The following is a 144179-nucleotide window of genomic DNA, read 5'->3' on the forward strand; positions in this document are numbered from 1 at the left end:
CCCCACCCCAGTGCTGTCTGGAGAGAAACTCATGCTCATGGCTACCTGTGCAGATCTCAAGAGGAGGCATTCTGCTGAGAGTCCCCAGGGTCCCTGCCTGGGGAGCTTCTTTCTAGTAACTTAGACTGGCTGCGTCCTTAGAGACCCTTTAAATCCCAGTGATAATACAGAGGCTTTGGGTAGAAGGAGCCTCAATTTCCAAGTAGTTTCTTCCTTGTTTCTGTTCACTCTTGAGGGCAAATTAAGATTTCCACTTTTCCTTATGCATTTTTATAGGTTCAGTCTTGACTGTGTTTCACAATGAGCTTCTGCTCCTCTCTTCATGGTATATTTAATACAGCATTCAAAGGCTTCCTGACTCCGACACAAAATCCTGAAATCAGAGACTATGGCCGCAGCATTTCAATGAGGGAGGAAATGGGAAATTTATTCCCCTGAAGGACCATGCATAAGGAGCAGCAAGTCTTTCTTTTTAAAAATTCTAAATGAGTTTGGTTGGTTTTTCTGAGACTGGAGTGATTGGTAAAAGGCCAGCAGATGTCAGAGGCCACAGCACAGAACATGGAGATCCAGAGCAAGTGATTTGTTCTTATGAACTGGACCATGGGGATCTTCAGATGTTTACCTCAGCACCTCTAGGGGCTGAACTGCACATCTGGACCCTCAGATTTGTGAATGCAGAAGGTCAAGGTCTAGTAGCAGCTAAGCTCTTCTTACACACAGATAAGCCCTTCCCATTCCTTCCAGAACAATGAGGAAGAATACATGAAGCACCTCCCCACTTGATCCTTCTTGGACCATGGCAATCTCTGTCACCTCTCCTATTCCCAAACACCTTGTTCTTGACTCCTCCGGGATGAAGGGCAGAGAGCAGGAGGCAATCTGAACTCTCTGCAAAAGTAACCTGGGATACCTGCCCAGAGTGTGGCTCATGCCCGATGCTCTTGCTTTCAAACATCTTTTTATTCATATAGAATCCAGATGCTAATCTTCCAGCAAGGGCCCCCAAGCCCTCCCTTTTCTTAAATGTTTAAATCACCATGGTTTGACCTGTGCCCCATTCCATGCTGCCATGGCAACCAGTCTCCACTGTTCAGTAGCTGAGACTTTGAAATTACTCTTTCCTTTAACATAAGCAAATTCTTGGGCAAAGTTGACCTGTGTTGTTTGCTTACTGTTTTCTTGGAAGGGGAGGTGGGTACTGGGTATTGAACTCAGGGGCACTCAACCACTGAGCCACATCCCCAGCCCTATTATTTGTATTTTATTTGGAAACAGGGTCTCATTGAGTTGCTTAGCACCTTGCCATTGCTGAGGCTGGCTTTGAACTCACGATTCTCCTGCCTCAGCCTCCCGAATCACTGGGATTCTTGTTCTTTTAATAGTAATTTTTCTTCTGATTTTGTAAAGTTCATCCCCTGGTGTCTACAAAATTTCAAACAGTTTGGAACATGTCTTTCATCTTTTGTGTCTGAAAAAGTTCATGGGGCAAAAGTTTCTCCTCACCACAGACGTAGGCCAGGGATAAAAGGGAGGCAGCTATCTTTGAGGAGATAGAGATATACTTATTGAAGTATGAATAAAGGATCAGTTGTGAATTAGTACTTAGGACTTCAGGATTTGTATATGTTCTAAGTCCTCTTATTTATTTATTTGGGGGTACTGGGATTGAACTCAGGGGCTCTTAACCACTGAGCTACATCCCCAGCCTTATTTTGTATTTTATTTAGAGACAGGATCTCACTGAGTTGCTTAGCGCCTTGCTTTTGCTGAGGCTGGCTTTGAACTGGTGATCCTCCTGCCTCAGCCTCCTGAGCCACTGGGATTACAGGCGTGCGCCACTGTGCCAGGCCTCTCTGGTTTTTTAAATTACATGCTGTGTTGACAGACTTTGCTGGGAGCCCACCCAATCCTTCTCTTCTTCCAGGATGAGAAACTGTAACTAGGTACATGACAGCCCAACCAGGGTCTCCAGTTCCCAGTCTCTTTTGCAGCTAGGTCATGTGACCAAAAATGACCAGGAGCATGTGATGATTTTTTCTGCACAGGCTTCTTCATGCCTGTGCCCTCCTGCGCTGGAATGCAGAGGTGGCTGTAATCTAAACTGACTGTGAAGACGATGCCCCAGGGGATAGTAGGAAACTAGATGAAAGGAGCCCAAGTCTTGGACAACCACAAAGAGCAGAGAACCTGGCCAGCTGCCCCAGACCTTCACTGTCTCTGTGTGTTCAAAGTCACTTTGTTGTTGGCTCACTTTGTTATGCTTTTACCCTCTCAGCGACCACCCCTGAAGTCTCCCTCCTGCCTCCCTGTGGACCTCAGAACAGCCTTAAGAAGAGCAGGTAGGGGCAGGCATGGGATTGGGGTTGCAGTCTTCCCTCCACCCATTCATCTCATCAGCCCCGTGGGGCCTGCTCATAGTTCAAGAGCATTTTGCATGGAGTGACGTGGAGCAGTTAAAGATGTTGAGCAAAATTTTGCCCTTTGTTTTAGTCACATTTTCACTGCTGTTAACCAAAGAACAATTAGAGAAGGAAAAGTAAGTTTGGGTGCTTATGGTTTTGGAAGTCGGAAGTCTCAATTCATAGATGGCCAACTCCATTGCTCTGGGCTGGTGGTGAGGCAGAACATCATGGCAGAAGGGTGTGGCAGAAGAAAGCATCTCAGGGCATAGTACCAGGAAGCAGAGAGAAACCTGCTCACCGGGGCAAAATATGTATACCCCAAAGGTATGCCCCAGGGACCCACCTCCTCCAGTGACACCCTACCTGCCTACATTTGCCACTTAGTTTAATCTCTATGAGGGGATTGATGTACTGAGTCAGTTAAAGCTCTCATAACCCAATCATTTATTCTCTGAACTTCCTCGCTTTGTCTCACACATGAGCTTTTGGGGGACACCTCATATCTAAACCATTAAAAGTCCAGTCCACAATCCTGGCTTCAGTAGACGTTGTGTTCTTGTCAACTGGACGTCGTGAAATCCTCAGGCCACCTGAGGTTGAGGAAAGGGACCGTGATATTGTGACATAACAAATCTAAACTTGGTCTCTATCCTTGGTTCCAGACACAGAGTTCCTAAAACTCTGGGAACCGCCAGAGCAAACAAGAGGGCTTTTTTTTTTTAGTTGGCTCTTTTTAGTTACACATGACAGTAGGATTCATTTTGACAGAATTATAAAAGCAAAAGCACGGAGGGGGATTTCTGTACCTAATGAGATGACTTGTATCTGGGCCCTCTGGGCAGCTTCAGGAGCAGGGCTGGTCACCAGAAAGACCATGGCATGATTTCAGGGTTAAGACTTTCAGCCAGACCCTTTCACCTCTGGAGACTGGTCACCAGTGACCAGTGTTGTCAGCCATCATGCTATCCAACGAAGCCTCCATAAAAACCAAAAGGACGGGTGCATATGGCCTTCCTCATCCCAGGGAGCCCACCCAATCCTGCAGGCTGGCACTTCTGGAGAGGGCACAGAAGCTCCTTCCCACATGTCCTGCCCTCCGCATCTCTCCCATCTGGCTGCTCATCTGTATTCTTTGTAATATTCTTTAAAATAAATGGGTGAAAGAAAGTGAAGTGTTTCGCTGAGTTCTGTGAGGAGATCTAGCAAATTAATCAAACCCAAGGAGGGAGTCATGGAAATCTCCAATTTATAGCTCTTCAGGTGACAACCTTTTACTTGCCACTGACATCTGAAGTCAGGTCAGTCCTGTGGACGAAGCACTTAACCTGTGGGATCTGACATTGTCTCCAGGTTGACAGTGTCAGAACTGAATTGAGTCAGAGGACATCCTAACCAGAGAATAATTTGCTTTGTCTCCCCCGCCCCCCACTTCAGAAGAACCCAACAACCTGTTTCTGATACGAACTCTTTCACCCTGACCCCCCCTCAAAAAAAAAAAAAAAAAAAACTTGACGATGAAGCAGGTGGGTAGTACACCTGGAGAAATTACCGCCTGTGAATTTCAGCATCTGCTATGGACCGCACATTATTTCACTTACTTTCCCTTTTCTTTTCCCCTGCAGTACTGAGGATCAAACCCAGTGCCTTGCACGTGCTAAGCAAGCACTGTGCCATGGAGCTACACCTCCGGCCTGTGTTGACTCTGCACTCTGGCCCCTGTCTGGGAGGATTCCTACCATTTCAAAGACCAGGAAGGTGGGGTGCAGACTTGCCCCGAGTCACACAGAGAGAAGCAGCCCTAGGGTTCCGTTGTCCCTTCAGAGCACTTGTTTCCACCACATCCGTTTCCCTGGGACCTAAGACCTGAGCGCTGGGCTCCCCCACAACGGCAGGGCAGGGCTAGGGACCAGGGAGGCTAGCCAGGGACTGCCTGAGAAAGGGGAGCAGATGGCATTGAGACTGCTCTACCTAGAGTAGCAAGCTGTGTAGTGGGGAGGCACAGCCTGGGCTCAGAAAAGCAAAGCAGGGCTGGATCTAGACTTCTGTCGTCCATCTTGGCTGTCTAGGGAAACTTTGCTTTTATTTCACCCTGCCTAAAAAGACTATGATTCAAGACGAAAAGGTGGCAGACTTGCAGGGGTAGTCACAATTAGGATAACACTTCTGAGATTCTCAGTTGGTTCCTCTCACAGGTTCTGTGTCCATGGGTTCAACCAACCACAAAGGGGAAATATTCAGGAAAAAGAAATTCCTGTGTACTGAATAGGTACAGACCTTCCCCTCTTGTCATTATTCTCTGAACAACACAGTGTAGTGATGATTTACAGAGCATTTACCTTGTCTTGGTATTATAAGCCACCTAGAGATGATTTAAAGTTTGTAGGGGGGTGTGCACATCATTTTACATAAGGAACTGAGCATCTCCAGATTTTGATATCTGTGGAGACGGTTCCAGGACCTCTACAGGGCACTACTGTATTTGTCTCATTTCTAAGGTTCTTCTAAGAGGCCTTGGCACCTACTGAGGGTGGGGAATTACTTATTATTGTAGTTGGCAGGTTTCTCTCTCCCTCAAAGCCTCTCAGAAACAATGTAGGTGTGAAGCTTCTCTGACTTGACACAGATCCCAGGGTTAGTGTGAACCACAGGATAAAACAAAGAAGAAAAATAAGTGAATAATTGAAATAGTGAAGTAGATCTTGTCCTGACAGTCTCGGTCAAGGAGACCAGTTATCTTAGGAAATCAAAGTTCAGTAAAGATTCAGGAAGTCCAGAGAGCACTATGGAGAAGCCAACCGCAAGTGAGCATTAAGACTGACTGATTGAAGTCTGATTCAGCAGGGTCTTGATAAAGATAAAAGGGGTGTGAGCACCTCTTTGTGCCTCCTGTGGCTCCAATGGTCTCGGGTTGTCATCTTATGTGACATCCTTCTTTACTGTTCCCAGCAGGCTCTAGACTTCTTGGAATCCTTTTTTTTTTTTTTTTTTTTTTTAAGAGTTGCAAGAGCCAGAATGCTCATATGTCACAATCTAGTCACCATCAAGATAGTACTAAGACATGGGGCCCTGGGAAGGTGATTAGGTATGAGGGCTCCACACTCGTGAATTGGACTAGTGTCCTCATAAGAGGGACTTGAGGGAGATATTCTTCCCCTTCTGCCATGTGAAGACACAACAAAGTCCCAACTATGAACCAGAGGGCGAGCCCCCACCAGACACCAAATCTGCTGCTGCCTTAATTTTAGACTTTCCAGCTTCCAAAACTATAAAAAATAAATTTCTTTAGTTGATAAATTACCCAGTTTTGTTAGAGCAGCCTGAACAGACTGATAAATGGGTATTGGGCATTGGATCCTGGGCTTACTACTCATGCTCTTGGTGCAAATTTTGGTAAGAACATGGTCTTATACACTGAAAGAGCAATAATACTTTATTTAAAATATATACAAAATTATTACTTTGAAACATAAATATTACTTTCAACATACATCATATAGTGTGGGTTGATATAAATTTTGGTACCTTCATTCATTCAGTTTTGTCATTTCTCTTCTGCTCAAGGCTCCTGAAGAAAATTCTCTTGACAAATCCACCAGACAGGAAGTATCTACCTGTAGGCTTGGTCCCCTTGGTGGACTGGCTGTGCTCTTAGCCACTAAAATCCTACCCCTTGGGAGCTGAAGGCAAACCCTGCCCTTGTTGGGGGCACTGGGAACACAGGATTGATGCAACCATGCTTACTTATCCACAAGCCCATTGCCTGTATCTCTCTCCCGCCATCTTGGGTGGTTGGAATAGGTGTCAATTATTTTCTTGACAAACCCTCCCCTGGGCTGAGATTAATGTAAGTTTTATTTTCCTCTTCATTCCCCTTCTTTCCATGCCCTCTGTCACCACTAACATAGGAAGAATGCTGGAATAGGAAGCTGGACTCTGAATACAACTTGGAAAGAAATAAATGAAGCAAAAATGGAGTGTCTGTTCTTAGGCTGAGTCACTACTCTCCTGAGATCAATCAGATCACTGCTTTTGGATGTGACCCATGCCTCATTCATTCCTAGCTCCCCCATAGTGCCTCACATCCAGTAGGCACTTAATAAATGCTCATTGCATGGATGAATAAGTGAATGCAGGAGACCTGGGGTTGTGGGTTTAAAAACACCCATTTTAGAATCCAAGAGTTTGAGGTCATCTAGACCCACATCTTCACTTGGAAGCCGAGGCTTATAGAAGGAGGTGAGATGAACAAGGTCACCTGACTAGTCCCTGATAGTAAGATCTGGAATCAGACTTTCTGAACTTCTCCTTAAATTCCTCACTGTCTTCAGATCTGATGCACTCAAGAGAGCCCAATGGACCCCATGCTGTCCCTGAACTCAGGGAATTCCCCTCTCCACAACAAAAGCTCCTTGTGGTGATGGAAGCCTGTGGGCATAGTGGCCAAGTATACAGTGCAAGAAAGATCCCCTCGAGACTCCCAGATCCAGCCCTGGCAGGTGGGTCTGACAGCAGCAGTGGATGTGAATGAGGTAGGAGGAACAGAGGTCAAGGGGGATGCCCAGTTTGCTGGGTTTGTTTATTCTACAACAGTTCTAGCTTTAGAATGCATCTGGAGCCTTCCAAAGGCTCTGGAGCCCTGGAGTGTCCAGGGGAAACATGTAAACAAAGCCCCCAGATTCTGAAAGCAAGTCAGTACAAATACTTGCTCCATGGATGGATTACAGGCATTTTTTTTTTCCAGCACTGGGAAGGATGAAAATAAAGGGAGAATGGGAGGGACCATGAGGGAGAGGGGAGGGGGTGAGGGATGACCAGGCAGACCAGGTGTGGTGGGGAGATGGGCATGAGTGCCCAGGTGGGCGTCTCCTTTCAACAGAACTGCCCAAGAGCATCCTCTGAGCTGAGAACCTCCATGTCATACCAGGAAACTCAAAGAGTGTATGTGGTTTCCTTTGCATCCCAGTGTTTTTCGATTTCTTTCTGGAAAGGATGATGTGGCATGGTCAAAAATGCACACCTGAACAACACAAAGAGCCTCCTGTGGTTCCCTACACCCACAAAGGTAACTAACCCTGAAGAACACTGGCCTCAGTGGAGTGAATGGTAATGCATGGAATGACCCCTACCTGGGCTTCTCACGCCACCCCCCACAATCTGACATGATGGTGTTGCTCTTAGGCAGGGGTCCAGGGGGCTCAAACAGCAGAACTGAGCTCCCAGACAGATCCTCCTCCTGCCTGGCTCCCTCTGCTGCCCCCCTTCTCACTTCCTGCCCAACTCCCACACTACCCGCCCTCCCCATTTGCCTTGACTACCTCACCCTTCCCACCAGAACCAGTATGATTCTTCAACCATGAGAAACAAAAATAACTCGCCTTGCTGAAATTTGAAATTTGGGAGCTGCAGCTCATCTGGCAACAAATGAGTGCCTTTGTGCTTAAATGGTCACCAGCGAAGGAGGAGGACTCAAATGCCAGGAAGCGGAACTGGGTCTTGGACGGAACCTGTGCGGGTCCTGGCTCCCCACGGCTGTGCTACACTGCAGACTGGTTTTCATTAAACACGTAGACTCTGCTAGGCTGGATTCTCCTTTGGATCCGCTCAGGCACTTTGGGAAGGATTTGGAAAGTTTGGGGTAGCAACTCTAAGCAGGCCTCCCGGAATTTTTTGATTCTCCAGCAGTACACGATGGGGTTAAAGACGGACTTGAGGTAACTGAGCCACAGGATGCAGGTGCTGGTGGTGTAGAAGGACGGGCTGTAGTAAAAACGCCGGCTGAACACCGAGAGGAGGCTGTAGACGGAGTGCGGCAGCCAGCACAGGGAGAAGCCCACGAAGAGGATCAGGATGGTGGTGAAGGCCTTGGTTTTGAAGCTCAAGTCCACGCTGACCTGTTGTTGCCGCTGGAGCCGCCTCAGTCCAGCCCTGGTCAGCTGTCGCAGGTCCAGGCTGTCGGACTGGTTGTGGACGCGGACAGCATTCTTCCGCACCGTGTTGAGGATGCACAGGTAGGAGCACAGCATGACGCCGAAAGGCGCGAAAAACACGGCCACCACCAGCGTCACCACGTAGGCGCGGTCAGCGGGGAACTCGGTGTAGCCCAGCACACACTGCGGAGCTCGCGCGGGCACCTCCACGAACGTCCGGCCCGTGAACAAGGGGACCGAGATGCAGAAAGACAGCACCCAGGAGACCGCGATGATCACCTTGGCCCTGCGTGGATTCAGCTTGTCCTGCCGCTGGACGATGATGAGAAAGCGGTCCACGCTAATGATGAGCAGGATGGCCACGCCCTCTAGGACAAAAAACCAGTAGAGCGTCGCAGAGAGCCGGCAGAAATGGTCCCCAAAGTGCCAGTGGACGGTGATGAGGGTGACAGCGGTAAAGGGCATGCAGCATAAAGACAGCATGATATCCGAGAAGGCCAGTGTGGCCAGCAACAGGTTGATGGCGGAGCGCATGGCAGGCCTCTGATACACGATGATGCAGACCACGGTGTTCCCCAGGCATCCAACCACAATCATCAGCATCATCACGATTGCCAGCGATATCCTGAGCGGGGCGGACAGCGGGGTGGCCTCGGCATCCGACGCGTTGCTTGCGTTCAGCCGCAGGTGTTCGTAAGTCTCCATGGATGTGCTGTTACAGGACATGGTGGAGAGAAACTTGGAGCATGGACAGAAATGGCTGCAAGGGTGCCCCTCAGCGCTCAGGTGGCTTGCGTTTTCTGTCTACTGGCTGCATCTTCTTCCTCAATACCTGTGCATCTCCAGGTTGCTGAAACGGTCCGGGGGAAAGGTTTTTCTTTGGGTGTTCTGGTTATGATTTGCCATTCATCAATTACACCGCGATCATCTCTGTGGCAACTAATTGCATCCACAAGCTTCCTCCTTGGACACTACCTGTAGCCTGGAGCAAGCAAGAGTGCAAAAGAGAAGTGAGTTAGATTTTTCCAGCATGTGCTAAATAGAGAACTCGCTTAAATTTGGCAGGTACCAATGGACATATTTGGTGGGTTTCACATCTGTGATTCAGCCAACCAAGATAGGAAATGGTCAGGAAAAAACAGTGCATCTGAACTGAACCTGTACAGACTTTTCAAATTGTCATTTTTTCTCTAAATAATATACTATAATAACTATTTATATAGTACTTACATCACATTAGATATTAGAAGCAATCTTAAGATGAGTTAAATATTTGGAAGGATGTACATGGGTTATATGCAATTACTATGTCACTTTATAAAAGGGACTTGGGCATCTGTAGATTCTGCTCTCCAAAGGGAATTTGGAAGCAATCCCTGATGGATACCAAGGGACACTAGAAGGGAGAGAAAGAATGACTCATTTATATGTCATTTAGGACAAAACTTGGTATTCACAAACACTGAGTCTTGTCAAGCAGCCCAGGAAAATCTAACCAGCTATACTTGGGGGAGTGAGGACAGTACCTGGCAAGCAGGAGGTGTCCAGTAGATATCTGCTAAGTAGATGAATGAGCGGTAGTTGATGCTGCTGCTATTCTATTTGCTTAACTTAAAAAAAAAACCACTTTATTGGGGGTATAATTGACATATAAAGAGCCACAAGAGTTTGTATCACAATGAGCACTGAGATAAATAGGCACTGTGAAGCCATCACCACCACCAAGACCATCAACATATGCATCACCTCCCAACACCCCCCCCCCCCGTTTATCATTATTATCTTGTATGGGTATGATAAGAATATGTAAAGTCTACCCTCTTGACAAGCTTTTTGTTTTGGTACCAGGGATTAAACCCAGGGGTGCTTAACCACTGAGCCACGTCCCCAGCCCTTTTTATTTTTTAATTTTAGACAGGATCCCGCTAAGTTGCTTAGAGCCTCACTAAGCTACTGAGACTGGCTTTGAACTTGCCATCCTCCTGCCTCAGCCTCCTGAGCTGCTGGACCTCTTAACAAGTTTTAAGCATATGTTTTTGTTTGTTTTTACTTAAATATTTTAAGTATATTTATTTAACTTTATTTTGAGATAAGTGTAAATTCACATGAAGTTATAAGAAAGTAGTGAGATCCATATAACCTTAACTCAGTTTCCCTTAATGATAATATTTTGGATAACTATAATGTTGCTGTAGTATTACTCTTGGAAACACTGATATGGAGAAGGGATTTCTCCCCCAAAATAAATAAGCCCTTAAAAAAGATGATGATGGGCTGGGGTTGTGGCTCAGCGGTAGAGTGATCGCCCAGCAAGTGGGAGGCCCTGGGTTGGATCCTCAGCAGCACATATTTTCTTCCTCTGAGTTGAGGCAGGGATGTCATTCAGACAGATTGATGGCTTGGGTGAAATCCAGCTTCCCTCTTCTATCCCTCTGGCTCAGATTAATCTCTGCTGCAGGACTCTCTCATCAGTTACTTATGGACACAGAGCAGCCTTTGTACAGGGTAGCTATGTGTATCAGAGTGACATCACCACACCTGGATGGTTGAAGGTACTCAGCAGATGGCACTGTTATCATTTGAGCCCTGAGACAAACCAATCACAATATTACAACCACAACTGCTTAATTTATGTGTTATTTGCATGTGTACTGGACCAGCCAGCAAGTGAAGCAGGGTGTTTTGAAATTCATTTCCATGCCCCTCCTCCCCAACCATGTCCTATATAGTTGATGACACCAGGCAGCCGACCCATGGAGGCTAACCTCTTGCCCGACCAGTCACTCGGCTGGAAATCTGAACTAGGAACCACAAGAGACTGAGACTAAAACCACTGCCGAGAGGGAGATCACAGCGGGATGTTTAGGAAGAAGCCAAGGCTCTGGGATGGGCTGGATACTCTCATATCCCTTCGAATCTCCTGGACCCCTCTCCACTTGACTGGGAGGCTGGCCCCATGGCTCGTGAACAGGAGAGGTAAGAGGGGAAGTCTGTCTAGCCTGGCTCCTTCCTGCATGGTTGTTGGTGGTTCATTCCTCTCCAAAGGCCTCAGCCCCCGGGGACAGCCCCCCTACAACCTGGGCCTCACCCAGGTTCTCTAGCTATTTCCTGCCTCCCTCTGGGTCTGCTCTTTCCTTACTGCTCTTCATGAACTCTCTGTATGCATGGCGGTCTCACCTCTTCCCTGTCTGCATGGTGCACCATGGAAGGGGGCCTGGCAAGCTGAAGTCAGGAGGAAGTGGAAACTAATAAGAGTGAGCAGATATTAGGAGGTGGATAAAAGTGTGTATGTGTGTGTGTGTGTGCCTGTGTGTGTGAGTGTGCAAGTGTGTCTGTGTGTAAAAAGGGACACAGAAATCTTCCTCAATTGCTGGCAAGTTTTCAATTACAGTTTGTAATTTAATCCTTTCTCTGTTTTTTAAAAAATTTATTTTATTGTTTATTTTGTTCTAATTAGTTACACATGACAATAGAATGTATTTTGACACATTGTACATAAATGGAGTATAACTCCTTGTTCTTCTGGTTTACATGATTTACGATTATACTGGTTTTGTAGTCTTATATGATCATAGGATCAAAATGTCAGATTCATTCTATTGTCCTTCCTACCCCATCCTTTCTCTATTTTTAATGCATTTTTTTCTTTTTGTTTTTATCTAGTCTCTTACCCTCACTTCCATCATGTTAGAGACAACTGCATTCACCACTGCTGGGCCTTGCTGATGGCACTCCCATAATGCTGGATGATTAGTTACATCTCATTTCTTCACTTTGGACACTGGCTGTTGGCCTCACCATAGGAAGGACTCTCTGCTACCTCACTGTTTTCCTCTGAATGACTGGTCACTGATTATTTTTTAAATCATTTGAGAACCATTGTTAACTATCAAAGATATACTTGAACGTCTGTATCATAGTCCATCAAATATGGACAGTATCCCTTCATCTCGATTCTATATGATACACAATCAGTACCCCTTCTCCTTATCACCTGTGTTCAGTGGCAGAGGTTTCAGATTATGGCCTGTGGTGAGACAGAATGTCCCAGCAGGAAGGGTGGGGGTGAGGGCAAAGTTGTTCACCTTATTGTGGTGGAGAAGCAGAGAAAGGGGGGAAGGGGTTAAGCATGCCCCCAGTGACCCACTTCCTCCAGCTAGATTTCCACCACCTTCCGATAGTTCATTCAATTGTGAACCTACCAATGGATCAATCCACTGATGAGATACGAACCCTGGAGATACAATCACTTCCTTCAAACCCCACCTCTGAGTATTCCTGCACTGGGGACACCAAGCCTCCAACACACGAGCCTTTGGGAGACATTCCAGATCCACATCCTCTCTCCCCTTCCCATCTAGTCTGCCATCAGCATGCTCTTACCTAGTTAAGGACATTAACATTTACATTCTGTCCATCCACAACCAGATCTTCTATGATTTTTTTTTTAGAAATTAACAAGTATTTGACACCCATTAAAGATACGTACACTTTTATAACAATGTGATAATTGTTCAGTTTTTGGACAGATTATCTGTTGGCATTTTATCTTCCAGACCCTTTTGACATGCTGATTCTAAAGGAGCCATTTGTACAAGGAGCACATGCCCAGCTCCAAGGTCAAATGAGGTCCATTTTCTTACAACTAGCTTTGATGCTGACAGCTGACACATTCCACTTTATTTCACGTGTGATCCACGACTGTCTGGCGTAGCTCTCAGTGTTTTCCTTAGGTTGCCCCTCCCCCCTGCATAATGTGCCTTTAGGTAGAGTTTCCAATTGTGCCTTCCCTCTGAAGATGGTCCTTTCTCCCCAAGGCTGTCCCTCCTGCAGTCCCTGCCTCTGCTCCCCGGCTGGTCTGCCCACTGGGTAGCAGCACAGCCTCCATGTAGCACTGCTCTTCATGGATCCCCTGGACTCACTTGTTCCTAAACCCTGTGTTATCTTTCCGCTGGATTTCCTTTTGTTTTGCTTAAACCCAATGCCATTATGATTATGATTATGATTATGATTATTTTCTGGTACCAGGGATTGAAACCAGGGGCACTCAACCACTGAGCCACATCCCCAGCCCTTTTTTATATTTTATTTAGAGACAGGGTCTCATGGAGTTGCTTAGCGCCTTGCCTTGCTGAGGCTTTGAACTCGCAATCCTCCTGTTTCAGCCTCCTGAGCGGCTGGGATTACAGGTGTTAGGCGATGCCTTTAAATTGTTTGCTAAGAAAGGGTTCAGAGGAGGTAAGCTGTAAGTTTTTGGATCACTGAAAAAAATCTTTTTCCTGACCATGGACTAGTGCTTTGGCTATGGCATTGAGGCTGACTGAACGCATTCTCCCTTGGAAATTGGAAGGCATTGTCCCTTCCCGAATTCAGCATTGCTCATATTAGGATTGAAGAGCATTTGATTCTTTTACCTTTCACGTGACTAATTTTTGTCTCTGAATGATTCAATAATACCTTCTTTCTGAAAATGTTGGTATGAGATGTACTTTGGTTTGGGTTCTTTCTCCTTTATTGTGCTGGATGCTCAATGGGTCTTTTAAACCCAAAGCCACGTGAAGCTCGGCTCTGGAAAAGTCTCTTTTTTCATATCTTGGGTGGTTTCCTCCCCACTGATACTTGTCAGGGCAAGGCTCAGAGACTGGACAGATACTACTAAATCTCACTCATTGGGCCTCAATGTTTCTTTCCTTCTCCTTTAATTAAAAATAAAATTTTTGTGTTTGTTTTGGGTCCTTATACTCTGGGGGATTAAAAAAAAAACACTTATATTTAGTCCTATTTAATGTCTTAATTTGGGCAATCATTTTTTTCTGGCAATCATTTTTTAAAATTTAAGATTATTCTTATTTTCTGTGCCTTTTGTATAGCACTTCATTTTTTGCACATAGATGTCCTACACTGTCAAACTCTCTGAAGTTGTTATTTTAGGTCCTCATCTGTTTTATGAATCACACTTGGTTCCTCTAGAGTCAGTTGATTTACCTTTGTCTTTCTCTTTAAGACTGCTGTCTCCACTCATCTGGCTGGTGATGGATGTTGATCATGCTTCACATCTAAGAGCTGGATAGCTGCCGTGGGTCATTTTTCCCACAAGTTCTCTGGCAGTGTGGCATGGCTGTGGGTCGCCTCATATAGGGCAGGATTTGCTTGGAATGGATGAGAAGCCAGTTCTCAAGCTAGGGTCTTCCCTGTGCCAGGAAAAGTAGATTTTTCCTTGAGGGTCTCACTGTCCACATTGTAAACCTCTACTACCATCCACAGTATGGTTAATACACTTACTAAAGAGTCCTTTATTTTTTATTTTTTTGTCCAGCAGAGGGGAGGTAAATAGCAACAGCCTGAACTCCACACAGGATGAATCCCCTTTCAAAAATATAGTTTGAGGGCTGGGGATGTGGCTCAAGCGGTAGCGCGCTCGCCTGGCATGCGTGCGGCCCGGGTTCGATCCTCAGCACCACATACAAACAAAGATGTTGTGTCCGCCGACAACTAAAAAAATAAATAAATGTTAAAATTCTAAAAAAAAAAAAATACAGTTTGAGGGGCAGGAGAGTAGTTGAGAGGTAGAACCTTAACCTAGTAAGCTCAGAGCCCTGGGTTCAATATCAGCACCACAAAACAACAGAACAAAACAATATCTTGTGGGTCTCTGTTTTCCAATATTAATAAGTGTTTCACGAAGTATATAAGGATTATGCCAACCTTTAAGAAGTGCTACATGTGTAATTGGGATATAAGCCTGGTCCTCGACTGAAGTAGTTCCTATAAGCTGATAATTTTGTTATTTATCTTCTGTTAGCCACAGAAGATAAGAACTTGTGGAGAGGGTGATTGTGAAAAGCCTTTAAGGGAAAGGATCCAAAGTGTGGGACATACAGTAAAACCGTTCATATGCACTAGTTGCTCATTTATTTTCAAGTCAAGGATGGAAGCTTCATTTAGCTTTACAAAAAGATCATTAAAGGTCATTAAGGTGCTTTTGATTTGTTAACAATGATGATAAATAATAATAAAGTAAATTAATAATAATAATAAAAAAGATGCTTTCATTTGTTAATAATAGGTTCTAATTAGAATGAGATTTATTCATGCTTGTATAATTTTATCAAAATGGATTGTATCATGTAGAACTAAGAAGAACTAATAAACATATGTTATTTTCCGTTTAAAAATTATTTTTTAAAAATAATCTGTTTAAAAGTGTGTTATTTGACGTGTTCTTTGTTTAAGAGTTACCTAGAAGTATAATAAAATTTTAAAACATAGGTATCTAACATGTCAACAATTTGACTAAATTTTCTTTTGGTGGCCAGATTTTTTTTCTTCTCAGAAAGAAATATATAGCAATTTCAGTAAAAAGAACATTGTTGTTGAAAGTGTAAGGTGAACAGAGTGGCCATGAAGCCAGGAGACGGGTGGGTGACAGCTTTTGGCCCTACAACGTCTCCTGGGAAATCTCCATGGGCCATGGTGGGAGTGACAGAGGCATGTCAGCTGGAGATGGCTCAGGCCAGAACTCAAGATGCACCAAAGGAGCTGGGCGTGGTGGTGTGAGCCCGTAATCCCAGTGGTTTGGGAGGCTGAGGCAGGAGGATTGGGAGTTCAGAGCCAGCCTCAGCAAAAGCGAGGTGCTAAGCAACTCAGTGAGACCCTGTCTTAATAAAATACAAAATAGGGCTGAGGATGTGGCTCAGTAGACAAGAGCCCTTAAGTTCAATCCCCAGTTCCAAACCAAAAAAAAAAAAAAGATGAGACAAAGGACACCTGACCAACTGGAGACTCCTGCCCTAGGCCATGGTTCAAGGGGGACAGCAGGGAAAGGAAACTAGAATGGTTTCCTTACTCCCCTGCCTTCTCTCCCAAAACCAAAATACAGTCACATGTCACTTAAGGGCAAGGAGGGGTTCTGAGAAATGTGTTGGTCATTTTTGCTGTTGTGTGAGTATTATAGGATAGACTTGCACAAACTGAGATGGCTACGATGTACTAGGTGAGAGCATCTTATGGGACTACTGTTGTACATGTGATCTGTCGCTGATCAACATGTCACTAAGTGGCTCGTGAATGTATATGAATCATGGGAAAATCCGTCCTCTGACAATCTCCCAGGTATACAAAAAGGACATATTTAGCTCCTGCTTTTCCTTGTTAGAAGACCTTAGCTAGCTGCTTTCTACTTTTTAATACTCTACTTTTGTGCATACAAGGAATTTCTTTTTCTGAGATCATTATGGTCAATGTTCTAGGTATTTCAAATTGAAGGGGAAGTAATCAATGTAGAAAGTCAAAAGGCCTCAGATCAGGCCAGCTAGCCTGTAGACTCTTGGTGATGCTACCAAGATATTTAGGTCCAGCTAATTCTTAATCTTCTAGGTCTAGGAACTTGTTTGGTCAAATACGCTCAGAATGGCTTCAACTTTCCGTGGTGAGTACAGTACCTCAAATCATCAGACTGAGCTGTAAAATCAGCAATCTGGTATATTAGTTTACAAGTGGGAAACATCTCTCTTGCTAAACCAAAATAACATACCACAATCTGCACCTCAGATTTCAGATCTGTGAAATACAGATAATTATGTATCTACCCTCAGGGATGTAAAATATCACAGACAATGCCTGGTACCAAGAAGGGCATTAGTAAATTAATTCCACGTCTCTCATTGATTTGAGTTCATGGGTTTCTGTCTCTTGCATTGAATTGTAAACTCCTTGAGGGAGGAATCCATGACACACTCGTAGGGAGCCCTTATGGATTAATCTACTCTTGGAGCACAGAATCAGGAACCCTGAATGAAAACACCTTGTATACCTATGTGCCTGTCAACCCTGCTGCCTGTGAACCATGCTCCTACCGTCCTGTCGATGCTGTAGGGTTGGATTTTTGGATAATTACAGAGAATGATTTCATGCTTAACCAAAGGAACAAATAGTGCAAGAATTTTTTAAAAATGTCTCCCAATTGAATCTGATTAAAATTGTTTTGGCTTCTGGGCACCGACCGGTCTTAGATATTTTAATTTAGTGTTTTGGTCATGGTCCTGCTGTTAATAGTTGAATCAACTGTGCTTTCATTATCAGGGACTTGGGCACATTAAAGATCAAAGGAAAATGTCATTTGTGAACGGGCGATATTCCACTGTTGTTCTCTAACAGAGCTCACCATCTCCGATGGTTTTCACTTTGAGAAGCCATGATGGGAATTATAAGCCAAGGAAGAAGCCAGCTGGCAACTGAACCATCTTGAGACTATGGCTGGAGTTCTTTCCCAAATGTTCTCACCCTGGAATTGGGAGGTAGTGCAGATGTCAGAGACAGATCATCATATTAAAGGAAAATATAGCCCATCAACCAGAAGGAGTGACCACCTGTGTGCTGGCTCTGCTATGGTGTGAGTAGATGGTCTTTGACAAAGTCCTTAATGAGTCATGTGCACCCCCAAAGAAAGAGGTGCTTTCAGCCATGAGTAGAGAGGAAACGGGGGCCACCAGGGCTTTGAACGTCCTGCATGGTTTTCTTTTTTTTCTTCCTCTCCTTTTTTTTGGTACCAGGAATTGAACTCAGGGACACTCGTCCACTGAGCCCCATCCCCAGCCCTATTTTGAATTTTATTTAGAGACAGGGTCTCACTGAGTTACTTAGTGTCTCACTAAATTGCTGAGGCTGGCTTTGAACTTGGATCCTCCTGCCTCAGCCTCCCAAGCCGCCCGGTCCTGCATGGTTTTCTAAAGCTGTCCACACTGCTGTCTCCGTCCGCACCGCGAGCCGTTCCTTTCCGAGCCAATCACTACTTCGTCTTCATGGCTGGAGAACGAGACCGGGAAAGGAAGCCAGGGAAGCTCAACTCTGGTCCAGGTAGTTCATCCATCTGAGACTGGAAACCACGTGTCTGGCCCTGCACTCTGGAGAGGAAGGGGTCTGTGCTTAGGATCGGGGCTTTGTGGAGGGTGACCTTGTATCTGCGACACTCATGAACTTGGAGGAGAGAAAGACAATACCTTCACTCCCAGACCCCACAGGCCAAGGAACAATTTTATTTATTTGTTTGTTTATTTTGTGGTACCAGGGACTGAACTTAGGGGCACTTAACCACTGAGCCACATCCCAAGCCCCACATATCACCTTTTTCTTTTTTTTTTTTTTTTAGATAAGGTCTCCCTGAGTTACCTAGGACCTCACTAAATTGCTGAGGCTGTCTTTGAACTCACGATCCTCGTGCCACCCAACCTGGCCCCAGGGACAATCTTGAAATGAGAACACGCTCTACTCTCCTTTTCAGGTAGGGGAAGACTGGACTTTCAAAACTTGAGCTGCAGGGCTGGGGTGGGTTCAGTGGTAGAGCATCTGCGTAGCTTTGTGAGGTTCTGAGTCTGATCCCCAAAACCATAAAAATTAAATTAAATTAAAAATTGAGCTTCCGTGGTTGATAATCTGCAAGAATGAACTCCCTAAATACACAACTTCACGTGGGACCCCCAGGTGGCACCCGGAGGTGCTATCCTGGGTCAGGGCAGCCTTCAGATTGAGCCTCCAGGGACGCAGTGCCCCAAACTGACTTTCTCTCCTTCCTTTATTCCCCCTCCCCCTCTTTCTTTGCTCTCTTTCCTTTTCACTTCCCTTTCTCCCTTCTCATCCATCCTTTCTTTTCTCTCTGTGTTAGTTTCCTTCCTTCCTTTCCTTTTTGTTATGATAAATTTTAAACATGTCCTAAAGTAGAGAGATGAGTAGAACAAAGTCGCACTTGGCACAGCCTCTGAGAAGTGTCTCATTCCCATTCCACTGAAGTGGGAGCTTCCTTATCCTCAAGTGCCTCCTGTCCAGACTGCTGTTTCCAAGACAGTGGAGAAATTCTGCCCGGCTTCCTTGGGGAGAGGAAGCCAGGCTGTGAGGCAGAGGAGGGACTTGCTAGACGTGGAGAGGACAGAAGTGGAATGGCGACCCAGGGGAGGCTCCTGGGACAGGGGGCACAGGGGGAACAGAGGCTCTAGAAGGCACCTCTGTATGGACTGACTCATCCTCATAATGAACCCAGAGCCAGGGAGGAGTGCAGGCCAGGGTGCAGCCATCTGCTTTGCAAACTTTTAGTTGCAGGAAGCCAGTCTCATCTGCAGCTGGTAGTATGTTTGGCTTTCAGTTCACCAGAAAAGGACATTTTGGAATGTCTTTCTCCCTTTCTCCTCATGTGAAAAGACCCATCACCCTGGAAACTGAAACCGGGGGAAGAGGGAACTCAGTGTGCGGAAGAGCAGTGCGGTGTCGGTGTGCAGAAGGGAGACTTCCCCAAGGCTGGGCTGGAGGCCCTGAAGTGAAGTTTGCATGGAGGCTTCCTGTCCCCCGCCCTGTGCTTCCAAAACAGAAAGGCCGCATGGCGGGTCCAGTGCAGGCAGTGGACTGGATCACTGTGTCCGGTCTCATCCAGTCCAGAGAGGCTGCAGCTTCTGAATGAATCTTCCTCCATGATGCAAAAGCCAACTTCAAGCCCCACGTCCTGTCCTCTTAGGCTACTTCCTCCCCTCTCAGTGACACCTTCTCTGCACCTTGAGCAAAGGCTACTCTGGGCTCCTTCCTGTTCCCAGATGGCTTTGTACCTGTGGCCATGGGGATATCCATCCTCTTTCTCAGCTGTGAGCTACAGAGCCTGTCTCCTGCCCCTGAATTGCAATTGTGTTCTTGGAGGGAAGCCACCACACACAGGTGAATGAAGAAGACACTCAAAGATGTTGCACCGTGGTATATGTGGATCTTTTGGAGCTGATTTCACAAACATTGGAAGAAATTTAGGCCTATAGGACATAGAGATACAGCTTCATTTTAATGATTAGATTTAGAAATATATATATTTTAATACATAATATATGTTTACATATTTTATATTATATATTTATAATTTTATTCATAAAAATTATATATTGTTTATTATATATTACATTATTTACATATTATTATATTATTTATATCTATATTTTATATATTTTAATATGTCATGTGGTGGTGCTTGGAAACAGGTGTGCCATGTGTCTCAACTTCCCAGAAAGGTGAGTTGAAAGGAATTGGATTTTTTTATTCTTCAAGTCAAGTGAGATTCTTGGGGGAAATTTTTCAAATAAAAGAGAATTGGGAAAGATTTTCAGAAAGAAAAACTTAATGTACGTTCTTCTTTGGAATGTCTAAAACTTCTTGTGAGCTTCTTCTGTGCCAAGCTAAGCCCTTTATATAGTTTTCTAGTTCTGAAGTTCAGTCACTGGGCCTGCAGCAAGAGCACCGCTTTGGACTTGGTAAGTTTTCAGGACCACCTGATGGATCAGAAACTGCAGGGTGGGGAGGTCGACAGCAACCATGTCTTAACAAGTCCTCCAAGGGGACTTATTTTTTTAAAAAACATATTGGTGCATTATGATTATACATAACAGTGGAATTAATTGTGATGTATTCGTACATGCACACAAGGTTGGCTGTTCTTAGTGGTGAGAACTAAAGACAAAGCTTCTCTTATTTAACTCTCACATTGACTACTTTTCCAGATCAGGACACTGGTGAGCAGTTATTTTACCTACAGAATACAGGGGCCCTCTCTGAACACAGATTCTGCATCTGTGGATTCAACCAACAGGAGATTCAAAATATTTGACAAAAAAAAAAATTCATCTGTACAGAGCATGGGAAGACCTTCTTCTTGTAATTCTTATCTGAATGATGTAGTATGTATATCTGTACTTACATAGCATTTAAGCTTCATTAAATATTACAAGTAATATACAGAGGATTCAAAGTATTCAGGAAGATGTAAATAGGTTCTGCACAAATACTATACTATTTCACATAAGAGACTTGAGTAGCTACAGATTTTGGTATCCAAGAGGGTCTTGAAACCAATCCCCTATGGATACTGAGGGACACTATGGTAGGATCCTGCAGTAGAACCAAGTAGTCTGACTCCAAAACCCGTAGCTTTAACACCTGGGCGATGCAAAAAGAGGTCACTTGGATAATGGATAATGACATAATGGGGATTCCCATCTGACTTTTATGTCAGAGATGAATAAGGAACCGCAGCAGTGACATCTTTCTACAATAAAGATATGAATGAGGGAAGTGAGAGCGGGGATTGTGGGAGTGTCTCGGGGCCACTGGTGTCATGGGCAGGCTCCAGGTGACTGGGCTGCCCTTGGGCCAGTATCTTCCTCTGTGCAGCAGGGGAGGAGTTCTTGCAGATTCTTCTTGATTAAATGTGGATAAGCCTGTGTTGATCCATTTTCCATCACTGTGACAAAATACCTCATAAGATCAACTTCAAAAGAGGGAAGGTTTATTCAGGCCCATAGTTTTGGGGGTTTCAGTCTATGGATCATTGACCATGATGTTTTTGAACCTCTGGAAAAGCAATGTTACGGTAGGGTGCTCAAGGGGGTGGAAGGTGCTCAACTCATGTCATCTGAGAAGCAGAGAGAGAAAGGGGCTGGGGTCCCCTAATTCCACTCAAGGACACACCCCCAAAGACCTGACATCCTTCCACTAGGCCCCACCTCTTAGTGGTTCCATCACCTCCCAGTAAAGCCTTCAACATGTGGGCCTTTGGGCAGCAGTGACGTATTTTTCCCCCTTGAATATACAATTTTCTGGCTTGGACACCCCAAGTAACCCTTCTGTGGCTCTAGGTCCACTGTGGATGGGGGAGACTCATTCCAGCTGAAATATTTTATTCAGATTTCTACTTACACAAAATTTAATTATCAGTGAACTTCTGCTCTGACCAAAGAAACGGTGAGAACATCTAGTACTTGAATAAAACCTCAAAACAACCTTAGTTGTTTTCACATCCATCTGATGATTTACTGACATCCTGAATATCCCTAAGGATGGGTTCAAGAACCCTTATGGGCTGAACCTCGTGGTGCACACGCCTAATCCCAGGAACTCAGAGGGCTGAGGCAGGAGGATCACAAGTTCAAAGCCAATCTCAGCAACTTCGTGAGACCCTAGGCAACTTAGTGAGACCCTGTCTCAAAATAAAACATAAAAGGGGCTGGAAATGTGGCTCAGTGTCTAAGCGCCCCTGGTTTCAATCCCTGGGGAAGGAAGGAAGGAAGGAAGGAAGGAAGGAAGGAAGGATCACAGATGCCAAAATCTGCAGAGGCTCAAGTCTCTGATGTAAATTGTAAAGTCTTCGCACAGAGCTTTCATATGTCATCCAATATGCTTTAAATCACCTCTAGATTGCTTATAATACCAGATATAATGTAAATGCTAGGTAAACAGGTATTATACTGTAGTGTTTAGGGCATAGTCTCTCTCTCTCTCTCTCTCTCTCTCTCTCTCTCTCTCTCTCTCTCACACACACACACACACACACACACACACAAATTTGCCCGTGCTCTGGACAGACTTTTTTTTTTTTGTTCCAATATTTCAAATCTATGGAAAGTTGAATCTGAGGATGTGAAACGTACAGATACGGAGCCCCCTGCATTACTATTTCTATGAAATAAGGAAACTATCAACACAACTAAACAATTTGCCGGAGACAATACAAACTTAGGAATAAGGAATCAAGTCATATGGTTTTTTACCCTGTTACTCCTCTGTCCTTTCTTCTGGCCTGGGGAAGTCTCAACCAAGACACCCATTCAGAGCTCACATGGGTTTCACTGTATGAACAAATTTGTTCCTACAGTTTTTTAAGTTTTGACTCCAATGACTGGCTATACCTGCTCCAGTTATAGAAAGAACAATTAGTTACCTAAGTAACTGTGGAAAGTCCAGAGTAACCCACAGGACATTGTTTTATATATTTAAAAAATGATGTAATTGTACATAATAGTGGGCCACAGAACATTCTTAAAACACCTGTTTTTATGTGTCTGTCTGTTACCATTTTTCATCAGGAGAGGCCAAACTCTCTGACTCACTTAGGTTTCCAAGTGGATCCTAGAGAATGCTATTTGCATTGTTGTGCACTATTAAAAGCCAACTTTTTCACCCCTTTGCTCAAATAATTTAGAAGTGTTGTCTCTAAGAAAATCTCAGAACCACATATAAAGAATTTGCTCCAAGGCACAAAGCATATGGTACTCGTTTAAAATGGATACGCCTTGATATTTTAACAAAATCTGAGACAATTAGCACATTTTCAAGATGCTACAAAAAGTAAGATCTGCCAATGTGCATTTCTCCAGGTATAGCACGTGACCCAAGTAGTCTGGCCAAGGGGCTCCCGAGATAGCTGCAGCTCACAATGGAGGAAAACCCAGCGCCAACACCTTGGACTTCTACAAGTTCATGTCTGCAGCAGTCTCCTTCCATTTTACCTGGCTTCCTTAAATATTATCTTCAAACTTAAAAAAATATATACTTTTTGCAGTTTGTCCTAACATTTTATGACCTAATTCTGGAGGAAAGAAAAACAACCAACCAAACAAAAAATTCACCTAAGTCAGGTGAAAAATACACCTTTTCATTTGTAACATAAAGAAGACAGATACAGTTTATATATGCTGTTAAAATTGTTTCTGATGATATTTTAAGGTTTTTAATAGCTTTATTGAGTCATAATTTGCATATCATAATATAGTCCCTTTGTAAATGACAATTCAATGATTTTTAGTCCGTATAAAATGTTATGCAGGTGTTATTACAATCCACTATGAGAACATTTCTGTCACCCCCAGAGATCCCTAATGTCTGTTTGCAGTCAACTAGTTAAATTGTTTATTAGTGTTTAAGATTTATTTTCCACATAGTATTTCTAATAGAACCCAAGAACTTGACAATTCTAATGGAGGGCCCTGAAATTCTAGCAGCTCCTTCCACTCCCCATCCCTATCTGTGACCCTTTCCTAAGAAAGATGACTAATCATGTAAGTCATTTCAGTCCTTGTGCCTTGGTTCGTGCTGACATTCATGATTCTGAATTAATAAGATGTATGGGGAAAGCTTAACTCATTTGCCCATGTAGTCACTGAAGTACCATCCACTAGCCATAGACTCATGATAAGTGGATGAAATACAGAGGCAGAGAAGAACTGGCAAATAAGTAAGCTCCAAGACGTGAACTTGGATTTAGACTATGATGCTGGCTGTGCTTCTTAGCCCTGAAATCTGGGACAAGTTCCTGACTATTTAGCATCAGTTTCTTCTTCTGTAAATGGGATTGGAGAACTCACCCCGTAGTAGGGCTGTTGGAAAGATTAAATATCCTGAAAGGTACCCTGCGATTCTTTGTCAGGGCAGATGGCAAGTTCCATCCTGGGTATAGAGCACGCTGTCTTTGGGGGCTGTTGGAACCAGCTGTGGGTACGTGGATCCTCAGGGGTGGGGTCCCGAGTTCTTCATGAGCTTTTTGCTCTTTAGTCATGTCCATTTGAAATGTGTGGTATCTGGTGTATGATCTCATTACTGGTGCCACAAAGAGGTCACAAAGCATTTCATACTGAAGCCAGAAATCCTCCCCTGAGCCACTGTTGTTAAGATCCTCCAAGATGGACTTTTATGATTCTGCTCTAACGGAGGTTTCAGAACCCTTCAGCTGACAAAAGTAGATATCCAGAATTTCAAGGAGTGGCAAACCCCTTTTGAGGAAATGATTTCACTGCACTATTTTCATTTTTGTCATGTCAGAAAACAAAAAGAACTTGGATTTAAAATCCCAAGTTTTTAAGACCCTTCATAAGAAATCAATCTATTCATTTCCTTGACTCATGTTTACTGAGCAATTACCACAGGGCAGGCATAAGGGACCCAATGATGAGCTCTTCCTTCTAGGAATTTATAATCTTGCCTGGGTCTCTCCCTTTTCAGAATGTCATATGGATGTGGATGAGTTGCATGAAGATGACTTGAAACCCATGGCACTGGGTCAACATCCCCAGTTGGGCTGCCCGGAATCTGCTCCCTGAGGATTCTTAGTGCCCCAACTCTCTAGACTGGCAATGGATGGAAAGAGAAAATGAAAGAAGTGGAAGGCAAGACTCTGGAGGCACAGTCTGCCTCCAGATGCAAAGATAGACTCCTGAAAGAATGAGAAGCTATCAAGGGTTGAAATGGGGGAATCTCATGATCCTGCCTGCACTCGGACTGGCCTACCCAGTTCTACTGTGCACCCATCACCATTTTTCCTAAGACTTGACTTTTTAGACCACTTTGAGGTTCACAGTGAAATTGAGAGGTGAGTACAAAGATCTCCCAACTACCTGCTACCCCCTCTTCCGCAGCCTCCTCCATTATCAATACCTCTGACAGGTGTGATTCAGTTGTCGCAATCCACGAAACTACTTGGAAACATCACAATCACTTTTGGCTCATTGTGGTTGACAAATGTACAATTTCCAGCATTTCAATGTTATAGCAAATACTTCATTCCTGTGAAATTCCTCTACACTGCCTATTTGATTCTCCCCCGACCCCAGCCCCTGGCACTCACTGATCTTTTGATTGTCTCCATAGATTTACCCTTTTTAGAATGTCATATGGTGGGAATCATATAGCATGTAGCCTTTTCGGAACGTCTTCTTTCATTTAGTGAAATGAACTTAAGACTTTTCTTAAGTGTGTATATTTTTTCTTGTCTTTTCGTGGCTTGATAGTACCAAATAATATTCCGTTGTTTGGATGAATCGTGGTGTATTCACCAATTCACCTACTGAGGACACCGATATGATCTAAAAGTTTGTATCCTCCCAAAACCTTATGTCAAAATCCTAACCCAAGATGACAGTAGGAGGAGGAGAGGCCTTTTGGGGGTGAGGAGGTCATGGGGGAGGAGCTCTCAGAAATGGGATTAGCAGTCGTTCAAAAGAGACCTCAGAGAGGGGTCCCCAACCCTTCCACCCTGTACGGACATGAGTGAGAAGGTGTGCTCAATGAGCCTGAAAGTGGGCCCTCCCCAGATACCAAACCCTTGATCTTGATCTTTCTAGCCTCCAGAACTACAAGAAATGAATTTCTGTTGTTTATGAGCTACCGCGTCTGTGGCGTTTTGTTATAGCATCCTGGATGGAGTCAGAAAGACATCTTGATTGCTTCCAAGTTTTAGCAATTATGAATAAAGTTGTGTTATGGTTTGGATGTGAGGTGTCCCCCAAAAGTTCATGTGTGAGACAATGCAAGAAGGTTTAGAAGAGAAATGATTGGGTTGTGAGAGTCTTAAATCAGTCAGTGGATTACTGCCCTGATAGAGATTAAGAGAGTGGTAACTGAAAGCAGGTGGGGTGTGGCTGGAGGAGGTGGTCACTGGGGGCGTAGCTTTGGGGTATATATTTGTATCTGGTGAGTGGGTCTCCCTTTGCTGCCTGATCATCGTGTGAGCTGCTTCCCTCCATCACACTCTTCTTCCATGATGTTAAGCCTCACCTGCAGCCCTAAGGGATGGAGCCAGCTGTCTATGGATGGAGACCTCTGAAATCATGAGCCCTCAAATAAAATTTCCTCCTCTATGATTGTTCTGATCAAGTCTTTTAGTCACAGCAGCGAAAAAAACTGACTGAAACAATTTGCCATAAACATTCTCATACAAGTTTTTGGGTGAACATACATCTTCACTATTTGGGGTAAATACAAAGGAACACAATTGCTGGAGAGCTGGTAAAAGTCTGATCAGTTTTGTTAGAAACCACTGAACTGTCTTCCCAGGGGTCTGTACCATTTTGCTTTCCTCCCAGCAGTTTCTGTTTGGTGTTGTCAGTGGATCGGGGACATTCTAATAGACACGTCGTGGTATCCCTAATTACATATGCTGGTGAACCGGATTTTCACGTGCTTGATTGCCATCTATGTATCTTCTTTCAGGTCTTTTGCCCAAGTTTTGATCAGGTTGTTCACTTTCTTACTGGTGGTGTATTTTGGGTACAAGTCTTTACGTAGATGTGTCTTTCACAGGTTTTCTCCCATTCTGTGGTTTATCTTTTCATTCTCTTGACAGTGGCTTTCAAACACCAGGTATTTTTTTTTTTTAATTTTAATGAAGTTCTTCTAATCAATTCTTCCTTTCATGGGACATGCCTTTGGCATTATATCTAAAACGTTATCATCAAACCTAAAACTACTTGAAATGTCTTTCCAATCTTCTAGGAGTTTTATTGCTTTGCATTTGACATGTAGGCCTGTGATTTATTTTGAGTTAATTTTTGTGAAGGATATAAGGCCTGTGCCTAGATTATTTTTTATTTTTTATTTTTTTGCACTTGGATGTCCACTTGCCTCAGCACAATCTGTTAAAAAGACTCTTAGGTCTCTATCGTGTTGCTTTTCCTCTTTTGTCCAAGATCAGTTGATTCCATCCTCACTGTTTGAACAGCCATCATTTAATTATTTTTTTATTAGAGCATCATAGTTATACATAGTAGTTGGGTTCATCTTAACAAATTTGTATTGCATAGAATTCAATTTCATTTCATGTTCCCTCTTTTCTCTCTCCTGCCTCCCCACCTCCTTTCTCCACTGATTTTTCTTTTGTTCGTCTTTTTATATATTTTTGATTCTTTCTACTTATACATAAGGGTAAAATTCCCTGTGGTACATTGATATTATGCACATAGCATGATTTTTAAGAATTCATTCTGCATTTCTTCTCCGTTCCCATCCTCCCTCTTAACCACCTTCTTCTACTCTGATTGTCCCTATATTTTGTGCTATCCTATCCCCCCTGCTCTTTTATACGGCTCTAGCTTCCACGTGTGAGAGAAAACATCCCACGCTTGATTTTTCTGAGACTGGTTTATTTCACTTAGCATGATATTCTCCATTTCCATCCATTTACCAGCAAATGCCATCATTTCATTCTTCTTTATGACTGAGGAAAATCGTGTACATGTACCACAATTTCTTTATCCATTCATGGATTGATGGGCTCCTGAGTTGATTCCATACTTTGGCTATTGTGAATTGTGCTGCTGAAAGTATTGAGGTGCTGCCTTGCTATAGTGTGCTGATACTAGTTCTTCTGGATAAATTCTAAGGAGTGGGATATCTGGGCCATAGGGTGGTTCCATTCCTTCTTTGAGGAATCTCCACACTGCTTTCCAGAGTGGACGTGCTCGTCTGCAGTCCCATCAACAGTGTACGAGGGTACCTTTTCTGTTACATTCTCACCAAAATTTATTATTGTGTTCTGATAGTTGACATTCTAGTTGGACAGAGATGAACTCTTAGTGTAGTTTTGGTTTGCATTTCCCTGATTGCTAGAGATGTTGAAAATGTTCTCATATATTTCTTGGCCATTTGTGTTTCTTCTTCTGTGAAATGTAAGTTTAGTTCTTTTATCCACTTATTGATTTGGTTATTTTGGGGTGTTTTTTTTCCTCAGTCCTTTGTATATTCCAGATATTAATCCCATGTCAGAGACGCCGTTGGGAAGATTCCCTCCCATCCTGTAGGCTCTCTCTTCAGGCTCTTAATTGTTTCCTCAGACGTGCAGAACCCTTTCAGTTTGAGGGCCGTCCACTTATTGACTCTTCATTGTCTTTCTTGCACTTTGGGGATCTTGTTCAGGAAGTGAGGGCCAGCACCCAGAGACGGAGTTTTCTTCTAGTAGTTGCAAGATTTCTGGTCTGATTCCTACATCTTTGATCTGTTTCGACTTGATTTTTGTGCAGAGCGAGGGAGAGGGATCTCCACTATCCAGCTTTCCAAGCACTAGTTGTCAAAAAGACTATCTCTTCGCCAACATATATTTTTGGCAATTTCATCAAGTGTCAGATGACTAAAATACCATCATTTTAAATAGAAAGTGCTCCTGTTGGGTCAATGGAGAAGGTGAAATATGGGTGTTTGCTCATGAAAGGAAGTAGAAGGGTAAAATAGCCACATGGTCCTCCGTTCTTCTTGACTAACCAGTGCATCTCAGCTAGAGATGTCCTGGGTCCTTCCTAGAGGTCCCCTGTGACAGCCAGTGACCCTTCCTCCTTAAATGGTCATCTAAATCCAGTTAGTGCTGATTGGAGGGCTCAGAATTGATTCTTACAAGCTATGTGACCAGGAGAAAGCCTGTAGCCAGTGCAATCCCATTTTCCTAGTGTCTAAAATAAAGACAGTAATGTTCTCTACCCAGTGGTCATGAGGAGTAGATTAAATAATGTACTCTGTAAGGTGCATAAGAGAGTGCCACCACTATTATTATTTCCCTTTCCTCCTCCTCCCAGACTCCGTAGTTCCCTGAGCTCTTTGTCTTGCAAGGACTCTTGATCTGACCTGAGGACCAGCTCACACCGCACACTTTTTGGCCTTTGGGAATCTGTTCCTTTCCTAGGGCTGCCACTGGCTTGAAAAGTAGTTCATTCTCTCAGGGTCTGGAGGTGAGAAATCTAGCCTCAGGGCGTCAGAGGGGGTGTGCTTTTGCCTGGAGCCCTGGGGCACAATTCTTCCTCGCCTCCTCAGGCTTCCGATGGCTGCTGGCAATCCCTAGGATCCCCTTGGCCTACAGACAAGTCTCTCCAGTCCCCGCCTCTGCCTACTATCTCTGTCTGTCTGTCCTCTCCTTTCCTTATAAGGACACTGGTCACTGGATTCAGGGTCCACCCTAGTCTAGGCTGGCTTCATCTTAACCTGAGGACATTTATAAAGACCCTATTTCTAAGTAAGGTTCCATTTTAAGGTTCCCAGTGGATGTGACTTTTGTGGGGGTGGACACTCTCCAACTTTCCCTAGAGTCCCTTGGGCTGAGCACAGCAGGTTCTCAGCACCAATGGGAACAAGTTGGTCTGTCCATTCCCAGATCCTTCCCTAGACCAGGCCAGCAGGGCAAAACCACTGGAGACCTGCTTGGCATCCTTACAGCCCACCAGAGCTCCAAGATCATTTCCAGGCTCTCCCGACCCCTAACTTGCAGAATAATCTGAACAAAAACTTCCCGGTCTTATTAGATATTGTTTCTCTTTTTTCTAAGAACAGTTACTGAGAATGATCTTGAAATAAATATCACAAATCAGTGCTTGTGAGTTCTGTGAACTGGAAAGAGCCCAAATGAATTTGAAAAACCCTAATTTTGGCAACAGATAATTCATAATAATATAGAAGAAAGAATCAACAGCTCCCCGATTTAGAGTATTAACATTTGGAGAAAATTACTATTAATTAACAGCACAATGATACCTTGGAATTTATTTCCTAAAAGAAGTTTTCCCTTCCTTTCATCCCCCACCTCTCTCTCTCTCTCTCTCTCTCTCTCTCTCTCTCTCTCTCTCTCTTTCTGTCTTGTTCTCTTTCCTGCTCTTCCCTCTCAATTAATGACAAGGATTTCATTGCCTGGGAGATAAAATATGATATTTAAAAAGAGAGCACATATTAGCTTTTTCCTAGAATGTTTCCCAGATAGAAAATAGAAGCTTTTAGATCTAAGTATGATTTGAAGTGGATCTAGTTTCCAAACTTTTGAAAGCTATTTTAATTCTGATTGATGTAACCATGGATGAAAAAAATACATTGAAAAGCATTTCATAAAAGAAGGAAAAGAAGAGCAAATAAACATTTAGAAATAGAACTACCTTGGGGCCAACAGACAGATCAGTGGTAGAACATTTGCCCAGCAAGACCCTAGGTTCACAAGCCTCAGCATCACAAAAAAATTATACAGTTAAATAAAATAAAATAAAACGAAATAGACCATCTTAAGAATATGTCTTGAAATGTAGAGTTGCTTGTTTGAGAACTCATTTCCATGTTCTCCACAGTTGCTGAGAAGCATTTATTATTTTTTATTTCATAAAGTTTTAAAGCAAAACATTTCATTGCTTGCAGTAGCCTGATTCAATAAGGAAGAAAGCATGCCACAGAATTGGGGTAGCATGACATAAATTGGGTGCTTTTTAAGAACAGATTCTTACCAGATCAGCACCATGGGGGTAGGTTCTGGGGGGCTGCGCTTCCACCCACAACCCAAGTGATTCTTGCTATAGTTTGGATCCTAAATGTTCCCCCAAATCCCACGAGCTAAAGGCTTGAGCCCCAGGGTGCCACTATTAGAAGGTTGTGGCACTTTAAGGGGGTGGGACTTACTGGGAGGTCTTCAAGTCATTGGAGGTATGCCTGCCCTCCAAAGGCAGCAGGGCTAACCAATCATGGAATGGAACCTCTAATACAATAAGCCAAAATAAACCTTTTTTCTTTATAACATGATCATCTCAAGTATTTGTTGTAGTAATGGAAAACTGACTGACACAATTCCAAAGTGTGCTGATGACAGAGACCTCCCATCTTGCACTATTATCTAGAGTCCCCTTCACTTCACCAATCTTTATCCTGTGCTAGTGGGGACTTCCCACTTCTAAGAAGGAGAAGCCCAAGTGATGGGGAAGGAGGCAAAACTGGGAGGAGAAAAATTCATGCAGAGGAAAGATTCTTGGAATGAAGACAGGGTGAAGTTCAGCACTGGCTGCACTTTGATCATCAGATGGTAAAGCCACCTGGTTCTTGTGCCTGTCTTCTAAGTGACATAATTGGTCAGCAGTAAGGTCTAGGCATCTGGACCTTTGCATCCTGTCTTGCAATTTCCATGGGAAACTAGGGATGAGATCCCTGTGATAGAGGATATCAAATAAGGTGAAGCCTTGGAAGAAAACTGTGAGATTGCAGGTTAAGAAGCAATGTTTGCCTGCATCAGAGGAGACTCAGGGCAGTGGGGAGGGTGGGAGGATTGTTAATTGTATTTCTCTTTTCCTGTCTTCTTGGTGCTGTGGAATCTGGGCCCTTACTGACCATGAGGAGACCTCCCCTCCCAGGGACGGCCAATCCACCTGCCCTAATCACTTCAAGGAACCAGACAACCCAGGACAGCCCTTATACCCTAGAGTCTGCTGGAATTACTCAACTTCACCAAGCCTAAGTTTGCCTTTCTTTTCCCAGAAACCATAACACAGGTTCTGCCTGTGTAGCCCTGCATGCACAGTGTGTTCCTCCTCTTGGAAACAAGAAGTAACAAACTGTCTTTTCAATGGCAGTCACCTCTTTGTCTCTTGGCCTCACCACACCTGAATAGTAATAAAGCTCACATTTAAAAACAGGAAGATGCAAGTCACGGTGCTAGAAGTGGGAAAGAAGAAGTCAGAGAGAGAGGGACGGAGAGAGGGCCTAGGAGAGATGGGACAGGCTGGTTGGAGGCAGAGGGATAAAGCGAAGTTTTATGTTTTCTTAATTGTAAGAATGTCTGTTTAACGGGATGTAGAAGACTTGGAATCACACTTACAATTTTGTAAATATACAAGATTTTATTAAAAGAAATATTTTCACTGTGCCAGGAATGTGCTCATCCATGTACCTGGCTGTGGCTTCCATGACGTCAGTGGGGCCTGAGTGTGGCCGAGGGGAGCCTGAAGACAGAGTGGGAGCCCCGGCTCCCAGAGTGAGAGCTGATTGGCAGGGGCAGAGGAAGCTCTCTGCCCAAGATGCAACTCTGCCCACCGGTAAGATGAAGGGGAGCGACACCCATCTCCCAGGGTTGTGAGATGATGGCTATATGAAAGAGCTTTGGAAATTATAACCAGAAAGCATAAAGTGTCCCCATGCGTTGGCCATTAAATAGAGGTTGAACACCCCAAATATGATCATCCAAAATCTGAAATGCTCTAAGAGCTGAAAAGTTTCAAGCACAGATATGACACAAGTGGAAAAATTCTGCACTTAGTTTCATACACAGAATTGTTAAAATCATCTATAAAGTGTATATGGAACAGAAATGAATTTCATGTTTATGTGTGTAGCCTGTCCCCGATACCTCATTATGTTTTATGCAAATATTCCAAAACCCAAAATACCTGAAACACATGTGGTCCCAGATAAGAGATGTTCATCTTAGCAATTTGCAAGTTACTGTCAGTAGCATTAACTACATTTACGTTGTTGAGAACACAATCTCAGAACTTTTTCATCTTGCAAAACAGAAACTCTGTACCCATTAAACAATCCCCCATCTCTCCCTCCTTCAGCTCTAGCAATGACCATTCTCTTTTGTCTCCATGAACTTGACTACCCTAGGTCCCGTCTAAAGGTACATTGGTTTCTCTTGGCACATAGTTATACAATTGTGCTCTGTGCAAGGATGTTTCAGTCAATATGGGGCCACACATATGATGTTGGTACCATAAGATTATGATGGAGTGGAAAATTCCTATTGCCTAGTGACATCACAACCATATAATGTCACATTGCTTACATGTCTTTGGTGATAGTGGTGTAAACAAATCTACTGTGCTGACCATCATGTAAAAGTATGGCACATACAATGATTACAGCACATAATGCTTGATAATAATGATAAACAACTATGGTGCTAATATATGTATTTCCTGAGTATGCTCCTTCTACATATTATTAAGTAGAATAATAACACATAAAACAGCCTCAGGCAGGCCCCTCAGGAGGGTTCCAGAAGGAGTCCTTGTTACACAGAGGTCACAGAACCATGCACTGTATTTCCTGAGGATCTTCCAGTGGGACAAGATGTGGAGGTGGAAGACAGCAAAACTGTTGACTGACCTTATGTAAGACCAGAACAATATGTATGTCTATGTTTTAGTTTTTAGCAAAAAAGTTTAAGAAGCAAAAAATTTAAAAAAAGGCTGGGTGCTGTAGTGCACACCCGTAATCCCAGTGGCTCAGGAGGCTGAGGGAGGAGGATCGAAAGTTCCAGCCTCAGCAAAAGTGAAGTGCAAAGCCACTCAGTGAGACCCTGTCTATAAATAAAATACAAAATAGGGCTGGGGATGTGGCTCAGTGGTTGAGTGCCCCTGAGTTCAATCCCTGGTAACCCTCCCCCCCGAAAGAAAGAAAGAAAGAGAGAGAGAGAGAGAGAGAGAGAGGGAGGAAGGGAGGGAGGGAGGGAGGAAGGAAGGAAGGAAGGAAGGAAGGAAGGAAGGAAGGAAACAGAGAAAAGCTTATGAAATATGGATACAAAGAAAGTGAACCTTTTGGGACAGCTATGCAAATATGTGTTTTAAGCTAAATGTTATTACAAAAGAGTCAAAATTTTAAAAATTAAAAAGTTCTTTAAGTAAAAATAGTTGTAAGCTAGGGTTAATTTATTTTTATAGAAGGAAAAATGTTTTGCGTAAGTTTAGGGCAGCCTAGGTGTCCAGTGTTCGGGAAGTCTGAAGCAGGGCTGTGTAATGTCCGGGGCCTTCATATGCACACCGCTCCCACATCCAGAGTAGCCTCCAGCCCTGCAAGCCCCACGCATGGTAAGTCTCCTATTCAGGGGGACTTCTTCTTCTTTTATTTTTTAATCTTTAGAATTTCTTTTTACTGCACCTTTTCTACGTTTCGATGTGTTTAAACCACCAATACCTACCACTGTATCGCAGTCCCCTCAGTGTCTGGGGCAGTAACGGGGGGCACAGGTTTGTAGACTGGAGCAATGGGTGAGACCAGCGCAGTGGTGACGTCACACAGGTGCAGGTGAGGATGGTCTGTGATGTTCACACCTAGGGGTGCATTTCTCCGAATCTGTCCCTAGTACTAAGCAACGCCTGGCTGCATTCTGGTAGCAGAGAACTGGAAGGGGACCCTAGAGGAGGACAGGGGGGCTCGGGATGCTCAGTCCGAGATGAAGCTGCTGCTGACGTCGGACAGTCGTGCGGTTATCCGTCTAATTTAGCTTTCACCCCAAACCCAGAGTTCAGGGTTGGAGAGATTGCATAACTTGCCTGCCCAGGGTCGGGAGGTTGCAGGAGGGTCCTTGATGGTGTGACTCTAACACTGCCTGCCCTTTCATCCCTGGGCCGAGGGACACCTAGGGTGTGACAGCCTCCGTCCTCCCCAGAACACAGGCACCTCACCACACAGGAAATCCTGCCCAGGTCTCTGAGGGTTGGGATCTGGGGTGACAGTCACTATAGAATGCTGCTGCCAATCCACCCTGGGCTCACAGAGCCGAGAGCTGAATCCAGAGAAATGCCAGCGACACTCTGTGAGTAGAAGGTCCCATTTCAAAGAAATCCCATCAGACCAGTAGAAATCATGGCTTTTAGGTTGACTTTCATTTGGATACTTATGTTCTCTTTGCCTTCCTGCCTCTAACCTTCCCCCCCTGCTCCCCAGTGCAGCAGCAGGGCGCACCTAAAATGCGAGTCAGCTCAAGTTACTCTTATACTTTAATTTCTCCATTTGCACCAAACTCACTTAGAAATAGGAGTGAAAACCAACATTATTATTTAAACTAGAGAGCTCTGCTTGTTGGCCCTCTGAACCCATCTCTACTCCCTTCTCCTCCACTCGACACGAGTGGTGCATACTCCTGCCTACCTCAGGACTTTTGCACTTGCTGTATCCCCTGCCCAGAATATTCCTCTCTTAGCTGCTCACATACCTGGTTCCCTTACCCGCTGCCAATCTTACTTCAAAAGTCATCTTCCCAGCGGGCCCTCCCCTGTTCATCCTGCCTACCATGTTAACAACCATCTCACTGCAAGTTCATGCCCCCTTCTTAGCACTTATTACCAATATATGTGAAGTCACAGATTCCTGCAACTTTGCTTGCTATTGTATCTCCAGCACTAGAACAGTTTTCAGAACTTAGTAGCCACTCATTAAACATTTACCTAATGTATGAATTTGTTTTTTCTTCCCCCATTGCAAATTTAAACGTTGTAAGCTCTCTGCCATTAACACACCTTATTTTCATGATAATTGGAAGGTCAGTTTAACACTGAGTGCTATGTTATCTGTATGTTTTTATTTTATACCATTTCTTGGATGGGATGGAAAACAGAGTAAGATGAAAGGAGGAGTGGAGGGGTGTAGACAGAGCCTGCTATTTCAGGCCACATCCTGGACAGCAGCCAAAACCTTTGCTAAATCAAGGGGCTGGAATTTAATACCACTCCTTATCAAGAAGGCCAACTTACTAATTTAAACCTAGGGCTAGAATATTTCAATACCAGCTGCTCCGATTTCTAATAATTCCCAACATATTTTAATCGTTCAGCTTTCTAATAACACCAAACACATGTCTCCTCGGGCATGAGGAACACATTTAGTTCAAAAGGAGCCAAGATGGGAAACATGTGAAGTCCATGGTCAAGCCACAGGGTGAACCAGCCTCCAGGTTGGTAATTTCCATGTGGGCTTGCCCCAAATTCAGCCTGGAGAAGAGGTTCATTTGCCCTCATGAAAGCACGGGTCAGATTTCTTGAGACAATGTCTGACAATCAGGTCTGACTCACACCTGTTCTGTGTTAACCTCCTCGGAGCAACAGTATCTGAAGTCATCAATGATGACTTGATTTTTTTCTTGGATTCAGAGATCACTCTGGAGAAGGAAGTAGAGGAGTCCCAGGGTCTGTCTGCATTTCTCCCATGTTTTCCCAAGTAGATCGCTTCTATTTCAAGTTCCAGAATGATGCTACTCTGTCTCAATGCCACAAACCAATCCCCTCTCTTGAGTTCCAAAGTCGGGGGAATATTAACTCGTGGACTTTTGTGCCCAACATGCCCAAAATATTTAGCACCTTCACCCCCAAACGGTACTCTCCCCAATAACTCTGGATCTCAGCAGCCTGCGCCATTGTTGTTCCAGTTACAACAGCAGAATCCTGGACTGCACCTTCCCCCCACTCCATGCCTCTAAACAAACATCTCTTCTTTGTCTTAAGAGTCTCAAAAAATCAATCCCCTTCTTCCATCCATGCTGCTAATGCCCATGTCTGTGGTGTGGTCACCTCTCCACGGGCAACCCACAGTCCCCTCTGGGTGCCCCTTTAAGTGCCCACCATCATTTACCCACTGCGGCAACGAGAGTGTCAATCATATCACAGAGGAAAAGAGACCAGTTCACTGCTGGGCTTGAGGCCCATCGATAGCTACCAGCTAATCTTAGGATCAAGTTCAGACTCGCACAGGGACTTGCAAAGGTGGAGAACACTTGTTAGAAGGTCGCAAAATCAATTTATTCAGTCACAGCCAGCACTGTAAAGATAAGATCAAATAGAAATAGCATCTTTTGTGCATTATAAGGGTGAGCCTTGTTCTAACTCACAAACAGGTGTGAGTTAGACCTGATTGTCAAAGTTAGACCTGTTTGTGGCTATTCTTCCGTGTGTGTGTGTGTGTGTGTGTGTCTCCTGAGTCTGATGTAAGATGTATTACTTACTAGTGAGTACGGTGGAGATGAGTTTGAGAAACACTAGCAGACAAGACTTTTCGGGATCTGACTTCTTCCCATTTGCAGCATTCTCTAGCCACATGGTGAATCTCAGCTGCACAGCTCTTAGGGGCCTCTGGTCCTTTGCACATGAGGTTCTTTCCCTGAAGCTCCTTGATTCCCCTGTACCCAGAAGCCAGCTTTCCTCGACTCCTAGGCAGGGATAAGCCACCTGCCACAGGTCTTGCTAACGCTGTTCTACAGTGCCCTGATTGATGTCTACCTTCCTGCCGTTGGCTCTGTTAGGGCAGGAATTGGGTCAACCTTTCCACCTCAGGGTCCTCAGCACTTAGCTGCATGTTTGACATATCCGAGGTCCTCGATGATCTTGGGTTGAATGAACAAATAACCCCACTTATTGAATCAAAGGTTATGCCCTGAAGATTCCCCGGGCCCCTCTGATCTGCCAGACCCTGTGGACAGACGGAAACCATGCAGCATTCCTGACTCCAATGCAGAAAGAATAGACCCCTGACCTCTGCGCAGGATTGCTTCTCTCTCCAAGAATGGCTAACAACCAAGTTCATGAGCAAAGCATCCTCCCGGGTGAGGCATCCTGGGGGACTCAGGAAGGTACCTGCGTGCCCCCAGATAAAAACAAATGGCTTTACCCACTCAAATGCCTTTCCCCAAAATTTCACCACACCTCCACCCCTGGTCACTCAGAACTTCATTGTTTTGGGGTCATTCTCTGGGTCTGGGCCAGGCACAGGGGTTTGAACCGAGCCCCTAATATCCAGAGGAGAAGAACTGCATGATAAATAGCAGATCTTCACACCTCAGGATGAATTCCTTTGTGAATTCTTCCTAGAATCAAATTATCCCAGGCAGAGGGGAAGGGGGCAGAACACTTCAGCCCCTGAGACCAGAAGTTGGAGGGAGAAGAAAGAAGAAAAAAGTGGAGCTGGACAATGTTCCCACTCCTGCCCCAGCACCGTGGTGACTGTGGAGCATTGGGAACAGGCCACCTGAGTCCTGGCCCTTGCCCGGCCCCTGCCTGCCTGTAGCACCAGTCAAGGCACCTAATCTTTCTGAGTCTCAGTTCACTGACCTGTGAGAGGGGCAATAGCGTCTCCGTTTGAACACAAGCAAAACTCAGAGGTCAACTCTCAAGTCTAGTTCTCAATACAGAGTGCCCATGGGAGCATCCCCATAATGGCTATGAGGTAGGAAGGGTGACTCTCTTGACAGAAAGGGACGTCAGCAACTTTCCAGAAGGCTTTACCTGAAGGGAGGGATAAGGGGAATAGGATCAGGCAACTGTCACAAAACCCAGGGCAACTTGGGTCATAGGCCTGAGATTAAGAATGAAGAGTTAGAGCACCTGTGATCAAGGGGGTGTTATGGTTTGGCTGTGAGGTGTCCCCCAAAAGCTCACATGTGAGACAAGGCAAGAAGGTTTAGAGGAGAAATGATTGGGTTATAAGAGTCTTAACCCAATCAGTGAATTAATCCCCCAATAGGGATTAACTGAGTGGTCACTGAAGTGACAGGGGGTGGCTGGAGGAGGTGGGTTTTGGGAAAGTGGCTTTGGGGTATATATTTGTATCTGGCAAGTGGAGTTTCTCTCTCTCTGTTCCCCGATCATCATGTGAGCTGCTTCCCTCTGCCACATGATGTTCTGCCTCACCTCCAGCCCCGAGGAATGGGGAGCCAGGCTTCTATGGACCGAGACCTCTGAAGCTGTGAGCCCTCACGTAAACCTTTCCACCTCTACAGTTGTTCTTATCAGGTCCTTTTAGTCCCAGCAACGTAAAAGCTGACTGCAACAGGGGTAAAGAGGGACTTCAAACACCATTAAGCTCTCAGATGCACTTTTTTGCATTTGTAATGTTTATTTTTCTTTTACATAGAATGTGAGCTTCTATGTGCAGCAAATACCCGACCAGCGAGAGACGGAAAGTGAGGGTGCCAGTCTGAGGAAGTAATTAAGGGGTGCATAACGCCTGCCTTGCTGCCTGCTGGCCTCCAGAGTCATTCTGCTTATCTGATGGCGATGTGCCTGGGAGCAGCCGCCCAGGACAGTGTGTTCTCTATTTCCTGCTGCAAGAGGGCAGGAAATGAGAGGGGGAGGCGAGGCCAGCTGGACCCGGGGAAATCCAATACCCCACGCCTTTGTTCAAAACCCCTTGAACCCATACTTTTGAGGAAGCTAATAAAAACCAGGCCAGAGAGTTTTTGCATCTCTCCAAACATTTAATATAAAACATGCACAAAACACACATCAGGTTTTAAAGGAAAGACGGTTTGTGTTCCCCCAGAGAAAATCTTGGGGTCGGATTTTGGGAGAGTTTCTATAAGAAATTTGTGAAAATGAGGAAAATCAAGGGGCCACTTGGGCTCTTCCCACCTGGGGGTGAGGTGTGGTGAAAGGAGGGTGGGTTGTACCAGAAGGAGTCAAACGGGTGCTGTGGGTCTTCCCTCCTACTGACCAAATGGGTGTGAGGGTCGGCTTGGCCAGGCCACGATACCCAGAGGTTTAGTGCAATACCAGTCTAGATGTTACCGTAAAGGTGGATTTTAGGTGAGATTCACATTTAATTTAGTAGATTTTGAAGTCAAGCAGATAACCAATGTGTGTGGGGGGACAATCCATTGAAGACCTTAAGAGAAAAAGACGCAGGTCCCTAGAGGAAGAAGGCATTCTGATGTTGACTAAGGACATCAGCCCTCTCTGGGTTCTTGACCTGATGGCCTGCCCTGGAGACTCAGACTTGCCAGTCCCTCGCTGATTCATGAGCCAGTCACTTTACCTAGCACGCCCACCCCACTCTTTCTCTGTATGTGTGTGTGGTGGTTCTGTTTTTCTGAAGAACCCTGAAACCATGACTGAATAACAGTGGTGTCACTGCAGGTAGGAAGAAGGTGGTCACAGTGAGAGGGGGCCAGAGGGGACGTCTAATATCATTTCTACTCCCCCGGGGTTGCATGTCGGTGAGGGTGGGGGGTGCCATCAGATTAACATCTGAGAGACTCTAAAGAGTTCTTGTGCCCCCACCAAACTAAGAGATGGGAGGCTGTCTCTGAAAGGTTCAAGGTCATGTGTCTATCCATTGGCCCGTTCAATGGGGCTGTGGGGTATAGCTCAGTTGGTAGAGTGCTTGCCTCACAGGCACAAAGCCCTGGGTTCAATCCCCAGGAACACACACACACACACACACACACAAATTGCTCACTCAACAAAATCATGAATCCAAGGCCTCTCGAGGCCCTGAGCAGTGGGGAAAAAAGAAAAAGTGAAAAAGCTGGTCTTGCTCTCCCAAAGCTTACAGGCCAGGGGAAAGAAAGTGACAATACACAAATACATAAAGATATAAAGAAAAGTCAAGTAAACAGAGGCGTTTAATGGATGGTTTGTGTTGAGGGCCTTTGCGGGAAGCAGATACTGTGCTAGGATGACTGGGAAATTGCCGCCTTCAAAGAGGCCTTCAAGGAAGACTTTAAGGAGGGCACAGTCTCCTGGGGGAGGTCACCAAGTGAACAAGCTCTACACAGGGCCCATTCAATGTCCCATGAGGCCACTGAGTTTCTTGGGCACTTGGAGATTGTTCCTGGAGGGAGTATCCTCTAATCTCCCAACCACCTGTAGCCCTTCTCAGTCTTGCTCTACAGGAGAAGTGGACAGCAGTGAACTTACATCCCGTGAAGCCCCCCCGGGGTGGGGGCTCCTGGAGCACGTCTTGGCTCAACTATTTTCTGAAGTCTTTGCCTGTGAGGTCACCCAGCCCAGAAGGCTGCCTCCTTCCTGGATTCTGATTCGCTTAGATCTTCACTGTTTCTCATCTAGAATGTTAGGAACATCTCCATCCTCTGCAGATAAGCCCTGGCCTGTGAAGGGCGTCAGGAAAAGGAAAGGCCGAGGCTGGGATTCCGGTGGGAGACAATCAGACAGGACAGGTGCTTAGTCCCCCTGGTGCACACAGACTCCACAAGTCACCAGGGGAAGCACCTGGTGCTGGCGTTGTGGCATGGGGGTGCTAAGCTGAAAAGACTGTTTTCCCTTGCCAGAGACTTCACAGAGGGAGGACGGCACAGTGAGCAGGGAGGGGCTCTGCTCCATCCTGACTAACTGCTTCTGGAAGGCTGGGTGTGATCCCAGCAGTAGTCACATTCCCAATTTGTGTCTGCTGCAGAGCCCTCTCATTGTGTTCGCGTGCCACATGGGGCTGCCCTCTGCACCTCTGTGAGTGACAGGAGAGGAAGCCCAGCTGCTAGCGGGCAGAGGGTTAGGAGCAAATGGAAACAATGATTCACTCCAGCTGGAGAAGAGCCCGCAAGGGGCAGAGGGGTGGCCTTGTGAGCAGAGAGCCGTAAAGTGTGTTTAAAGTGTGTTTCAGAGAACGGATCATGTCTTCCTACTAATGAGGCTAGTAGACAGATTTTTTTTTTTTGTTCCAAGGGTTGAACCCAGGGCCACTTAACCACCGAGTCACATCCCCAGCCCTTTTTTATTTTTATTTTGAGGCAGGATCTTGCTAAGTTGCTGAGGTTGGCCTTGAAATTGTGATCCTCTTGTCTCAGCCTCCTGAGCCGCTAGGATTACAGGCAGCACACACCTGGCAGTAGACAGATTTGTATATGAGTGAACACAATTGGAATTTATTAGATTACAACACATTGTAGAAAGCTCTTAAATTTCCCTCTCAGTGGCAGGAGCCTTTAGTGGGCAGCAGCAGCAGCAGTAGTAATAATAATGACAATATTAACAGTGACTGCTACCTAAATATTTAAGCATGTAAAGGTTAATTTGAATTGTCAGCTTGACTGGATTAAGATGTGTCAAGGATAAAGAGACTTCTAGGTGTGTCAATGAGGGTGTGTCTAGGAATGATTGGCATGTGAGATAGCCAACTGAAATGGAGACCCTCCCTAAGCTTGGGTAGTACTGTCCAATAGGATGATGGCTTGGATGGGAGGAAAGTTGGAAGAACAAGGAAGCTGCACGATTCTTCTTGAACGGGTTCTTGATTATTGCTGTCATCTGAGGATATCAGACTCTTGCTACTTCACTCTTCCAAAGTGGACTCTGCCAGTGATCCTGCAGAAGCCTTTGATTTCAGACTAGGGTAGCACCATTGATCCCTCTTGTTCTGGGGCTTCAACTTCTTAGACTGTAGCTACTGGTTCTCCCAGCTCTCCAGCTTCTGGTCTCTTCCGCCAACCTGATAAATCCCCTTTTTACATTTGTACTTCCTGTTGATTTCTGTTCCTCTAGAGAACCCTGCCAACCTGATAAATCCCCTTTTTATATTTGTACTTCCTGTTGATTTCTGTTCCTCTAGAGAACCCTGACTAATACAAAGTGCAAGACCTAAAACTGTAAAATTCTCAGAAGACAGCATAGGGAGGCTTCACGACATTGGATTTGGCAATGATCACTTGGATATGATGCCAACAGCACAGACAATGCAAGTGAGAGCTGATAACAAACTTAAAAACTTGCAGAAAAGAAACAATCAACAGAGTGAAAAGGCAGTCCACAGAATGGGGGAGAGTGTTTGCTAACTTTACCTCTATCCAGGCGTTAAGACAGAGATCATATCAAGAACTCTCATTACTCAACCACAAAAACCAAAGAGCTTCATTTGAAAATGGGCAAAGAACTGGCATAGACACATCTCCAAAGAAGATACACAAACAGGCAGAAGGCACATGAAAAGATGCTCCACATCACTAATCCTCAGAGGAACGCTAATCAAAACCACTCCCTACCCATTAGGTTGTCCACTACAGAAATAAAACCACCATCAGAAAAGAAGAAAAGTGGGTGAGGATGCAGAGAAACTGGAATCCTTGTGCACCGTAGGTGGGAATGAAAATAATACAGCTGCTATGGAAAACAGTATGGAGGTTTCTCAAAAATTAAAAATAAGCCTGGTGTGGTGGCACATGCCTGTAATTCTAGTAGTTCTGGAGGCTGAGGCAGGAGAATCGTAAGTTCAAGGCCAGCCTTAGCAACTCAGTGAGAGTCTGTCTCAAAATAAAATACTAAAAAGGGTTGGGGGATGTGGCTCAGTGGTTAAACGTCCCTGGGTTCAATCCTTAGTACCCCCCCCCAAAAAAATTTAAATAGCATTATTATATGATCCATCAATCCCACTACTAGATATATACTTAATAGGATTGAAAGTAGGATCTTGAAAAGACAGATCCATGTGTATGTTAGTAACAGCACTATTCACAGTAGACAAAAAATGGAAGCAACCCAAATGTCCAATGATATGTGAATGAATGTATAAAATATGGTCTACACATATAGTTAAATCTCATTTAGCGTTTGGAAGGAAGGAAATTTTGACATATATTAAAACATTGATAAACCTTAAGGACATTGCACTGAGTGAAATAAGCCAGTCACACAAAGAAAAACACTGTGTGATTCTACTTATGTACCTACCTAGCATCCAGTGTCAAATTTGTAATGCAGAAGGTATTTGCCAGAGGCTGGGGAGGGCAGAATGGGGAGTCATCATTTAATTGGTAAGAAGTTGAGGTTTTACAAAATGAACAGTTCTAGACATCCGTTGAACAACTCAGTGAATGTACTTCATACCTTGGAGCTGTTCACTTAAAAAAACTATCAATGTGGCAAATTTTGTTATTTTTTAACCACAATTTTTAATTACATTTTTTGAGAGAAGAAACTAATACCAGTTATTATCTCTATGTGCCACATGCAGAAAAGGCTCCTTCCCTATATTATTTCATGTAATTATTACAATGACTACCGTGTGTCTGCTAAGGTTGGGATGATCAATTAACCTGCTTTGCAGGGAGGTAACTAAAGCTTAAAGTCACAAGTCACACACTGGTTGTTAAAGTGAAGCTTCAAAATTTGATGAATGTTCCCTAAGTTGGAGCACTATGAGTTGGGATTAGATCTCACTCCAAGCCCATTCTCCTATTAGATCATATCAGAAGGAAGCTGGAGAAGTTGGCCTGGGTGAAATTTTCTGACCCACCTGGAAAGCAAAGACATCTTTTTCTCCAACTGAGGTGTGCTGGTTGCTGGGTCAGGAGGCAGGCTACAGGCAAACTAGAGATGGGTGACTATTTTGGACCATTAGGTGAATGCATTTCTACGTCAATGCAGATGGCTTTGGGGGAGCACGGTGGGCATTGTGGGGAGGGGTACTGGGTTCCAGCAGCAACAAATCAGAGGTTAGTTTCCTGTGGTGCCAGTGTCTTAGAGACCTGCATTTTGAAAAGGGAGACAGCATTTGTGTGGGTGAGATCGTGTGTCTTACTGATCTCACTGAATTCCCAGAAAAGAGTTATGAACTAGGGTTCCTCCACCTACAGATGAGGAAACTGAGACTCACAGAGGCTCTGGAACTCAGCCGAGTGTCATGGTTGGTGAGTGGCAGAACCAGGATGTATCAGAATGCTGCTTGCACTTCCCCTAAGTTCATGGACGGAACTTCCAGGGAGTCCTCTGACCACAGCCATCTAGATTTTCCTGGACAGCTCAGCCTCCCTCTTTCCTAAATGATTAGTTCATACCTTCTCCCTACCCCTTTGCTGGATGTCTTAACAGAGTCAGAAGAAGCAATGGAATAGAGCTACCTCCAAAACCACCACCCTCCCCTCTGTCCCACATAGAACTGTCCTTGGTCCTGAACTGTCCAGCACATTTCTTCTCTGACTCTGGTTTAGTTACTTCACCCCTGGACCCTCCCACCAGTACATAGTACTCATCACATTGTTGGACAGCTTCCCAGAACCTGCCAGTACCTTCTTCTACAGCAGAGCCAGGTTCCTTCAAAGAGCTGCCTCTATTTCTTAATTCTTCTTTCTCTTTTTTTTCATTCTCTCTCGACTCCAATCGTGTTCTCATCCCTACCATTTAGCAAGCTGTTCTTTTTGGGAGGTTGCCTGATGACCCCACAGACAGACATCCCTAGCATATTTCACACCCAGGCACCCTATGCATCACGATTATAGTCAGGGATCTTTGTTCTCTTGGTTCATTCTCTAGTTTATAAAACAATTGCCAACTTGAAAGAAGATTAAATTTCCACGTCAAAGGCTTTCCAATTTGGTAGATCTCACAACTGAAGTTTCCACGTGTCCAACCAAAATATTTCATCCTGCAGTTTGCATTCCAGCGTAATGTAAATTTCAAGCACAGATAAAAACATCTGCTGATGACACAAAATGAATGACTTCAAGAGTGACTTCAGTTCTATGTCTTTGTTTTGACAATCTCTGCCATTATTGTCCATGGGGAAAAAAAAATCTATTCAAATTTTGGGATCTGCAGTCCCACAGGATTTGGGGAAGTTCCAAGTGACTCCAAGTGCAAACCATATTGTTGAGTATGCAGGGGGTGGGGACAACTATATAGCTGGAAGTCTCTGGAGGAGACCATGTTTATTAAGAGAAAATAACATCAACGTGCTCATTTAAAGTCTTCATGTATATTATTCAACCTCAATGCCAACTATAACAATGTTTGATTTTAGACCAACTAAACACGTCTTTCATTGACATTGTTTAGAAATGCCACCACACTGGTGGTAAAAGCAGTCATGTATTTAATTGGTTACTTTGTTGTCTTAGAATTATCTTCAGAAAAGTTAGCCCTTATTGCTTGCTAGTGGGAAAGACCTCCTCCCACACCACCCTCCATGTCACCCAGCCCAGTGGTCACTGCTCAGCCCTCATCCCAAGTGATCTGGCTGTAGATTGAACACAGTGGGTCAATCCCTTCTTTCTTTGTGTGGCCTCTGGTCCCCCAGTGTCTCTGGGCTTTCCTTCTATGTCATGAAGCACTTCTCCATCCCCCCATCATATCCACCTCACTTCTCAGTCTCTGAATGTGGAAATAAGATGGTTCAGCCCTCAGGCCTCCCACTGTTCCAACCTTAAGGGACTTTACAAATGGTAATTCTTTTTTTTTTTTTGTACCAGGGATTGAACTCAGGGGCACTTGACCACTGAGCCATATCCCCAGCCCTGTTTTGTATTTTATTTAGAGACAGGGTCTCACTGAGTTGCTTAGGCCTCACCATTGCTGAGGCTGGCTTTGAACTCTCAATCCTCCTGCCTCAGTCTCCTGAGCCACTGGGAATACAGATGGTAATTCTTTGGGGAACATAATCTCTGGATATTTAAGGGCATTTGTGTGCTGAGCAGTTCTGGGTTGTTTCAATCTTCTGGATTGAGACTTCTTCCCTGAACTCTGCTACTTATACAGCCATGTGCCACATAATAACTTTTGGTTGATGATGAGATACATGTGTGACAGTGGTACCATAAGTTATAATGTACATCTAGGTGATCTAACTATCACCTAGAGATGTTGCAGCCACCCTAATGTCATAGCACAAAAACTCACATGTTTGTGGTGATGCTGGTGTAACCAAACCAACTGCACTGCCTGTCACATGAAAGTACATATGGTGGCATGTACGATCACATACATTACATCATTCTTGATTATGATTGTAAATAACAAGTTACTGGTTTGTGTGTCTATTATGGTATTCTATTACTGATTGTTATTTTAAAGTGTATTCTTACTTATTAAAATTTTTCTTACTGTAAAACAGGATGCCGTATTATAGGGCCACAGCTTTAGCTACTTGTGCTTAACACATCTCTTGATTGCATCAAGAGGCCACGTGGGGTGACTGACATGCATTACTTAGGTTTGTGTAAGTGCCCTTTAGAGTGTTTGCATGAAGGAGTCACCTAATGATACATTTCCCAGGCTGTACCATCCTCAATAAGCAATGCATGGCTCTATTTAACAAGCATGTCATCGACACCTCTGTTAGGATGTGTCACCATCTCAAACTCACTCTTCACTCCATCCAAACCCAACTCTGCTTCCAGATTTTTCTGTCCCAGTAGATGGCAACTCTTGTTTTCCAGTGGCCTAATCCAAAAGTCTTTCAGGATCCCTTTACTTCTCTTTCTTTTACACCTCACATCAAACTCATTAGCAAATCCTGCTCACTGTACTTTTAATACATATCCAAGACCCCTTCACTGATTCTTACCTCCCTCACCCTAGATCCACTCACAATCATTTTGATTGTGTTGCAGTAACTCCCTGTCCCTAACCCCACCCCTCTACCTGGTTATCAGGGTGATTTTTTTAAAAATGTAAATGACATAGCTTCTTATTTTGATAAAACCCCTTTTCTAATTTTATTTTTTCATTATTAGTTGTTCAAAACATTACAAAGCTCTTAACATATCATATTTCATACATTTGACTGAAGTGGTTTATGAACTCCCATTTTCCCCCCGTATACAGATTGCAGAATCCCATCGGTTACACATCCACGTTTTTACATACTGCCATACTAGTGTCTGTTGTATTCTGCTGCCTTTCCTATCCTCTACTATCCCCCCTCCCCTCCCCTCCTTTTCTAATTTTAATCAGAACAAACTTTTCTTTACCAAAGCCTTGAGGACTTAGATGGTACAATACCACCCAAACTTTCAGCCATGGTTTGCTCTCATCTACCCTTCACTCCCTGCAGCCTCACTACTTCCCAAAGCACACTGAAATCTCTACCACCCTCTTGCCTCAGGGCCTTTGCATGAGCTGTGTCCTGTGCTTGGAGGACTCCTTCTCCAGATACCTACAAGGTTCACTTTGTCACTTCTTCACTTTACAGTCACAGGATAAGAAGGACCATTCTTGACTGGTGCCTCTTCCATACTCTGTAACCTATTACCTAGCTTTATTTTTCTTCTTAGCTTGTGCCATAGCTTTACATCTTATTCATCCATTATTATTTTGCTTGCTTCCATCATGGAAAGGGAATGTGCCTGATTGCTTGGCTGAAGATCTCTGACAAGGCTTAAATCCAGAAGGGCAAATGTGCAGTATGAATGTTTCCACTTGTTCATTCTCTGATCTCGGAAGGCACTGCTAATCAACCTGGGTGTGTCTCTGAAGTCTTCATGATTCACCAGGCCTCACTGAGAGAGCTGGCAGGGGATGTGGCATTTCTTTGCCATTCCTCCTTTGAAAATAGTCCACTGTGTATATTTTGTACTTATGCTGGATTCTGAAGCTCAAGTTTGTAATTTGCCTAAAGGGCCAAGAAGCTAAGTTGGGTTGGGGTATGGAGAAATGACAGCTCTGGAGTCCCCAAACTGCCCCCTATAGAGATGGCTTCCTGCATTGGGATTCCCCAGGTACACTTGGAGCCCCTGGAGACTCCTCAACCATCCCCAATTCCCCGAAAATTCAGAGTGCAGGAAATGTCCTTTTGTTGTCTCCCTGGCTCAGCACTCGCCAGCTGGTGTTCTACAGAACCGTGCTCTACCCTGGGGTCCATGCCCGAGTTCAAGTTCCACTGCTCATATTGTCCTCTGGCATCTCTCAAAATCTCTCCTCCCTCAATATGCCCAAACCAAATCCATGTTCTTCCCCTCTAGACAGGAGCCCCTCAGCAAATGACCCCACCATGGAGAGCCAGAGAGCACAGGAATCAGGGTGGCGTCCACGCCACACTCCCTCCTAATTCATAGCCAGCGCCTGTTGACTGTGTCCTCCGATCCCTCTTCTGCCATCCTTTTCTCTTTAGGCCACAACCCTAGGACCAGTTATGAGCTGAACTAGCTGCTGCTGCTGCTGCTGCTGCTGAGAAGTCCTGCCAGGAAGAAGCCTATCAACTTGGTGAACTTGGGGGTTCCCATGTCGCATTTGACCAGGAACACGTTGCCTCCCCAACACATCTCCCAAGACTCTGTGCTAAGGCAGATTTTGAGGGAGACAGGCCCACAACTTGCCCCTGGAGCAGGCATTCAAGGTCTGTAGCAGCTCCACTCTGGGCTGATGAGGAGGGCGTGGCTTCCTTTGCCCCTGGTGCCACTCCACGGGGCTCAGAGGAGGAGCCTTCCTGGGACACCCACGTCCTTCCCTCAGATGGCTGCTATCTGTGTTTCCCTTCCCTTCCCGCCTGCCTTGATTTAATAAGGCCCCCTCCAGCCTCCAGGCCAGAGATGCGTCCTTGTCATCCCCGCGTCCTTCCCGACAGGGTGTGAGCTTCGATGCTCCAGTCTCTAGACAATACTCACTAGATTCCAGAGTTTTCAGCACCCTCGTTTAGGTTTCTATTGTTTACATAACCACTTATTTATTCAAACTCTGTTTATTGTGCTAGACACTATTTTAAATGCTGGGGATACGGTGGTGAATCAGTTTGTCGAAGTCCCTGCACTGACTGGAGTCCCAGGGAGGTAGAGAGCCGGCAGATAAACAGAATGATAAACACGGAAACGGCAGGTGTGGGTGAGTGATGAAGGAGAGCAAGGCAGGAACTCAGGCTGATGGAGGGGCTGGCTCTCTTGCTGTTTGGAAGGCTACGGGGGTCAGTTGTTTGGGGTGGGAGAGGCTTCAGAGGGGGCATGGCAACACTTCCTGAGAGAACGGGTGGCCAGAGGAGGCCAGAGGGAGGGCAGACACTGTGGAAATGAGGTGAGGCCTTAGATCTGACCTTCTAAGATTTAGCTGGCATCAATAATGGCACCACTATCTCTTTTGTAAATAAGCACAGAGCGAATGCCAGATGGGGACCGGGTACAGAGAAATCTGTTAAAAGCTTCTTTTAAAAATGTCCTTATTTTAGCAGACAGACTTAAATTGTTGTCTGAGACTTTTATAGTCTGAATGTGTGTGAAGCCTGCCCCTACCCACAGCCGAGATTCACATGTTGAAATCCTCACCCCCACGGTGATGACTTCAGAAGGTGCGGCCTCTGGGACGTGATCAGGTCGTGAGGGTGGAGCCTTCACCAGGGGGACCAGTGTCCTTATAAAAGAGACCCCAGGGAGCTCTTTTAACCCTTCCCCCACTTGAGGACACAGCAGGAAGCCACCACCCACCAACCAGAAAGTGGGCTTTTACCCAGAAACCAATCTGCTGAACCTTGATCTTGGACTTCCAGGTTCCAGAGTGTGAGAAATCCATTTCTGCTGTTAGTAAGCCACCGACTCTACAGTATTCCCTAATAGCATCCAGAATGATCCAAGATAGTGTCTAAACAGAAAGCACTGTCACTGGAGACAGTTTTTTCCCCCTTGATTTTGACCACAGGCTGCTTTGAGAGAGAGAGACAAATGGGTAAATAAATGACCTGTGTCAACACACCTACCTCAAACAGGATCTGAGGCTGCAGTGCAGACACACTTCTGTGCCAACGTGAAGTCCTGTGTCGCCTGAGCTGTCTTCACAACCTGACTCTGCTTCCAAGAGAGGCAGTCACCAGGGTCATGGTCATGGACGAATGGGGAACCCCCAAGAAAGAAAGGATCCTGGGGCAATGTGGACTCATTGGTGGTCCCTGTGCCTGGAGACACTGGGTGATCAGGTAGTGGGGATGTCTTATAAAAATGTGTAAGGTGCTAATAGGTTTGGATCCTAACTATTCCCTCCAGGTTCACTTTCTTTGGGTAGATTTTCCTGACCATCCCTGCCCTAGCACTAGCTTCTTAAGACCCCAGGCCTTCTCCATCTTTCTACTCACTTGGTCCTTTGTACCACCCAGTCCTGCCCTGTGGCCATGTTTCCCATCTCAGGTGGCAGTGATGGCAAAGGTGTAGAGTCCTGTATCTCATACTTCCCTCAGGACCACTTGGGGGAAGGTTCCAATGCAGAATCAGATCCAAGCCCCAGCGAAAGCCCGGACTGTGGGTCCTGGCTCATGCTCTGAGCAGCAAGAGTGATGGCGATTGAGTGTGGCTTGCAAACAGACAGAGCTGGGCTCAAATTTTGCTCCTTCCTTAACTAACTCTGCAGCTTTTAGATCCTCAAGCTTCAGTTGTCTTAATGTAAAACAGACCTAAGTATTTTACAAATTCGTAGATAACGTCTATGATACATATCCATGGAACGTTTTAGTTTCTAAGTTCTTTGCAAATGTCGTAGCTTCCTTTGGTGATGCCTATACCCAAGGCCAACCTGTCATAACCTCTCTCTGTCCCCAGGACTTCTTGGGCTGAACAGATGACATAATGGAGGAGGTGTTTAGCATAGCACCTGGCATACAGTAAATACCTACCACTGCAGTGATTATTTGTATTATTCTTGCCCGAACCAGTATGTTTAACTGGAAAGAATGACTTCACAATCCACACCACTGTTAATTTCCAGAGCAAATTGCTAAAGAACTGCGTGTACCGCCTTTGAGGATCAAGCAGATGTCTGCCACAGTCTGTTTGCATTCCAAGGAGCAAAAGCTAAACCTCAGCCTCTTCACTTCCCGCTTGTAACCCAACCTTGAGCTAATCCATCAAGACCCTCCACGGAGAGAAACAAATTAAAATGATCTTTGCACGAGGCAATTTGAACTTGCCTTCCTGTTGCTTATAAACTGAGTGGCAACCGAAACTGCTGAGACATCTCCGCATGTCAGATATTTTTTCTCCTAATTGATAAGAGAGTGCTCAAAAATAGAACTGTCATCTCACAAATCCTGGAACTAATTGCCTTACACGTAGCAGGCTGATAAGTGTGACCGGCATTTTCCCCTCGACTTGGTGGTTCCCAAGGAAACAAGGTTAATACATTCATGCCTGACTTTTGCCTTGTCAATCCCAGTTCACCCCAGTGGGCATAGAGTATGGGGGTAAAGTGCTGAGAACATCATTTTATGCTTCCCCTCTCTTCTGCTTGAAGTGCAAAAGTCTTAATCAAAGATTAAACAAACATTCAGCCAACCATCAAAAATTCATCAGTATTTACACTTGTCTCATACTTCCAAACACTTGCCTGGGTGTTCTACTGGTATCAAACATTGAGGTATTCAAAATCCCAAACCACGAAGTCTTAGTAGTAGTTAACCCTTTAGTCATAAGTGGTGGAAATTTCCTTTAGGGTATATTTTGCAATTTCTTAATTTTGTTCCAGGGACACATATCACTCTATTTTTTTTTATTTTTAATAGTGACATACTTCAACCTATAGAAATTTACAGTTACTGAAATGAGCACTTATACATATTATCCAGGTCCTGTTTTACATTATAATCAGAAATAGGAGTAATAACAAGAAATACCTAAATAATTAAAACAAATAAAAAATTAAAATAAAAAAATAAATTAAAAAATTCCTAAATAATAATTATTATCTTTTCCTCTAATTCAGCTCTCCCTGACTTCCAGTTTCTGACAATAGCAGGACCATCAATGAGACAATCCACATGAAAATCTGAGAGCTACAGGTGAGAGTTACCTGTCCTTTAATCCATTTGTCCAGTTGAAGCCACCTCCAACAGGTTTCTTGAAAAAATTCATTTTTTTGTTCTTGTTACTTTATTTTAATAGCCTTAGCACTCTTTTCCATTCTGGTCCTTTCTAAGTAATTTCAATCCTTTGAAGATATTACACTATCTTTGTGCTTCATTGTAGCTTGAGAAATCAGCTGTCAGTCTATTTGTAACATCTCTGTGTATAGTCTGATTTTTTTCTTCTCTGGATGACTTTTATTTTTATTTTTGATATCCCAGAACTTATACTCAGATACAGATGTCTTTCAAAATATCCTATTTGAGCTGGGCCTGGTGGCACATGCCTTTAATCCCAGCAGCTCTGGAGGCTGAGGCAGGAGGATCTCAAGTTCAAAGCCAGCTTCAGCAAAAACAAGGCTAAAAACTAAGCAACTCAGTGAGACTCTATCTCTAAAAAAAATACAAAGTAGGGCTGGAGATTTGGCTCAGTGGTTGAGTGCCTCTGAGTTCAATCCCTAGTACCAAAGGGAAAAAAAATCCTATTTGAAATTAGCCAGACTTCTAGAAGTCAAGGAAACTAAAGTTTTTTTTTGTTGTTGTTGTTTATTTGTTTTTGTTTTTTGTTTTCCTAGAAATTCTTAGCCACAATATCATCAAGTTTTGCTCTTATCTTTCTCTTTTTCTTCTTTTACTTCACTTTGTCACTCCTGGTTAGACATTTGAGGGAAGTTCTTGGTTTTCTTCTGTATCTTAAATTTAATTTATATTTTACTATCTCTCAATTGTGCATTCTGGATGATTTATTCAGGCTTTCTTCCAGTTTATAAAATCTTTCTCTTGCTGTATCTATTCTACTGTTTATTCTGCTCAGGGAATTTTAATAAGTACATTTTCATTCACATGTTCCTGGCACAGAGCTTTACAAGATTTTGGAATTTGTGATAGAGGAATCTTTATTACATTAATGAAGTGACACACGTTGAGCCCCTAGATAATTTAGGATGAAGCTGGACACCAGAAAAACTAATCACATGATTATAGGATATAGCATTGGGGCTTGAAGCCATCTGACCTCCAGTAAAAAGAAGGGGGTTGAAGGGTGAGTTCCATCACATGGCCAATGAGTCAATCAATCACAACTACATAATGACCTGGATAAAACTCTGGACATTGAGGCTCAGGGAACCTACATATGCATACAAAAATGTGCTAGGAGATTAATGCCCTGATCTCATGAGGAGAGAGGTGATGCTCTGCGACCCTTAGAACTCCATGTCTTTCCTTGTGGCTACGTCTCCGATCCTGTGTCTTTCCACTGGGCTGGTCCTCCTCATTGTATCATTTAGGATGAAACAATGAATGGAAGTATAGTGCTTTCCTAAGTTCTGTGAATTGTTCTAGAAAATTATGAAATCTCAGGGGGTTGTCAGAACCACTGAATTTACAGACAGTAGGTCAGAAGTGTAGGTTACGAAGGCTCCCCCAAATTGGAGCTGACCTCTGGGGACAGTGCCCTTTAACATGTAGAGCCTCTGCTTCTGGGTGGCTAGTACCCGAAGTGCATTGGAGAACACCCAGCTGGGGTTGAAATAGAACATAATTCCAAACTTTCCTTTTACCATAGATGAGACTTTGGGCAAATCAGAAAACCTATGTGACCATTTCCTTATTTTAAAAATGAAGATATCAGAAGCACTTAACACATTGAAAGTTTGAAAAATAAATGAGATAACTCAGTGTCTATTGTATTAACTGACAAACCACAGTGAGTTCTATAAATTTCTGCTCAAATGTCATCATATCCAGAGAGTCTACATTGCTGTGTGCAAAAAAAATAATGTTCTTCCTTTTTCCTTGCAGTGGGTACATTCTGAACTTTACTCTGCTTTATTTTTCTTCTAGTCTTTTCCATATCTATTAGTCAGCTCTTTCCTCCATCATGCTTTGTAACAAGTCATCCCTCGGATTTGGCGGTAAACCTTCATTCCCATGCTCACATATCTGCAGGCCTGGTGGAATTGCTGACCTAGGTTGGATTCACCTGAGTGGTTCTGTTTCTGTCTTTGGTCTTTTGGGATTGTCTCTATGTTGCATGTTGCATCTGAGTTGGTTCCACAGGTGTTTGATTATTCTGGGACCAGAAATTACTCAGGGCATGTTCCCATGGTAATGGCAGAAGTGCTGGCAGCAGGCCAGATTCTACAGGTATATATATGTAAGCCCCTCTGACCTCCTCCTCCTCATCAACATCCCACAGGCCAAAGGGAGTCCCACAGTCAAGTCCAAACAAGGGGCAGGGAAGCATACTCTAACCCCCGGTGGAGGAATGTCACTGTCACATGGCAAAACATGAAGGGAAGCACTAATAAAGCACAGTGTGAGGAACTGGGGAAGGATGGTCCAGTCTATGGGTCAAATGAACCGAGTGCTTCCTATCACTTTTGAGTAAACGCCACAACAGCAGAATCATAGTGGTTCTTTGCACAGTTCTATCCTCAACGGTGACAGTCCTCCAGCAAGGACCTGCTGATGGAGCGAGTGAACAATGAGTCAGCTAAGAACAGAAGCAAACCTAGGCCCACCCCTAGCCATTCTGTGGTAGAATTTCTAATACGCAGTGAAGAGGTCGAAAGGTGGGCAGCAGTGGGCAGATGGGCTCCCTGGATTCTGAAACAAAGGCCTTGCAACAGCTGTAGAGTAACTTCCTCCTGAAATCAGAAACCCTCAGTGGGAGAGAGGAGGCATAGATTCTGAACCAGGTCATCACTGAGCCACATGGATAACTCTATATGCAAAGTCATGTCCTCAGCAGGAGCCACACTGACAGTACCAAAAGCTATGGATAAAACAATTTTCAATTTTTCTGGCTTTGCAGCCATTTATTGTAAGGGAAATCTCTGGTACTAAGGTGGCTTTATTAAAGTAATGCTCACAGTTGGCCAACAACAGAGTTAATCCGCTTCAATTCAGTATGAAGAAATTTACACCTGAGTTGGAAATATTGAGTTAAACCTACTTTTAAATATCTCTTTGGCGTCCCTCAAGCAATGACACTATGAATGGAAAGAACCCTAAAAATACAAATTCTCTGCAATTTAGCAAATAGAGGGACAATGAAAAGTCTAATAATAAACTTGAGACAGACTAAATACCATGTAATTAGCACACTTGAACCAAAGTCAGAAGAAAAACATGTAATTAAATCTGAATACTTTAGGAAGAAATAAAAATGGTCCAATAATAGCTAAATCAACCAGAATGAGAAAGGTTATAAAAAGCAGCCTCCAGTTGATTTCCCCAATAAGAAGACATGGAACCAAATAGAAAAGACTGGAAGGAAAGGGGGGAAATGTACCACTAGGACAGAAAAAAATGAAGATGATGTCATTTCTGAAGAGCAAATGATTGCTTTCCAGGAGGACACTGATGGCTGTGTTCTCCTGAGGTTGGTAAGAACAAATAAACAGAAGGGTATAGAATTTATACACATCCACTAAGTCCTTATTATGCACAACACTCAGAGTCAGGAGCTCTTCTGGAAAGGACACATGACTGAAGTGTAAGGGACTAGGCCACTGCACTAATATACTTAAGACCCATGGAGGAAGGACTTTGCCAGTGAAAAGAAAGTTCAAACTAGAACAAAAGTCCATGTTCTTTATACAACACAGATCCAGGATTGTCTGTGTTCTTGCCAAGACTGGAGTTCAGCCCGAGATCCAACCCAGGGGCACGAAAAGGTGTCCCAGAAGGAAACCCCTGCCTCAGCCTGCCACTTCAGTGTGCTGTTTCTTTTCAAGTCCTGCCTTTGAATTCAGTGTTAGACTCGAGTTAGGTACAGACCCACCTTGTGTCCTTAGGTGTTGCTGTGGTTGTGTGAACCCAGTAGAGTGCACCTGCATAAATCCGAGATTGAGCAGACAGTGATCAATGAATTGGATCACTCCAAACCATAAGTGCTCAGGGCTTTAACAAAGAGGCCTGGGGAGAAGACTTTTATAGAAGCAGAGGAAAGAAAGTATTTGGTGAAAGTAGAACAGTAGTCTTATTTGGATCATTCCAAAGGAAAGTCCCTGATGTTAGCTGATGATTTCTGATTGGCTCAGAATATGACCTTTTATACTAAGTTGCTTACACGGGAACCCAGGGAGCTGTCTCAATCTAATGGACTCCCATGTTAGTCAGTTTTCCATTGCTATAACGGAATACCTGAGGTAATTAACTTCAAAAAGGAAAAACCTTGTTTTGGATCATAAGTTTTAACCATGGTCACTCAGTCCCATTGCTTTTCAGTCTGAGATGCAGTGTCATATTATGTTGGGGAACAAGTGGTAGAGTGAGGTTTTCAGTTAATAGTGGCTAGGAAGTGAGAAGATAAAGTGTCTGGGATCCCAGTAATCCTTCCCAATGATCTAACTTCCTTCAACCATACCCTACCTTCTAAATTTTCCACCACCTCCCAACACCACTGCCACAGGCTGACAACCAAGTCCTTAAAACACGACCCTTTGGGTGACACTTCAGGCTCAAACTATAGCACCTACCAATTAATTATTTTAATGTGAGGTTTTTATAATCAAACGAATAGCAATAAGCAATCTGTGGTCAGCAGTGTTGAGCACACAATAGGTCCACAACGAACATCTGTTCAATGGCGGCCGCAGAGTGATTTTCTCATCACTGAACCGACTTTGCAAAGGAAAGGAAGACAGGACCAGAAAGGTTGCAACCAAAGTCTTTTGTAGAGCATTTTGGTCCCTCGGTTGTGACAGCAGAAAATTTTCTTGGGAAGGCAGGGACAGTAGCTCAGCTTCGGGAACTGTTATGGTTTAGTTATGAGGGTACCCTGCTATGAATGCAGGAACATTCAGGGGTGAAATGATTAGATTATGAGATGCCACCTAATCAGTCCATTGTAGTTTGAATGGACTGGCTGGTTGGTAACTGTAGGCAGGTGGATATGGCTGCAGGAGGAGGTCACTGGGGGTGTGGCCCCAAAGTGTTCACCTTCCCTGCAGCTCTAGTTGGTGTGCGCTTGCTCTCACTTTCTCTCTCTCTCTCCCCTTTGTGAGCTAAGCAGAGCCTTGAGCTGACCAGCTTTCCTCTTCTGGAAACTTCCCCCATGTTGTACGCCTCACATGGGGTCCAGGGTGATGGAGTTGGCTGTCTGTGGACAGAGACCTCTGAAACCATGAGCCCCATATAAACTTTTTCTCCTCTAAGTGGTTCTTGTCGGGTCTTTTGGCCACCGTGATACCGAAGCTCACTGAAACAGGAGCCATCTCCCACAGGTCTATAAGCACTGGCAAGGCAGAGCCCCTGCCTGGTTCAGTGTGCACCCTGAACATCTGGGATCGTCTTTGGTACCTAGCGGAAGCTGCACTTGTGCTCACTGGATGCTTCCTGCCTTCTCTGCTGCAGGCTCTAGCCCTCCTACCTGAATCTGCACACGGGAAGTTCTCCCTAGACGCTCACTCTTTCTTGCCTAGTGCCCTGCTGTGGCCTCTCCTGGTCGAACTTGGGTCTAACCTGCTGTGAAGTTCATGGACCAGAAAATTCCAGAAACTGGAGCAGCTGTTCCAGGCCAGGAAGAGAGGACCAGAGGGAAATACTAGGCAGCATCCTTGAGGACAGAGGGTCCCAGCCACAAGCTAGTTTTCAGTCGTTATCAAGGCACAGACAGGGAAGAGGGATACCCAGTACGCTGAAGCTCCAGTACCCTGAGGAATTGAGGACCTTGAACTCGGGGTCATGGCAAGAATCCACTTGGTTCAGAAATTCTGCTTCGAACTCTTTCAGCCGTATTCCCTTTCTTTTTTGGAGAAAATGAAAAAAAAAAAAAGATAAACCCTCCCAACAATTCATATATGGCTGTGAAAAATTTTCTATGGGAAAAAAGAGAGTGTTGGCTGCTGATCAGGAAGACGAGAACCAGAGGACCCCTGTGATGGCCCTGGGGACCCAGGGCTAAACCTGGGAACCTGTCCCACAAGTCTGATCCTACCCCAAAACCTAGGCCTTGGGCAGGGTCCAGATAATTATTACCAGAGATGATTTGCCTTCTGTGGCTAAGGAAGAACTGAGGGCCAAGAAGAACTCAGGGGTTCAGCTTCCATAGCAGCCCTCCCTAACCCTAAGTCTTCAGGCTTTTTCATGTCTAGTAAACATGGCCATGACAGAACTCTAACTGGCTTCCCACTGCATTCAGAGTAAATATCTAGCGCTCACTACCTTCCTGACCTCAACTGCTTCAGTCTCCATCCCTCCTCTGCAGCCACAGGGCCCCTGTGATTCCTGGGACAGCCAAGAGTGTTCTACCCAAGGACCACGGCACTGTGGTTCTTCAGTCTGGAATCTTCTACAGGTGATGCAATGGGTACTCCTTTACCCATCTCACCCCCTGGCTAAAATCACACCCCAGGCTCCCTCTATCCTTGTTCCTCAGGGTTTTATGATTTAGCTATTAGATGTCACCCAAAAGCTTATGTATGAGAAAATGCAAGAACATCCAGAGATGAAATGGTTGGGTTATGAGAGCCTGAACCCAATCAGCGGATTTATCCCCTGAGAGGGATCCCACCCCCAGGCTCCACCCCTCAGGACCCAGACTAAAGGCAGGTGGTATGTGCCTGGAGGAGGTGGGCAATGGGGCCACGCCTTTGGTGAGTGGAGTCTCTCTCTGCTCTCTGATCATCATGTGAGCTGTTTTTCTCTGCCACGCTCTTCTACCATGATGTCCCGCCTCACCAGGAGCCCTGAGGAATGGAGCTGGCTGTCTAGGGACTGAGACCTCTGGAACTGTGAGCTACCAAATAAACTCTTCCTCCTCTACAATTGTTCGTGTCAGGTCTTTTGGCAACAACAGTGAAAAGGCTGACTAAAACACAAGGTGAGATATTTGGGACCACCAGGGTAGGACAAAAAGCCGGGACAACAAAATAATTCCCTGGGTATTGTAAACGCTCATTATCTGTAGCAGGGAAGGGTGCTTTCCGACCCTGTGCTCTTTTCAACAAACCCATCATGAGATCCTGGTAAAACCACAGAAGCAGAAGGTTTGCACAGAAAGAGAAAATGCTAAATAGACCCTGTAGCATCATTCACTTAGTCAAATTAAAAGCCACTAATTTTGGAGGTCAGACAGATAAGAGGAGCATCCCATACACTGAGGCTTGGGCATCCTGAGGATGTGGCTCTTTTGAACTCAGATCATTATCAGTTTCCCCTAGCTCTGCTGCAGATGACACCTGTGCCCTGTCAGTGATGATGACGACGTTTATACGATAAATCTGGCAAACAGTGCATTTTTCAGAACAATTTCTGTCATTGAGTGGCCCGTGACTCTACGTAGGGACAGACTAAACTAACAGCTTCTCAGAGCCCAGCACAGTAAGTCCACACAGAGGTGTTTAACAAAGGCACCTGTAGAATCTGTTGATTCAGCTAGAGGAATACAGACGTCCACCTTCACTATCGCCATTACACATGCTAATGCTAGTTAATAACAATAGAAGTGACCAGAACTGCCCAGGCACTGAGAATGGCATGTTTCCCCTGCACAGAGGGTGCTGTTTCTGGGAGAAGGGGACACATGGCCGAGAATGCTTAGTGGCTTTTTGCAAGACAGCAAGACGCAGCCCCGCAGGTGAGTGGATAGATGGGTTGAGGGGCGAGCCACCAGGCAGCCCGGCTCTATAAGGGGCTCTCTAGGAATCCTTAAATCTGGAATTGGCATAAAGAACCCTGACCTTTTGGCTTTTCTCCAATTTCTGTGCAGAAAAAAAATAAAAGTATAATTACTTCCTTCTCTCTCTTCTAAGAGAACCCCGGAGGAGGGGTGGTTGACTGGCCAGGGGCCACCAGGCGGGCAGTCACAGTAAGCCATTTAGGACTTCCCTGTTTAGCTAGTGATTCTCATCCCTGACCTTGCAATAGGATCACCTGGAGAGGGCACATGCCCACCTGCTTAGGCCCCACCCTCAGGCCCCACGCCCTCAGGGTCCACTCCTCAGGCTGCACCCCTCAGTCCCCACCCTCAGGCTCCACCCTCAGGCTCCACCCTCAGCCCCCACCCTCAGGCTCCACCCTCAGGCTCTTCTCCTCAGCCCCCACCCTCAGCCCCCACCCTCAGGCTCCACCCTCAGGCCCCACGCCCTCAGGGTCCACTGCTCAGGCTGCACCCCTCAGCCCCCAACCTCAGGCTCCACCCTAAGGCTCCACCCCCTCAGGGTCCACTCCTCAGGCCTCATCCTCAGGCTCTACCCCCTCAGGCACTTCCCCTCAGGCTCTTCCCCTCAGGCCCCACCCTCAGGTCCGCTCCTCAGGCTGCACCCCTTCAGGCCATACCCTTCAGGCTCCGCCTCTAGGTGTTGTGTTCACACCACGCGGTGTGGGGCTCAGGCATCAGGATAGTATAAGAGGCTCGCCCTTTTCTCCAGCGTGCAGACTGGGCTGGGAATGTGGTGCAGTGATAGAGCACTTTCCTAGCATGCCCTAGGCCCTGGGTTCCAGTCCCAGCACCACAAACAAAAGCCCTATGCCTTAGGCTCTGTAAACCGAGGGGGAGAAGTCTCCCTTTCTACATAGTACAGCGTCAGAATTCCTGAATTTGCCTTTTGCCTCTGGTTCCAATAGGTCAACAACCCTGCATTAATTTTTCCAACATAGACATTTGGCATTGCTTTTTATTTTAGAAACCATTTCGTATTTATAATTAATATTGCTCCTTGAGCTATTTGGCAGCACCTTAAATTTTGCACCCCAAATAAGTAGGTCGTTGACCTGGTATTGACCTCCCAGCCCTAGGAGAGACTGTCTGGGACCGAGAACCTTCTCTGCTGACAGCATCTGGGATGTGGAAGAAGAAGGGGAAGAAGAGATCTCCCAGAAAAAGGAAGGGAAGATTTCTTCTTTGCCTCTCTAGGTAGGCAGTGAGGTAGTGAGTGCAGCTGCAGGGCATTAGCTGGATGGTAACTGTAGGCCAGTAGGGTGTGGCTGCAGAAGTGGGGTCCTTGGGAGTGTGCCTTAGGGGTTTATATTTTGTCCGTGGTGAGGAGACTCCCTCTCTGCTTTCTGGTGGCCTGTCCCGAGCTGCTTTCCTCTGCCACACCCTTCCACCATGAAGTTCTGCCTTGCCTTGAGCCTGGAGGAATGGAGTTGGCCATTAATGGACTGAGATCTCTGAAACCATGGACGCCAAATCAACTTTTCCTCCTCTAAAATTGTGCTTGTCAGGTCTTTTGGTCACAGCAGCAAAAAAAAAAAAAAAAAAAAAAAAAAAAACAGATTAAAGAAAGCCCTACTTTCCATCTGAGTGTGGATGGTATCTCCAGCCCAGGCTAGTCCCCAAAACACCGGACTCCTCAACCCAACTTTTTACCACAACAGACTGACTTTGGTATTGAAAACTCATCTCAAATTTTTTCAGAGCAGGCTGCTTGCTTCCCTCCCCTACCCAGGAGCAAAGCAACATGCACTAGGAAACCTGTTCTTCATGGCTCACCGCCCCCCCCCACCCCCCGCAGTCCACTCTATCACTTGGTTATGGCCCATTGCACCTCGAATGCATTGGCGATCCCATCAGCACTACCTCCACACTGTGCCAGCTTTCATCTTCACTGCCACCCTCTAGTTATCTCTTGACTGTGTGACAAGGACTGAGAGAGGCTGCCTTTGCTAAGAGCAGTGACTCTTAAACCTGCAGATTTTCCCTAGGGGTTACCAAAAGCAGGGTAAACTTGGCATCTCTGTCTTCATTTTGTTGTATCTGTCTCCTTTATTACCTTAAACTTTGGGCCAGATTCCTGCTCGGCTCTGCAATTAGGCATGTTAATCATTTAAGGAACATTCATCCAAAAGCTAGTGATATAAGGTTTTTTTAGCCCTAAATTACCTAACTCAGCTCATCCTCCTTGAAGACAGAGGCAAGACTGGCAGCAGCCTATTTCAGATCACTGGAGTATTTGGTGCCTAGAAGTGTCCCATCTGCTCCCCTTTCCTGGACGCGAGTCTGATGGACAAACACCCTGACCAGCAAGTGGAAATCGCCCCCTCCAGGGATAAGAACTTTTCTGGAGCCATCTCCTCACAAAACCAGAATGGAGAGAATAATAGCCAGATCAGAGAGTTTGAGTGAGAACCTCTAATTATGCATACCTCTTGCCTGGCTGCCATTCTTCCTCTCTTTAAACTCAGAGTTCATGTCAGCATCCTGGAAGACAGGGCTGAGATGCCTTTTTCAGGAGTCATCTCATTTACTCCACAATAATAACTTGTAAAGGATTTACACCCCCTCACACAAATGAGTAAATAAGGCTTAGACAAAAGAACCAACTCCCCAAAAGCCACATGCACTGGCCAAAGTGGTACAGCATGAGGGAGAGTCCTGGTCTGTCTGAGACCAAAGCTCATACTCTTTCTCTTCAAACACATCTGGTTTCTCAATATCTTGACAAATGAGTTCTTCAGTCTGCACCCTGGCAACAGAGGCTTACATAGCCTATAAGACCTTTGAGCAAGAGGGAAACTGGAATAGCAGGCTCACGTTATTAATGATCTCCTATTTTTATTTGGTACAAAATTCTAATTCCACATATGACTAGAAGCTTAATAAGTCTTGGCAAAGATGAGGGGTAACCCATGGGAGGAGGAGCGCATTCCCAACGTTCAACTGGAAATGGAATTCCTCTTGGATGACACATTCGTTCATTTGCTAGGGCTACTATAAGACAAATGGAAGAACTTAAAATATCAGAAATTTAGTCTCTCAGTCTCTCTGGAGGACAGAAGTTCCAAAGTTGGTTCATCCAGGAGGTACTGAGGGAGAATCTATTCAACCCTGTCTTCTGAGATGTAGAGGTTGCTGGAAATCCTTTGTATTCCTTGGCGTATAGACATGTCACTCCAATCTCTGCCTTCATCCTCGAATGACATTCTCTCTTTGGGTCTGTGTGTCTCTGCTATAGTTTGGATCTTAGTGACCCTCCAAAGGCCACGTGTTAAAGGTTTAGTCCCCAAGAGGTGTTCTGGGAAAGTGGTAGAAAGTTTAGAAGGTGAGGCCTAGGTGGAGGAAGTTAGGTCCCTGGGGATGGGTCCCTGGAGGAGATACAGGAACCACAGCCCCTTCCTCTTCTCTTTGTTGCATCCTGGTCATGAGGTGAGCAGTTTTGCAGATCCTCTCTGCCACACTGTGCTAGCTCACCAAAAGTAATTGTCCAACAAACCATAATCTTAAACCAAAGCCTGAGAACCAAAATAAGCTTTGTCTCTTTGTAAGTTGATTAGCTCGGGTAATTTGTAATAGTCATGGAAAACAGATTAATACAGTCTGTGTCCAAATTTCCCTCCTCTTCTAAGGGCATCAGTCATTGGATTAGATATATCCTAATCCAGTATGACCTCATCTTAACTTGATCACATCAGTAAAGACATTATTTCCAAGGACAGTCATGTTCATAGTTGCTAGGTATTAGGACTTCGGGATATCTTTTTGAAGGACACAATTCAATCCATAACAGATAACGGATTTTTTTTTAAAGATAACTGGGATATTTGTGGAATTTCCTGATTAAGTGATATGATGGAACATATAAGGTTTGCTTCAAAACAATCTGAGGTAGGACAATTGGATGGAGGTTTAGATGTAACACGGTTAGTGATGAGCTGATAATTATGGAAGCTGGATGAAAGATATGTGAGAGAGCAGGGAGGAAGAGCAGGAGAAGAAGATTACCATTAAACAGGGACGAGAGGTGGGAGGGAAAGGGAGAGAGAAGGGAAATTGCATGGAAATGGAAGGAGACCCTCATTGTTATACAAAATTACATATAAGAGGAAGTGAGGGGAAAGGGAAAAAAAACAAGGGAGAGAAATGAATTACAGTAGATGGGGTAGAGAGAGAAGATGGGAGGGGAGGGGAGGGGAGGGGAGGGGAGGGGGGATAGTAGAGGATAGGAAAGGCAGCAAGCAGAATACAACAGACACTAGTATGGCAGTATGTAAAAACGTGGATGTGTAACCAGTTTGATTCTGCAATCTGTATACGGGGTAAAAATGGGAGTTCATAACCCACTTGAATCAAATGTATGAAATCTGATATGTCAAGAGCTTTGTAATGTTTTCAACAACTAATAATAAAAAAAGAAAGATATGTGGGGTCCACTTGGTTACTTATGACTGTGTAACATATCACTCAAGACTGAGAGGCTTAAAACAACTCTCATTTTATTATTCTCTAAGTTTCTAGGGATGACTGGGCTTTGATGGATGTTTCTCACTATGGGTCTCTCTTACAGATTGCATGTTTGTGGCCTTCCAGAATGTAAACTGAAATTCTACTCTCCAAAGTGGAAGTGTAGCATTTGGGAGATGATTAGGATCAAATGAGGTCATCAATGAGATTAGTATCCTTAGGATCCAGAGAGAGATTTCTCTCTGCTATCTGCCATGTGAGGACACAGGACGTTGGCCGTCTGTAACGTAGACAAGGCCAGGGACCAGGACATGACTAAGCCGGCATCTGGTCTCCAAGGCTGTGAGGAAGCATTCCTGTTGTTTATAAGCCGTCCAATCTATGGCAGTTGGTCACAGCAGTGGAATGGACAGTGTGTCTCATGGAATTGCTCATGAGATGGTGACTGGGCTGGAACCAGCTCAGATTCACTCCTGCACATGCCTGGCATCTGGCCGGGGGAAATCCCAACAGCTGGGCTCCTTGAGCTGACGTGTGTACTCTAGGATGATGCCTTGGATTCCTTATATGGTGACCAGGGCTCCCAAGGTATGTATCCTAAGGAGAGGGTCAGGCAGACTGACCGCCTTCCCTAACCTGGCCTCGGAGCCACACAGCATTATTTCCTCTACATTCTTTGCTTGACGCAGTCACAAAAGGGAAGAGAGACAGAGAACCCACTTCTTGATGAGTGGTGTGTGCTATGATTTGAATGAGTCCCTCAAAAATTCATGTGCTGGAAACAATTCTCAAATTCATATGTCAATGCTATTTGGAGGTGGGACTTTGGAGGTGATTAGGATTGGACGAGGTCATGAGGGCCGGTGTCCATGATGCATTTAGTGGTTTTCTGAGAGGAGAAAGAGAGACGAGAGCAGCCACACTTGCCTGTCTCGCCGTGTGATGCCCTCCATCATGTATTGATGCAGCAAGAAGGTCCTCGCCAGATGCCAGGAAGGTGCTGTGGCTATGCTCCCCAACCTCTAAACCTCCAGAACCATGAGATAAATAAACTTGTATTCTTTATAAATTATCTGGTCTTGGGTATTTTGTTATAGTAAAAGAAAATGGACTACATGTCTATATGTGCAAAAGGATTTGCAGACACTTTTTTTTTTTTTTTGGTACCAGAGAGATTGAACCCAAGGGAGCTTAACCACTGAGCCACATTCCAGCCCTTTTAATTTTTGCTTATAGAATGCACCACTATGGGCTGCAGACACTTTTTTAAAAACTATAATTGTATTTGCTCTACTTTTGTGCATGTTTAGAATGTTTCCATAATACCCATGCTGTGTGTATGCGAACACACATACACACACGCACACATGCACGTGCACACACACACGAAGTTTATGAAAGGCTATTTGGGAAATACTTTTACTTCCCTGAATTAATTTCAAGTTAAAATAATGTAAACGTTCTGCATGCAGTTTGGAGGCAAGAGAACAAAGAAACGAACAAATGAGTTGGGAAAGAAAGTCTTTCCAGCACCATGCAGAAGAGAAACATGCATGTCCTGAATATGGACAAATACTATCTTTTGATATCATGTAGCTTATAATTTTAGTTCCACGTGTGCATTGCCTTTTAAGTCTGGCATCTGTAAATGTTTGCTGACATATATACACTTTTGCCATAGAAGAAAAAAATAAGGATTTTTGTTGTTTTCAGCTAGACAGAGGGAGGTACCCTGAGAAAGCAGCAGAAGTGATAGACTGGGGGCTGGGTGGGGGTGGGGCTCTGTCACCCAGGGACTTATGTCAGTACCTCTGTGGGAAGCCAGGACGGAGCAGAAGTGGCCGTCCTTCACGCTGTCTGCCAGCTTTCCTGTGGCTGTCTTTGCCATGCCATGGGGCTGCCGTCTCTGCCTTTGGGGTTGGATGTGGCGGGCCATCTGTGTTAGCCAGTGACCTGTGAACTTCCGGGCCCCTCTTTACAGCCAGTGTCAGTCACTCTCGTCTTTCTCCTCTCTAGGTACATGGAGGTGGCGCCTCCCCTGGTCTGGACCCCTCACTTCTCCCTGGGGAATCTATGATGAACATGGGCATCAGCCACAACTGACCCTGTGGTGCTCTGTGGGACTGTTACCACAGCCTCACTTCCCCACGCTGGTGATACAGCAGGCGTGGACTTGGGGTCCAGGTCAAATCTCGGCTGATAATTAGCCAGCCAAGGGGGTCTGGCAAGGTTGCTGTCACTCATTACCATATGCACGTTGATGGTTCCAGCAAGCTACAGGAAGTATCTGTGAGGCTTTAGTGAAGGACTTATAGTGGTGCGCAGGGGCACAGTGTGCGGCTAGCACAGTGCCAGACACCTAGTAGGTTCTCAGGAAAAGCTCCTTCTCTAGCCTACTGGTTGCTTCATGACCTCAGTTTCTTCATATAGGATGAGGGAATGTGATTGGAGCAGATGGTCTCCACAGTCAGCTTGGGCTCTTATAACAAGGTACCATAGTTTGGGCGGCTTATTAAAAATAGGAATTCATTTTTTCATAGATCTAGACACTGGAAGTCTGAGATCAGGATGTAAACATGGTCAGGTTCTGGAAAAAGCCCCCGTCAAGATCACCCACCGATAGCCTTCTCCTTGTATCCCCAGGTGGCAGGAAGAGAGGTCATTAGTGTCCTACACATGAGAACACTGATCTCGTGCCTGCCGGCTCCCAGCCTCAGGACCTAATTGCTTCCCAAAGGCCGCACCTCCTAACACATTGGGGTAACAAGCACTTGTCCCTTGCTCTCTCAGGGCCCTTCCTGTTCTCATTCCCCCGAGGGACTTAGAGACTTTCCTGCAGCAGCAATTGTACAGTCAGATGCAGGAGCCTCTGCGTGTGCCTTAACAATGATGGATTATCTCAAGAACCCGGAGCTCACAGCTGTACCATCTTCGCTATTGGAAGATAGGTAGAATCATTTCCTTGCCCTAAGAGTCATTTATTATGTTCATAGAACACTTCACAGTCATTTGCACATAAATAAGCACTCGGAGTTCTTGGATGTCCCCTGGGGACTTTATGGATAAACACCTGGAAGGTGACCTCAGACCTCGAGGAAAGCCACACGTGTGCATTTTGGGGTTGCTGATTGGCCATTCCTGACATTGGCTGTTCATTTGCTTATGTGATCAGATCTGCTCGGCTGACTGTGTTTCAGGACTCCATTCTCAGTAAAACTGTTTTTGCTGCTTAATAAGCCTGGGGTAGAGCACAGCTACTGTAAATCACGGGAAGCCGGTTCAGATGCGCCCTCCCCCCTCCTCCAGCCTCACTGTAGGATTTTTCTCCATCAAGTACCCTTTGGAAAAATTTCCGTGCTCCTTTCCCAGCAAATTATCCTTCCACACCCAATTTCCTCAAACAGTGAGTAACTGAGCACCTATTTTGTGCAGGGCTTGGCATTAGGGGCTAAATCATGTACGGAACATGCTCCTATGCATTCTAAGGGAGACAAGATTTTAGTCTGACCTTTTAGACAAGATTTTTTTTTTTTTAGTAACAAAAGAAAAGAAAAGCAATGATGCTGACGAGACCTGTAAACATGAAACCAGCCAGGCCTGGTGGCACGTATCTGTAATCCCAGGGACTCGGGAGGCTGGGGCAGGAGGATGGTAAGTTCAAAGCCAGCCTCAGTAACTTAGTGAGGCCATAAGCAACTTAGGGAGATTCTGTCTCAAAATAAAAAAATAAATAAATAAAAAGGGCTGGGGATGTGGCTCAGTGGTTAAGTGCCCCTGGGTTCAATCCCTGGTACAAAAAGAAAAATAAATAAAAAACTAAAAACAAAATATGAAGCTGTGCAGAAATTGCAGCCTGGAAAGAATGGAGGGCTTTTCCACACATGCATGTTCCCAAAGAGTGTGCTTACAGTTCCTAGCTTCCCTATCTTACACACTCCCGCCTGCTTGCAGAGATTTCTATGTCTTTACCTTGAAGCCCTCCTTGGAGATTCTGGCATGTAGTTCTTCCAACTGTCAATCACAAAACTTACTGTGATACTGAGAAACTGATGTGACTCCATTTTTGAGAAACCAGCCTCTACCTCAGAGCAAAGCCTGTCCAAGGAAGGGGGCGTGGCCCTTGTCCTTGGAAAAACCCACAGAGCACTTCTAGCACATACCCACCCTGCTGAGTTGTTTGTCTGTAAATAACAGGAAAGATCTGCTGCTCCAGGTGCCACTTCTTAGAGATGTGACCTAGGTGAGGACCCATAGCAACCCCCTAGCAAGCACCAATCAGCATGAGACAGGGAAAATACCTGGGATGCCAGATGACCCCCCAGTAGTTTATGGTGGTTAATAACATGTTGGGAAACCATGTCGTTTAGCACGTACACTCCTCGTGGCTTAAACCAATCAGTTCAAAGGAATCCCCCTCTTGTACTAACCAATCACCCCTACCCAACTTGTTCCCGCCAGTGAATGTGCTAATCAATGTTGTTTGATTTTCCTGCGGTATGGAATGATTTGCTATGTGATGTTGTGACGCACAGAGTATCCCCCCCAAACCTATAAAATCTCACTGGACAAAGGACCAGGACTCACTCCCTGGGACCACTGCGACAGAAACAGTTGTGAGTCCAGGCTCGAGCTTGCAATAAAGACTCTTGTGTGATTGCATCGGATTCGGCTCCTGGAGGTCTACTGGGGTCCCACGAATCTGGCATTACAATACCTCATAATAATAAAATCAAATACATATCAAGCACCTCTTATGTACACATTTTACTTGCATTTTTACAATCCCTTTTATGTGTCTTGTAATTATTACTCCTGTTTTACACAGGAGGGTACTGAAGTGCAGAGATGCTACATACTTGCTTGAGGTCACATCTCTAAGAAGTGTCAGAATCTGGATTTTTACCTCTGAATTCTGATCTTTTTATCACCCTCCATCTCATTGACACCTGGATGGTCCTTGGCATCTCACAGGAAAATGTCTGAAACCAAGTTCCTCTTCCTCTCCACCCAGACCCCCATTCACCACATCGTCAGGGATCTGTCCCTCTTTATGACCACTGGCCACTGAGACTGGGGACCTTGAGTCATCTTGGACACCTGGCTCTGCCTCTTTAGTCTATCTTATCAGTTTCTAAGTCATTTGGACATTTCTCTTGCAAAGTCTTCTATATCACGATGGCTGCTCTTTAGTCATCTGGTTCCAACTTTGTTTTCCTCCAATTGATCCCAGAAATAACACACAAGGTTCACCTTCCGAAACCTCAGGTCCATCAGACTCCCCTTAATGAAACATCCTTTGCCTTCTTAATGAAAAGGGCAAACCCTAATTCCAACATTCCTCCTGAGAGTTGCACATATCTGCACTAGACTTTACCAAGTTTACTTTGCAAAGTCTGCTCCATCCCATCCATGGGACCTTCTGTGTGGTTTAGAGCTGGAGTATCCCCCATTGCTAACACAGTGAAGGCTGGTCCCCAGTGCAGAAATGTTCAGAAGCAGATTTTTATGAAGTGACTGGATCATGAGAGCTTTGAGTGCATCTGAGGATTAATCCATTGGTAACTGAACGCACCCCTGGGAGATGGTGGAAACCGGACACGGAGGGCATTTCTTGTGTCTGGCCCTTCCTTTCATTCTCCATGCTTTGAGCAGCTTTCCTCCTCCACTCTTTCCACCATGATGTTCTTCCTCACCTCAGGCCCCGAGCAACGGAGCCATCCAACCATGGACTGAAACCTCTGAAATCAGGAGCCAAAATAAGCCTTTCCTCCTTTGAGTTGTTATAATCAGGTACTTTGGTCACCTTGGACACCTGGCTCTGCCTCTTTAGTCTATCTAAAGCTGATTAACGTACCTTCCTTCCTTTAGCAGTATAAACCCAGAGTCTTAACTCAGCATCTGCTAGCATTTCCACCTTCCCTGTAGGTAGGTATAGTTAAGTGACTAAGTCCTAACAAAAGGGATGTGAGTGGCTTGTGGGCCACAACCTTCACAGGGACTGTTCCTGGGACTTCAGTTCCTCTTTCCATTTCACTGGGACCATACGGACTCCTTGGGGAGCCGGCCTGACACGCGGATAACAGAAGAAGGCAGAAGGTGCTCCTGTCCTAGTACCATGGAGTCCATGCTAGTTCTAAATTGTTACAAGCTTCTCTTTTGTTTAAATCATTTTATGCATCGTGCATAGGTGTACTTTGTTTTTAATACAACTAAATCTGTATCCCACTTGTTGAAATAAATTTGGCCCAAATCTGTTCTAGTACTGGCTCCAATTGTTTAACACCAATGCTTAACACAACTGCTAAAAGATATTCCTGACCTGATTGGGGCAACTGGTAAACTGACTAATTAATAGATGACATTATCAAATTATTCTTCACTTTAATGTATAAAATGAGATTATTGTCTGCTTAAACAGAATATCTTTCTCTAAAAGAAACATCTGGAGCTATTGACCAATAAAATGATATAACATCTAGAGGTCTGATTTCATAATCCAGCAGAGAGGAGGGAAGCAATGGAAAAATCTAAGTGACACAAGATTGGTTATACATTGACAATTTAAAAACCTGGATAGCAAGAATGAGGGTGTTGGGCTGGGGATGTGGCTCAAGCGGTAGCGCGCTCGCCTGGCATGCGTGCGGCCCGGGTTCAATCCTCAGCACCACATACAAACAAAGATGTTATGTCCGCCGAAAACTAAAAAATAAATATTAAAAATTAAAAAAAAAAGAATGAGGGTGTTCATTGTACTGTTTGGTGTATGCTTTCAGATTTCCATGATTAAAAAAAAAGTAGAACAAAACCCAACTGTGCAATGAACACTTTGCCTTCACGATTATGTATAAAGTCCTTTAGGGAAAAACATTGCACACCACCATGCCTCACCCCTGACCTCTCCCCTTTGAACTCCTGTGATTCTCTCTATCATCTGAGTTTCCAGCTTTGCCAGTTCCTGTGCTGCTGCCAGGCTGTGTCCTTTTACACCCTTCCTTTTTTTTTTTCTTTTTTGGTTCTGAGGATCGAACCCAGGACCTCATACATGCTAACTGTGCGCTTTACTACTGAGCTACAACCTCATCCCACCCTGAGCTTTGCAAATATCCTCACACCTGCCCCAAATATTCTTTGCCTACCTGCTCCCCACTTACACCAGCTCCAAGGCCTGCTGAACTGTGTTCCTTTCTATGACCCACTGTAGAGAGCAAGTGGTACCCTACTCTGAGTTACTCCATGATGGATAGAAGTATCGTTTTCAGACTGTGCCTAACCCTAAGTCACACCATTGTGTAACATAGAAGTTACTATATTTTGAGTTTAAATGCAGATGTAGAATGAGTCTACCCCACCAGTCATGTTAGCACAAGCCTGTAATCCTATAATTCGGGAGACTGAGGAAGAATTGTTAAGTACAAGGCCAGCCTCAGCAACTTAGCAAGATTCTGTCTCAAAATAAAAACTAAAAAAAGGGCTGGGGATGTGACTTAGTGATCAAATACTGTTGGGCTTAACCACTAGTTCCAGAAAAAAAAATGATTCTATACCTTGTTTCTACAAATAAACAACCACCATTTTCCCAACACAACTGTAAGTCACAAACTGATAAATAAAGTGTGTCAATAAAAATGATCACATGTACAAGGACACAAAAATCCAAAGAAATGGTTAAGTTTAGGTCTTTTTATGCTATGTTTGAAGGGCAAATGAGTATGATCTAAGTATGATCTAAGGTGGACTTAGCAAATTAATCAGAAGCACATGAATGCATGAGTGCATCAAACTCATATCATAAAAATCAGGCCCTGAGTTTATCAAACACACCAGACCATCCAAAAAAGCAACCTCTTCACCAGAGACTCAAAAGGAGGAGCACCCCAAGACTGGATACAGAGGCACTCTGACCCTATCTCCTGGTAATTGATCACTAGCTTTGCCCCCTCTCCAAATTGCCATAGAGACACACCCCCAAATCTTGTGTCCTCGGGCTTCAGCAGAGAATGGTTTCTCCTACCCAGGACGACAATGCGTGACTCATTCCAAGCTGACATCTCAAACTGACACTCCAAGTTGACACTCTGAAATGGCTGTCCTCCAGATCCTGGCCTAGAAGTTCCTGTGCGTTGACAACTCTGTAGCCTGAATGAGTTCTTCGATTGGTTTGTCATCTTATTTGACCACCCAGTGACTTTTTGCGTTCATATCTGCTCTCTGCCAATGTTCTCAGTTCAGCCTCCTGAAACCCTGTGGGCTGCCTTAAGACTTTCTTGTGTGTGTGTGTGTGTGTGTGTGTGTACATAAATGCATGTATATATACATAAATGAGTAAAGTGTACTGTGTACCTTGAGAGCTATAGACATCAATGGTTACGACCAGAATAAAACAACCTGTGACTGCCCAGATGACCCACAGATGTTCATGAACTGCCACTACCGAAAGGGGTGTAGCCTGTGAATTTATTGTTATTCAATACATTCTGACATTGTGGGAAAACACAAATGTGTTTGGTCGGTGTTTGTGGCATAGATTGCTCATAATACACACCTGTAACCTAGGTTGTACTACAGGGGAGGACATTTTTCATCACCCATTCTAAGTCCATGGCTAAGGCCCCACAAGAAAGCATACAAATATGTTTAATGTGAGTTTTTCGTGACCTGGGAGCATGTACAAGGACACAAAAGTCCAAAGAAATGGTTAAGTTTAGGTCTTTTTATGCTCTGTTTGAAAGGCAAATGAGTATGATCTAATGGTAATAAGCTGGGGAATTCTTGGCAAGGCCTGTTGCTTCAGATTCTTCCACGTCCCTGTGACTTCAGAGATAAGGATGTTAGAGAGACGGGTGGGGTGGTGGGCAGGTAGGAGTGACCTTCCTGCTTCTGTTTTCTCACAAGCCCTCACCTCTTGAGGTAGTGCAACCTGACCCATCAACCCCCGCTGCAATTAGGACTCCATCAAACACAGCCACCTCTCAGCCTCTGACCCTCGCTGGCTTTAGTCTCTCCCCCTAGAACCTGAGTTGTTTGAGGATGACCAGTGTGACCTCTGAAGCTTGTCCCCAGAGAGCTAGCACCATCCTGGTGCACAATGGTCATCCAATAAATGAGCAGATGACTTCAGCAGAACAAGGCTAAGCCGAGTGAACACTTGCTTCTACCACCGGTGACATGCAAGTATGTGATGTCGTTTATTCTGGAGACAGGTAGGAAAACCAGGCAGAGGAGGGCTTCCTAGTTGTAAGTAAATCACCTCTGGTAACCACAAAGTGGGGCAAGGGGCTTTGCCAACCAGGGGACAACTTCATGGAAAAAGGAGATGACTATGGTCTGGATGAACGTCCCTCACATGTTCATAGACAAAGGCTCCAGAGAGGCGGCACCGTGGGGTGCTGTGGACCTTTCAGAGGTGGGGCCCGGTGGGAAGTCTTTAGCTCAATGAGGATTGTGGGGGCCCCGTTTCTGTCCCTTTCTGCTTCTGGTCTGAGATGTGAGCAGTCATTTGGACATGTACTCCTGCCATTATGTGGCCAGAGGCGCCCCCAAACTGAGTCCACCTGATCTCACATTTGAATCTGCAGACCCATGAGCCAAAATAAACCTTTCTTCATAAGTAGCCTGAGTCAGGTATTTTACTACAGTGACACAAACAAACACAGTCATCAAGCTTGTCTGCCACCTTTCTTTAAGAAGGAAGAGAACAGAGAATGAAAATACTCTGTTGAGATAGAAAGACCAGAAACCACTCTCCTCCCAGAAGCCCTGGCTGCTCCACCTTATAAAACCCCACAAACAGGGTGAATGCCGCGCTTCTCTCTTGTCAGCAGGAAAAAACTCCTGAGAAGCAAGGGTGGGAGGTTTCTTCCTTCTGGTTGTCTGAACTATAATTTGTTTTTTTTTCTGGAGACAGATTTCTCCACCGGGAACAGAAATTGGCAACTTTGTGTAAAAATAATAATACAGAAGTGCTTCTCATCTCTTGGATGAACAGGATTGCAATTCCCCTGGCTTGCCTGTGGGCTCCACAGTGTGGTCTGTTTACAGTTTCTTATAAACCCTTCAACCCTGCAAGGTTCTTTCTGCCATTTCATTTGGCTTTCCTAGGGGGTGGGGGAGGGGGAAGTAGTACCTAATGGAAGTTTCTCCATTCATTTCCTGCCCCAGTGTAATGAAAGAGGAAAACTCTAAACCATCAAATATTCTAGGCCTTGCTGTAGACTCTTTTCTAATTTGGAAATCTCAAGAAAGAAGAAATGATATTGTGTTAGGCAAGGTAAAAAATGTTGTTTATTTGATGCAGGTCCGTCGTCAGTGGTGACTGCTGAGACCTCTTTTGGTGGTGGGCTGGGCTCTGGGATGTGGCTGGGAATGAAGTTGGTGGGCTCATCCATGTTCATAGGATGGGGAATTCAGATGTCAGCCAGTGCAGCCACTGCAGATCACCAAACCAACCTGGATGATTGGGGCAATTTGGAAATAAGTCGTGGGAGAAGAGCAAACTATAAACCAGGTCAAGGTTCTAGGCACATGCGCAGCTTTTGATCTTTTATTACTAGAAGTACCCTTTCAAGGCATCCACAAATGTTCGTTGAAGAAATAAGTAGGTAATAGAGATAGTATTTTGCAATAAATAAACAAACAAATAATCTTTCTGGCCATCTAGTCTATCATGCATCTGTAATTTAAATCAGCAATCATGGTCTGGCTGGGTGGCACACGCCTGTAATCCCAGTGACTCAGGACACTGAGGCAGGTGGATTGCAAGTTCAAAGCCAGCCTCAGCAAAAGCGAAGTGCTAAGCAACTCAGTGAGACCCTGTCTCTAAATAAAATACAAAACAGGGCTGGGGATGTGGCTCAGTGGTTGAGTGTCCCTGAGTTCAGTCCCCAGTACCCCCCAACCAAAAAAAAAATCAGTAATCACCTCACAAGTAACCCCTTCCCCAAAGTGAAGTATTGATAAGTAGTGCTACCTACAGCGGAAGGAGGAGGTGGGAGCTCATATATATTGAGCATGTGCTTCATGCTTTACAAATTCTGTTTCATTTAATCTTAGAGCAGCTCAAAAAGGCAATTTTCATTGTTTCCAGATTACAGATGAGAAAATAGAGGCTAAGGCTGGTTACATAACTTACGAAAGATCATGCAGAATGAAGAGAGGTACTACAAAGATCTGATTCTGATTTGTCTCAATTCTTTGAATTTCTAGAAGGTCATGACTTTTCAAACCGGTTCCTGCAGGACAAGAATGGTACAGGATAGGGGCTGGGGTTGTGGTTCAGTGGTAGAGCCCTCGCCTCACATGTGTGGGACCCTGGGTTTGATCCTCAGCACCACATAAAAATAAATAAGTGAAATAAAGGTATTGTGTCCAACTACAACTAAAATATAAATTTTTTTTAAAAAAAGAATGGTACAGGATAAGCTTGACTGAAATGTTCTTCTGCTAAAATTAAATAATGTTTTATAATGACTGCCTTTTGCCAGTTTGCACAAAAGCGTTAATTCAGATGCTTATCTTAATTTTATGTTTTCCTCCTATTATTTTTTCCTAAGCTTTGATGCCTGCTACCTCTTGTCTGCTAGTGACATCAATAATCCAAAAAGGAATGAAAAATTAGGAAAAGATAATTAACAACCGTTTGTGCTGCATTCACTAGATGTTCTTCTACTGTACAATGAATGCTCCCAATTCTGGTTTTGTATTGAATTTGCATTCTAGGAACCTCGGGGGCTCATGGGGGAAATTATACATGAAGTTCATTTAAAATGTGTTTGGACTGGATGTCCTGAGGAGGGTCATCCATCTGAGGGAAGAACCCAGCTCCAAATTAGCAAGGACTCACCAGGGGTGAGGAAGTTAATTTCCTATTCAGAAGGAGCTGTCATGTTCCCTCCTTAGCTTTAGCACGTCTTATCCATGTTGGTTTCTACAAGGGACAGAAGCAGTCCTGGGTGACTCAATACATCGCTGATTTCCCACAGCCGACACGTCCCCTTCATTAAAGAAGCAGGGAAACTAGGCCACTGCCCGGGAGCTGTAGAACAACATCTTTGTGCTGCAAACAACTAGGTAAAAGCCAGGTTCCACTGGGAGTTAACCTCCCAGGACAATAGGAAAATAAGGAGGGAAGCAGTTGTGAAAGAAACCAGGTTTGAGACTCTGTGGCCCTGTTGAGAGGCCAATTTCTTCCTTCCTGGAACCATATATTCAGTTACCCCTTTGTTTACTTCTCCACCATTTATACAGCTCCCTTCTGTGTGGTGGTGCAGTATTTGCAAGGCTCCTGTATGAACAGAGGAGTAAGATCATTGCCACCAGGAGCTCCCATACATTCTGCTGGATATGTAGAGAATGCTCAGAAGGTGCCATAGAGGAGTTTTGGCCTCTGGGAGGAAGGGCTATCATGTCCCCACATTGTCAGGATGCCTCTAAGAATCTCCAGGTATGACCCAGGTAACAAAAGAAAAACATACCTAGGTTGTACTTCATCCAAATTAAAAGTTTGTATGCATCAAAGGATACTGTCAACACAATAAAAAGACAAGCCATGAAACGTATTTGCCAAGCATACATCCAAGAATATCCAGACTGTATGAGAAACCCCTACCACTCAGTAATAGTAGCGAAAAAAAATAGGCAAAGGTCTATGACCTGGGAGCACAGACATCTCTGTAAAGAAGATGTAGAAATGTTCTACAAGAACATGAAAGGGTACTCAGCATCATTACTCATTAAGGGAATGCAAAGCAAAACCACAACGAGGTACCACTTCACACCCATTAGGATTGCCACTATTAAAAGACAAAACAAAACAAAAACATAAAATAAAAAGTGTTGGCAAGGATGTAGAGAAATTGCAACCCTTGTGCATTCATTGCTGGTAATAAAATAAAATGGTGCGGATGCTATGGGAAACAGTACAGCAGTTCTCCACAAAGTTAAATACAGAATTGCTATGTAATCCAACAATCCCAAAAGAATGGAGAGTGAGGATGGGTTTGAACAGACTCTGAGTTTCATGGCAGAAATATGCACAGTAGTCAAAAGGTGGAAACAACCCAAGTGCGGGTCAGTGGGGGAATGCATCAACAAAATACAGGATGTTTATTTAGCTCTCTGTGTCCCTGTGCTGCACATCCATTCAACAAGTCACAGGTTGAAAATGTTTTTTAAAAATTGCATCAACATTGAACATATGTATATATATTTTTTTCTTCTCATTATCTTCCAAACAACATAGAATAACCAATTATTTACATAACCATTACATTGTGTTAGGTACTATAAGTCATCCAGAGATGAAAAATTTAAAATATACAAAATAATGTGTATAGGTGATATGCCAATACTATACATTTTATATAAGGGACTTAAGCATCTTTGAATTTTGGGAGGAGGATTGTTCTGAAATCAAACATCCACGGTTACTGACGGTTAACTATATATACAACAGGATATTATTCAATCTTAAAAAGAATGGCAATTTCAACATATGCTATATGTTCTTCAACTTTTTGGTTACTGTGACAAAATACCTGAGAAAATCAACTTATAAGGAGGAAAAGTTTCCTTTGGCTCATGGTTTCGTAGGTTTCAGTTCAGGGTGGCTCTGTTGCTTTGGAGCCTATAATGAGGCAGAATATCATGACAGGGAACACAAGATGGAACAAAAACTGCTCACTTCATAGCCACTGGGAAGCAAAGAGAGAAAAATGAAGGGGCTTAGCTCCCTTTCAAAGGCACCCTACCAATGACCTGACTTACTTCCATTAGGCCCCATCTCCTTAAAGTTCCACCACCACTTCATAGTACCACAGGCTGGCCACCAAGCCTTTCATAATGGACTTTGGGGCATATCTGTGATCCTACCCACAACATTCTGTCCCTGGTCCTCAAAGGCTAGTGTCCATCTCTCAATGCAAAATGCATTCAGTCCACCTCCAAGTGCCTCCAAAGTCTCACTGCATTGCTTAAAACATCCAAGTCCAAAGTCTCCTCTGAAACTCCAGACAAACTCAATCGGGAGCCACCGTAAAACTCTAAAAACTCTAAATCATATACTTCCAGCATACAGCCATGGGGCAGAGTACACATTTCCATTCCCAAAGTGTAGACTAAGGCCAAACCCAGCAGGGCAAATATTAAATGCTCTGGCTCCCTGTCTGGCACCTGGGACACATGGTGGCACGATGTGAGCTTCAAAGGGCAGCCGCACCCTATGCTTTGCTGACTGCGTTCTCATGGCCTCTCTCGGGCTAGTTCTGCTGGCTGCCTCCGCTTTCCTCGGCTGGTGTTCCGTATCCCAGACACCTCTGATCTCCAGGGCTCTCCACCTGCAGCTTTCGATTCACTCTCACGGTTTCGTGCATTGCCTTCTCAAGGCAGCCCAAGACTTTAACCCTGGTACATACTGCCTGGCCTCCCAGTCCTTCCTTTGCAGACTTGACGGAAGGCTGCATGGCCTCGCAACGCTCACATCCTGCAAAACCAGTACTGCATGGACAACACCAATGTCTGCTACTGACTCCAGCAGTAGCCAGGCCCACATGGACAATGGTTGCTTGTCTCTGTTGCTTTGAGGCCGGTGGCAAGTCAGAACATCCTGGGCAGTGGGCGGTAGGAGGCCCAGGAAACAAAAAAGAAAGAAAGGAAGGGTTTGAGGTTCCATGATCCCCTTTCAAGGCACAACTCCAGTGGCCTCTATTCCTTCTGCTAAGCCTCGCTTCCTAAAGGTTCCGCGGCCTCCCAATAGTGCCACAGACAGGGGACGAAGCACTTAGCTTAGGGAAACATCTAAGATCGTAACTGTAACATAATCCAACAGGGATGAACACTGAGGACATATGCTTAGTAAAATAAGCCCGTCACTAATGGAAAACATACCCCATGGTTTCGCTTATATGAGATATGGAGAGTAATGGAACTGATAAAGACAGAAAGTTGAGCGTGTTCCAGGGGAGGGAGGCGGGGGAATGGGAGTGAGTGCTTAACGAAGACAATTTTAGCTTAGGAAGCGAAAAGGTTCTGGGGTGGATGGTGGCAATGATTGTGCAACAGTCCATATGTATCTGATGCCCTTGAACTTTAGACTTAAATTTGGTTAGAATGGCAAGTTTTGTGTTATGTGGATTTTACAAAACAGAATCTCTGAGTCAGAGACAGTCCCTTCTCAGCTATTTTACCCCTTCCTACAATAACCAATACAGTTTTCTTTTCTCATTCAACCAAAGGCAAACAAATGTCATGTAAGAAAGAATGGTCACTTACTTTCATCAATTAAAGAATTCTTTAAGCGTTGATTAAACACCTCCTATATGGCCAGTGCTTTTCTAGGCAATGGGGTTAGAGTGTGATTGTGGACAAAAACTGGGAGAAATCTACACACCCATGATTTCTTTAGGGAAGCCAAAAGCAATTTCTCTACCTCTCTCTCTCTCCCTCTCTCTCTCTCTCCCTCTCTCTCTCTCTCTCTCTCTCTCTCTCTCTCTCTCTCTCACACACACACACACACACACACTAAAATATATAGTTGGAATACCATTAGCCATAACCTGTACATCACGGTCCTTTTATTTCTTATGGACCAACCTGAAATCTAAGCTGTATCAGTCAGGGTCCTAGCAGGAAATGCATGACACATTCAAATCAGAGTAATTTGAGGAGGGACACCATCAGCCCAAAGATACCCTATGGTTAGCCCAAAGCTATCCCATAATCATCCTGAGGCTTTTCCATAGACCACCCAAGGTGTTTCAGACTCTGCCCAAGACTACCCCACAGTAAGCTAAGCTCAGGGCTGAACTATGGACAGTTCAGACTATCTCACAATCGTCCAAGACTGCATCACCAGGAACACATACCCAATCTCACTGTCCTCCCTACTCTGATCCATTGTGGGTTCCTTAGTGCTAGAATCTAAGCAGATGCTAGGGTAAAAGAGAGCCCTTTGCTCCAGAGATCATATAACTTAGCAGGGTAGAAAACAGCAAAACGATGGAAATGGTGGGGGGTGATGGAGTATGCGTGGAGACCCAGGAAAACAAATTAAAGATGTTCTACACCATGAAGAAGCATCAAGTGGGTGACCTACCCACTTGAGCTCTTGAAGCTGACTGCAGTCCAGGAAGACTCCTAGGAAGGAGACATGCTCATCCAAGGAGAATCAGAATTTCCCCCATTCATCCCAGGGAATCACACTCAGCTTTCTCCTGGTCTGAGATTTGATGAAGGCACCTAGACAATGTTACTGTTAATCTGAGTAGGTGGGGTTAGATTGTTTTATGTACCCTTAACCAAAGTTTGGCCTAACCCAAAGCCCATACCACATAAAGACTGGATTATTGTTGAGCAAATATTCACTTCCCACCTATATCCATTGTGGGTGGGGCCTTGAGAAGAGGTACCCTGGGTAGATAGGATCTTCAACCTAGAGCCCAAATGAATATAGGTGAGTCAGATCTAAATTCCCACCTGATCTGAGCCATGCCCTGCAGTCCCACAGCCTAAATAAAAATCTCACAGATAAGCCTGTCCTGGATCAGCTGAGTCATAGTGGACCTGCAGACCCAGGAGAATAAGAATAAATGTTTGCACTTGTGAATAATTGAGGCAATCACTTACTGATGTTAATAATATGGCATTATTTTTATGTGACACATAATAATTGCACATATTTATAAGGTACAGTGTAATAATTCAAAATACATGTACAACGTGTAATGATAAAATCAGTTGTTAGCATTTCTATGTGATGGGAACCTTCAAACTCCTATCTTCTGTTTTTCGGGGATATACAGTAGATTGCAAACTATAGTCATCCAATTTGCTGTAGAATTCTAGAATTCACTCTAATTGTACTTTAATACCCCATGTCCAATACCTCTCTATACCCTACCTCCTTCCCTTCCTAAACTCTAAGGACCAATATTCTACTCTACACTTCAGTAAGATCATTTTTAGTTTCCATATATGAATAGGTGATATTTGTCTTTCTTTACCTGGTTTATTTCACTCACCACAATGTCTTCTAGTTCCATCCACGTGGTCACAAACGACAGGTTGTCATTCTTGAAAGCTGACTAATGTTACATTGTGAATATATGCTACATTTTCTTTATCCATTCATCCATCAATGAGCAACAGTTTCAGGTGACTTTCTATCTTGGCTGTCGTGAATAGTGCTGCTGTAAGCAAAGGACAGCAGTCCCTCTTTCACATACTGATCTCACCTCCTTTGTCTGCGAGGAGTTCCCTTGATGGAGCAAAAACTGAAGCCCATCCAGGTGTCTCAGGCCTGCCTCAAGCCTTAGTACCTCGTACTCTTGTGTCTCTCCTCTGCTGACTGGAGTCCAGGAAGACTCCTAGGAAGGAGACTTGCTCATCCTCATACTCTTGTGTCTCTCCTCTGCTGGGACTAAGCAGCAGGCTAAGCTTATAGGGTGATGTGCCATCAGGTATATTGGATTTTGCAGTTGTGATAGGTTTTTATGTTCAGAGACTCACTAAATAGCCTCACTTCTTCTTCTTCCCGTATCACAGATGAGGAAACTAGTTCTCATCACTCTATTGGTAAACTGAAGAGTAAGCCTGACTTGTGACCAGCTCTATGGCACTGTGCTGCAATCTCCTGTCCCACTCCCCTCAGCCACCTAGGGTACCTGAGATGTGAAGCAGTTGCTCATGGTTGAATGACAGTGGATTATGTCAGTTGAAATGAACAAAACCTACTGACTACACCCTACCTCCTTCCCTTCCTAAACTCTAAGGACCACTATTCTACTCTACACTTCTTTAAGATACCCAGAATGTATCTTAAATTTAAATTTAAGAAAAATAATTTCTTAGAATACATATGTCTCAGGCAATAATTAGGGCATTCCCTCAATAAACAATTATTTGTAATGGTTAATTTGAATCGTCTACTTGATTGGATTAAGAGATGTCAAGGATTAAGAGGCTTCTGGGCGTGTCAATGAGGGTGTGTCTAGGAATGATTGGCATGTGGGGTAGCCAACTGAAATGGAGGCCCTCCCTAAGTGTGGGCAGACTGTCCAATAGGATAATGGCTTGGATGGAATAAAAGTTGGAAGAAAAAGGAAGCCGCAACAGATGCAAGCTCCATTCTTCTTGGAAGGGTTCTTGGTTGCTGCTGCAGTTGTCTGAGGGTATCAGACTCTCACTTCTCTCTTCCAAGGGGACTCTGCCCGTGATTCTGCAGAAGCCTTTGATTTCAGACTAGGATAGCACCGTTGGTCCCTTGATCCCTTTTGTTCTGGGGCTTCAACTTCTTGGACTGTGCAGCTACTGGTTCTCCCAGCTCTCCAGCCTGCAGGTGGCCATTGTGGACTATCCAGCTTCTGGTTGCATAAGCCAACCTGATAAATCCCCTTTTTATAATTATACTCCCTGTTGATTCTATTCCTCTAGAAAACCCTGACTAATGCACCATGGTATGGATGTACTGCATTTGCTTAAACATTCACCTGCTAGAAAACATTTTTATTGTTTCCAGTTTGGGGTTGTTATCAAAGCTTCTACAAACAATAGAGTGCAAGTTTTTATATGTGGATGTAAATTTTTATTATCCTGGGATAAATGCCAAAGTGTGAAGTTGCTGGGTGGGTGGTGTGGTTAAACATGTGTTTAGTCTTCAGTTGTTTTTCGTGTTTTCCTTCTTTTTGAAGAAACTGACAAGTGGCTTTGCAGAATGGCTATAATATTTTGCATTCCTCCCAGCAATGAATGAGATGCAGATTCTTCATTCTTGACAGTATTTCATATTATAGGAATGAAGGGAAATTTCCCTTCTACCCTGTGAAGTTTGCCAGAGGAAAAAGACCAACATTAAATAGGAGAAAAAAAAATCTACAAATTTATTAACATGTAAAATGGGAAATCCACAGAAATCTGCATAACCACTACACAAAATTACTCAGAAACTTGTATAACCCATTTCTACAGGTGAAGGGGAAATGTGTAATGTAGGCGATTTTGAGAGTCTCTGGAAGGAAGGGGGATGGTAATGTAGGTAGCCCCTTTTCTAGTTAGATTTTTTTGTTTTTTACTATTGACTTTTGAGAGCTCTTTATATATTCTACATAGGAATCCTTTATCAGATATGTGGATTGCAAATACTTTTTCCCAGTTTATACCTTGTCTGGTTATTCTTTTGATTCAGTCTTTGATAAAGTTTAATGTATTTTTTTTAATCCTATGGTTTGTGCTTTCAGTGCCACATCTAAGTACTTTCACCAAGCCCTCTTATGTTTTCTCCTACAAGTTTTATAGTCTTACATTTTACATTAAAATCTATGATTCATATTCCACCAGACTCCTTTGGAATTAAAAGCTCCAAATTGTTTTAACTTATGAATTTCTCATACTGAGGACAGACACCCAGGAAATGAACACTGGCATCGATGTCTACCATAGCCTAGCTAAGTCTACATATGTGTATGTGTATCACTTGGCTTTCGTTTCTGTACGTTGTAACTGCCTCTGTAGACCAGAGGAGAAGCATCTAGATGCTTCTTTCTAGTTTGACCAAACTTCATAAAATTCCTTTTTCTGTTATTGCTTGTTTCTTGTGCAGGTGGTTGGCCAATCCAGTTAGCTGGGATGCAGGCAGTCTCCCTGGCTAGGCTATCGTAATAATATGATCCTAATTTCTGTATAAGGTGGGAGGTTATGTCAAGATTTTCTTTTTCTTTCTTCTTTTTTTTTTTTTTTTTGGTCTGGAGATGTCCAATTGTGCCAGCACCATTACATTAAATTGCATTGAATTTCTTTGGCATTTTATTAAAAATAATTTGTCATACTCATGTGGATCTCTTTGGGTTCTCTGCTCTGCTACATTGATCTAGGTCTCCAGACTTCTATCAATACTGTGCAGGCTTTCATAGTATAGTTTCACAGCAAATCTTGAAAGTAAGTACACAAATTCATCCCACTTTTTTTTTTGTATTTGTTTTAGCTATTCTAATTGCTTTGCTTTTTCTTATACATTTTCAAATAATCTTATTCATATCCACTAAACATCTTCCTGGTATTTTGATAGGAGTTGCATTAAACGTGCACATCAGTTTGGAGAGAACTGACATGTTTTCTATGCTGAGTATTAAAATCCATAAAGATGATGCATTTCTGTATTAACTTAAATCTTAAAAAATATCTTTTGTCAGTGTTTTGCAACTTTCAAGTTCTCAGCATTTTATACATCTTTTGATTTTCTAAAGAAATTTTTATACCTAGGCCTGGGAATGTAGCTCAGTAGCAGAGTGTTTGCCTAGCAAGCACTAAGCCCTGGATTCAATACTAGTACTACCCCGCCCACCCCAAAAAAATACACCTACATATTTTGATGTTTTTGAATGATTATAAATGGTTTCGTATTTTTAATTTCAGTTTCCAGATGTTGATTGCTAGTGCATCAAAATACATTTTTTCTTAATTAATCTTGTATCCTATTGTGTCACTTATTAATTCTAAGAGAATATTTGGAGATTCTTTGGTATTTTCTAGATAGATAAATATGTCATCGGCAGAGAAGAACAATTTTATTTCTTCCTTTATAACTTGTATGCCTTGTATTTTCCTTTCTTGTCTTATTGCACTGGCTAGAACTCTACTGTACTGTGTAACAGGAGTGGTGAGAACTAACATCCTTGTTCCTGATCTATGGCAGAAAACATTGTCTTTAAAAATTAAGTGTGATGTCAGTTCTGGGACTTTCGTGGATGTCTTTGTCAAGTTGAGGAAATTCCCCTCTGTTTCTTATTTTCTTAGTGTTTTAATTGTGAATGGGTGCTGGATTTTGTCAGATGCTTTTTCCATATCAGTTGATAGGCTCTTGCGATCAGTCCTCTTTAGCATGTTAATATGGTGAATTACACTGAATGATTTTCATATATTGAAGCAACTTTGCATATCTGGAATAAACTCCAGTTAGTTGTGTTGCAAGTATAATACATTTTATAAGTATAATACATTTGGATTTTATCTTAGCATATTTTATAAAATAATTTGAATATATTGATGGTGTTTACTTTTTCGTTTTTGTATTGTTTATGTCTGGTTTTTATATCAAGGTAATAATGGCTTTCTAAAGACAATTTGGAAGAGTTTCTTCCTCCTCTATTTTCTGGAAGTCATTGAGTAGAATGAGTGTCAATTCTTCCTTAATCTTTTGTTCGAATTTTACAGTGAAAGCATCTTGTCTGGAGATTTCTTTTTTAAGAAATTTTAAGTTAGAAATTCAATTTACTTAATAACTATAGTGTTATACAAATAGCACTACAGTTATTAAATATAGTGTATCTGTTTCATCCTGGAGCAGTTGTGGTAGCTTGTTCTTCTTGAGGAATTGATCCATTTCATCTAAGTTGTCAGCTTGTAAGTGTAGGTTGCTCCTTGCATTCTCTTGCTATCCTTTTGCTGTCTGCAAGAACTACAGTGATATGCTGTCTCATTCCTGGTATTGGCATTTCTGTCCTCTTTTTGTTGATCTTGCTAGAAGTTTGTCAGTTTTTAAAAATCTTTTTGGAGAATCAGCTATTTGTTATATTGATTTCTCTACTTTTCTGCTTCTCTTTTGATTCCAGGAATTGAACTCAGGGGCACTCGACTACTGAGCCACATCCCCAGCCATATTTTGTATTTTATTTAGAGACAGGGTCTCACTGAGTTGCTTAGCACCTTGCTTTTGCTGAGGCTGACTTTGAACTCAGGATTCTCCTGTCTCTGCCTCCCAAGCCGCTGGCATTACAGGCGTATGCCACTGCGCCTGGCCTACTTTTCTGCTTCTTAATTCACAGATTTCTGCGTATATCTTTATTATTTTCTTCCTTCTACTTGCTTTGGGTTTATTTTGCTCTTCTTTTTCTTTATATTCTTGAGGTGAAGTCTTTGATTATTCATTTGAGTCATCTCCAAATTTCCTAATGTAACAATTTAATGTTATCAATTTGCTTCTCAGCAATGATTTAGCTGTGCCTGACAAATTTTGATATGTTGTACGTTATTTTGATTTAGTATATTTTGTTTCCATCAATATTTTTCTTTGACCAATGAATTATTTAGAAATGTGATATTTAATTTTCAAGCATTTGAAGTTTTTCTTGGTATCAATTTCTAGTTGGATTCCAATGTGATCAAAGAATACACTCTGCAAAACTTCAATTCCTTCAAATTTGCTGAGGCTTAGTTTATGGTGCAGGTATGATCTGTCATGGTTCCATGGGTTCTAAAGAACAATGTGCATTCTACTGTTGTTGAGTGGGGTGTTTTATAAATGTTGACTTAATGCTATTGATTGATGGTGTTATTCTATTCTAAATTCTTGTGGATTTTCTTCTGGCTTTTTAATGTGTTGTTGAAAGATGTATTGAAGTCTTCAATTATAATTTTGGATTTGTCTATTTCTCTATCCATCTTTCTTTAGAGCTATCAATATTTGCTTTGTACTTATGCACTCTACATTTAGTGAGTATGCATTGAGGACTGCTATGGTGTAATGGTCCACTCTGTCCCTGTTAATTTTCTTTGCTCTGAATTCTACTTCATCTGATATTAATATAGGATTTTTTTCTTCTAGAATCCATATTAACATAACTTTTTCATCATTTTACTTATCGACCTATATTATTACATGTGAAATGAATTTCTTTTAGCATACAGGTATATCATGTTTTAAATCTACTCATTTACATTTAGTGTAATTACCCACAGGGCTGAAGCCTGCCCTTTGTTTTTGTTTGTCCCTTTGTTTCTCTTTCTTCTTTTTGTTGTTTCTCTGTTCCACTGTGTTCTTTGTCCCTTTGGCCTTTACCTTCTCTTGTTCATATCATAATGGTCTTAAACATTTCTTCTCCATACTTTAAGAGCCACATTTTATCATGTTATCTTTTTTTTTTTTTTTGTGGGGCGGGAGGTACTGGGGATTGAACTCAGGGGCACTCAACCACTGAGCCACATCCCCAGCCCTATTTTGTATTTCATTTAGAGACAGGGTCTCCCTGAGTTGCTTAGCACCTTGCCTTTGCTGAGGCTGGCTTTGAACTTGCGATCCTCCTGCCTCAGCCTCCTGAGCCGCTGGGATTACAGGTGTGCACCGCTGCCACGGGCATGTTATCATTTTTGTTTCCACCATCAAACATAACTTTGAAAAAACTCCCACATAAATTCACACATAAAAAGTTAAGCTCATCCTCTCTCCCTATATTTTCGTACTTTCTTCTGTCATGTTCTCTGATTTTTTTTTTTTAAAAAAAGATGAGCTTTTTATTGAACATGTTGCAAAAGAGTTTTAATTAAAAACAAACAAAGCCCATGTCATCATCAGACTTCTCAGATTCTCCTTTCTTGGTTTCCACTTTCTTCTCAGCAGGAGTAGCAGTGGTGGAGGAGGAGAGACCCTCTGCTAGAGCAGGTCCACTGGCCCCTGTGTTGCAGACTGGGTCCTGCCATTGGCTGGGTGATTTGCACACTGCCCGGGCCACAGAGGTTCAACATTTACACTAGTTGCTTTAATGAGGGCATTGGTCTTATCCTCAGGCAGAGTAGAGACAGGTGAGCTCAGACACAGATTCTGGGCTTGTTGGTGGATAAAGAGGGCCTCATAACAACTTGGGCATTGTTCCTGTGCAATGACTGAGAATCTTGGTGATAGTTTAGGGGAGAAGAATCTTTCTTTTTCTATTTCCACTCTTTTAGAAAAATGCCTTTTGTCATTTTAGGGTAGTTACCTATTATTGTAAAGTAGATTTACAAAGTTTCTGATTTTTCCTTTATCTGAAAATAAATTTCTTAATTTCTCTTTCATTATTGTGATATTTTCACTGGATATAAAATTCCGAGTTGCTGTTTCTTTCAAGACTAAAAAAAAAAAAACATTGTGCCATGTTCTTCTGGCTTCATGGTTTCTGATGAGAAGGCTGCTTTCGTTTTAGCTGGTTTTCTCCTAGATGATAAGACATCATTTTTCTCCTCCTGTTTTCAGCATTTTTTCATTGCATTTGGTTTTTAGAGGTTTAACAATGATGTGTCTTGGTATTTATTTTTATTCTATATTTTGTTTGGGGTTTTCTCCATTTCTTGATGCAGTTTCTCCTATCTTTCATCAAATGCAATAAAGTTTTAGTCGTTTTTTCTTTGAGTGCTGCTTCAATTCTGTCTCTTTAATCCTCTCCATCCAGGACTCCTAAGACATGAAGTGTTACGGCTTGGATATGAGGCGGCCCCCAAAAGCTTGTGTGTAAGACAATGTAGGAACGTTCCGAGGTGAAGTTATCAGATTATGACAGCTGTAACCTAGTCAGTGGATATATCACTTGATGGATTAATAATGTGAATGAATTAACCGTTGGTAACTGCAGGTAGGCAGGGCATGGCTGGAGGAAGTGGGTCCTCCACGGGGGTGTGGCCCTTGGGGACGGTGTTATCCCTGCTCTGTGCACTCAAGCTCTTTCTGTTTCCTAGCTGTCATCTGGGAAGCTTTCCTTCCCCACACATTCTGCCATGAGAGTCCCCCTCACCCCAGGCCTCGAGTTATGGAGTCAGTCAGCCATGGACTGAACCTCTGAAATCATGAGCCACAATAAACTTTCCCTCCTCCGAGTTGTTCTTGTGGAGTACATTGTCACAGTATAGCTGACTAACACATGAAGTTTGATCTTTCCTTACAAACTCTCAATTCCCTGCGCTCCTTTTTTTTTAATTCCCAGTCTATTTTCTGTTATTCTGCATGGGTAGATTCTATTTCTCTATCTTCAAGTTAACGGATTCTATCCTCTCTCCCATTCATTCTGCTCTTAGTTTCATCTATTAAAATCTTTGTTTTATTTATCATATTTTGCAGCTCTAAAATTTCCATTTAATTGTCTTCTGTGTTTCAGTGAGAGTTTCTATTTTCCCTGTGCTTGCTATTGCTCAGAGTGTTTCTATAATTGTTGCTTTAAAATCCTTGTCGGATAATTCCTACCTGTTTACCATCTTGGTATTGTTTCACTCAAGTTGAGGTCCTCCTGATGCTTTGTATGATGAGTGGTTTCCACTGAAGCCTAGATATTTGAAATTTTATGTTGTTTTGGGGAAGCAGCCATTATGCAGCCTGTCACCTCCCTTCCAAATGGCCAATCACTGCCTTGAACTTGGAACATTCTCCTGCATGGAACCCAGGTTCTAAGGAGACATGGGGCTGAAGTTATTCCTTATTAAGAGAAAAATTTGCCCTGTCCTGGTTAACCAGTGAGTGCACTTATACTGTTTAGATGTGTGCATTTTTTGGCAACTAGCAATCCCAAGAGCACATCTTCCTTCTATGGGCAGAGAACAGGGAATTTGCACCTCACGGAGTGGTGTGTGCAGTGTGCTGCCTTGTGTCAGCTATCAAGAGGGAACCTCTGCCCTAAGAGATTGGCACTTGCTGCAGATACTGATCTTGCTGCTTCTCTTCTCCTTGCTGTGAGCAAAGCACTGTTCCAACGAGTGAGTGCCTTGTATGTCGACTCCTCCTTGGTAACTCTGCCCCTGTAGAAGATGCAGTTGGCCAACGTCTGCAAGCATCTGCTTCTCGTAGTTGGCATTGTGATGCTCTTTTCATGTAGAGGGAATCCTGTTAGGGATTGGTAGTTGGATTTTCATGCTCAATATGCTATAAGACTCTGGGTGCTATGGCTTGGATACCATAGAGTATGTACCCCAAGGCTTTATGCATTGAAAGTTAATTTCCACTGTGAGGTATTAAGAAAGTAGAAACTTAATCTGATTGGGAGGCGCATCTGGAGGTGATTAGGGGTAGATGAGGTCATCAGAATAAAGCCCCTGGATTGGCTTTATCTTAAAAGGGAGAGAAACAGAGGATATATACCCATACGCAAGCTGTCTCTTTCCATGTGATGTCCTGAAACATCCTGGGGCTCTGCCAGCAAGAAGAGCATCATGAGATGCAGGCCTTTGACCTTGAACTAGAACTGTGAACCAAAATGAACCTCTTTTCTTCATAAAGTAGCCTGTCCCACGTATTGCATTATAGTAACAAAAATGCAGAATAATACACTGGGACTTAAGAGACAAAAAACCCAAGTAACCTACCATCATGTCATTCTTCAAGTCCAGAAATCCTAGTATGTCTGCCTTCTTCTGCTTTTTTGGAGTCTTGTTATATTTCTTTTATCTGTGATGTTCAAGATTTTAGCTGTACTTAGCAGAAAGGGTAAGGACAATCACTTCTACTCCAGCTTTCTAGAAGCAGAAATCCATTTTTTTAAACCATTTTTCTCCTTGCTTCAGGAGTTGTACCTGCCTCCATTCCCAGTACTGGAACAATATTAGAATATTTCACCACCTCAAAACTGTCCAAGTTAAAAGTCGTCCCTGTCTATGTTCTAAGCCCTTGCCCTGTTCAGAAACACATCGCCTCTTGCTTGAATTATTTAAATGCCTTCCTTTTTAGTGTCTACACTGATATCTTTTTCTTTGGGTCTCTCCTGTTTACCAATTGCAGCCAGGCTTATTAACATAACCATAAATCTTATCCTTTTCCTCTGTATCTTTGAACAGCTCATCATTGACTACTTGATTAAACTCAGATCCCTTAGCTTAGGGTTCAAAGCCATCAATGTAATGGCTCAGATTCCCACGAAAGCCGTATCTTCCCTGCTTTCACATGCGGTTTGATTCTATAGCCCAAATGGTCCACTTCCAGATGCTAGACACAGGCTGTGCATTTTTGACCCATTCTTCCTTCTACTTAGAGTGCCTCTTGCCCTCTGGGGTCAGGGTCCACTGTCTTGAGAAAATCTTCCTAAATTACCCAACTCAAGATGATGCCTTTCCCTTATCAACAACCAAGATGTTTTCTTACTTTTCTATTTAAACTTATGTTCAATCCCTGTCCTAGACACCAGACAGAACATATAGTCCTCGTGAGCTCTCTCCTCTTGCACAGACAGAATCAGGGCTTCTTGGATCTGTGGTTTAGAAAGGAGAACAGATCCATCAGTGGCTGGTGAGGCTGGGCTGACTGGGCGGGCTTGGGAGGTACGATGGTGAACATCTGCTTACTTTTGGAAGGTGCGCCGGTTCTAGAAGAGGTTGTTCTGCCCTGTGCTTCTCTGAAAGTCTAGGGAGGGAAGCCGTAGAGATAAGTCCACCATGTGTGTCTTGGAAGCAATTCTGGAGAGCACCCCTCTTGAGCTCCTTTGCTGATATTAGGTCTACCTACCATGTCTTTATGACAGCACACTTTGTGGCTACAGGTGCTTTCTCTGTCAGGGGTGAGTGGCAGCATCCAGAGTGGCACAAAAGAGAAGCTGCTTGGGTTGAAGTCTTAGCTCTGCCTCTTACTTGCCTTGTAAACACTGCACAAATCACTTAAGTCCTATGAAGCTGAGATTCCTCATCTGTAAACTGGGGATAAAGAGAGCACCTGCAGCGAATCACATAAAAATGCTTAGAACAGCTCATGGTCCTCAATAAATATTAGCAACAGCCATGTGCAGTATTTTTCATCAAAGCATCTGAGCAGTGGAGCAATACAAGGAGCCTCTGGAAGAATGCCCCAATGAGTCTCTAGTTCTCAAGCTTCTGTTTCACATTACATGTTTGTGCAAGTTTGCATTCAACTCCATAATAAAATTCATTTTATTTTATTATATGGCTAATAGTTTTTCTGCAACAAATATATTTTTAAAAAGGAACATTCTAGAAAGATACCTCACCATTGTACTGTCTGGGGGTGAGGCCTCTTAATGGCACATTTATACAATTTGGGAGGTACAGTTTTGGGGATCCTTGAGCCAAAGACACAGAGCGCTAGCACCCAGGCCAGCACCAGAATGTGTGTTTGTCACCAATGAGCGCTCTGTGGGGCGAGTGCAGCCCTTGCCCTACCTCTCACTCACGCTCTGTACGTTGAGGCTCACACTCTTTCCACCTTGTTGATTCAGAAGTGCTGGTCTCTTGTGGGATGTGTGGAATATCAGCAATGTTAGCATAGAAAGAAAACTCTTGGCTTGGATTTCCAGGGCTACATCATCAATGAAATAGGGCAAAAGAGAACTGTAATCTAATGTACTATATTACTGTAATCAGAGCTTCATGCCTGGAGCTTTCTCCCGCCTTCCCTCCAAAATAATGAAACAGTTTAACATAAATAGGAGTGACTTTAGTTTCCACCATGTGGTGTTCCGTGATTGGGTAATTATGGCAACGGCACACACAGCTAACGGATGTTGAGTTCAGGAAGTAGCAGAAAGGAGACAGAGACAGGCACAGGAAGGAATGGAACTGTGGAGTCAGAGGATCGCACAGCAGGGAGACACCTCTGAATTCATGGACCCTACACTCCTGTTTCACAAAAGAGGAAACCAAGACCCAGAAAGATGAAGTGACCTGCAGATGTTAGATGTGTAGGTAGAACCAACACCAAGGCTCCTCTCTCCTGTCCAATGTTCTTTTCAACCCTCCATGTTATCTCTTGTAAACTGCACCAGGCAGAACATTCTAGAAAGTTTTCTGCCTGTCAAGTTGGCTTTGTTAGTTAAACCTGCTGAGGTGGAGACCAAGGTTTCTGTGCACTTAAGTGTCCCATGGACTTTCACTGCATGTCCTTGCATTTGAAGGTCAAGGTAAAATGTTTGAAACTGTTTTGCTTTTTCACTTTTAATTGTAGCACTGGTAACAAAACCCAGGGCCTCTTGTAGGCTAGGCAAGTGCTCAACCACTAAGCCACACCCCAAGCCCCCCCAATTTGTCTTATATTCATTTCATTCCTTGGATATAGCACAGAAGAAAAATTAGCAAGTGCACAAATGAAAATTTGTTTGACTCACCATGGATAAGGTGAATTGTTTTAATTTTGATCCATTTTCATTTCAAGCTCGATTTTAGTTCTGTCATAAATCACATGGAGAACATCACATAAGTAATAAACTTTCTCCTACCAATGGTTACATTTTTTTTTGTTGTTGTTCTGAGCTACATGTAAGAAACCCAGGCAGTGTTGACAGCTTTTGCACTAAAAGGCAAAAGTTCTCACAGTCCAACTTGGAGCAGACTCCAATCAGGACTCGTGGAACCCAGGCTCAGATTAACAGGAATGTACCTGTCCCCCAGTGTGTTGAACACAGACACAACCACAGCCCAGATCAACCAGGTGCCCTTTCTCTTCTCTTCTCCTTCCTGAAGAAAGGGAGAGACTGAAGCCATTGGTCACAAGAGTGTGATCTCATCTCTCCACTAATCCCTTCTGATCCTCATTCCTGAATCCCAGAAAGACAGGGTTCTTCCTCTTTTCCACTCTGTCCAATAATTGCCCAATGAAAAAATGCTCCCTGCCACCACTAGGATCTGAGCCCAACCTGAAAGGCATCCCCGTGGCACCTCCTACTCTGCTTGTGATTAGAACATGGAAAGAGTAACGAGGAAGTGCAGCCAGTCACCCAGCCCAGTGGCCACTTGGCAGGAAGCAGAAATGCAGATGGAAGAATCCTTTCAAGAAATATGCTCTACACTTGAGCATCCAAAGAGAGAAACAGTCGTCACTAAGCAGCCAATCGCTCATCTTGTCCCCATCTCGGCTCTCCTCCTCCCCCGGAAGGCAAAGCTCTTGCTTAACAGAGTCATTCAAAGTTTCAGCTGGTGAGGAGCCCGAGCACCAGATGTGGATCTGAGACCAGAGAGAGAAGCACAGAAAGACCCTTTCTATGGGTGTCTCTGCCTTCTTGTCGGGCCCTCAGTGCAGGGCCCCATGCCTGGTATCCAACTGTGCAATCAGTGGCCCCACCAACCTGGTATACCATGGCTATACACATGGCTAGAGCAGGTCCCCATCATGAAATGCTTTCATAGACAAAATTTCATGTGAATGTCCCCCATGAACCTACTGCCCAATGGTAGGGCAGGATCCACTGCCTTCACCACTTCATGAGGAGACGGAAGCCCGCGGAAGCTGAGCACACAGACAGCTGACTGTCTGGAAAGACTAGACCTGTGGATCCTGAATTTGCTGAGGGTCTGCTTGTTCTAGACACTGACAGTACAGCACATAACCTCATCTGCAAATTGGGGCTAAGCATCATGCTTCCTTCATAGAGTATTGTAAGGATCAAGTGAAATAATGAAAATGTTTAATGAAATATAAAGAAATGTCTAATATGGTTCCTGATATATGGGAATTCTTCCATTTAAGTGTTAGTCGACCCCTGCAATGTCCCTACAAGTCTCTATTATAACCTCCAATTTATAGATGAGGAAACTGAGGCACAGAGGGGAAAATAATCTGAGTCAATCAGCATATTGAATGGCCTCACCAAGCTTCAGATGCAAACCGGTACTCTGTGCACTCGAGAATATGATTTTTCTAGAACTCAGGTGTCCTGTTTCCAAGTTCATGCACTTTCCTTGAACTAGTCATCTAGACTGGAGACAGTCTTCCACAGAAAGTGTTGTGACCTGGTTTGGACAGCAATCACGAGGCCTTCTGTCTTAGGAAATACAGTCAGTTGTCAAATCCCAAACAAAATTCCTAGCATCAGGCTTCTTGAAGACCTCTGTGACATTAGCAAAGAAATTCTTACCAAATCCCCAGAGCAGAGAAGCAATTTTGAAACAGAATTGAGTGTTTGAAGCTGATAATGAACATGAAAGTCAAAAGGGTACTCTCGTTAACATTCCTACAGTTTCAAAAATCCTATTTCTTTATTAACTAATTTTCATCTCAATTCTTTTGCTTTTTTTTTTTTTGTAAAACATTAAGTGGACATAAAGAAAAAGGGTTATTGAGACCAAACTTCCTTATTTCTATATGGCTTCTTGAGTGTCATAGCATTCCACAGATGCTTGTAAGAAGTATGAATAAATTGATTATAATTGAATGCATCTGTTTTCTTCCTGTGAATTAGCTAGAAGAGTAAGTTTTACAGGGACTTACTATAGATGACACTCCTGAAAATGTCAACCCTTTCTTTGCTAAAAAGCTTCATGCCTTTATACTTTTGATGCCCCCAATGGAAGGATATACCCCATGAATGCAACCCAGAGGTGCTAGCTCAATGTTCAAATTTGCTTTAATATGCAACTCAAGTTTGAGTAGGAGGCTCCCACACTTGTGCCAGAATCAGTGGCACTTGGGGTGGGGAGCACACTGTTTTTTGAGTATTGTTTGCATTGTGTGCTATTTGCTGTCAACTGGCAAGTTATGATCCCATTTCCACCTATTTGAAGTTTCTTCAAAAGAATCAACACATAAACAAGATTCACAGGCTGACACTTCTGGGCTATGATCCATAATTTACTGAAAGCTTTATTACTGAGACGTTCTCAGGTGAAAAGAAAACTTAATTTGCCAAAACATCTGAATTGAGTTCCCTGTTCTGTGGTTTCCTGTTAGTCTATTTTATGTTAAGATAACAAAATACCTGAGACTGGATACTTTATGGAGAAAAGAGGTTTGGTTAGCTCACAGTTCTGAAGATTCAAGAGTATGGGGCCAGCATTAGGTTGATTCTGGTGAGGACCTCATGGTGGATGGTACCACAATGGTGTGTATGATAGGAAAAGATCTCAGGGCAACACAGGCAGCCAGAGAGAGGGAAGGAGCTGGTTTCATAGCCTCCTACTAGGACCCTCCTCTTACGGGTCCCATCACTTCCTAACATCCCATAGTGGAGATCAAGCTTGTAGCATATGAATCCTTGGGAGACAAACCACATCCAGACCACAGCAGGTCTCAACAGGGAGTACTTCTCCTCCTTCTTCATCCATAAAAGTGGCAATACCAACACCTATTTAAGAGAATCGGCTTGCAAAGACAATGCTGTGACAGCACTCTACCGTCAGTGAAGACACCAGCTGGCCCATCTCGAGGGCTGGTAGCACGTGCAGGTCAGTGGAAATAGTGTGCCCCTGTCTTGTCCTTGGCTTATAAAACAAATTTCTCATGATATATTCTCAGTAGCAATTAACTTCAGGTTACATTTATGCACCTCACTCTTGGCTACATTAAGCTTGAGGTGACCAGAAGTTAGTCATATTGGTGTCCACTGCCTTCACAACTATCGCCATAGAGAGTTAACTCTCACCTGTGCCATAATTTGTCTAGTATTTCTCTTTGTATCAAATTTAACTCTGTATATTTTCATCTTGCTTTAATCAATAAATGGCAGATTTGACATTCTGGTAATGTGTGCTTCCAACCCACAAACCATAAATAGAACAACACTGTATTCATTCAGCCAAGATCACTATATCACCCATTGCAGACAGGAGTAGGCTCTTCCCCAACGAAGAGAGCTTGTACACACATAGAATTCCCAGGATATCCCCAAAGAAGAGAAAAAGCACCCCCAAACTATACTTCATTATCTAACCACACATAACAAACAGTCTTTACATTCCGATGACACTTTGCAGTTTCAACAACATGCTTATGGTCATTATACTATTTGGTCCTGATCTCAAAACTAACAGGAGGAGTAAGAGATGCTACAGAATTTATATAGGATAACATTAGAAATGAGTGGTAGCATCTCTAAAACCTTTAAATTTTCAGCTCAGTTCACTTTACCCTACTCAAGAGAAACAATATATTTAAAACAAAACAAAACACTGCCTTTCCCTCTTTTGGCAGAACTCTCCAACACCATCTTTTTATCCACTCTTCCAACAACCATCTATTTACCCATCCAGACATCCACCCCCTTATGCACTGATTCCTCCACCTACTCATCCATCCATTCATTCACCCACCTATCCATTCTTTCATGTGCCCTTCCATACCTATATTCACATCTATCCTTTTATCTCCTCATCCATACATCCACCCACTCATTAATCTATCCATCCATTGATCTATCCATTCTTTGTCCATTCATGTACCCATCCATCCATGCACCCTCCCTCCCATCCCTCCATCTATTCACTCAACCTTTGGGGACCTTCTTTGTGTGTGTTGCTAGAGAGTGTGCTGGACTGCCTACCAGATTTTATTCTTATAAACAGCCAAGTTTTCATTTTGAGCATGGATAGCAATAGAAGTAATATCTGTTATCAGTTTCTCTTCAATTACCATTTATTTTCCCATGGTGATAGCAAAACAAAGCAATATGCTCTAATTCTTCCTATCAACTGCAAGAAAATATAGGGAGGCCATCAACAAAAGGATCAGGAAAAGACCTAGTTAATACGAGTCTTTTCCTTCATAAGTACATCAGAAATACAATAATTGTGATTACGTTGTTGGATCACTTGAGATGAAAAGGGCACACTTCCAATTATTTCTCATGAATAACGAATTTTCAAATTATTAGAAATCTGTCTCTAATAGTCTTGCAACTTTTTGGAAGAGCTAACTTAACTATCTGGGTGTTTTTTCAGGTGGCTGAGATTCACTTATCTTCATGATTGCTCTCTGTTTGGGTATTTTAGTTCCTCAATTTCAGAGTCAAGGGTGGTGAACCAGATCAATGATGCAGGTGCCCTGTGTTGAGACCCTGTGTTTCAAAGTAGATAAGAAAAAAAAAAAAAAACTTCAAAAGTCAGAATAGAGTGAAACAAATATGAATCAATGATCAAATAGCTGGTAAAATAGAAGAAAAAGAAAGCCAACCATGCAAAAGAAAGTAAAACATTTGAAATTTCTTAAATCAAAACTGAAAAACTAAAAAGCTTTAACATTCCTGCTGAAGATTTTTTTTTAAATTCTCAAACTGGGTTTAACCTCTACGAAAATACATTCACCAAATTTCCCAGTCACCAATTACTTATTTATCAGTTAATGCAATGGAGCTGTGATTTTCAAACTCTAGTGTGTATCAAAATTCCCTAGAAGGACTGTTACAACACAGATTGCTGGGTCCCACCCCCAGAGTTTCAGATGGAGTTAGCCTGGGGTGGAGCTAAAGAGTTTGCTAGTTTCTAACAAGTTCCAGGATTGGTGCTGCTACTGCTGGTCTGGAGAACCCACTTTGAAAAGCATCACAATAGATCATCTCTAGACCTCAGTTTCTCAGCTGTGTGTGACACTAGGGACCTCTCCCTCCACCTCTGAAGCCCAGCCTCTCTTGCTGTCCCTGTTAACCAGTCTCAGTTCCTTCTTATCTCTTGGGGCTCCTTGGGATCTTGTCCTAGGCCACTGCTTTCACTGAAATCTAACTGAGCCATCTCATTCACTGAAGCCTTCACTTTTCAATTTAACCTGGTGGTTCCCTAGACTGTGGCTACTGGCTGTGCGATTCACTATGGCAGGGTTTATGGTCTTCTTCCTGACTGCATTCCAAAGAACAGAGCATGCCTGGCATGTGGAACATGCACAACCAACATTTGTTCCGACTTCCTATTAGATGTTTCTACCTAAGTGTTCCATATGCTCGCTGGTGACCAAAATGTCTTCACAGAGGGATGGATCAGAGAAAAGGAAGGGAGGCTGCAGAAGGGGGACCAAACTGCAGTTAAATAAGAGGAATAAATTCTAGTGTTTGCTAGCACAGCAGGATGACTCTACTTCATGACAGTCCCTTAGAAATTTATGAAAAGCTAGAGGAGAGGAACTCAAATGCTCCCAAAGCAAATATCTAATCATCGTGATCATTGAACAATATATTAATTGACTGAATTATCACACTGCACTCCCTTGTTATACACAATTATCAGCAATTTTTTAAAAATTTAAAAATTAAAAAAATCAAATAATATCAATCTGATTCTTCCTCCATATTTCCAAAGTTATCATCCATCCATCTCGTAAGACCGAAGAAAGACCTTGAACCTGCCCCTCAGAGATTTGTTCATTTTGCCTTCTAAATCTTCACTCCATTCCCATTGCTACGCCTAGGCAAGGTGCCCGTCCATCATCTGCACACCCATACAACCTCCACGCAGGTCCACCAGCATCCAGCCAGTGCTGGGCTCTCTCTCGCCCATGTCCACCATGTCAGTCCCCTCGCTCTTAGAGCACAGCCCCGCCCCTCAGCAGGGCAGTGGGTCTTTGTGATGGTCCCTCCTCCTGCCTCAGTCCTCAGCGCCCCCACACGGAGCATCTTCAACTTATTTTTATTTCTGAGCCATGATTCAAGATGTTCCACCTGGAGTAGTGCTACCCTTCTCCTCTTAACCCATGTTTTATCTGGCTAACGTCTACCCATTTTTCATTTTCCAATCTTAAAAATTCCATAAGTCTTCCAGTTATCCCATCAAACAAAACCAAACTGGTTTAGCTAAGGCCTCCCTGGTTCCTCAGACCCTCCGCATCCGCGCAAGGTTTCGCCCTTGCTTGTTTAATTAGTGCCACGTACATACGCAGGACAAGTTCACGTCTGCAGTTACCGCCCCAGGAGAGGACTCAGTCAGAAACGCTGAAGGATAAGGCCAACTAACTTAATGGGTCAAAATGTAAAAGACTATTTAGAAATTATTTTTAAAAATTTATATGTTAATAGAAGTAAAGTAGTGGTTATGTCTGAAGGATACTAACAGGGAAGGCTCATTAAGGAATATTCTAGAATGATGGAAATATTCTGCCCCTTTTGTGCTTGGAGGTTATAGGAGGATATATACACAGGTGAAAATTATTAAAGCTGTACGTGAAGAATTATGCATTTTGTGTATGTAACTAATACCTCAATAAAATCAAATGAAGGATGGAAGATTAGCTCCATGGTACAGCATGTATGAGGCCGTGGGTTTGATTCCCAGCACTACCAAAAAATAAAACAAGCCAAAATGAATGAATAATTTTAAATTATAGTATAATTTATATGGAGATATAAAAAATAACATGGGCTAAAATCATTCATGTGGGACATAATAATAATAGAACTCAATAGCCAGGCAGGGTGGCACATGCCTGTAATCCCAGTGACCTAGGAGGCTGAGGCAGGAGGATTGCAAGTTCAAAGCCAGCCTTAGCAACCTAGTGAGGTTCTAAGCAACTCAGTGAGACCTTGTCTCTAAATATTTCAGAAAGGGTTGGGGATGTGGCTCAGTGATTAAGTGCCCCTGGGTCCAATTCTTATATAAAAAACAACAAAACTCAGTGACAACTTGCTATGGTCTGAATGTTTGTGTGCCTCCAAAATTCTATTTTAGCCCTTTCCCCCCCTGCAGTAGGATTAAGAGGTGGGTGTTTAGAAAGGAATTATGTCATGACAGCTCACCTTCAAGAATGGGATTAGCACCCTTATAAAGGAGGCCCATAGCCAGAAGTCATGCCTCTGTAGTAACAATTACTCAGGAAGCAGAGGCAGGAGGATGATGAGTTTGAGATCAACCTGAACAACAAAGGGAGACTCTGTCTCAAAAATTAGAGGCCCAAGGAAGCCTCTTGTCCATGGTGCCATGTGAAGACACTGAGAAGGTGCCATCTACAAAGTAGACAAGCCCTCACCAGACACTGCCATCTTGGACTCTAGAACTGTGAGCAATATGTTTCTATAGTCTGTAAATCACCCTATGATTTTATTATAGCAACTCCAGCCAGGATGAACTAATATACAATCAAAGACATAAAGCTTTCTTAAGGTGCTAAATATATCCCAAAGATCTGGAATTTAAAACATAGTGAAGTTATTATTTGAATCTGTGTCTGAAATGTGATTATTTTAGATTGACTACTCCTTACTTAAACTTGAGGCCCTGAAATATTTTTAGGAAAAGACATTACTTCAAAGTCATTTTCCACAAAATTACATACACTATTTTAAAATCCTGCTTCACAAATTAGGGAGGTTTGAGTTAATGGTGTGTAATTATACTTCAACATCTGAGATCTTAAACTATGGTAATGACAACTGCAGCTCAGCTGGGTCCACACTATTTTTAATAATATCACTTATTGTTTTCTGCACTGAAGAAATAAAGACACAAGGCAAACTATGCCATGTGGGCCTTTACAGTCCTATTAATGAGGAGACATGATATGGTGATTGGGGGGGGAAGAAAAAATTTCCATCTTGTCAAGAAATTCAGAATGGTCTAGTAGTCTTTCTTAGAACAAAACATAAAACATGGAAATTCAGGGTTCATTTTCTAGAGAAAGGTGGTGGGTTTAGAAGGTTGTTTTCTGTGTTTTGCTTTTCTAAAGAAGGTTCCCATGACAGGACTTCCTAACATTCTTGAAATCTCTGTGGATATGACTGGTCAGCAGTCCCTTCGAAGGGTGAAAGCCAGTTTTGAAATGCAGTAATCAAAACATTTTCCAGGTAGGGTGAAAAACACCCAGGGACACTGTACACATCCAAAATAATGAGCATCACACAATCACTTGGCACTAAACAGCGTTGTCCACACATCAGATCAAAGTTACTGCCCTTAGTTTTCTGGAATGGTTTTCCTACAAAAGAATCTTTTTTGCTTCTATTGAGCAATAGTGTAGTGGAAGTTTGACTTTTCTTATTTTTGATTTACTATTGGTATTTTGACACCCAAAGATCAGAGAGAAAGTTTTTAAACTCTCAATTATCTAATCTAATGAGGACATTACCATCATATTCATCATTATTACCAATAGAGTTGTTACATCTAGGTCTCTTCTAGCGCCAGCCTTAGAAAATCTGAAAGCCACCAAACCTCCTCAGTCTGACTGAGGGATGAAGCCTCGCAGTGTCCCTTTTCCTGATGGGAAAACTGAGGTAGGTAAGTGGCAACCCCAAGATGAATGGCGCACAGCAGAGGTACTTATTCCTAATTTGGCTCACTCCATAATTTTTTTTTTTCAGAGTATTACCCGATGACAAGGACAGTGTCTGATAAGTTGGCATTGCACGGGAGATGAGATGGACGATGAGGCTGGGGGTGGGATGGGCGGCGGTCAGGGATGGTGGTGATGGTGGTGATGGTGATGGTGGTGGTGGTGACGCTCGGCCGGCTCCTCTCTCCCGTTTCTCCATGACTGCCCGTCCTCTCTGCCTCCTCCGTCCCCGCGTGGCCTGCGCCCAGAGAAACAGGATTTGCACCCAAGCCGCACGTCCACGGATGCGCGGCTGCGGCGCCCTGCCAACCTGCAGCCCCTCCGCGGCCCGACTGGCCGCAGCTCCCGGCTCCGCGCCCCTCCGCGCGCCGCCACCGCCCGGCACCCCAAGTGGCGCGAATCCGGAGGATAGAGCCCGCCCAGCATCCCCTGCAGGGAGCGCCCGAGACCCCGGCCCGCTCCCCGCCGAGCCCCCTGCGACCCGGCCACCCATCACTTACGCCTGCGCTGGGCCCCGCGCACGGCGGCCAGAGACAAAGGGTGCGCGCCCGCTGCGCTGCCGGATGCTCCCCGAGCCGCGGCTGCTGGGGACCAGGAGGAGGATCGGGAGGACGAGGAAGAGGAGGAGTGAGAGGAGGAGGCGGTGGCGGCGGTGGCAGTGGCGAGGGCGGCGCAGAGGAGGGGCCCCGCGGTGCTGGCCACCAGGCTGCAGCAGCCGGAGCCCAAATCCTCCTCAGGCAACCCGCCACCCGGCTAGGCGCAATCCTCCGGAGCCCCCAGCCAGGGAACCTCCCCAGGGACCAGGGCACCGCCCCCCAGAGGGCGGGGTGAAAGGAAGAGGACTGGAAGGAAGAAGGGAGGGTTGTGCGTGTGTGCGTGTGTGTATGTGCGTGTATGTGTGTTCCTTCTTAATCGTGATCGTCTCCACCCACCCAAGCGTCCGCGAGCAATCTCATGAAAATGCTAGAATCCCAGGCTCACCTGCCCAGCTCGGAGAGGCCTCCCACCTACCTCCTCTTGGGACGCCTGCATACCTCTGCTTCAGAGGAGCCAACCATTCTAAGAACAACAAAACTGAGACCTGGAAGGTTGAGTGCCCAAGAGGCAGGGCTAAGGAGAGGCAAGCTGAGAGGAGAGCGCCGGGGTCGTGAGCCCTTTGAGAGCCAATGTATTCTACCTGTTTTCCTGGCCCTGGACATCCAGGGACGGGTCAAGATTGGGGGACTAGGACAGGCAATTCCACATGCTATTCTATCTGAACGCGCAAAAATGGGCTTCTTTTCTTAGGAAAAATAACACTTGGTTCAGTCATTTGCATCTGGGTATGAAGAGCAGTTTTGATTTTCTTATGGAATTTTTAAGAATCAAAAGTAATGAGCCAATAGTGCTCATCTCCAGCTTCAAAGACTGTGGAACACCTTCCATTCTTCTGTCTTTTCCTCTCTTCCCCAACAAAGAGGCATAGGACTCTTTTCAAAACAGGATCATACTATCATTTTTCCCACTTGGCAAAATTAAGAACAATTCCTTAATATCATCTGGCCATTATTTATTAACTAATTGTTCACTGAACACTCACTATTTTCCGGGTCCGTGTTTAGAGATCTACCTGTATTGCTTGGCTTTGGTGGGGACCTTAATTTTGTCCAAAACTGTCAAGGATTTGGCTGTCAAGAATTATGCAAAACTGTTGCTGGCCTGCGGTCCCTGATAGACCATGAACTAGAGAACATTGACCCATGAAGTGACAGTTGTTACTGTGTCCCAGACCCATTGACAGCTTTGACTGAAGCCCATCCTTCCAGAAAAGAATTTTTATTTCAATTCCAAAAGGAATTCAGTTCAGTTCTCACCAGCAGTCTGAATCCAAGTGCAGGTTACAAACTACTGAGGTGTCCCTGGCAGCCCCTAAGAGTCCTGGGAGTGAGATCTGGAGGGTCTGGTACCCACCAGAAGAGCTGGGTTCCCCACTGGTTTGCTCAGAGTCCTAGGGCCCAAGCATTGCAGAGATTAATTCTGGAATGCTGGGCCTCATTCTGTTTCTAAGTCCTGTGCAGGTGTGGGATAGAAATGGATTCTTAACTGAACCTCAGAAGAACAGTTTTCTAGAATGAAGAGACTCAGGCTGTGCACAGGGCACATGATACTTAAAGCATTTAAACTTTTTCAGGGGAAGAGTCAAGGCATGTCTGTCAGTGAGCAGCTTTGCAAGCATCAGTAAGAGGTAACAGGCAGTCAAGATGGTGGCTCTAGACCTAGACTGCCTGCCTGGCTTTCAATTCTGTCTCTTGCTAGTGAGTGACTTTGGAAAAGTTACTTGGCATCACTGTGCCTCAGTTTTCTCGACGGGGAAAAAAATTGGGTTGTGAATGAAGTCTGTCCATCAATGCTGCCAGGAAGCATATTTGCACATATAGTGCCTGGCCCAGACAGGTTGGAAAGGTGCTCAGAGTATTCCCACTGCTCGTACCCCCTAAACCCAGAGGGATCACTGCCTCCCAAACAATCTCAGCCTTACCCTAAGTAGACAGAAAAGGCTCTTACCTGCTTCCTGTTGCAGTAGAAACAGAGCATACCTAAGACAAAATGGCTCTCCTCTCTCTGCAGAGGCACCGGGAGGGAAGTGCAGATGCTTATTGGCAGGGCTTGGTGGAATTCTTAAATACTCTGGAGTTCCTTATTGGTATGACTTCAGGAAGTGATCTCTTAGGGGATGAAGGGAAGCCTCTTTCCCTGTCTACCCTGCATGGCCAGAGTGGCCTCAGCTAATGGACTGATGCCCCTCTCCTCCCTGCTCCAGCATTGCGCCTGGCAAAGCTGTCCCTGACAGCCTCAGGCAGAGGGCAGTCTCCCCTGTCTGAGACCCAGGACCTGCTCTGCATGGGTGATGAGTGCTGTCCGTGGCTGTGTGTGCCGCATCGGCCCATCCAGCCTGTAAACAGATTGAGCTGGGAATCCTCACCCACAGCCTGAGCTTTCCTCATAAGGCCCTCATCATTTCCTGACCTGGTGTTGGTACAGACAGTGCTTCCTGTGAGTGCACACACATCATAGAGCATCCTCCCCAAGGGGTTTGTCCCAGGCCACCATTTCTATGTCCTGTCACAAGCCCAGCAGCTAGCTCGGGTGACTCAAACCTGCTTCCCTGCTCCCCTTCCCTGGGGGCAGGGGGTCAGGGCCTAGGGAGGCAAGCCCTGGGACTGGTATCCTGAGCGTTGATAATGACACTCCAGTTCTTCTGATGGTTCCATTCTCATTCCTGAAATGGGAAGTATGGTCCCCTGCCCTGGTGTGCTTATGGATTTTGGTGACCTTTTACTAAAGAGAAACATTGTGTCAGTCTGCTTTCTGTTACTCTGAGGCAATAACTTAGAATACTAATTTAAAAGAGGAAAGATTTGTGTTGGCTCACAGCTTGGGGAGGACTCGGTTCATGGGCACTTGGTTCCTTTGCTTTGGGGCCTGTGGTGAAGCAGAACCTCATGGTGAGAAGCTGTTCCTAGGTCGTGGTCATGGGGCTGGAGGCAAAAAGAGAAGATGGGCAGGACCACTAATATCCCCTCAAGGGCATGTCCTAATGACCAACTTCCTCCCACTGAAGCCAGAATTAGACAGGCAGTCAGTGTAGATAGGTAAATCGAGTCACATCGATCAAGGCCAATTTTGAGTGAGTCTGGGTGTTGGAGACTGTCCCCTGAGGGATTAAAGTGTTAATTCCTTCAGAGCCCCTCCTCCATCCTTATCAAGAATCTGCCCTTGCTCCAACTTGCTTCCAAGATAACCTGTCCCAGGAATTGCCCCTCCATACAGGGAGCTATAAGGTAGTTAATGTGTCCTTGGCTGCTCCATCCTGCCCTTCCCCCTTCAGCCCACCTGTTTCCCACTTTTGACCTCCCCACCGAGCATTCCTGGGCCTAGTCACTCCTCTGGAAGGATAAGGATAAGGGGGAAAAGGCAGGAGAACAAAGGAAGCCTAGGAATATAAAAAGGGCAGAATACCTCGCTTCTGGGGATATCATGATGCCAGCTATGGCCCCCTTCTCCCTTGCGGGAGAAGTCTGTGTTACCCCATTTTAAATAAACCCTGCTTCATATGCTTGACCTCACTTCCTCCAACTAGGCTCCACCTCCTAAAGGGCATGTCCTAATGACCTCAGTTCTTCCCACTAGGTCCCTCCTCCTAAAGGGCATGTCCTAATGACCTAGCTTCCTCCCACTAGGCCCCACCTCCTAAAGGGCATGTCCTAATGACCTAGCTTCCTCCCACTAGGCCCCACCTCCTAAAGGTTTTACCATCTCCCAGAAGCACCAGGGCTGGGGACCAATCCTTTAGCACATGGGCCTTTGGGGAATATTTAAGATTTTAACCATAACAACCATCTTTTCTCTTTTCTCTCTGCCTCCCCATTTCCCTCTCCCCTCTCCCCCCCTTCCCTTTTCCTCTTTTAACTCCCTTTTCCTTTCCTATCTCATAATATGGATTACATTGATTTTTTTTAAAAGACTTTTGATGCACTTGGCATCAATTAGGGATGGTGTTCGTGAATACAATCCAGTCTTTGGCTTTTGTAGAATAAGGGAAACGAGAGAAATACAGTGTCTAATTCTATTCATGAGAGGACTGCCAAATTATAGGTCTTCTTACAGAACCTGGAATGTTTTGGGGATACTCAGACCTGGTGATTGTTCCTGGAAAAAATGTCACCAACAAGCCCTAGTGATGGGTTAAGATGCAGCATAACAAAGAACATTATTAGCACCCATTTGTTCTTTCTGGACCATCTGATAGTCTGCTCCCAGCTCTGAGAGAGAACTCCATGAACTATTAAAATGACAAAGAACTTTCATCTGGATAAAGAAATAGAGTTTGGTTTAGCTAAATGGAAGACCATACAAATGAGAAAGGACAGCTTTCTGTGATGAATGGGCTGGATGGCTGTAAAGATCAACTTACAGAAGATTAATGGAAGGAAGATGTGTAATATCTGGACTTCCAGCTGTTGGGAGTGCTGGACTTATTGACATTGAAGATAAGCTTAGATAAAAGAAATTCAGTCCAAGTGGAGAGAAAATACTTTCAAATAAGCCTAATGCTAGCAACTAAATGAAGGCAGTAAATATATCTGTGGTTCCAGCTCATTTACTATTATAGAGGCTACAGATCATTGTAATGAACAGCAGATTATTAACCACAAAGTGCCCTATGCATCACAAGGAACTCAAGCCTCACTCTCCCACATCAAAAGAAATCCAGCTGCCTGATGGCACAGGAGCTTGTGTGCACCAGTTAGAAACCAAGCAAAGTGAGAGTATCGTAGGGGAGGGGGTTGAAACATCAGCAGGTGAGGACTGCGTCCCCTCCTCAGGATCTGGATGGGCTGACCAATGCAGAAGGGTAGCAGAGTCGATATGTGATATTAGGGGGCCAGATAGGGAAAGGTGTGCAGCTTTGGGGTGGCTTCCTTGGAATGCTTACCTTCCAGGTGTTCCCCAGACCTGGCAGCACTCAGCCCAGGCACCAGGTGTATGAGGAAGACGCCTTCTGATTAGTTCAGGGACCTGCCTCCAAGTTACCTCCAGCTCCTGGAGTCTTTCCAGCTGACACCTCATGCACTGCAAAGAAGAGATGTCCCCTCCTTGGCACCCTGTCCAGATTCCTCATCCCTCCTTCCCCAAATCTGTGCACTTAATAAAGAGGTTGTCTAATGCCATTAAGTTTGGGTAGTGATGATGCAGCAATAGATAACAGAAAAGTATTTTAAAAACAACAAACATATCCCAGATAGAATTTGCCTTCAAAGAGCTTACAGTCTTAGCAGGGGTCAATGGGAAGTGCTCCAAACATGAAGCTTGGGGCCATGCTGAATTTCAAGCTGTACTTTACCTTTCCTAGCTCTGTGGCTCTGGGAGAGTGATGTCCTTTACTGCCGTGACACACAACTGAATCAGTCAGGGTCACTTCAGGTGAATTGGTATGGCTACTAAATAACCACACAGAGACAGAATATATCTTTTTAGGAGTATAGTGACCTCAGCTCCCACAAAGGAGGCCTGAGAGGCAGGCAAAAGAGAGAGACCATGCCTGAAACCCTCCTATTTACTGGGGAGAAGACATTCGAGAAAGTTCCACCCAAATAAGGCAAGGGATTGGGTTTTAGGGGGTTGCTTGGTGATGTCTTGTGGTCAGCAGATTGACTGACATCTTGGAAAGCCACACCCATCTCAAGTGCCGTGTGGGGATCATAGGCAGAGTGAGCGAAAAGGACATGTACGTCACACAGCCCAATCAGTTGGCAATGTCAGTCCAGTTCTCTCATACGCTCAAGTGCACATAGTTCACACACACAGCCCATGGCTGGCTTGTGACACTTTATGCTTCATGTCCCCATCTGTATAATAAGTATAACAACAGTAGTTTCTTCATAGGGGAGTTATTAAAAATGTCAGACACGAAAGTCTTAGAGTGGCATCCATAAGTGCAGGTCATCGTTGATGCCATTGTATACCAGGCACATTTATTCTGTGGCACATCTCAGGAAAAAGGGCTCCTGATCTTGACCATATCACTAGGTCATTTCTGTTTCAAGAAAACTCTCCCTGTGTAACAAATTTGATTAACAGTTCCCATGGCTTGACAGTGAGTTCACAACAGCTTCCCCTTGCATCAGAATTTTGCCACCTTGTTTGGTTTGTCACCTACAATGAGAAATACATTTCACATCATGACCCAGGCACAAAAGCAAACCCTATGCAAATGCTTGTGAAACAACCCCAGGCCTTACTAGGTGCCACGTACTCTTATTTTTTTTTTTTTTCGATTCCGTTCTATTAATTTTTTTCAAAATCCACTGAATTAATCTAATTTCACAACCTGGTAATGGGTCAACACCTGCAATTTGAAAAATCACACAATCAATAATAATTTTTAGATAGTTTCTGTGATGGCTACTCTTATGTGTCAACTTGATTGGGCTAAGGGATTCCCAGACACCTGGGAGAGCACTGCTTCTGGTGCAATGTGTGTAACAGAGATAAGCATATGAATCAGCAGACTGAGTGGAGAAGATGGTCCCATACCTGGCCATCTTTCAGTCTATTAAGGGCCCAAATTGAACAAAAGGATGGAGAATGGGAAAATTTATTCTCTCCCTTGAGCTAAGACATCCATTTTCTCTTGTGCTTGGACATTGACACTCCCAGTCCTGAGCCTTTGGACTCAGACTAGCACTAACACCATTCATTCCCCTCGTTCTTAGGTCTTAGGCTTTGATGGACATCAAACCACTGGCTTCAGGGTCTCCATCTTGCAAATGGCAGATTATGAGCCTTCTCAGCTTCCATAATCACATTAGCCAATTCCTCAAAATCAATCTTGGCCTGTGAATCTCTAGTATTCTCTTGCTTCTGCTTCTCAATAGAGTCCTGACTAAGGCAGATTCTCTGCCCTAAACCTTTCATTGCTCTTGCTTTTGTTCATTCAACTCTTCTCCCGCCCCTATAGGACTCTTGGTCTTCTGCTTCTCCTGCATGATTGCCAATTCTGAGTTCTGGCAGAGCCCTGGGCCTGTCCTGCTCAGTGATGCTGGATCTCACACCGTTGAATGCCATGATCACTGTGTCAAGGGCATTCCTTCTGTTTCCATAGGCCCCAGTACCATGTCCAACACAAAACAGGTGCCAGACAGGTTCTTTTGAGTTGATTGTAGAACAGGAATACTAACCTATATTTTTCTACTCATGTTATATGTGTGCTAAACAGTTAGTTGTTCTCAGGTGGTGTATAATTTGATGTTATTATTGATGATGATGCAATTTAAGTGTCAAGGAGAAGAGATTTGGCTAACTTCCCTTTCTCTCGTGTCTCCAGCCAACGACTCACACAGTTCTGAATCCTCACCTCTATAATAATGCCTATCTTTCTTGAAAGCTGCTTTCCCTTTATAACAACAGGGCATTTAAAATCAAAATCCAGAAAATGCCTCCCAATTAAAATTTTACGTGGCTTCTTGCTGCCTGCCAGCTTCGTTACTGCTTTCTGTTGCTGCCCATTATAAATAATGGCCCCAGGACGCATTAACAAACAAGCCATTTTGCTCCCATGAAACAAGCCACAGATCTGCTAACGTGACTCGGTGGACAGATTTTTTTCTGTCCTTTTTTTTTTAAAAAAATCTTTTTACAGAAAGTGGAAATTTTAGCAGAATGTAAATTAGAGCTGCTGCTGATCCTTTGGGCATCTCCATTTGGTTCATCATTCAAAAACATATTGATTCGCTCTTTGGGCTGCTGTATCAATGAAATGAGAGGGCTTTTGCACAGGAGTGTCCTGTGTTAATGCCATGACTTCAGATAAAAGGGATTACCTTCTCTTCAAGGGTTATCAGTGAAATGGAGTAGAAAGAATGGGGTTTTGTGTCACACAGAGTAAGGTGGTAAGTTCCAGGTCTGCACATTTATTAGCTAGTAACCAGAAACAATTTACTTTGACTCTTTTGAATCTTAGTCTCTTCATCTAAAAATGAGGACAATGAAAAGTTCTCCTCTTATCTTTGGGGGATGTGTTACAAAATCTACCCTGTGAATGTCTGAAGATATTCTGTCTACAGACACTACACTTTCTCTATGCATACATGCTTGTGATAAAGTTTAACCATAAATCAAGCACAGTACAGATACAAATAATAATTAAGACTAAAATGGTTACACAGATATGCTATAATAAAAGTTATGGGAATGTGGTCTCTCAAAATGTACTATACTCATCCTTTCTCTTCTTGTAATGATGTGAGATGATGTGATGACTACATGGTGAGATGGAGGGAGGTGACACAGGCACTTTGAGGCAGAATTAGGCCACTATGTAAGTTTACTTAAAAGCAAGGTCTGCAGTGCTATGACAGACAAGCTGATAACTGAGACAGAGGTGGAGTGACTAACGGGTGAATAATGTATACAGTGTGGATACACTGGACAAGGGGATGATTAATATCCCAAATGAGGATGGATTGCATAAAATTTCTTCATGCTACTCAGAACAGTGCACAATTAAAAACTTATGAATTGCTCATTTAATATTTACAGTTTGGGCAGAGATACAACTGAACTGTTCACTGCAATTGACTATCTGTAACTGAAACCATGAAAAGCAAAGCTGTGGAAAGGTAGACTGCTGTACCTCTCACAACAAAGTGATAGAGAATAGTTGATAAGATGTAAAGTGGTCAGAAGCCATTCCTCGATCATATCAGTGATGCATATTATAAATGGCATCTGTTCTCCTTCTTGACTAAAACTGAGGAGGCCGAATATTGACGGCTAAGTGATAAGCAGCCTTCTGCTGGCTGGTCACTACCACACTGTGACCCACCTGGAAATCACTCAAACTTGATGAATGGGCCCAACAATTTTGAAATAAAAGTAGCCTTATTCAAAGAACAGATTACCATAAAAATCCTGACAGTGGGTATGGGACACAGAATCATAGGTACCAAAGATGTCTACTTCCTAATCTCTGGAATCTTGATTATTTTACAGTATGTGGTAAAAGGGGCTTTACAAGTGTAATTAGGAATCATGAAATGGGGAGATTTTGAACTAGTCAGGTGCAGTAGTGGAAGCCTGTAATCCTAGGGACTCTCAAGGCTGAGGCAGGAGGATCACGAAATAGAGGCCAACCTTAGCAACTTTGACTGTCTGAAAAGGAGGATCAGAAATAGTTTGCAAATGGATAACAATTTACACAGATTTTTCCCTAAGGTTATGCCAACTCACTCACTCTCTGTTGTCATGTTGTCTGAAGATCTTTGAGCTACCTGGAGATGACAGTATGTTGAGTAGGCTACATAAGCAAGAGGTGGCTAGCACCCTGGAGGCCTTGGTGAGGAAGTGTGTTCCAGAGGGTGAGAGGCACCTCTGCAAAGACTCAAGGGCTGATCCATCCCTAAAATATTTTAAGGTCTCCCTTCAAAATGAAAGATAAATGATTCCATTTTACAACTTTGATGATGAAGAAGGTGGTGGACCTCTTGAATCTTGAGAGGCAGCCTATGTCATATACATTTATATACTGGGTAATATAAATGCCTCCCACATGTGAGTGGGACCCAGGACAAGAAAAGGCTCTGCATTGGGTCTAGGCTTCAGGATAAGCATTCATGCCATTAGGATCCTATGGTATCAGCAGTAGGAAAAGGTAACATGTTGAGTTTGTGAGAAGCCACAATGGAGAAATCCTATCATCAGGTTCAGTAGCAGGCCCATCCTGTCAGCTATGGTTTGAATTTGTCCCCTGAAAGTTTGTGCATTGGAATCTTAATCTCCAAACTTATCTATTGATGACATTTGGAGGGGGTATTTGAGAGGCATTTAGGGTTAGAGGAGGTATGAGGAGGAGTCTTCCATGATAGGATTAATGGCTTAATGAAAAGAGGAAGAAAGACTCCAGCTAGCTCACTTGCTCTGTCTCACCATGTGGTGCCCTCTGCCATGTTATGACACATCCAGAAGGCCCTCCCCAAACACTAGTCCCCTTGATATTGCACTTCCCAGCCCTCCACAGCAGTGTGAAAGAAATTTCTTTTCCTTAAAAATTATTCAGTCTGAGATATTCTGTTGTAGCAACATAAAATGATTTAAGACACTATCTGCAGTGGAGAGGAACACAGCTTTGGAAAAATGACTTCTGCTATGCTGCCATGTCCTGTTAGAGTCATGTTTTCTGACCACAGATAGCAAGTGACCAGTAGAGGGCACTGCTTCTCATGAGTTGAGTCCTGACACTCCCTCCATGTCATAAGATTGGGTGGACTTGAGAGCAACCATTTGTAAGATCTTAGATAAAATTGTTAGCTGCAGGGTTGAGCAGGATCAGGACTAGAGAGCCAGCAATCTGCATGGGCAGGAATCGCACACTTTAGTGCTCCTGATTCCCCTAATTTCAGCTCACATCTCTGGCTATGTGGGTATGTGTATGTGCGCACAGGTGTGGAAGTCTTTTGCAACAAAAGGAGGAGGAAGAGAAAGCCTGGAGGTGGGTACAGAGATGGGCTGGGTTGGCATATACATGGAAACTGCCAATGGACAGTAAGCACACTACTTTCAAGGGGGACCTTGAAAGACAGTGGCAAGGCAAAACCTTCCCAAAGATCAGGTCTTTGGGCAGTACACCCGATCACTGACTGTATGAAAAGGGAAGTAACACATTTAGAATATACACAAACTTGTGGGCATTGGTGAACTGTGGACTTGACTAGTCAAGAGCTCAGAAGGATAAGGTTGGAAGATCAAGCACAAAAAGGTCTGGGGTAAAGTCATGTGGATGGACGGACGGGAGGGATTGTGAAGAGAGAGGATACCTGTAAGACAAGGTATCCTACACAAGTGTATATCCATCATGGAAGGGGCGCTCAATGGTCAATGTTATTGACATTTGGGGCTAATAATTCCTGGCTCTGGAGGACTGTCCTTTGCATCAGAGGATGTCTAGCAGCAACTGGAGGCTACCGGCAACTTCCCACATGTGACAAACAAATGTTGTAAGTATTACCAAGTGTCCCTGAGAGGAGGTGGGACAAAATTCTCCCAGAACCATCACACTAAACAACCAAATAGACAAAATGACTCAAACATTTGATGGCAATGGGTGTCTATCAGTAATCGTCCCAGTGCTGGCAGGGTGAGCACATGAATTAAATGGCCATCATATCTTATCAGAGCGGGAGGCTACACGTGGGTACAGCAGAGACTCCCATTTACTAAAACTGATTTTGCTACTGTCTCTGGTGGATATCTGACCTGCCAGAAACAGAGACCAAAGTAAACCTCCAATATGGCACCACTACTCAAAAAGAGTTTAAGGGGTCACTCGGTAGCAAGATGATTCCGTTCATTTCCACAGGAAATATACACATTCTGGGAATGGGTTTGCATTTTCTGCTCAGGTGCCCTCAACACCATGCAAAGGCTTCCATAATGTCTGATTCACTGGCATGTGATTCTTTATCAATCCTGTATTTGTATTTTGATGTTCTCCCACCTGGGGCTATCCCTGAGAAAACAGTCTCTCTTAATGCTAGCCAGTTCTTAGAGATAGTAAATAACTCATCCATGAGTGTAACTTTCAAATGCAAACTGACCAATCCAGAGCCATATCTCCGAGCACCTTCTCTATCAGGTTCTTATACTCTGCCTTAATCACCCCAGGGCCAGGTACGTGACACCTAGCGACTACTCTTACACTCCAGAGACCCCTGAAATTATTCTAGCCAGCCAATTCCAAGCCTGCCTACTTTGCCTCACCCATTCCTTTCTGTGGAAGCTGCAATAATGGCTTTTGCTCCTGTTCCCTGCCCTTCCCTATACCCAATGTCCAGTCCTGATGCTTCTCTGTGTTCCCCCCCCCCCACTGCACTGTGCCATGCCCCTTTCTCTTGGAAATTGCAGTAAATTGTCTTTTCTCCAGCAGCTCTAGATTTGTTGGCCTTAACATAACCTGAATAATAATAAAACTATATATTTTTCTTTAAAAAGCATTTTAACATGTAGTCATTTTACAAACTTATGGGGGTACAGTGGGATATTTTAATACCTGTACACATGTGTACTGATCAAATCAGACAATTAACATTTCTTTCTTATTATAATTTCTTTGGATTTGGAGGCTTTCGGCTCCTCTTTTCTAATTCTTCATAAAACATGTAACAGGTTACTGTGATCTACAGTCACCCTGCCATGCTGTCGAGCACTAGAACTTGTGAAAACAGATCCTACATAGCATCAGAAAAGCGGGACCTATTTTACAGTAGAGGAGACATGGAGTGAGTCTATGACTGTGGGATCCACTGGTTGTATCACAAATCAGTTTCCTCTCGGGGAGAGAGGTGAAGTCCACTGAGATCCTGGAGGAACTACACCTACCTGAGCAGGGTGAGGGGGTGAACTGTGATGGGCATGCAGATGTGCTGCCTCCTCCAAGGCAATATCCTGCACTGTGTGCCCAGCCTGCGCAGCAAACAGCCTCCATCCGTCAGCTCCTTCAGGGTCCTCTGCAGATGCAGAGCTGCCTGGCCTGAGGTCATGTTGGCATGAAAGCTGCCTCCATCTGGTGATTGAGTAAGGTGGCCTAAGAAGGCACAGCCACTCTTGTGCTCTACAGGACAATCCTTCCAGATTAGCTACCGCTTTGGGGTCTTGAATGCAGTTCCACCTCCCTCTCTGCTTAATTCTTATTCCTCCTGTTCCTTTCACAGGTATTGATCACTGTATTAGTCAGCATGAGCTGCTATAACAAAGTACCACAGACTGGATGGCTTAAAAAGCAGAAATTTATTTTTTTTACAATCCTAGAGGCTATAAATCCAAGGTGAAAGTGCTAGCAGGTTTGGCTTCTTCTGAAGCCTTTCTCCTTGGCTTATAGAAGTCCATCTTTCCTTTTGTGTGTGTCTGTGTCCTAATTTCCTTTTTTGTAGAAGGACACCAATGATATTGTTAGAAAGCTGAGGCCTTCCAGGAAACTGAGGCAACACAAAGACCCCTCCCCTTCAACTCCGTTTTTTTTGCTATCAAGTCAGAAACATTTCAGACATGTCACTCAGAGTAACAGAGTTTACTGAAGGGATAGGAAAAGGGGAAGGAGACACTCAAGGGAGAGAGTGGGTCCTCTCAGAAAGGAGAGGAACAGTGTACCTCTCTTGAGCTCCAGTTTTATTAGGGGTCCCAGAGAAGTTTCCAGAGAGGTCAGCCCAGGTCCACCTCTTGACTTTTGACGGACAGCAGGGTGACTTCAGACTTTCAAGTCCCCACTGCCATGGCAACTCTAGGTTACCTTGGCCCCTGCTGACTGGTTCTAATTGGATTTTTAACCATAAATTCTTACAGGTTTTATGGTTAGGAGGAATTATTCTTATCCCTCTGAGTTTCAGGATCTGGTCTATCAAAAGGGTCACAAAGTTCTCCTTCTTTAGGGTAACTTGGGTTCCTCTCATCAACATTATTTTGGGCCTGCATTTTCTACTGCAGGTAATAGGTAATTTGCTAAGGCATGTGACATATCCTGTCCACTTAGGCCAGGCAGGGCTGCAAGTAAATTGCTTCTGGGAAAGAAAATATGTGGGGGTCAGCCCGGTGGGCCCATGTCATAGAATTATTCTCTTAATCTTTTGTTCCCACCATTTGCACCTGTCTGTCCCTGGAACAAGTCAGCCTACAGAAATCTCTAATGAACTTCTTATACCTGGAACTCAGTCCCAGCATTGGCTTCTAGAACACCCAGCCTGGGACCCTGAGCCAACACATTAAGTCTAATGCTAATGGGCTTCACCTGATCTGGTCTTGGGTTTCTTGCCTTCTGGTCTACCCCATCCCTGCCCCTCAACCTGCTCCTTCACTTGGTGTACAAGCTAGCTCCTCCTGGAGCAAACAACTGATGGTAGAGCCTTAGGATCTTCATATTGGTATCTAAATATTTCTTTAACTTTCCCCTTTCCAACTCCATTTCCCCACCTTACATTCATCATCATGCTTTGCCTGGACTTTTGCAAGAGCATCCTAAGTGGCCCCTCTCCCTCCTGTCTTGTCCATGTTTAATTCATTTCCTGTCTGCAGCCTGAGTGAGCTTTTTGCAGAATGCCACAGGCAGAATGCTTTCCTGATATTAAACTGCTGTGTTTTTCTTCCTTGAGATGATGTAGGCTCTCCTTGCATTGAATCCATGGCAGTCAGAGCTTGAGAAGGAGATTGCAAGACCTAGATAAAGGAGTATCTGCTGAGTTTGCATGACAAATGAGATATTTTAAGTCCAAGGCAGGAATGCATTCTTTTAAATGCAGCTGCAGTAGGAAAGAAAAGATTTGGTTTTTTAGTTTCCTTCTGTTTCAAAACATTCCTTTGCACATCTAGAGCCAAGTGCAGGGTCCTGAGCTCAGTCTGCTGAGAACCCAGAGAAGCAGCCACAGATTACTCACTGAGAGGACCAACGGGGAGCCTGGGGCTGGGGTGGGGGGCAGTGGGAGTAGGGATGGCAGAAGAGAGGGCATGACCACAATCAGATGCCAAGAGGAAGGGTAGGCTTGGAGTGGGCCCACCCTTACCCATGTCCCCTCATGCCTGGAATTTCTAGACAGCAATGGGAGAAACCACAGGATAGAGAGAGGTTGTCTCTATCCTCTATCAGAAATTTATTTTCTTACAATCCTAGAGGCTAGAAGTCCAAAAATCAAGGTGCTAGCAGGATTGGCTTCATCTGAAGTCTTTCTTCTTGGCTAAGAGATGTCCATCTTTTCCTGTGTCTTCATAGCATTTCCTTGTGTGTGTCTGTGTCCTTAGAGCTTCATGGACTTCCTTCCTTTCCTCTTCTTTCCCTCCCTCTCTCCCTCCCTTCCTCTCCCCCCTTCCTCTTCTCTTCCTTCCTCTTCCTTATCCACCCTTTTCTGTCTCTCTCTCTCTTCCCTTTCGTTCCTCTTTTCCATTCACATTTCAGTTAACAGTGTGTAAAATTTGACCCGTCAGCAAGGAAAATCTGACCATACCACTTTTCTGCCAGTATCCTTCTGCTCTCTTCTGGTAGTTAAAACAAACAAACAAACAAAAGAAAACACAAACTTTTGCTACATAGAAAGCTGAGGAAGTTAGCAGCGGCTTTGCGGTTTCCATCATGGGATTGGGAAGTAGGACACTGGGAAGGACCACAGTGGTATTTGCCATGTTGGCTTGTTCTTTTTATTAGCTGACGAATCACAAAGAGAGGGTTTAGCAGTTGAACTACTTGTTTGTGCCTATGTTGGTTTGACCCCATTTGCCTATGAGGGTGAACAGATTAGTAATAAATATAATAATGGTTGTGGATGGACTCCAGGGCATCTCCCCAGGACCCTCATGTCCTGATATATAATCTTTCCTTTTAGAAGGTGGAGACCTGTGGTAACAACTGAATTAGCCGAGAAAGAGAGACGAGAAAAGATAATCTTTAGACGGGTGAGCAGCAATCTTCTAGAAAGCAAAGACACCTTCCCAGATATTAATGCAAATATATTTGCATCTAAGATGGTAAGTGGGACATGCACAGCATCCAGGAAGCACTGGGGAGCACTGGCTTCTCCTGCTTCAAGGAAGAGTATGAGCAGTCGAGGCGAGGGTGAGGGGGTTAAGGAACTTTTCTTTACCTGTCTTCTATTGAGTAGTCCAGTACCTGTTCTCTGGGGCTAGATGTCAGCTAAGAAGTGGTGTTCAGGACCCAGGATAGCATCTAAGTTTTTTTGGTTTTTTGGTTTTTTTCAGGTAGGCACTTTTTCTGCCTGAAATGAATGTTCAGAATATTAACCACATGCATAATCAAATGTAAGTGCAAACCCACATTTGAAAGTCAAATATAAAAGGTTTCTGGATTTGTATCATTCTGCATTACCCAGGCTTCTGCTTTCATCCACAAGAATGAATAAATAAGAGTTGTCTGAGACAAAATAATTTTCTGGGCAAAGCAGAATAATGTGTTAAAATGAAGAAGAAGAAGAAGCAAATCCTTCTGAAGATGAAAAGGTTTCACCTAAGACTGATCTAGGAGAGATGGAATCTGCCTGTTATTTTCAATTTTTATCATGTGGCCTTTTATTATCGAGGTAATGATAGGGGAGTACAGACAGTGTGGAAAGGAAGAAAGGAGGCAAAAACGAACAAATGGTGCTCATCAATTAGCCCCAAGCAGGACCTGCTGGAGCCCCTGACACCAACCTCTGCATGTATTAGATTCCAATCAGTGCTCCTCCAGGCTCTAATCAAATTCCTTTTCTATGAAAATCAAATTTCTTTTGATAACTTCATTAATATTTTCAGAGTGAGCTACAGAAAGCCAACTTACGTAAGACCCCAAGTTAGCTGGGTGTTAATTTAAATTAAGGAGATTCTTCATTTTGTTTCCTCTTTCCATTTTTAGAAAAGAGTCGACATTTTATAGCTTGAGGAATTTTCAAACCTTCTAAAATGAAGAGAGAGAATTTATTACAAAGCTAATTCTCTTCTGACAACCTGATATTGCTCACTTTGGGTTCTCTAAGAAGCCCTAAAAATGCATTTGTAAAAAATGACTTTCTCAATAACATTTTTGCAAGAATTAGTTCTATTTTTTAATTACACATACATCTCCACTTGTCAAATGTAATAGGTGCTTGGATTGGAGAAATGGAATCAGTGAATTGAAATAGCATTTTAAAAATGGGATACTTAGGTTTTAGCTTCTTCTCTGAACGTGGATGCTCTTCTCCTTATTATGAAATATAAATTCATATGGGCACTTTGACAAATAATTCCAAAGTGAACTGTGGATAGAATCGCTACCTAGATCAAGAGATAGAATATGTCCACAGGCCAAACTCCCATCTTCTGCAGTCCCCTCACCACAGCCTCTGAGTTCTCCAATAATCATTCCCTTGCTTCTCTTTACCAGCTGACTTTGTAGATGTGGATTCCTACAGAAAGACAGACTTCTCTCTCTCTCTGTCTCCATCTCTGTCTTACTATACATGGCCCACTAGGTTTATTTATTAATTACTTTATAGTCATTTTTTTGATGCTCAAATTATCTCAGTTTGATTAGTGCAAGACTTTGTGTTAGTCAGCTTTCCATTACTGTAACAAATACCTTAGGCAATCAACTTATAAAGAAAAATAATTTCTTTTGGTTCACAGTTTTGGAGATTTCAGTCCATTGTTGGTTGGCCCCATTGTTTTGGATGCTATGATATATCCTGGCAGGGAGCAAGTGATAGAGAAAAGCTGCTAATCTCATAGACAAGAAGCAAAAGAGGGGAAGAGGAAGATACTGGGGTCCTACAGTATCCTTTGAGGGTACACCTCCTGTTTTAGAGAGCTTTTTTGTTGCTGTGATGAGAAGATCTGATGAGAACAGCTTATGGGAGGAAAAGTATAGTTGGATCACAGTCCAGAGGCGCAGTCCATGGTCAACCGACTCCTTAGCTCTGGGCCCCAGGTGAGGGAGAACATCATGGTAGAAGGGTGGGGTGGAGAGAAGCAGCTCAAGACCTGGAAACCAGGAAGAAAAGAGAGAACTCTGCTCACCATGCACAAAATGTGAACCCCAAAGGGATGCCTCCTGTGACTGCTTCCTCCAGTCACACCCTACCTGCCTACAGTGACCGGCCAGTTCATCCATATAAATGGATTACGTCATCAGTTTAGTCACAGCTCTCATAATCTGGTCACTTCACTTCTGAACATTTTACATGGTCTCACATATGAGCTTTTGAGGGGACACCTCATATCTAAATCATAACACCCCAGGAATCAAGAGACCTCCTACTAAGTGCACCTCTTATTGTTTCTACCTCCTCTCCACAGCACCAATCTGGAGACCATTTCTTTTAACACATGGGACTTTAGGGACATTCCAGATGCAAACTATAGCACCCTTCCACGTGGCTTCCTTGTCCTTTTGACTCTCCCCTTTCATCATTTTTTTAAAAGTCAAATCAACTATGGAATCATTTGCAGAGACTAAAACCTGCCTATTCCACCCAGCGGAGTTCAGTAAGTTTTAACAAAGATGTCTGTGATTGACCACTATCATGACATAGGGTCTCCATCATGTTTCCACCTTTCCTTGTGGCCTTTTTGGGGAGTCTCCACCCTAGCTCCATGATCTTTTTTATTATCATTGATTATTTTGTCTTTCCAAAATTTTCTATCAGTGGAATCCCACAGCATGCGTTCTCTTGTGTCTCTTATGTTTTCACTCCATGGTTTTTGAGCCTGACCATGCATTGGGTAGATTGCGGTTGATCTCTTCTTATTTCTGAGGGGTCTACACTGGAGGTGATACCAGTTTGTTTATCCATTCATCTTTTGACTGTTGTTTGGGTTGTTGGCAGTATGAGCTCTGTGGGAGCAGAGCTACTGTATGATTGCACACAAGCAAGTGTGTGTGTGTGGACATGGTTTTTCTTTATTGGAGTTAAAAATCCAGGAGTGGGATTGTTGGGTCATATTGGATATGTGGTTAACCAGGTCCACTTTGTACATTCCCTTCTCTTGACAAACCAGCCCTTTCTCCATTGAGTCCTGGCTCCTTTTTAAATAAATAACAGTATTTAGAAATCAGGGTTGATTTCTTTGTGTGCAGTTTGCTACTAGCACCCACAGGTAATATTTATAAGTAAATAAATAAATATAAATATTTATAAATTAGTAAATAAATAAAAATAATGGACCTTGACTAAAATATTAAACCTTATACAACTGTAATTAATACAAAATGGATCACAGGTTTAAAAGAATACAAAATATCAAAATATAAAACTTGGGAAAATATAGAAGAAATATCTTCCAGGCATAGGATTAGGAGTTGGTATCCAATCTCAGAACCAAAAGGGCAATCTCTAAAAGGAAAACTTGACTTCAATGAAATAAATAAATAAAAAAAACAACCAAAAAACTTTCTCTCTGTGAAAGATCCTAGGAAGAGGGTGAAAAGATAAGCTACGTTTTGGCAGAAAATATTTTCAAATTGATACCCGATAAAGGACTAGTATCTAGAATACATAAAGAACTCTCAAACACCAAACAGTTAAAAAAATCAAATCAGAAAATGGAGATATGACATACCTTCACTGACGAGGATACACAGATGCCCAGTAAGCATCTGAGAAGATGCTCAACATCATTCACCGTCAGGGAAACGCAAGTTAAAACCACAATAAGAAACCACTACACACCTATCAGAATGTCTAGGATAAAAAATAATGGCAAGACCAACTGCTAATAAGGATGCAGAAAAACTATATCTCTAAGTTTTGTTGATGTGGAAGTACAATGGCAGTCACTCTGAGAAACAGTCCAGCAATTCCTTACAAAACTAAACATGCAACGTCCATGAAACCCAGGAATTGCATTTTGGGGCATTTATCCCAGAGAAATAAAAACTAAAACACAAAAGCATGCACAGGAATGTTCAGAGAAGATTTGCTTGTTCTCACATTGGAGCAAAAGATCCAAGTTACAGGAAAAAAATAAAAAATAACTAGATTCATCAGTACTTGTAAAAATAACCTCCTGATACTTAACAAATAAAACCAGTAGTTACAAAATGCCTTTTATGAAATTCTTTCCTGTTTTATAGATAATGCAAATTAGTGGATAATCAAGACAAGTTCCTGAAGAAGAAGGGAAGTTTTCTATTTAGTTTATTAATATTCCAAGAAGATTTCCTGACACCTGAAATGGCTTTTCAGAAATAGAAGTAGGGAGAAATCCATCTGGTTTAAATGCAGAGGGCAAGAGCAACACACTTCCTCCCTGACGACATCCTCTGACCTCTTATCATCTCGATGGATTGCCACAAATTACCTCTCGGCATCATTTCTTGCCTCTCTCATTAAAAAACCCCATAAACTTTACATTCTACTTATGCTAATGTTTTTAAACAAGCCTTGCTACCTTCTGTGCATACTATCAAAATATTATTTGGAATCTTGCATTCATTTAATCTTGGTTAATTTCAAGTGCAGAGATACCTGAGCATGGAGATGAGCTGAAACCTCCTGCAATCCTCCTGCAAACTTCTCTATTCTAGGAAACCTCTTTGACTGACATGTAAATACTCTCATGGTCATTGCTGCTCAGCCATACAGGAGATGGAGGGTGAAGGGCCTCACACAGACTTACTCCTTTCAGAATCAGAGATATTTCATCTGCATTTTAAAGCTAAATCAAAGACTTCTTAGGTGTCAGACACTGCTCTGAGCATTTTGTATACACTAAGTTAATTTGTTTCTTAGAACTACTCCATGGCATTAAAAGTATTCTTCTTCCATTTTACAGATAAGGACAGTGAGGCACAGGGAGGCAAATAACCTGCTCGAGATCAGACCAGTTGGTGGCTGGATTGGGACACAAACCAGGCAGTCTAGATCTGAACTCATCCTGTGCTGCCTCCCAGTTGATTATGAAAGTGGCTTCTGCAAGATGAATGAGTATGAGGGACCGAACCAATAAAACAATGGGCATGTCTCTTGGAGCCATAAGGTAATTATCCTGAGAGCACCATGGTTCCCAGCACCTGCCAGTGGCTTTGGCATGTCCACATCTGCTTTCATTCCTGATTCATCACATGCTCTTCATGGATGCCATGGTCACTTCTACGCAATACCAGGAGTCTGGTGGCAGGGAACCAGGATTCTTATTTTGGCTGTACCACCAACTTGCTGTGTGACTCTAGGTACTTCATATAAGTGGAATCACATAATATTTTTTGTTCTTTTGTGGCTGCTCCTCTCAGCACAATGTCCTCTAGTTTGATCCCTATTGCTACATGTGTCAGCATTCCCTCCCTTTTAAGGAGCAAATAATATTCCATTTCATAGAAAGACCACTTCTCATTTATCCATTCATCCGTTGATGAACATTTGGGTTGTTTTCACCTTTTCTCTTGTGAATAAAGCTGCCCTGAACATGGGTGTGAAAATATTTGTTCGTTGTTTTTAATAAGGTGCTGGAAAAGTAGCAGGTTATAAATCAACATAAAAATCAATACTTTTACTATATACTGAGAATCTACTGAATCTACTGAGGAAAAAAATCAGGAAAAGAGTCCCATTCACAATAGCATCAAAACATAAAATAAAAAAGAAAGCATAAATAAATATAACCAAGGAGGCAAAAGACCTCTACGATGTAAACTATAGAACACTGAAGAAAAACACTTAAGAGGACACAGGAGATGAAAGACCTCCCATGTTCAAGGACAGGCAGAATCGATATTGTTACAATGGCCATACTACCAAAAGCAATATGCAGATTCTAGGTAATCCCCATCAAAACACCAATGATATTCGTCAAAGAACTAGAAAAAAATAAGTCCTAAAATTCATTTGGAAGAACAAAATATTCAGAATAGCCAGAGCAATTATAAGTCAAAAAAGCAATGTTGGAAGTATCATAACACCCAACTTCAGATTATACCATAGAACTATAGTAACAAAAACTACATGGTATACTGGCATAAAAATGGACACATAGACCAGTGGTACAGAATAGAAGACACAGACACAAACCCGTACATCTCGAGTCATCTGATCCCTGACAAAGGTGCAAAAGGCACACATTGAAGAAAACACAGCCTTTTTAACAAATGGCGCTGGGAAAACTATTTATCCATATATAGAAAAACGAGATGAGACTCATCTCTCACTCTGTACAAAGTCAACTCAAAATGGATTAAAGACCTAGGAATTAGACCAGAACTATGTAACTCCTAAAAGAAAACATAGGGTCAACACTCCAACATATAGGCAAAGGCAATGACTTTCTCAGTAGGATCCCTAAGCTCAGGAAATAATGCCAAGAGTTAATAAATAGGATTGAATCAAATTAAAAAGCTTCTATACAGCAAAAGAAACAATTAAGAATGTGAAGAGAGAACCTATAGAATGGGAAAACATCTTTACTAGCTACTTTTCTGACAGATGATTAATATCCAGAATACATACAAACAAACAAAAAAACACCAAAAGCCCAAGTAATTAATAAATGAGGAAATGAACTAAACAGAAACTTCTCAAAAGAAGAAATACAGATGGCCAATAAAAATATGAAAGAAGTGTTCAACTTCCTAAGTAATTAGGAAAATGCAAATCAAAACTACCCTGAGATTTCCTCTCACTCCAGTTAAAATGGCAGTCACCAACAATACAAATAGTGCTGGAGAGGAGGTGGAGAAAAAATAACTTTTATATGTTGGTGGGATAGTAAATTAGCACAAGCATCATGGAAATCATGTTTGGAGGTTCTTCCCTCCAAAGACAAGGAATGAAACCACCCTATGACTCAGTTACACACCTGCTCAATATTTATCCTAAAGAATTAAAGTCATTGTACTACAGTGATCCATGCATACCCATGTTTATAGCAGCACAATTCACAATCACCAAACTATGGAACCAACCTAGGTGTCCATGAATGGATGAATGGATAAAGAAAATGTGGTGTATACACACAATGGACTTTTGTTCAACCATAAGCAAGAATAAAATTATGGCTTTTGCAAGAACATGGATGGAACCAGACACCATTATGTTAAGAGAAATAAGCCAAACTCAGAAGGTCAAGAATCATATGTTTTCTCTCTTATGCAGATGCAGAGAGGAAAAAGCGAAAGAAAGATGGGGGGGGCATGACAATTGAATGGAGATCAGTAAAGTAGAGGAAAGGGATCAACGGGTGGGAGAAAGGGAGAGAAAGGTAAAATATTGGGGAATGATATTGATTAATTATATTGCTAGTTGTATGCACTCATGAATATATAACAACAAATCTTACCATTGTGTTCAACTACAATGCACCAATTAAAATATTTAAAAATGGTGCTGGAAAACTGTACATCCATAGGAAGAAGAATTAATTAGGTCTCATCTTTCATTATATACAAAAATCAACTAAAATGAATCAAAGACCTAAATGTAAGATCTGATACTGAAACTACTAGAAGAAAATATAGAGGAAACACTTTAAGACATAGGTATAGACAATAATTATTTTGGATAAGACCCCACAAGCACAAGGACAAAAGCAAAAACAGATGAATGGGATTATATCAAACTAAGAAATCCCTGCAGACTAAAGTGAAGTTATCAGCAGACTAAAGAGATGACCTGAAGTGGGAGAGAAAATATTTGCAGGCTACTTATCCAAAAAGGGATTAATATCCAAAATATATAAGGAACTCAAAAACTCAACAGCAAAAAGATCAAATTATCTGATTTTGGAAATGGGCAGTGCTGGGGATGTAGCTCAGTGGCAGAGCATTGGCTGGTTATGTGTGCAGCTTTGAGTTTAATCCCCAGCACTGCAATAATAATAATTTTAAAAGGCAAATCAAAATCAAAATAGGATGTCACACTCTGGTTAGAATGGCTATAATAAAAAAGGCCAAAAAATGTTGTTGAAAATATAGAGAAATGGAAACTCTTTTATACTGTTGGGAATGTAAATTATTAGTACAGCCATTATGGAAAACAGTATGGAGTTTCATTAAAAAACTAAAAGTAGAACTAACTTACAATCCAATGATCCCAGTACTGTGTATATACATATATCCAATGGAAATCAAATAAGTATGTCAGTGAGATGCTTGTCCTCCCTTGTGCCTTCGGTACTATTCATGATAACCAAATAATGGAATCAGTCGAGATGTCCACCATGAAAATAGAATGTAGGTCAGATTTTTTACCATGAATGGGTGAAGAAAATGGGATGGATGGATGGATAGACACACAGTTACATACATAGAGATAGATACACGCAACACAAACACACACAGGGATATCAGTCAGCCATAAGAATAAAATCTTGCCAGGTGTGGTGGCACATGCCTGTATTCCCAGTGGCTCAGGAGGATGAGGCAGGAGGATCGCAGTTCAAAGCCAGCCTCAGCAATTTAGAGAGGCCCTAAGCAACTCAGTGAGACCCTGTCTCTAAATAAAAGACAAAATAGGGCTGGGGATGTGGCTCAGTGGTTGAGTGTCCCTGAGTTCAATTCCTGGTACCAAAAAATAAAAAATGAAATCCTATCATTTGTGGAAACATGGATGGAACCGGAAGACATTGTGTTAAGTAATCTAGGCACAAAAAGCAGATATCACATATTTTTACTCATATGTGGAAACTAAAACAGTTAATGTCATCAAAGTGGAGAACAGAAAAGTGGTCACTAGAGGCCAGAAAGGGTAGGGGGAAAGTGAAAGGAGGCCAGCTAATGGGTACCCCAAAGTATAGTTAGACAGGAGGAATAAATACTGCTGCTCTACAGCATAGTAGGGTGACTTTAGTTTACAACAATGTATTATATATTTTCCAGAGAAATAGAAATATTTGAAAGTTTCTAACACAAATAAATATTAAATGCTTAAGAAGGAAATGTTAATTACCCTGATTTTATCATGACATATTATGCGTATCTATCAAATTACCACACCTTACCCCATAAATATGAACAATTAAAAATACATTTAAGGGCTGGGGATGTAACATGTGTGAGGCTCTGGGTTCCATGCATGCATACACACACACACACACACACACACATATACACACACACACAATCTGTCTAGACTAAAGGGCTTTGAGCAGATAGTTGTTTGGAGGTGACATGATTGGATTGTGAGAGCTGTAACTTAACCAGTCCACCCTAGTTTGAATGGAATGGGTGACAATTGTAGTCAGGTGGAGTGTGGCTGGAGAAGGTACGTCACAAAGGGCATGTCTTGGAAGGGCCCCTGCTTCCTGGCTGCTGTGAGGGAGCAGCTTCCCTCCGTCACGACTCCCACCATGATGAGCTATCTCACCCTGGGCCCAGAGCAGTGAAGTCAGTCATCTATGGGCTGAGACTTCAAGTGACCTGAGACACAAATGACCTTTCCCTCCTCTAAGTTGCTCTTGTCAGGTTCGTTCATCACAGGAATGGATGTACTAGGAATGGTCCTTAGTGTCTGACATGTACCACTCACGTAATCCTCCCAACCACCCCAGCCTCATACCTACTCTTCAGAGGCAGATGCTGTTTTTATCTCCATCTTTCAGATGAGCAAATGGAGGCCTAAAAGAAGTTAAAGAAACTGCCCAAGGTCATAGCTTGTAGAAGACAGAGCCTGGAACTGAATCCAGAAGGTCTGCTTGCAGAGCCTCCACTTCCACCTTACGTCCCTTCTCCTGGGGGACCAGGGGAGAGAGCTCATGAAAGGAGGCTGTTGGGTGCACCACTGGAATGATCCAGGCAGGAGGTGATGAGAGCCAAGAACTGAGTCAGGAAAAGGGAAGGAAAAGACATGAGGGATGAGAGTTGAGAGTTTCAATGGGGCAAATATAGATGGACAAGCTCCCAGTAGTAACTGTCGGTGTGAGGGAGGGGATGGGGTCTGGGATGATGGTCAGATCTGAACTTGATCACCTCGGTGGAGAGTGGGATCGTTCACTAAGAGAACCTGAGGAAGCTGCAGGGTGGGAGGAGGGAAGTGGTGATTCTGTTTGGTCCATGCTGAGTCTGAGATGCCTATAGGGCATTCAGAGAAAGATGACTACAATAGGGAGCACAAAATGAGTCAAACTATGGAAAGATCTGGCTGGAGTCACAGACTGGGAAACACGATGGAAAATTCAAATCTTGAAAGTAGATACGCTTGGCCTGGATCCTGTGGGTAGAATGAAAGGGAGAGGTGGAAACTGAAATCCGGAGCCAGGGAGTCACAAAGTTGGGAGGGAGCGCACATTGAGGACTGTGAATCTTAGGACTGACACGAAAGCACAGAGAGAGGAGGTGAGGACCCACAGTGTGGCCCCAGCTGCCATTTACTTCACTGTGTTCTCATTCTGGGGAGCATGGATGGTCAGGGCTGGGTCAACAGAGAGGAGACAACAGACATTTGAAAGGAAATGTCAGAAGGGTCAGAGAGCATGGATGCCAAGATGGGGAAGCTTCCAGAAGCTTGATATCAAATGCCTCACAGGCATCAGATTAAATGGGATTGAAGGTGCCCAAGGACTTGTGCAGTTGACTTCATTGGTGACCTGAGGAAGAGCTAGAGAACACGAGCCAGCGTCCTCTGGGGTGAGGCATCAAGGCCAGAGTGGATTGTCTGTGGGTGTCAATCTTTTAAAAAAAGACCAGATATTCTTCAAAGCATGATATTTATTTGGGGATAACAGAACATTGCGATGGGAATACACAGGTCATAGTAACTATGGCCATATTCAAAGTCATCAAGAAAAGGGGAATTTTTTACTATTATTATTTGTTCTAATTAGTTATACATGACAGAATGCATCTTGACTCACTGGACACAATGGAGCACAACTTCTCATTTCTCTGGCTGTACACAATGTAGAGTCACACCATTCATGCAATCATACATGTGCATAGGGTGATAATGTCCATCTCATTCCACCATTCTCCCCCCCACACACACACACTTCCTCCCCTCCCTTCACTCCCTTCTGCCCAATCCAAAGTTCCTCCATTCTTTCCTAGCCTATTCCCATTATGGATCAGCATCCACATATCAGAAAACATTTGGCCTTTAGTTTTTTGAGGGATTGGCTTATTTTGCTTAGCATTATATTCTCCAGCTCCATCCATTTACCTGCAAATGCCCCAATATCATTTTTCTTTAAGGCTGAATAATATTCCATTGCATATATATATATATCACAGTTTCTTTATCCATTCATCCATTGAAGGACATCTTGATTGGTTCCATAGTTCAGCTATTGTGAATTGAGCTGCTATAAACATTGATGTGGCTGTGTCATTGTAGTATGCTGATTTTAAGTCCTTTCGGTATACCAAAGAATGGGCCAGCTGGGTCAAATGGTGATTCCATTCCAAATTTTCTAAGGAATCTCCATACTGCAAAGGGAATTTTTAAAGAAAAAATGAGGAGGAATACCTCAGATGTTCTGAAACTGTAACCCTTGGCCACGGTGAATAACAACCAAGTGGTACCAGCCTGAGGTTAAAGAGGCACTTACTGGGCGGATGTCCTTATGGAAGGTGGGTTTTTTCTTTTTTTTGTATAAGATTGCAGTGGGCTTTGTGCAAGGCCGTTCTTCTGGCAGCCCTTTGCAATAGTTATCATCAGACAATCATGCAGAAGAACGCTTTCTTCATTTTGGCTTCACTTACCTCTTCTTTTTAGGGTTGACACAAGTGATTCCATTTTGATTCTGACAGGGTTCCCCTTCCTTCCATAATGGTATCGAAGTCTATAGAGAGATGTACACCGGGGGCAGTAGTTAGTGGGACCAGCTCCCAAGGGCTGATGGCATGTGGAATGGAGGGAGGGGCAGGACCCACTCCCACCAGCCTGGGAGGCCTGAGTTGGGGAGGAGGCCCACAGGCAAAGGCTCAAGCATTTTGAAAATGAAAACTCAGTGCCGATCTTGACACAGTGAAGCAGGGACACTCACGTGCTGGAAATGGCAGAATCCTTTTGAAAAGTCATTTGTTTGGTGCCCACTGACTTGATTTGGGGCAATTTGGTTGTGAACTTTAACGGAATCTCCAAGAAGGGTCCCAAGTGACTAATGGGAACCCAAAATTCAGAAAGGAGCCTGAGACCTTTCGCTGATTGTGGAGTCACACACTGCTCTGTGTTCTTACAAAAATGACAACTGAGCTTTGTGGCTTTTGTCCAGGAATGTCCAGTTTCAACTACAAAAATGGTCTCTAGAAAGACCCATTTTGCTGCAGAGAGGAAATGATGGAGGACCTGCAAGCCCATGTAACTGTCAACCAATCAGAAATGGGCATGATTGGCTTCATTTACATAAAACCGACCAATCAGGATTGAGCACGCTTGACCTCCCCCTTCAGTCTCTTAAAGCCACCGACATGGCAGGAGCTCCAGGTGGGTCAGCACTGACCATTGCTCCTTTGGAGAGCACCTTCTACGGAAGGCAGCAGTCTTCCTGGTTTGCAGACTTTTTCGTTACTTTTTTGAAATAAAACCTCCACTTTTCTTGAATTCTTTTTTAGTGAAGTTTGTTGACATATCCTAAGGATAAATGTTTTAAATGCCTACATTGAATATGCTCCTGACGCATTATTTACAGTATTATTTTTAAAAAGCATATGTGGCTAACGGTATGGAAACTAGTTAAGAAAATTATGGAACATATGCTCAATGGATAGAGTATTATGAGGTCATTAAAATTGTAATTATGAAGTTTATAGCTACACAGAAACATGGTTATGTTTGTAAATGGAAAATCAGTTTTAAAATTGTGTGTATACTCTAATGGCAACTATGTGAAATATCATTTCACATGAAAGTACACTGCAAGAGGATCCTTGATAATGATTGGCTGTTGGCTGGGGATAACGGTGAGATTATAGGAGATAATTTTTTTCTCCAATTGGTAAACTCACTTGGAATCATGATGCTAAAATTCTAGTTAGAATAACAATAAAAATAGAATAATATATTATTAGCTAAGGCTGGGGATATAGCTCAGTAATAGAGTGTTTCCCGAGCATGTGCCAGGTCCCAGGTTCAATCCCCAGCACCTCAAAAATAAATAAAATAAAATAAGAGTTCACTGAACTTTTTCTCCTTCATATTCTGACAATAGTGACATCTAATAAGAGGCAGGGTCTCGATAAATTGTGGAGTCTGGCGGGCGGCCTCATACTTGTGAACTTCTTGCCTTAGCCTCCAGAGTCGCTGGAATTACAGGTATGCACCACCATATCCGGCTTGCTTGCATCCATTTTTAAATTATACTCCTTCTATTTTTCTCATTTTTTGGCACACTAACATTTAGAAAGCTTATTATTGATTCAAAACATTGGTGCAGCCAGGCGCAGTGGCACACACCTGTAAATCTTGCGGCTCTGGAGGGTAAGGCAGGAGGATCGTGAGTTCAAAGCCAGCCTCAGCAATGGTGAGGTCCTAAGCAACTCAGGGAGACCCTGTCTCTAAATAAAATACAAAATAAGGCTGGGGATGTGGCTCAGTGGTCGAGTGTCTCTGAGTTCAATCCCCAGTACCCCCCCCCAAAAAAAAAAAAAAACAAAAACCAAAACACTGATGCCAATAAACATTTGAAATGACAACTTGAAGTCAAGTGGTCACCATTTAATGTTGGAGACAGGGCAGCTTGATATAGAAGCAGTGGATCTCAGACTTCCACTCTCAGGAATTTTCCTTCATTGCAAAAAGCTGCTGCTAAGTATCCTAATTTTGGCTTCTCTAACGATTTACCTTTCATTGAAAGGAATCAATTTAATAGGTGAGATAATTATAGGTTCAAATGTAAGCATGAGAAAAATCAATCAGAGTTTAGAAATTCATCTACAATAGATGGATTTTAAAAAGGTAATGAATACGCCTGATGTTTTCAAGAGGCATTAAATGCACATGAATCACCTAGATTAAATCCAGGAAGGGGCAGGAATCCTGTCTCCCTCCTGCCTCTTCCTTGTGTTGCTTATTCGGTTGTACACTACTCCATCTTGTGGTCAAAAAAGGGTACTAATAGTTAGAAATTTGGCTGCTTTCACGTAGAAAAATCAGTGTATATTACCCCCTTCCCCATTATCCACAGGGAATATGTTCCAGGACCCCCCATGGATGCCTGATACCCTATATATTCATAAATTTCCTATACATACATACCTCTGATAAACCAATTTATAAAGTAGATACCGTAAGAGAATAACCATAATAACTAATAATAAAATAGAACAATTAAAACAACAAGCTGTAATAAGAGTTAAGCCTCCCCCTCAAAATATATTGTCATCTTACCTCTTTACTTCAAAGATGCACTTTATCACTTCTCTTTGGCATATCTGAACCCCCAGTATCATTGCTATTGACTTTGGGGCCATTATTAAGTAAAATAAGGGTTACTTGAAACACAAACACTGCTATACCATGACAGTCTATCTGGTAACTAAGATGGTTGCTAACTAACTAATGGGAAGGTCGAGTGGAGAGTGCAGATACACTGGATGAAGAGATGATTCATGTACCAGACAGGACATAATGGTTCATTGTGAGATTTCACCGTGGAGCTCAGAAAACATGCAATTCAAAACTCAATAATTGTTCGTGTCTGAGATTTTCCATTGAATATTTTCAGATTATGGTTGACCTCAGGTAACCATGCTTGGAACCATCTAAGGAACTACTGCATTTTCTTCTCTTAAAAGTTATAAATGTGCTTTAAACAAATTCAAGCCACATAAAAATTATGAACCAGCTTTAAAAAATTCTAACCATATGGAAAGGAAGAGAAAAGAAAGTAAAAAGTATCCATAATCTTATTGCCTAGAGATATCCACACAAACATGTATTTTAAAAGTCAAATATAGGCACACAGCACATGCATTTTTTTTAATGGAAGAGGAATAGTTACCATTCGCCTTTATTCACGTCAAATGAATCACCTACTCCACACAATTCATGAATGAAAACTGGTCAATATTTGATCACTTTAGCAGGTTGAATGAAAAATTCTGAGTGTTTTCAAGGCAATTAAGGTAACCACAGGCTCCTTGGGCTCTGGTGTATGGCTCTGTTAAAGGACATAGGGGACAGGTATCAGGGGTTGCACATCAGTGGGACCCCAAATCCAAATTCAAAATTTTCTTGGAAATGTAGGCTGTCTGGGTTAAAACATGTTTTTTTCCCTCCCAGGCTTTTTAGTCTGACACTGGTCCAGGCATTTATATTGCTACGCAGGGACACATTTGCTTGCAAGAGCTGGATGAGATGATTCCTAAATTCCCCTCCACTTGAGACCTTTAATGATGCTGTTCCTATCCTGAAACCCCAGTAAATGAGAGTGGTGGTTCTCCATGTGGGGTCCTTGGACCAGCAGCAGCAGAAGAAACTGGGAACTGTCCAGGAATGCACATTCTCAGGCCTTCTCTCAGATCACCCGAACAGCCCAGGTGGGGTCAGCAAGCCTCTGGGTGACACTCGGGTGTACTTGGCTTTGAGAATGTGGATGGAGAGAACTCAGTGAAGATGCCCCATTCCTTCTTATCCACTTGTCTTTCAGCCTCTGGTTATCGATTTTCACAATTTTGCCTGTTCTCAGGATTAGCCTTGATGACAATATGAGTTATAAGGTTAATTAAATGGTGCTTTGGGGAAATCTTGGTCAAGGAACAGGAGAGGGTAACAGGGTAACTTCAGATAAATCTAGAATACTTCCATTTGATTTTAGAATTGACTTTCAAATAAATAGAGCTTTCAAAATGCAGAGTCTGTCCTCACCTCTCTACCTCCATGGCTAGCAGTCTAGTACACGCCACCCCTCCTGTCACCTGGCTTGGTGAAGTGGCCACTGCCTGGCCTCCCTGTGTTTATCCTGACCCCCTGAAGTAGCAACTTCACATGGACAAGGGCGATCCTCTGCTCAGATAACACCCATGAGCTCCCTCTCACTCCAAGAAAAGCCACAGCTTTAAATAAGTGCCAGGCCCTGCAGGTCACCCCTTCAGTCTCTCTCACCTCATCTATTTAGGTTGCAACTATTATCCCCTTCCCTGCTTCATGGCACTTCCCATGTGTTCAGAAAACACTCTAAGTCCAAATGCAAATCAAAGAGGATTTATTTACCTGGCCAGGGACTGTCACCTACTGTTAGAGACTGAAGTTCTGTGGGACAACAGCAATTTCCTGGCCTGTGTCTTGGGAACTTAAGGATGAAAAGGACAGCTCAGAGACTTTCCATAGTGTCATGCAAGCAAGCCAGTCATAGAAGCTAAAACAGCAGTTAGCAGAGCAACTCACAATCCCGTCTTGGGTTTAAACAGGTGGTCAACAGGGGCAAGAATCTACTTCAAAGTCTTGGGTCACCAAGACCACCATATCCTGGTGAGGTACAAAGTACAGACAAACAATATATTTTAAGAAAATAGCTTTCATTTCAGTTTCTCAGAAACAGCTCTTGTAATAGTTTATTTATAGAAGGCAGCAAAATGGAGTCTCAGGTCTGTCTATGACAGTTTTGGCTTTATGATTGTCATCTCACTTATCAAAATCTTATTTCTATAATCTATATTTTTTTACTAATCTATAACCTATAACTTACACTCTTACTGATTTTATTGATCAGTTTGCACCACAACACCCACCAGGTGGAACGCTAAGTCCTTGACTTAGTTTAAGGTTGGTTTCCCTGGCAGGAATCAGAGTCCAATGAGGGCTGAACTTTCACCTGCTTCTCCATCCCCTCCCTCTGCCTCCTGAACCTCCTTAGTATCTAGCCCAAGAATGCACATAGTAGTGGTCGGCAACTGTTTGCTTGGCAAGTGAAAGATATAGATGCTAATTAGGGGAACATGCACCCTGATGTGGCAAGAGGTCTGGCTCCCTGATCTGGACGGGTCTTACCCTGCTTCACCATGTGTGACCTGTGAGTGGTCAGACTCCTCCGTTGCCATCTTTGCCCCACCCAGCCATGATCTTGAATCCAGCAGGGCTCCTTCCTGTCTGGCTGAATTTGAACCTTGAGCCCTACAGGACTGAGCTCCCCACAGTCACAACCAATTAGTCTATCCCTGGGCAAGGCTAAGACTGAGTTATACCCCAGTCCCTCTTGAAGATCCCAACCCCTTCAGATGGAGACTAGGGATTTGTTTTGCTGGCTAAATTGAGAGTATAAAATATGAAATAAATCACTGATGTTAAAAAACTTTTTACTTAATTTTTCAACCTAAAGGATACAAGCAGATTTACTAAGCTGCAAGTAGGTTATTGTTATTATACTCCTGGAGCTCAGAAGTTAACCAAATGGTTCCAGAATATTCCAAAAGACTTTAGTTTGAGAACAAAATGGGTAATAGCCACATCCTAGGAGTGCTAGAAATGAAAGACACCTGATATTGACTACCAAGCCACTCTTGTCACCTGCCAACCTCAAGCATGGAGTCAGTTTTCCTGCACAATGGGACATTTTGACTCCCATTCTCATGTGACCCATGTTTGAGTTCTAGCATGTCAGGGGATCTAATAGCACTAGTTAATGATCTGCTTTGGAGTTTAGGGTGGCTTATTATAGATCTCTGAATTCTTTGGCCACATCCTCCGAGACCTAAGAAACCCGAGAAGATTTCTGTCAGTCAGCAGAGCAGTCTTGGAGAAGCTACGAGTGGAGATGAAGACAAGGAGACATTCTTTCAGAATGGGTGGGAGGACAGCCAGAGCAGGGAGGGATAGGGGGTCACTTGTTCACTTTGGGCAGGGGAAGCCCTCAGATGGAGAGGTCTCATAGGCAGTTAGAGACACTTATTCTGTCCTGGGATTTTATTTAAATTAATCCATAATGCTTTTTAGATAGTGTTTTTGTTTGATTCTTTTTAAGAGACATGGTCTTGCTACACTGCCCAAGCTGGCACCAAGCTTGTGGGTTCAAGGAATCTTCCCAATTCAGCCTCCTGTGACTACACATGCATACCACAGCACGTGGTTCACAAGGTAAGTTTTAAAGGTAAGGGTAGGAAAATCAGAAATTAAATAAGATGGGATAAAGTTTGACAATAAAATTTGGAAATGTGTCCCATCATAGTAATGAACTGAATAGGAATTCTTTTTTTTTTTTTAAATATTTATTTATCGTTAGTTTTAGGTGGATACATTAGTTTGTTTTTATGTGGCGCCAAGGATCGAACCCAGTGCCTCATGCATGCTAGGCGAGCACTCTACCACTGGGCCACCATCCCAGCCCAAGAATAGGAATTCTTGACACAACCCCACCCCCGAGACCACCACCAATCCATGGACAAATGGTCGGGGTTTCTCAAACTCCTCAATATTATGACACAGAAATGCTTACATGTGCTGATTCCAGGGCACTGGAATTTTTGTGTTATTTAGATTCATCTTCTCCTGAAAGAAGACAGAAATATGGATGGTGTGCACCATGCCCCTGGCTTGGTCGGTCTTTATTTGCTACAAAGATATCTATCAAAAGAGCACCCCATTGCCTTCATGAGCGGCCACAGCTGTCTCACCCCACAAAGCGCTGTGTGAGATAAGGCAAGGGGGAGTGACCTTGCAGGACCCCTCAAAGAGGGGACATCAACAAGTTAGTATGGTTTCCCAGTTGGTTCTTAGGAAGAAAAGGCCTGGGTGGAGCTAAAGGAGGGGCCCTTGGGACCATGGACATCCACGTCACCCCCTCTCTGAACAAACACTACCTGTGGGCCAGGGTTCACTTACTCCTTCAGGCAGTTTTGGTTTTTTAGCCAAGGCTGGTAGCACCTATTTACTAAGGGCTTGTCCAGTGTGGGAAACTCTGCCAGGTGCTTCACTTATGTTCTTGGGGTGGTCCTCAGGCTTGCGGGGGTGGGCAGCATTGTCTCCATTTTTCAGATGGGAAAGATGAGGCTCAGGGAAGATATGAAGAGCGTGACGTCTTGAGCATCTTTATGTGCCAGGGTTATGCCAGGCCTCTCCCAGCCGGGAGCCCTGGGAGAGGAGAGCCTGGGCCCTGAGCTCATCACCTGCTCCCAACCCACATGACAGGTGAGGATGTTCCCCCCACCCACTGCAAGGACACCTCCCCCAGCTGTGAGTCATTCTGGCTCCCACTCAGTCAACACCCCACAGTCGGGACTTAATTGCCTCCTAATTGTTTTCTCCCGTGTTTGTTGTGTTTCTCTAATTAGACTTGGAAGCTCTGAGGACAAAAACTCCAACTTAACTACTTTTTGTAACGCCCTGATACTGGACCCAAAGGAGTTGTCAGTAAATATGTCCTGACTGAGAGAAGAACCCAGACTGCACCAGGCAGGCAGGCAGACCGACTGCCACCTTCTCAATAATTTGAATGTTTTTACGGAGGAATCAATAATGAGGCTTTTCAACTACTAGGCAAATCTTTGTTTCTGTGCCTTCCATGTGCCAGAGCCCGGGGAATAAAGATGGCACAACTCTACCCCTGCCTTTGTTTTGGTCTAATGGGAAAATGCCCCCCCCTCCCGCCCCCCCCTCCCCCCCCTCCCCCCACAAACAGACCAGAGGAACCACTCTAATAGATGCTCAACAGAAGACAGGAGGAGGTGGGGTGGGTGGGTCTGAGGGCCCAGCAAGGAGGCAGCAACCCAGCTGCAGGGTAGGGTCCAAAGCATCATGGTGGGAGGGTGCAATGAGCCTGGCAAGATGCATAGGAAGGCAGAGAAGTTTGGTCAAGGTCTCGACAACTATGGCTTGGAGAGGGCTCAGATCACATTCTACAGGCCTAAAATCTCTCTCTTTTAATATAGCCCACGGACAACCTAGGCAGGGAGAAGTCACAGTTCTTTTTTTGGTGCAACCTGCCACCTTTGGGGAAAAGGGTCCTTATGTTGTGGGAATTGTCCCTTCTCCCATTGGAACCAGATTTCAATGACTGCTGCCATCATTCCAACACGTCCCCGGCTCCTAGAGTCAGCTCAGTGAGAGATTTCTGGCATCTTTTAGATTTTTTTTTTTTTTTCTTTTCCTTTTTTGGCAGTACTGGGGGTTAAATTTGCCTCACCTTGCACATGCTGGCAAGTGTTCTCCCACTGAGCTATCTCCCCAGTCCCTGACATCTTTGGGAAGAACCCTGGGAACCTCAGGTGTGGAAATGTGAGAGCTGAATTAGCAATTCTGCATAGAAGGGAAGGAGGCAGACAGGGTGGAGGTGAGGACACTGGAACATTCCACCCCTGAGACCTGGGCAGGACTCCTATTCCAGTAAGAGGTTGTCCAGATCTTCTCTCGGGAATGCTGGACACCCTGAGAACTCCCCAATTCCCTTTTTCTGCTTAAAGATAGTCCAAGTTGGGCTTTCGCAACCTATAACCAAGAGTCCTAATGTGACCTAATAGAATTGAACTTGCCTTATCTATTAACCACCACTATGAAAGACCACTTTCCTCCCACCATCTCCTCCCCTCACTTCAAAGAAGCAATATTCTGAAATTACAAAGGAGAAAGTCGACTCACTAGTGAGGGACGCTGTGAGGGAACAGTTATGCCACCAGAGTAATGATGGGGCCTGGGTGGAGAAGGTCTGCAGTGAGGGGTAGACACAATCATGGAGGTTTGGGATGAATCTTTCATTCTTGACACGGACAGAAGACCTCACGCTGGTAAGCAGGCTCCCCTGGAGATGTTTCAATCTTTTTAGGAGAAGTACAATCAAGTACAAATTTCAAAGAAATAAATTCTGAAGTTCTCCTGCAGTTTTCATAGACACTCCAAAAGTGGTTCTGACTTTTGTTAAAGCTTATGTGACACAATGAAAAGTAATTGTAAAACCAAGCTCTTGCTGGATATCCTATAACCTTCACTGAACGTTTACTAAGAAGAGCTTATAATTGTTCACATGTATCCTTGACAGCTCAGAATCATCTCAAGGACCTGAGATCTATCCCAAGAATATAACCCTGAAAGAATAAGACCTCTGTCTCCAAGGTTCCTTGATGGAGGGTAGAATCCTAACAGATACTTACCAGCCAAGAGGCACACCTGGCCTGGTCTCGTTTATACCAATTGACCCTTTGTACTTCTCTGATTCTTGAGTCCCTGCTCCCCGTTGGTTACTTGCTTTTGGTTGACTTTAAGAATCACTAATTCTGGAGGTCACACAGCTGAGAAACAGGTGACTAATCTCCAACCAGCTCCGTAGGAGACACCTCTGACGGGTGGGTCATGATGGTAATGGTTGCCTATGTTACTTTTCAAAGTCTTGAAGACCATTTTGTCGAAACCACTGCCTCCTCACTTGAGCCTGCACAGGTGTCTCGTGGGTGACCTGATGTCAGAGGGCTGGAAACTCCACCTGCAGATCATGATAATGCTGCCATTTTCTGAACACACATCGTACAAAGACACCATGAAGATTAATTAAACGTGTTCAGACCACTGATGACTTCATCTCCAATCACCAATCTTTAACATTTGGCACCCAAGTTATTATTTATAATATACTTTTTGTGAAATGACAAAAATTCTTTGGTAAGGTTTTGCTCACTCTGTTGAAGTTTCGTAGTTTTTATAGCTTAGTATTCAAAGATTACTTTCAACTTTAGTAAGGGGTTTATGGAGTAAGAAGTTTTTTAACCAAAGGCTTAAAATAAGAAGAAAAATTTCTGTACCTATAAAGTTATTCACCAAAAAAGGTAATAATCATTTCTGTGAGATTATCATTATTATTTTTTCTTTGCTTCTATTTTCTACTTAACATCCATATTCATATACTACAACATAAGGATCTTACTCATAAATATCTGTGAGTTCCTTTGTGGGGAGCTATTGAGTATAGCTGCATGTAAGGGGCTGAAGACACTCAATGATTGCGAGGCTTCCTGAATAGGGCTGGCCACCATATTTCACAGGCATGGAAACATGGTGTCTACAACATCGAATTACTCCAAAGTTTGTCTCATTCATGTTGTGTTTTTTCTGAGTAGTCAGTCAGTGAGCTTAGTGCTAAGGAAGGAGAGTAACGTGCCAACTGACTCTGCCACTCATTTTCAAGGAAACCACTTGTTTACACCACCTCCTCTATTCCTTTACTTTCCCAAACTCTTGGATAAGTCTGCACTTTTGTTGAACCAAGTGGCAGAGGTTCAAGAGAGATTTGTTGATGAGTCTCCTAACCAGCATGTCCAGGGCACTTCTGACGGGCAAGGTGTTCACGCTGATGTCACTGAATCCTGGCAGTCCTTGGAGACATGCTGCTCTCTCCCCACTTCACAAATGAGCCACTGAGGATTAAGGAGGTCAATGTGTCTGAGTTCACACCCGAATTCCAGAGCCTGTGTTCTAAAACACCCACATACAGCCTCAGCTGGCCTTTTATGAAATTTCCATAATAAATAGCATGTGTATCCCACTTGTGAAGCATGATAATGTGGACCCTCATGAATCTGCCTCCCAGCTTCAGGTAGAGATCATTGCATGACCTCAGCTCGAACCTAGTGCAAGCCCTATCACCATAGTATCCTGTTGACATCTTCACCTGCTGAGTTCGGTGCTGTCCATGAAAGCCAGACTCACTTTCCAGTGGTTTTATTTCTGCTACGGATGGATCTGTCTGCTCGTCTCATGTAGGCATGAACCCTATGCGGGTCCCTGTCAGCCTGGACCTATGCCCGGAAACACATATGTAAACTCTAGAAAGTATTTCAATGTTCTGCAGACCTCTGACAGCTACAGTTTCCCTATATATGCTTTATCGTTCCAACCAGGACACTTGGGGAGTGTAAGAGGGAGTAAGTAGTCGTGATACTGGACAACGGCAATGGCTGGGCTAACTCGGTCCACTGAGCAATGCAATCGCCTCACTCTGACCTCAGTCAACACTGCAGTCTCAAGTTCCCTCTCTTGGAACCTTCTCGTCTTCACATGGGCCACTCACTGTCCTCATGACGATCCCTTCCTAATGAATTGGTATGACACTGCCTCCCTGGGTGAGAGGAGGACTCTAGCTGCAGAGCAGAGTATAAATGCTAATTAATCAGTACTCACCCATCCTTTAGGATTAGGCGTAAATTCTGCCCTCTCTATCAGGTCTTCTGAACTGTACCAAACCAAGTGGCAGAACATGTTAGCCCAGGCCTCCTACTATGATCTCCTGATGGTGTCCCCCAACAGAGGCTCAGAGCACCAGCTCCAGAACCAGGTTCTAGGTGTCCACCTGGCTTGGGCACTCTCTGGATATATGACTTAGGACAAGTTGCTTAACCTCCCTGAGGGCTGATTTTCTCAGTATCTACCACACAGGGTTGCAGGGAGGACTGAATACATTGTCTCTGTTTGGTGCTAAGGGCTGAACTCAGGGACTCACACAGCTAAGCATGTGCCCTCCCACTGAGCAAGAAGCTACACCCCTAGCCCCTTGGAAGAGTTCTTATTTTTAAAATATTTACAACAGGACTTGGCACAGAGTAGGAGTCTTGCTGCTATCTCAAGACAATCATCTGATCCAATGATCATTTAAAAAAATAGTCCTGGGCGGTTTTCCCAATGTGTGAACACAGAAAATACTGCCCAATAGGCATGTTTTAGTCAGCTTTTGCACTGCTGTGATTAAAAGACCCAACCAGAACAATTTTAGTGGAAGAAAAGTTTACTTGAGGGCTCATGGTTTCAGAGGTCTCAGTCCACAGAGAGCCAGCTCCATTCCTCAGGGCTCAAGGTGAGGCTGAGCATCATGGTGGAGGAGTGTGGCAGAGGGAAGCAACTCACATGATGGTCAGGAAGAAGAGACAGACACTCCACTCTTCAATTACAAAACATATACCCCAAAGCCACGGCCCCAATGCCCACCTCCTCCAGCCACGCCCCACCTGCCTTCAGTTCCACTCAGTTAATCCCTATCAGGGGATTAATTCACTGATTGGGTTAAGGCTCTCACAACCCAATCATTTTTTTGGTCTGAACTTCCTGACTTGTTTCACACATGAGTTTTTTGGGGACACCTCACACCCAAATCATAACAAGGCATTTCCACCAGAGATAGCTGGGGTGTCTGAGAAGGAAGGGAATCAAGGGCTGGGAACTGACTGTTGCCTGCTCCAGCAGGAACCTGTGGACAAAAGAGCGTGTCCCAAGCCTGCACAAGGGGATGAGGGTGAGCCTGGGCTGCTCTGACCCTCTGCCTCGGCTGCCGCACTTCAACAATGCCCCTCCCCAGTTCCCAGGTCACAGTGGCACCAGTGCAGACAGCTCGGTGCTTCTGAAGTGCTTTTTTTACTTCACTGTCACAAAAATGGCAGGCAGGGCTGGGAGGACAGAAAACGGAGCCCAGGTTGAAGTGAGGGAATCAAGACACAGGTAGAACCACTGGTAGAACTCGAAGAAGCTGCATTTCCTTCTGACCCGGCACAAGGGCCTGTACTTCCTCCTCTCCCAGGGCCTCTCCTTGGTTGCCCTCCAGCTTCCAGGAAACCTGAGGTCGGCTTTTCTCTTCCTCTGCCTCTCCTCCTCCTTTTGCTGCTCTTCTCCCTGTGTCTGACTGTGCAGGTTCAAGTCTTTTCTCCAGGCTTGAGCCTTCATCTCCTTCCCTCCTGGCTGATCCCAGCCCATGTTCCAATCCCCCTTCCATGTGACAACCTGCTCACTCTGTTGGCAGCTCAACCCTTCCTCCAAGTCCCAGCCTCTTGGTTCCAAGCATGTCAGGTGTTTGAGGAGGCTCCTAAACATCTAAGCCCCAACAAAATTCAAGTTGACTCCTCCGGTGTCGCCCTCCACCAAACTTTTCTTCCAGTGTTCTTAGTTTTGACATCCCCAGGGTTCTGCTTGACTCACATTTAACATCTGTACTCCCTACAGTCAATCAGGTATCACATCTGTCCAGATGACCTCAGAAACACTTCTGCCACCCACCCTCCCTCCTGTCCTCCGTGCTGTCCTGGCCGGCTCCCTGGCCTACTCCTGCTAGGTCTTGCTTCTTTGGACCCCCTGCTCCTGCAATAGCTCAGTTAGCCTGCTGGAGCAGATTTCCTAAGCCTTTTCCCTGGAGCTCTGGGTTTAGGAGATTTGCCTCATAGGAAGGCAAGACTTAACAAGGCTCAGCTGCTTGTTAAATACTATGACCCTCCTTCATATACATATAAAAATATATGTAAATACATGCGTATATATTTCATAAATATATATATATATTTCTAAAAGGGGGACATCTTGCTAAAATAAAGTTTGAGTCCACTGTTCTAGTATCATCTCATTACTATATCTAGATATACATAGTAATGTATGTATAATTTCTGCTAAATATAGATTAAAACCATAGTTCTAGTCTTGACTCACTGTATTCTCTCAGGAAAAAACAAAGGTTCAGTGGTTCCCAACTGGCAGTACAGTGCAGTGTCCCCATGCCCGCCAGCCTCAGCTCTTTCCTGGAGGTTCCCTTGCTGAGCTCTTCGTCCCCGGCGCCCCAGGCCTGCAGCCTTTGGTCCCCAGCGCATCCCAACTCCCTTCCTCACCACTGCCTCCTGCAGCCCTCTCCCTGCCTCTTCATCAAGGTGTTACCCTCCTTCAAGGCCTGGTCTTCAGTCTCCCTCCTGGTTTTATCAGGACAACACCTGGGTCTCCACTTACTATGTTTTGTCTCCTCCCTGTCACTGACACCAGAACCAGACAGCATAGGCTGCAGTCAGCTCAGCATTGTCCCCCCCACAC

General features: G+C 43.7%; 1 protein-coding gene across 2 annotated transcripts; it reads right to left on the reverse strand.

Annotated features, from left to right (window-relative positions):
• Nucleotides 1-7715: 7715 nt before the first annotated feature.
• On the reverse strand, nucleotides 7716-103259 carry Gpr45 (G protein-coupled receptor 45). 2 transcript variants are annotated; one of them, XM_046423296.2, is made up of 2 exons: nucleotides 103014-103259; nucleotides 7716-9314 (listed from the first exon to the last, which is right to left on the reverse strand). In XM_046423296.2, exon 2 carries the CDS (start codon nucleotides 9056-9058, stop codon nucleotides 7940-7942), a length of 1119 nt encoding a protein of 372 aa, XP_046279252.1. In that variant the 5' UTR covers nucleotides 9059-9314; nucleotides 103014-103259; the 3' UTR covers nucleotides 7716-7939. The 2 variants fall into 2 exon arrangements, 1 of the variants encoding a protein (XP_046279252.1); XR_009224778.1 differs by lacking the exon at nucleotides 7716-9314 and adding an exon at nucleotides 100216-102751.
• Between the last annotated feature and the right edge of the window lie 40920 nt (nucleotides 103260-144179).

Source organism: Marmota monax, unplaced genomic scaffold, assembly GCF_021218885.2.
Source record: "Marmota monax isolate L192 unplaced genomic scaffold, Marmota_monax_Labrador192_F-V1.1 WCK01_AAM20220418_F8-fsc00271, whole genome shotgun sequence".
Taxonomy (NCBI): domain Eukaryota; kingdom Metazoa; phylum Chordata; class Mammalia; order Rodentia; family Sciuridae; genus Marmota; species Marmota monax.

What these genes read in the sequence shown, in the direction of transcription:
- Gpr45 (XM_046423296.2), bottom strand. Translation starts at nt 9,058, where the DNA reads ATGTCCTGTAACAGCACATCCATGGAGACTTACGAACACCTGCGGCTG.